This window comes from Lichenostomus cassidix, chromosome 3 (assembly GCF_008360975.1).
Source record: "Lichenostomus cassidix isolate B80296 chromosome 3, HeHo_3.0, whole genome shotgun sequence".
Lineage (NCBI taxonomy): Eukaryota > Metazoa > Chordata > Aves > Passeriformes > Meliphagidae > Lichenostomus > Lichenostomus cassidix.
Window position 1 is genome coordinate 55448542 of NC_139483.1, and position 143022 is coordinate 55591563.

Here is a 143022-nt window from a genome sequence, read left to right on the forward strand (position 1 = left end):
GGAAAAAAAAAACCAAAAGTAAAGTACATTTACATAGATTTATACATACAAATATATGCATATTTGTTTTATTTATACATATAGAACAGAAACAAGACCCTATTAAAAGAAAAACAAAACCTATTAAAACAAAACATTGCTCCAAATGCACAATCTTCCCCAAGAGAACCATGAGGCTGAGCTGTTAGTGGCAAATAGCAGATCCATCACTTCAGACTTGTGCTTGGATATTGCTATGAAGAAGTTAAATTAAAAGCCACATGGAGCACAATGAAGCACTCACTGTCCATGTGCCAGAACCACCAAACATGTAGAAGAGAACAACCTTGTAAGAATGGAGAGGCTGGCAAAACTCTGAGCTAGAGTTCCAAGCTGCCTGTAGACTTCAGGTAACAACATGCTGGGTTGACAATGACAAGGCGTTTCACCATATCCCAGACATGGAGATTTTTTGCAGCACTCAAACTGAGGAGGAAGCAGGAGGACCACAAGATTTTGTACTCCAATAGAGAGTCCACTCATTTCTCTCATTTTCCAAGCAGGGTCTCTCTGTCTTTAATCAGGCCCTGTATCTGTTCTTCTTCCAGTGAGAACCTGGTTGCTTAGTAAATGCCACATTCACATCCAACCTTCAAACCCACCTCTGCTTTAACTCACACCAACACAACTGTGCTGTGCAGGCAACTGCAAGGCTGCCCCAGCTCTTGGAATGTTTTGATTGCTTAGAGGACAGGGTGGCTTTCTGTGGAGGTAGTGTTCGGTGGCTTACGGGGGACAATATGAAGGTTTCCATGTCAAAGTTTGAGGTGGGGCTTTGCACATTTGTAGGGTATGGTTAGGTGCAGCCTAAGAGGCAGAGCTGGGGTAACCTGTGTGGTGCAAATGCGTTGGCAGAAAAAAAGCTATTTTAGAGCACAAAGACTCAAGACATGGCTAAGCTGCTTCAGTTCCTTTCCTTCAGCTTGAATGAGCTGGAGATGGTCTGGCTTAACTGAAGCCTTCTTGAGCAACTTACCACACCATGGCAAGCCTGATCCACACCCAATTCAGGAAAAGGGATGCAAAAAATTCTGGTCTCAATCTGTGTCTTTCCAGAGCAGACCAGGATAAAAGTGCTGTGTTTTCCTTCTCCAAATGAATCAGAAGATTTTTTTTTCGATAAAAGGTATGGCAAATTAAACGAAATGTCTAAATTCTTACCCATTATTTTAATGTAATCAAAGTTCAGACAGATGCACAAACTTTTCTTAGCTAGAAAAGAAATAATGCAACAGCCCTGGGACATTATTGGGGGAAGGAGGCAAAACACAGCCTTTTCATGACCTTGGTGAACATGTTAATATATTCCTTTATTTTCCACTGTACTGTATATAATAAAGGCTTTACATTCAGAAGTCTCTCTCCTCTTTTTGCATAACCAGAATAAACCAAATAAGGGGTTGGGATTTTAATAGAATTAAACCCAGATCACATTTAGCTGGGAGAAAGTTATGGGCCTGAAAGGGAGATAAGAGGCACACAAGCATGGAAATCTGGTTGGGAGAGCTGGTCCCAATGTGCAGAGGAAGGAAAAGGGCTGTAAGGGTCTGTCCTGTTTGGTGGCATGTGCTGTAGAAGACAGTGGAAGGGAGGGCAGGGGAAAAAGGAATAGAGTGGTTATGTCCTGCTTGGGAGAAGTGAGGTGTGATGTTGGCTAGTGTAGGGAAGGTGAGAAAATTTAGAAGGGCTGTGTTCTTTTTATGAGAATTAGGGCACAATGACTGTTCAATATACAGACATGGGGTTTAAGGAACGCAAATTTATTTCTAGTACAAATTAAAGCTACTTCTCAAAGTGCAGGGTGAGACTGTTTCAACAGATCAGGCTCCACTTAGAGTCCTGAAAAAGATCTGGCATATTCTAGGGAAATAACAGCAAAAACAGCACTGAGGATTTTCTTCAGGATTTAAAAGGTAGGGAAAGAATACACTTAGAGAGGAAGTCATGCCATTTTTCAAAAACTAATGCATGTAGAAGTTGTTTAAGCAGATATTTCCTTCATGCTTGTTGTCTAACAAGTGTTATATCCCTTAATTGCAAAATAGTAACACCTCCTCAGACAAATAAATAAAAAACCAACATGCTATTTCTCAAATTCTAAAGCTGAAAGGCTGTGTAGGCATGTACCCAGGATCTCTGGTTTTGGAAAGGCAACCCATATTACGTGGCTGCCTGGATGCTGAAAGGCCATTAGCTAGCTGGGGCACAGCAGGGTGACAGTTGGGCAATATATTGCGAGGATTTGGCAGCTTCGTTACATGAGAAAATTATACTGGGTATTCATGCAGGCTATTGCTAAGCTCTTTAAAGCAATACACAGATTAATAAATAATTGAAACAGTTTAAAGGAATAGGAGGATAAATTCACTGTAATCAAGGACACATGGTGCAAAATAAGGTAGGATCCCAAACTCCACTTGGAATAGGCACGTGATAAGTGCCTAAGTGGTATCTTGACCAAAGGCAATGCCAGCCTACAGATAGGTGTGTTGCACTCACTGAACAGCCTACAGATGCTTAAGCAATTTTTAAATGTGTAACACATCTGCCATTCTTTTCTGTGTCAGACCAACGGAGAGACAAAGAGAGAATATCCAGAGGCCATGGAAGACCTAGACATCACAGAGTCAGATCCCAGATTTTAAACAGTCTTTACATTGAGATGATATTCCATCTCATGACATACTGAATATGGAGTAACACCAGGGAAATGATCCTCAGACTTAAAGTCTCAACAACAGCTCCTGGGAAGTGAGTAAGCAAAGCTGAAATGCCCTATTAATACCACAGTCGACAAAACAACAGTAAAGTCTTTCCCCCTTTGCCATGCATGCTGTAAGTAAAACATTAATTGGCTAATGGAACTGTTCTTGAAAAAATATTACATTATTATTTTCCAGGGGGATGCTCACTCACAAAAATGGTATTTCCACTAGAGAGAGGAGAGTTTTGCTGCAGGAGGTTAAAATTTTTTCTATGAAGTATGGAAATTACCTGAATATATTTCACCTAGCTTTTTCTTGAAAATAGAAATTGAGTAACAATTACATAAATAATACATTATTATACTGTGGTTAAATTGCTAATTCATGTAAGCATTAAATCACATTATTCTTCTGCCCTTTTTCTTTGAAAAAACAAAGAGAGGCTAAACACATTGTTGTCTCCTCTGGATTGAAAAAGTTGCTGATAGAAATGGAAAAGCTAAGGAATTAGAGGAGAGATCTTTTTTAACAACATTAAATGAAGCACATAAGCTTTCCTGAGAGCTGTTTCAGATAGATACCAGAAAACCCTATAGCACATACCATTAGCACTTTAATCTACCTCTCAAATAAACTGTCAATCCCACACACTATCCAAACTTTCCATACCATCTGGCAGGAAGTTTACCCAGAACCTGAGAAAATTCCTCACATTCCAGTTCGGATGGACCCAACAGTGTGATTTGTGAGGTTGATCTATCTAAGCAACACATTTGAATATTTGTCCCACGCATAGCCAAATTTCTTAGCCCTTGGAGAAGACTTTCATTTTTTACAGAGAGAAAGGAGAATGAAAAAGAAAACGTATGCATTCCAGTATTTATCTAAGTGTCAGGAATCTGAACATTTGTAAACTGTATATTGGAAGAGAGCTAGTGGCTGAAGTCTGACCAAGCTGGAAGAGATCCAGCAAGATCTATTCTACAATACTTACTTAGATTAGAAGAACAAATAAATTTAGTAATTTTATCAAAATGGGCTATTGCAGTGTATGCATGCTTTGCAATCAAGCAAGACCAATGAGAACATTCTACAGTCAAGTTGCTCCATAACATCCTATAGCAAAGCCTCAGTAACTCTGCAGAATATGATATGAGTTCCAGTCAGGAATATGAGTTACCAGCAAAAGACATCTCACTCAGAGAGCTAACACTACACCAGTGATATGGGCTCAGGATTAGTCCTTTGGCTTTTCTGTAGCTGCTGGAGATGTAAAAATATGGGCAGGCTTTTAACTCCAGAAGTGCCAAGAACATACACACTACACAATAACTTGTTTGTGCAGGGAAAGCCTTTTAAAATGGCTTAATGATTCAAATAGAATACACTCTTACTGTGAATTGCACCACTTCTAATCATAGTTTCCCAATTTCACATAAAAATAACTTCTGTACAATATTAGCAATGGGAAGACCACCTGGGTGAAAAACATACTGCATAATGCATTTAACCTTCATTTATTCACAGCCCCTTACACTGGCTAATGAACTGTCTGGTTAAGTAGGAATGTAGTATCTTCATCAATCATAGAATCATAGAATCATAGAATCATAGAATCACAGAATCATCATAGAATCATAGAATCATAGAATCATCATAGAATCATAGAATCATAGAATCATAGAATGGTTTGGGTTGGAAAGGAGCTTGAAGTTCATCTGGTTCCAACCTCCCTGCCATGGGCAGGGACAACTTCCACAGACCAGGTTGCTCAAAGTCCCATTCAACATGGCCTTGAAAACTGCCAGGGATGGGTCATCAGCAACTTCTCTGGGAAACCTGTTCCAGTGCTTCACCATCCTCACAGTAAGGAATTTCTTTCTAATATCCAAGCAAAATTTCCCCTCTTTCAGTTTGAACCCATTACTCCTCATCCTGTCACTGCAGTTCCTGATGGAGAGTCCCTCTCCAGCTTCTTTGTAGGCCGCCTTCAGATACTGGAAAGCTGCTATGAGGTATCCATTCTCTTCTCCAGACTAAATAGCCCCAACTTTCTCCTTCACAGAGGAGCTGCACTAGTGCCCTTATCAACTTTGTGGCCCTCCTCTGGATTCACTCCAACTGTTCCATGTCTTTCTTATGCTGAGGGCACTAGAGCTGGATGCAGTACTACAGGTGAGGTTTCATGACAGCATAGTCAAGGGACAAAATCATCTCCCTTGATCTGCTGGCCACACTCCATTTGATGCAGCCCAGGACACATACATATTTTTAAAAATCTACATATATAGATATATACACACACACATATATATGTACAGACACACACCCACCCACATATATACACACACACCAAAAAAAAAAAAAGGTCAGTACTGCTCAAGTCCAAGTATTTTCTTTTTCTCTCTCTAAAAGAAACACAAGGTTTGGTCAAGCCATGAATCTGCTGGAAACTTTATGTCCTGACATAACTGAGCTTCAGGGGAGTTGCTTCTGAGGGTCTGAAATAAACAGTTTCTGGATTAGCCCAGATTAGAAGTGCAGAAACACTGAGAAAATGGTTGTAATTACAATATTTTGAGTCCATGTTTGAAGTAATGCAAAAAGTATCCACATGCATTTTAAAAATATTTTTCAATAGTATTACCAGCCAGTTCTGGAAATTCTAATATGCAATAGCTCACAGCTGCATTCAAACTATGGGTCCTTATTAAATAATAATGAAATCTGAAGTGCTGGGAAAATTTTGAAACTTACACTCCCTGAAACAAAGTCTATATCACATTTAGAACCTTCATCAGTTAATGTAACCAGTGATCTTCGTTGCACAATTGTCCTGGGTAATCTGCATCTGAGCCTAACCAAAATCCAGATATTCTCCCACCACAATGTGTATACTGTGACAACACTTAAATTACAGATGACTGAGATAAAATGACTGGGATTTTTCATGCTGACACCCTGTGTGTTATTTGCCTAGCCAAGTTTGTCACCTGTGAGGAAACATATGCATCCTCGGAGGCACATACTGGAGAACAGTAGGAAGAACATTGGAGGATTATTTGCATTCAAGTCATTTTGCCTCAAGCCTCAATACAAAATCTGTGATTTGCAGCCCAATTTAAAGAAAATCCCACTCTCTCATCTGTCTAAGTTAATTTAACAGCCCTCCTGCTTTGAAGTCCAGAAAGACTTTTTTAATGAGGATAGAAGTAAAATGCTTGGGATAAAACTCATATAAGTGCTCCAATTAACAGGCCAGTTATGACACATCTAAAACCTGTTTCTCCACTGCTAGCAAAGCAGAAACAACACTAAACCACACCACTGATTTCACCTGGAGAGATTTGTGTGTGTGACCTACAATGCAAGTGCTAGACTTGTACATTCAGAGTGCTTAAAAAAAAACTCCACAGATATCCAAACACAGAAATCAAAGGCAAACACAGTCAGATAAACAGCAAAAAAGGAACTGAATTGTACTGAATGAAAAGGCAGACAACAATGTTTTTAATTGCATCATTTAATTATTCAATGCAATTAGCTCAAAGTGTGTTATTAACATTAATTTTTCTATTGCAGCTCTCCATTTGTAGATATCTATTAGTATTTCCAGCTTGCAAATAAGAGATGCAGGTTTTGAATCTGGCCCAAAGACAACTAAAACCAGCAGAAGACTTTTGTCTGAGCTGGAAGAACAAGCTGTGTGATCTGCTCTGCAAGACAGAGAATATTTTCTGTACACCTTCAGACTAAGTAAAAACATTTTGCTTCCAGCTATCATAGGTTCATTTTTTTATGCTTGCAACAGAAAAAATACATTGGGTCCTACTTCTTTGACAAAATATCAGCTAGGCAAACCAATGGGGCAATGCCATAAGCTATCACTTCTATTATTAAAAATTACATGAAAACCTAAGAACAGTCTTTGACTATTTTTGAACAAAAAGGTTCAGAACTCCTTTACTTGAATTTTATCATCTTTCCACCTAATCATGGCTGCATGCACATAAGACAGTAGAAAGATAGGAAAGCAGCTACTCATGTTACTGACTGAACCAAACTGCACACTTGCCCAGTGCTAGATGATTTATTAAACCAGCCAATGCATTCTCAGCATTAAGAGACAAAGCTTTATCCAAGAGATTGGTTTAGAAAAATCACTGAGAGATCTATTAGCTGGAACAAAATGGGTTAAAATTACATGCAATGATTGCTACACTTATTACCATAATTTAACATCTCCAGGAAAAGAACAGAAAACAGAGGCGTCTGGAAGAAAATGGAAGCAGATTTGAGTTTACAAGGAGTTTTGTCTTTAGCAATGAAGGCTAAAAGGAAGCCTTAAAAAGAATGGAGTGAAGAAGGCTGATGCCTTTCAGTGTAGATCAAGCTGCCCAGTCAGCTCATTATTTTACTGTTGCCAGTAAATTAAACATTATCATCATTATATTTCTGTTTTCCTGTAGAATTATGATACAAAGGATATGCTGCCATTCCCAAAGAGTTTGGAAACTGCCAAAAAGGAAGAAGTGCTGAGAAGTTCAAAATTGCTCAAGTTAGAGGAGCATAGTAAATATAGAGTGCATAAATTAAGAATTCCATATAAAACTGCTCCCAGTGACCAACTATTTGGCTTCTTTTTGTCCATTCTATGAAAATCATGAGGGATTGCTTACAGAAAAGGGAGTGTTGGTAGTTACATCCAAAGTATTTGCTAATTTGGTGGCATCTGCAGAGCCCGCTATTATTTTGTAACCTGTTTCAAAATCTTGACATTATTGATCAACGTCAGGGCTGCCACCAGCTCCCATTGACTCACTAATCATGAGCATATTACCCAACTGATTTTTATCACCATGCTGTTCCACAGAAGAATCCATGGCTGAAATAGCAATGAGTAATTTTTTCAGCTAGGTATTTTCCTTCTGGGAAGTGATCCTTTGTAGTTTTATGCATATCAAAGCTTCACCAATTAAAAAAAAAAAAACCTCCAAAAACCCAGACATAAAGGATTTAGGCTGTCAGTTATGTATGTTCAGACAGTACATGAAATAGTTTTCCACATTTTCAATATGCAGTAGGAAATTTTTTCAATGACTGGTGGACACAGCTCATACAAATCTTTGCTTAGCTAACACCTTGGAGCACAAGTTGTTCTGCTACAGTACAAATACAAGCAGAGATAGTGTCTTCAAAGGTTATAATATGCTGACTATAAAAGAATGCATAATATTGATTCATCTTCATTCTCTCAACTGTTCCACTCTTAATGATGCTGTTTACATGGCAAATTACTTTTTGTGCTCTTAGCTTAACCTTGGCTATGGCTGTTAAATTAGATTTTTTACTGTTTGTAAATCATTGGTAACCTATTTCTACAGGACTGGCAGAAATTTTTGGTAACAATCTGTAGCTGTAACCATAACTAACCCTTTCCCAGAGAAGATCTTTGTTAATTTTGTTAAGTAACTGTCCTTCATCTCTCAGACTGCAGTTTTACAGCTTTAATGCCCCAAGAAGCAGCTGCCACTGCTGTTGAAGTGACCAGAAGGATGCTGAACGCATATTTGGTGGATTCCAGTTGAAAAGAAATGTGTTTTTCCAAGTTCCAGCTAAGATTTGTGGCAAAAGTGGTATTCTCTCAGCAACACTAGGATTTATTTGCTTAGCTTTACCCTACCTCTCTTTTTACCCTGCCTGATTTTCATTTTGTTGAAACAGTCAGTTCACCCTACTAATGATTTAGGAGCAGGCAGCAAGGAGCATAATCATTATGTCACCTCTTCTCAGAGGGAATTTCACCTTACACCAGGTAACAAACACTACTAGTAACTTCACTTTGCAGCAATGGCTCCCCTCTTCTCACCTCTAGCCATCCTTGTCCTTTACGAGGAGGGGTTTTTGTTATTTTTTAGAATATTTATCTCAGAAGCAGAGCCTCAGAGCTCTTGCCGTCAGAGCGTGTGTGCTGACACCACGTGGTGCTGGGCTAATGCTGTGCAGTCAATTATGCAGTATCCGGGCAGAGAAGCGATCGCAGCACGTATGAACGTGACGTTAAAGTAATCACCTGATGTCTCAGCCCCGTCCTTACCTCTGCTGCTACTGGGGAAGGGTCTCTAAAACACAATCGCGTGCCTTTTTTTTATTCTCTGTCTCCTTCCCAGTTTGGGAGTAAAATACTCGCTTTGTGTTAGGCACAAATGCAGTCAGGCATATAGAAAGGAGGGGGGTTGTAAATAATATTCCACTTTATCAATCAGGAGAGCTCTCATTTTTTGTAGACTGATATTTAATACAGCAGAAGAAAGACAAGCACAATTATACACACTCATACACATTCCCAAGACAGGGCTTGGCTATTTTTCTCTCCTTTAAGACGGCACGGAAAATGGTTTACCATACTTGGATTAAAACCATTCAAGCTTCCAGTCATACCTTTTTAACTTGCATCACTACTGGATGTTCACAAAATCAATATTACATGATACCCTTTCACAATTATATTTACATTTTTCATTTAGGAATTTGAAAAATTATTTCCCCTGCTGTTTTCATAACACTGGTACCATAGCATGACACAATTTCGCTTGAGAGGGATGTGAAATATTAAAAAATGACAAAACACAAAACCTGAGTTAAATACCTGAGTTAATTCCTCTGCTTCCACTCCTAACATTTACAACCCCTATCTTCTGATATTTATGTGGAACTCCTCAGCTCTCACTCTCACGGTCAGAGACCTGAATCTTCAAGCTGCAAAGAAAAGGTTATCACTTCAATTCATTCGTGGGCAAATTGCTCAAACTCAGCTGTCAATCAACAGTCCACTCCAGCATCTGAGCTGATTTGTATCTATCATGGGTGTTTACCCGACAGATTCTCACAAGCAAACTGGAGCAGAGAAAATGTGTCTAACGATAACATCATGCCGACAACACGTTTTCTGCAGATAACATTTGCATTGTGTTTACTGTTTGCAGAGCATCTGGAAGACTTCAAATGAAGAGGAGGATATATTTCTTTTTCTGAGCACATATTCCAACCAAAAAACCCAAAAAAACCCAAAAAAAACCCCAAACCAAAAAACCTAACTAGCAAACAAACAGACATACAAACAAACAAAAACAAAAAAAAAAAAAAACCAAAACCAAAACCCACCAAACCATGACTCCACAGATGAGGAAAATGACTTCAGATGAGGAAACCTAAATATAACTTTGCCTTTTCTTCCTTTCCACATATTCCATTTGTTTTCATCCTACTCCATTGCATTTCTGTTCCTTGCTTTTTTAATCCCTGTTATTCTGTTACTTTGGAAAAAAACATTAACTAAAAGAAGAGAAAAGCAGATGCACTCAGACCTTATTCCCATAATTTCAGCTATTTTATGAATTTTAAATATGAATAGAAATTTAAACTAATCAGCAGATGGTTGGAAACATGAATATTCATGAATTCTGAAATCCTGTATTACTTTGCCAGGTATTGTTTGTATGTAAAGAATATATGTGTGGTCTAATCTCCAGTTTTGGGAAGGAAGGCTAGCACTCTCTTTAGCTGTTCCATGCCTGATGAAGTGGACATTTTGGAGAATAAACTGTGGTACCAGCTTGTATCCTTTGAAAAGGAAAAAAATTCCTAAAACCTGACAGATATCTTTATGAATTTCTAAGGCCCTCTGCTTGAAAATCAGGCATCCCAAAACTTCAATTTGATGAGAGACAGGAATAAAATCTTTTCAGTGTTACTATAAACTAAATATTAATTTTGATTTGCTACACCACAATCCAAAGAAAAGCTGAGGGTCTCACAACAATGAACCAGTAAAGAAATGTGAAATTAAGCATAAGTAGTTATGAATCTTCGATTTACCCTTAGACAGACATTGATGTCTAGCAGCAATCTGTTTTATATAAGCAATAAACTGCTGCCACCTTCTGAAAAAAGCTCAGCATGACTACAAATGCCATCTTTCTCACAAGGCCAGAGTAATAACATACACATTCTGAGCCAAAAAAATTAGGCAACAAAACAAGTTCTGCTCCAGCATCAATACAAAAAATCTGCTGCATTTAGAAATTCTTGCTCAAGAAGACAACCTGACAGTAGTGTCAAAAGTTCCAAGCAAAAATGTAAGCATGTTATCCTAATCCCAGTTTAGGAAGACATTTTGATATCCTACTAACTTTCAGACTGGTAAATGTGACACTGAAGCAAGACAACAGGACCATGACCTCCCTTTACTATAGCCTTCTTTACCTTTTAAGTGCTGACCTGCTTGCAGAAGGGTCTACTTTCCTTGGAGATACCTTCCAACCACGGCTTCCTTGTTATAAAGCAACAGAAAGCGATCATTTTTCTCAGTGTTTTCTGCAAGAAGCTGCCGCTTCAGTGTCACCAGCACTGACAGCCAGAGACCACCTTTCTGGTAGAGCTGGATACAAGGATGGTGGGATGAGCAATCCCCTGTGCCCTGTATATGGGCCCCCACTAACCAACACACTGCCTGTGTGCTGATCCAGAACTGGGAACTTGTGCTCAAACAGAGTAGCACCAAATCTTTGATGACTCAGACAAGTGATGACCTGGTGTATTTTTCCCTCTGCCAACTTCAGCCTGCACAAATGTGAGCTTTATTTTGGTTTACATTCTGGAACCAAAAGTAGCATCAGAGGCTACAATAGCAGAGCAGCAGCAAAACAGTGTCACCTCTAGCAAATCAGTGCTTCACAGTCAGTACCTCTGTTATGACTAGATTGATCACCTGTCCAAAATACTCCTAAAAAAAAATTTGTGGCATTTTAGCTGATTTTCAAAGCAGATGTGGATTTTATCATCTTACTGTCTAGCTGCTCCATCTTTCTATAATCTTTGAATGTATTGATCAGTTTCAAATAAAATTGATGGGAAATTGAAAATCTCAGAAATGTAATTTCTAGAAATTTAAAAAACCCATAGAGCACATAGCCAGAGAAAATCAATCTTCAACAGCTGCACTGCTGACAGGCCAATAGGCTTCAATGAGTTACTGAACTAGAGTCCTGTGATTTGGGAGAGGAGGAGAAATCATATCCAAACTACAAGCTGCATGTCAATTTCCTGGGCAGCTCCCAGGCTCCATGATGGCAGAATATTAGAGTGGATTTGTTTTGGAGGCAATTCTAAGTTATGCTGGAAACATGGCCTAAAACAAGCCAAAAATATGAAAGAGTGCCAAGATGTCTTAAAACCATTCCTAATATGCCTTTTATTTTGCTACTTATTATAAGCATCCTGCCACAATGATATTTTTGATGCAGCTATTAAACTTTTTCCAGTAATTCAAGAAATGTATGAGTCTGGGATTAAAGGTGCTCGGAAGAATGAACCAAATGAAAACAAAACCACAGAGCTATCACTTGACCTTTATGCCATCCCTTTGTACACAACTCAAAACCCATCACCACCTTTTTAGATTTACTGGTAAACTTATGTTTCTCAGTGCTGGTAGACAGGTCTCAATGTGCCATTCCAGCTCTTTGAGGCTCCATACATCTGATGAAAAATAACAAAGCAGCTGTTTTGGAGGATTGCTGATTTTCAGGGATAATACTGTTATTAATCTGTGAGGCAGGATCAGCCTTAATTTCATGATAAAACAGAAGTTGTGACAGATGTAAAACTGATTAATTTAATTGGAGACATTTCTCTGAAACTCATTCAGCAAAGACTTCAAAATCTTGCACAGGGAGTTCTTCACCACTGTTTTGGGTGGTTAAGATCCCATCCAGGTTTTTTTTTTGCTAAAAGTCAAGAGGTCACAGCTTTGTGCATTACGTTATTGACTACTGAGCTTTTTTTTTTTTTTCAGTTTTTAATCTCTGAACAGAAATGCCATGCCTGGGATGGAGTCCTCCACAATTTCCTTTTGGTTGGTTAGTTTGTTTGTTTGCATGCTTGCTTGTTTCCACAGGTTCACAGAACTGCCAGAAGTTTCATTGAGCCCTGCCCAACCCCGATTATTTGCAGGTGTCATTTCACCATGTGGACGGATAGAATTGTAGAATCACAGAATGTTAAGGGCTTCCACAGAATGGAAGGGACCTTAAAGATCATCTAATCCCATGGGCAGGGACACCTTCGACTAGACCAGGCTGTGCAAGGCCGTATCCAATCTGGCCTTGAACATTTCCAGGGATGGGCCATCCGCAGCTTCTCTGGGCAACCTTTTTCAGTGTCTCATCACCCTCACAGTAAAGAATTTCTTTCCAATGCACAGCCTAAAATTCCCCTCTCTCCGTGTGACCCCCTTACCCGTTCTCCTATCACCGCGGCTCCCGGCGGCAGTCCCTCAGCGGGGCGGTCCCGGGGCGGGGCCCGCCGGAGCTGTTCGGGCGGCGGGTGCTGAGCGCGGCCGCTCCGCCTGGTGCAGCCGGGCGGGGCCGGCGCCTCCCCGCGCCGCGCTCGCTGGGGTGCCCCGGGGGGAGCCTCTCCCGCCGCCGCCGCCGCCCGGGGCCATGGCGGCGCTGGTGCTGCTGCTGCTGGCGGCGCTCGCCGGGCGGGCCGTGCTGCCGGGCGGGCGCTGCGCGGCGCCGCTGCCCGACCTGCGCTCGCAGATCTCGGGCGTGGAGACGCTGCTGGAGGAGTTCCGCCGGCAGCTGCAGCAGGAGGAGCCGGGACCGCCGGCGACGGCGAGCGGCGGAGGGGGCGGCGGGGAGCGGTGCGGCGGAAGCGGCGGCTTCTCCGCCAGGCCCGACTCCATCATCCGCACTAAGGACTCCATCGCGGCCGGCGCCACCTTCCTGCGGGCGCCCGCCGCCGTGTCGGGCTGGCGGCAGTGCCTGGACGCCTGCTGCGCCGAGCCGCGCTGCACGCTAGCCGTGGTGCAGGGGCCCTCCCGCCCGCGGGGCACGGCGGCCGAGCCGGGCTGCTACCTCTTCGACTGCACGCACCGCGGCCGCCCCGTGTGCCGCTTCGCCCCGCACCGCGGCTACAGCTCCTACAGCCGCCGGACCGCCGGCGTGGCCCCGCCGCCCACGGGTAAGCGGCTTGCGCGGGGGGAAGGCGGCGGGGAGATGGCGGCGGGCTGCGCTCGGCGCGGGGGCGGCAGGGCCGCGGAGTGCCGCCGGCGGGGAGCGCGCCGTCCGTGCGGCATTCCCAGCGCCGGCAGCCCGCAACCGGGCCGGGAGGCGTCGGCGAGGGCAGCACGGGGCCAGGAGAGCCGGGCTGCCCCCAGCGTTGGGCCGTTCAGCGGGGCTCTCTGGTCCGGGAGAGGCGGCCTGGCTGTGCCCGAGGGAACCTTACCGACGAGTATAAATACCTGAAGGGGAGAGGGGGTGCCAAGGGGATGTTTCCACACTCTTCCTGGTAGTGCCGAGCAATAGGACAAGAGGCAACGGGCAGAAGCTGATGCACGGGAAATTCCGCCTGAATATGAGGAAGGGCTTTTTAACTGTGCGGGTAACCATGCACTGGCACAGATTGCCTAAAGAGACTGTTGATTCTTCCTCACTGGAGATATTCAAGAACCATCTGGATGCAATCCTGGTCCATGTGCTCTGTGACAGCCTTTCTTGAGCAGGGAGGATGAACCAGATGACCCACTGAGGGCCCTTCTGACTGAGCAATTCTGTAAGGGTGTGAGGACTTTGGGGGTGTTTGGGCTTGGGGAAACCCATCCCTCAACCCGTCTGCCCCTGCAGAGCTCTCAGGGGGCATTATGCCAGCCGTCTGGTGGCTGGGAGCCAGACAGTGGGATGTGCAGGTTCACCAGCCCCACACTTCCAGAGAAGTCCTGGCTTTTCGGGGGCTGTGCTCGTTGGGGACCTTGGAAAGCATGAAGTGCTGGTCCCAGCTATGCCAGAACCTGGTGCACAACCTGAGAGCAAGCACATGCCCTTCTTACTGGGTGTACAGTCCAAATGTTATTGTGTAAGACAGCTTCTTTCTCACTTTATTCAAGATTTTTCCAGCTTAAGAATTTGAGAGCTAGACTAAACAAGACAGGGATACATCACCAGTAGTCCAGAGGCAGCATGGACATTCTCTGGAAATTAGGCCACATCAAAAGCAGCACTTTGTTCAAATCTAAAGCATATTTAAGAACAACATAAATCCAGAGCAAGCAGCTGTAGATGAAAATAAATCTGTATTTCTAAATTTGGAGTCTGTTTCCTAGCACCTGATTCAAAGAATTTACTTGCCTCCCCCAACCTCCTGTTGGTAAACAGTCTTGTCTTAGCTAATTTTGACTTAATTTCATTACCTCTGTGGACAATACTTTCCTAAATGTCATCTGCATCTTAGCCAGCGATAGATCTCATCTGAAGTAAATTAGTCACTGCATGCAACAGGAAGAAGACCTGGTGTTGGTGTGGATGAAAACTGTGCCCAGATGTGCCTGCTTTTACTGCTCCCTTGTCAGGGAAGACCTCATGCTTCATGTTCATCCAGTCCTGCATATTTCATGAGGATGTCAATGGGAATCCCCTGGAAATACGAGAGAGCAGGGGTTCAATTTGTGTAGAGGCATTATGATGCCTAAATATTTTTTGCAAAGGGCATGGGCAGGTAAATTGGAGAGCTATAGGGGGAATCTTATGGCAATAGAGATGAGGCAAGCTTAAGGTACCAGAAAAACCCAAGGTATGACTTTGACATTTTCAATAGGAGAAGTATTAGTTCCACAGCATTATTTTTGTAGCAACTTAAGGGTAACTGTGTTTCATAAGCCTGTATGCGCTTGCATGGTGGAAGGCTTAAGATGAGATTTTACACCAAAGTCACGCAGAATTAGGTTACAGATTGAACTGCCTTAATTCTGTTAAAACCTGGGACTAACATAGGGTGCAGTTATGGCACAATATAAACAATGCTGTTGTACAAATGATACTCTACCTATTAGAAATCTTGAATTTCTTGAATTCCTTGAGTTCATGAATTCTGGAGTTGTTAAATGCTTTGCCACTTTGGCAGCTTTTGTGACTATCAGCACTAGGCTTGCAAGACAATTTCAATTCCTAGCCTGCAAATTGCTCTGTGTCCTGTTGGTTTTATTTAAAAGTCTGCCTTGTGGGTGATGGTGGTACTGGAAACAAGGGATTATGATTTCTTAATGCAATTACACTGGAGCTGAAGCAAAGCTGCAAAGGAGAATGAACTTTTATTCAAACATCTGTCAGCTGTGACATAGACTAGGAGAGATAAAATTAAGGTTGAATTGTTTTGCTCTGATATTTTGTTACCACTGCATTCTTGAATTACATTGAAAAAATCATATGGACAACAGGATGATGAAGGCACTTCTCTTTTGCTTTCTATCACCCCATGAATGAGTTTAGGAAGCTTAGGAAAGAACTTTTGATTTCAAGATTTTCTTCTGTGAGGGGATCACATTTTAGCTGTTACTTTTTTTCCTTTCAGAGTACTTTGGTGTTGAGTCTTCTGCTGTTTTCTGTCTGCTAATACAATATATTTACCCATAGATGTGGTACTCATAATTCCAAAATATTTTTGATCATTAGGATACAGTGATCTTTAAGATCACTAGTGATGAGCAATGGGAGGATCCAACATCAAGGTAAACTAATACCCAACACATTCAGGAGCTGGCAGTGAAATAACCTTTTATAACAAAGCCTTCATTCAGATAACTAGCTGGAAGCTTCATTATTGGCAGGACAAGTCTGTATAAACAATGGAGGAAGCAGAATAAATAAAAAGCAGAATTTTAAAAAGCCTATTGTGTCCCCCAACAAAGAGAAAGGCAATGCACTCCTTTTCTCAGAAAGGAGCCAGCTCCAACATCTCAGAGTGTTGACCTGGTATATCAGCTCCATACTGCTTATTTACATTCAACCTAAATGCAAGTTAAAAACAGAAGCTGAGAGATGCCTTCTGAGCTTGATTTTTCTGCTGACCTGTGGCTGATAGTGCTTTACTCCGGTGAGTGGTGGGTGTAAGTGGCTCCTGACTGTGCCTCCTTGGGTGTTTTATGCTGACTTCTCATTCCCCAGATTTGGAGGTTTTTCACTTGGTAAGAACCCTGTATTCCATTGCTTAAAGCTTTGCTGTGGAAAAAGAATCATCAGCTCAATAAGCTGTCTCCTCCCATGCCATGTGTCTCCATCAGGCCAAATTTTCCTTTCTGCCATGGATTTGCCTTTCTGAAGGTGATCTGATGGCTTACAAGCAAAGGGTGGTGCCTCCACCCTTTGGGACCAGAGGTCTGTGTGGTCCCTCACTCATCATGAACAAAGGGCTGGCATGAATTTTTGTGACTGACTCAATGTGAAGTGGTCCTTCTTTTGCAACTCATGCTGCTAGAGTATAAAGTTGGTCCAGGAAGAGAGTATCCTTATTGCTTAGGGGAAGTGGGGCTTGTCTCTGCCCCAGCAGGGCATTGATCAAGGCATTAAAATCAGACAGGTGACCTGAAACCTTTCCAAGGTAGAAGACTGGGCTGTGCTGTTTGAGACCCAGGTCAGTCTCTTTTTGACAGTTATTTGTAAAATAAATAATTGTGTGAAGACTGTACATAACTCATTTATACCAAATAAAATTTGCCCTATCACCATAATGATGGTGTTCATTAACAATGAGTTTGGGAGGGGTTTTTGCACCTGGTTGTTTCTTTTTAACCAAAGTTGTGTTTGAGAAGCGAGTGTACACAAATTAGGCAAATCTTCCTGTGCCAACTGGATGAGCAAGAACTGTTTCATACTTTCTAATATTAGACCCTGTTTTCAGTTGTTTTTTATGCTATCCTAAATTTAGGCATTTCCCTTGAAATTTTCCATGCCTTACCAACTACTGACAAAAACAAGAAATAAGACTTTTACTGTTCAGTCAGAGATAAACAATTGTCCCACTGCTCCCATGAGCTTCATAACTTCGAGCAAGTTCTTGATACTGTTGAAGAGCACATGAAAAGAAGATTCCCTACACTGATGGGAAAGCACCTTTCCTTGTACAGCTCTGCCCACACCCAGTGAAGTTACAACCTTGTCTTCCTTAATTGCATTTCTGAGCATAACATTAACATCCTTTACAGAGTATGCTTTGCAGAGGTTGGAGAGCAGAGAGCACCCTGGCACTTCAGGGTGACCAGAGGAGGAGTGAAACTTGAGTGGGGAACTGCAGAAAGATACAATCTTGTGGCTAAAGTTGTCAAATACTGACTTACAGAACCAGATTTTATCCCTTTCTCTTCCCTGCACTGCATGAAGGTTATAGAACAAATGACTTCAACTACTTCTGACAGGCTGTCACTTAACAGATCATGACTTTTGTTAGTTTAACCTGAAAACTTGCAGTTTGATTGGCAAAAGTACTTAGTACTCACAATTTTAATCAATAAGGGCTGTACTTTGAATGCAGCAAAATGCTAAAAATCCTAAATATTCTGAAAATCAAGCTTTGAATATCTTAAATGAGGCATTAAAATTTGGTGGTCGTTTCTGATGATTTTCAACCTTCATGTACACCGCTTTATCAGTGTGCCAGCTTATGCCAAATAAGTCTTTCATTCCTGTAATGATGTATTATAAATAGAGACAAGAAGCCTATTCAATTATGCAGAGTACTATAAAAGGTATAAAAAAGGTGCTGTAACTGCCATCCCTATGTAAGTCATGTTTAAACCTACTTTCCTTAGTTCAGATTAAAAAAGTACACTGATGCTAACAATCCTGTTTTTTATATTGCTGAAATATCCCGGTACCTAGAGAGGTCTTCTATGCCATGTGCTTCTAGGGTAGCAGCTAATTCCTGAAGACATCAATTATAGGACAATTAACTAAAATTGAACAAAAGGTGCACTAATGAACATGTCCCTCTTTCAGGAAGTTGCGTGCTGGTGAAACAATGCCTTAACCATGTAAAAAGTGTGTTTCATATAAATAATTACTCAGCCTCTCCTGATAAATAACTGATCTTCTCTTTGTTTATTGAAGAAGAAGAGTATGATGAGCCTCCACAGTGTAAGGCAGGACAAGACATTGTGCTGCAGTCACCTGTGGACTGGGTGCTTTTGGACGGCCGAGAAAGTTCCGATGACCATGGAATTGTGCACTACGAGTGGACACTGCTGCAGGGCGACTCATCGGTTGAAATGCAGGTACATGTGCAGTCCCACACGTGGCCTTTTGGATTGTTGTGTTCAAGTTTATAGTGTACAGCTAAAAATATTACATATGTTCAAATCTGTCTACCAGGCACCAAAATTGAGATGCCTGTACAATTCAAGCATTTATTTCAGAGAAATGTAAAGCAGCCCAGGTTGGAAGGCAGCTCTAAAAATCATCTGGTCCATCCAACTGTTTGTGGAACAAGGAGCCTCAATGAGATTATCTTCTCTGTCCAATCACATCTTGAAGACCTCCAGTGAAGGAGACTTTGCCATGTCTCTGTGGAGTTTGTTCCAGTGATTATTTCTAGTGGCTTACACAGTTAATCTCTGTCCTGGGTAGCATGGCACAGCTAGCAGCAAACAAGTAGATGATAATACTCTACTGTATTTGAGCTCTGCTTTGTTTGTACTCACTGCACTTGGTTTTCAGCTTCTGTCACCCCAGTTGGAGACCCCTCAGTAATTCAGTTGCTAAAAACAATAAGATATTTCCACCAACAGTTTCCTGTCAGTGCATATGGAGAAGATAAAAAGAAAGGTGTGATGTAGACCCTATGAGATATTTTAGCCATACATTTTCTGCTGCCCTTTTGTTTCAATTCAAAATTAACCATCAAGAGAGGGATTCTTCATATTAGCCTGCTTTGTGAATGCTCTAGGATCAGCAGAAAAGCAAAGAAAAAGTTCTCAAATCCACAGACTCTGCTCATAGTCTGTTCACAGCCCACAATATCTGGGGCACACTGGGAACTCTGCCTAGAGCAGGAAGGATATGTAAAGGTGAGAGAGTGTGAACCAAAATGAAGCTCTAAGAATACTTGCTAGATACCATCTAGATAAAATGAACACTATATTATCAAAGACTTGCTAATGTGATACCTTTCAGCATGATTTTCTTTAAAGAGTAATGAAATACTTCTTAAATTAATCTGTGATTTAGTAACATAGAGTAAGACAAAAATTGAAATTTAATTTTAAAAATTAAAGTTTATATTTTTAATATTACTCAAAGTCACTCCATAAAATAGAAACTAGTCTTAGATCCATTTAAACTTGCAAAATTCACATTAACCTTGGTGGCTTCTTTGTATTTGTTAACAGAAAATGAATTTGACACACATTTATGCTTAAATAGATACTTTTCCATTGTGTTCAAATGAGCAGGGATTTCTCCTACAGATATGTACCCTTGTGATTAGCCATGATAATTTAAATTTTAGTGTTGAGTTAATAACTGTGATTTTTTTTTATGCATTCTTCAGTTGATGTCTTTAGTGCTTTGGTTACTGCCCTGAAGTTACTGGATTTCATGTCATTTATTGTTTGAGAATAATGTATGAATCCATAGCTACAAGGGAGAATGGGAGTGTGTTTTAATAAGATAAAAGGCAGCTGTTGCATTGTTCTTATGTACCAAAGAATAAATAGATGGCAGAGAAGGGGGAAGGACTGCTATACAGAGATCTTATCATATTGTGGAAAGAAGCCATTTTTTTTCTGTTGTGACTGATTATTGCTTTTTAGATAATTTGCTTCTCGTTGCTACCTCCACACTGTAGCTGCACAGCTCCTGGACACTTACAGACAATAACGGGTTGGGATTTTTTAAAATGCTGGTTATCTGGAAATTTACTGTCTATTTTGAGCCGAAGTTTCTGTGAAAGCAGATACAGGCAAGCATTCTTCAGGGCAGGATGAAGATGAAAAGGAAATCACAGAGGTCACCAGGAGAAGTGGTGGCATATTGGGAAGTCAATGAAATTTCTCTGGCTCTGCACTGGGAAGAGACTTGGACTCCATGACTCATGAGTTTTAAATACCACATTTGCTCTCCCAGCAGTCATAGTGAACAACAGCAGGTGTTTTTTAGAGCATAATAATTTCTTTAATACACTAAAGAATAAAATTCTAAGGGGTCATACACTCCATCAGGAGGTAATCAACTGTATGATTGCAGATAACTGAGTGCATTCATGTAAATAGAAAAGGAAAGAAATTTCAGCTAGGAAATTTTCTCACTGAGAGAAAAAATGTGTGTATCAATACACTCCGCTAAATTGGTAGGTCTAGGACTCTCTTATCATATTAATCAAAAATTCCTGTTCTCTTTCAGGCATGAAAAGTAATTTCTGTGGATCCATACTATATCTATATCAATAGTATATTGTCTACACTCTAACTTGATAGAGAGCAAAAGCCAGTATTTTACTGCTTATCCTCTAAAATTACATTTCTAATTACTCAAAAGTTGAGTTAAATGTGTGAGTCCATTTGTTCTCCAGTGCTGAGATCCACACCTCCAGGTAACTGAGTGTACCATGAAAAACAATACCTAAATGTTACGTGTGGATTTTTTTATAAATGGATGTAAAGAAGAGATCAAATATTACATGCTGAAATACATGCTTGACTAGACTGGCCAAACTTCAGAGAAGTATTTAATCTGCATGATAAGCTCCTTACTCCTAGAAGGTTATGGGTGGATCCTTTGTACCAATAAGGTTTTTTTTACTGTGTGTCTTTACTCAGGTACCCCAACCAGGAACACTGAAGCTGTCCCACATTCAGGAAGGAGGGTATATTTTCCAGCTGACTGTGACAGACACTGCAGGACAGCGGAGCTCTGACAACGTCACTGTAACCGTTCTGCCAATGGTTCATTCTGCAGCAGGTGAGAAAATGACTGGAGCTGTTGCCTTTGTGACACCAGGGTAAGGTATTCACAGCAGAGCAAGGGTCTTGATAGAGGCAAAAATGTTATTCTCCATTTCCAGTGTTTTATTTTGCCCATGTTCATTACATAATGACATCTCTTTCAGCTTTGAATAACTCTTTCAAAGTGAGGAAACAAGCAAGCATCACATGTATCTTAGAGCAATAATACTTTCAGGCACTGAGTATTTGTCCTTCTATTGCTAAGAAACATGCAGGGTTGGAAAAGTGAAATACTGCCATAGGTATCAGGTGCATTGTAACTGTCAGATTGGTGGGCAACATGACAGGGCTTGTGCTATAGGGAAGACCCAGTTAAAATTACCTACTAGTGTTTTTGAGGCAGACTAATAATAATACTGACCTGCATCTGTAGTCTAAAAGTTGGCATGGTTTTTTGTTTTCATGCATTTAAGTTTTTCTGTCTGATGGTTGTTATTGAAGCCTTATGCTACTGGGGAGACTGAAACTGGAATTGACCCATCATTTTTAAACTCTGAGCTTCAGAAACATGTAAAAACCATAAAAGGTAGAAAGTAATTTAGATTTCAGTGGCTGTCAGTCCTGCTTTTAAATGTAATAAATTCTACTTACATTGTAATTAACAAGGTGCCAGCACAGATCTGCTGCTCTGGAGCAAAGTAAAAATTAAATAGCATTATAACCATGTTCAACACAACCAGTGAAAATCTTGCTCTGCACCAGCACAATATCTCTATGTGAGAGGGTAGTCCCTGTGGCAATTAGCTGGTATTACAAAAAATCTGCTTAATAATGCCTGTGTTCCAGTAATGGATGATAGAGTTGTGTTCATTAATGTTTAATTCAGCTAAGCAGCCAGAGAGGTTTGCTGGTTTGTTTACTTGCTGCTGTGGGTATCTGGGGTATCTTTTGTATGGAGTACATAGGGGATTTGCTGTCTTTTGAATTTTTTTTAATTCCCCAGCTATGTTAGCAATTCAAGTGCTACTGATACAGCTAAACCAGTTCCTGATGCCTTAATACATGCAAGATCTGTGCTATTACTAGTGCTGAAGTTGAGGAGATGCATTTTCAGATTTTAGGGGCTTTTAACAGTCCATATTCCTGGCATCTTTCCATTAGTGTGGTGCAGCGTTTGGTGCACAGCAGGATCACAAACAAAGGCTGTGACTCCCTTATGCAAATCCATTTGCTCCTATGACACTAATTAAGCACTGAACTTGATGATGCTTTACAAAGTGATGAACTACACTGTTGTTGGAGAGACAAAAGCAAGGATGTACATGGTTCATAATTACAGGATCAGAAAGGGTTTCAGGAAAGCTTTGAGTGGGCAAAAGGGAGTATCTACGGATACTCTCCATTTCCAGGGGAATCTAAATATTAGGCAGCAGTCAGTTCTTTCTGGTGAAAGTCACCTGTGAGAATTTGATTTAGTCCTGTTCTGGTTTGTGCTGTACTGAAGTCACTGGATTGGTGATGTCAATAAATGATGAGCATTCTTTAAGTATTTTAATTAGGTTGCAGAAAACATGTCATAAAAGATCCCATATAGTCCATATGTGTTCGTGTAAAACAACATATTGTCAGAAATAGAGAATGAATATGTAGTAGGAATTACGTGTTGGAGGGATGCAGTAACAGCCACAGAGATTTCATTTATTTTTAGGACTGTCCTGCATCTTTTAAGCCTGGGAAGATCTTTCAGCATAGGCCAGCAGAATTTAAAGCACTGTAAGGGTGCTGCACAAGTTGTAAGGTGCATCAGCCTCCAGGTTGAGTATTCCTGTAGTAAAGAGATTACCAGGTTAATGATGAACATGCCAGGAGCAGCTATTACCTTTATTAGCTTCTGTGTTGATATGACATCACACAGCTGAGTCTGGACTTTCTTTGACCTTGTCCATGGTGCTTCTTGACGTAGCGTGGTTTTGCTTTTTCCTCAGTGCTGCAGATTTTAGTCACTGACTCAGTATTTACTGCTTGGACTTCTCTTTTGGTAATTTGGGACTTTTTTCTCAACAGCCTGTGTTGGGGTTTGCTCTCGCTACCAGTTTATCTGCGATGATGGCTGCTGCATTGACATCACGTTTGCCTGTGATGGTGTGAGACAGTGTCCTGATGGGTCAGACGAGACTTTCTGCCAGAATCGTAAGTGTGCCAGGCCACAGTGGTAGATTATGAAAGTAACTACAGCCTGAATGACCAAAGAGGGATGATGCCACTTCGATGGACTCTCTCCTTGTAAGCAAGTAGTTTGCTCCCAGCCTTTCACTTGAATTAGAACATGGGAAAGCTTAGTATCTACATACAACAGGTGCTCAGAAATTTTCTTCAAAGCATATTAAAACTGTCAAAGGTCCCTAAGTGACAGATTTTGTGTTCAGCATTTAAAAGATCAGTTTTTCACTTGCATGATGATTCTGGAACCCTGGTCTCTCTCTGAAAGGCTGTCTCAGAGGTAACCTTCACAGTGCTGTTACACACCTTGCAAGAATGTGAAACGTTGTGAGCATGCAGGAGAGCCAGTTGATTCACCATCATCCTGCTTCCTTTTGTTAGTCATCCCTCAGCATGTGCCCATGCCCAGCTAAGTGAACAAAAACCATCAGAGGGTGAATGGGCAAAATGTCTAACCACTCTTTCATTATATTTTAGTTGCTGGAGTTCACTGTAGGAGTCATGAGTGTACTCTTTTGAGCTATTGTTAGGTATCTGTGACTCACATTTCATCATATGTGTGAACCTGAGGAAGTTGGGTACTCTGCCTCAAGGCCCATATTGGAGAGTCTTCCTTAAGAATACTTCCATTCCTTTCAAAGTTGTACAAAAATTTTTGTTTCTGTTAACAGTCAGCTCAGGTCGGAAGACAGTGACACATGCAGCTCTTGGCACTACCCAGCAAAGGACTGCAGGACTGATGGAAAACACAGAGGAAAACTCTGCAGAAAACACCCTGAAAGCCACTGCCAGAAATCAACCACTTCTCTCAGTGGATGCAGACATGTCTAACCATTCGCTTTCTCAGGGACCAAAGAAACAAATTAGTGGATTTGTGCCAGGTAAGAATTGAATCAGTTCCAATAAATCATTCTCCTTAAAGAAAGAAAGTGTCTTGCACCTTAAATTTAATTTGCCTTTTGGTACCTGGCTAAGAGGAGAAAAAATTCAAATGTAAAAAAAATACAAAAGAAACCTGTAATAATGAAGCATTTAGTAGGTTTTGATTTATTATTGTCAAGTCTGGTTTTACTAGGTGCAAAAAGAAAGTTAAAATGTAGGAATGCTAGGAAAATAATACAGTCTAAGGAACAAAATGTGCAGTGAACTAAATACAAATTCTGCCACAGGTTCAGCTGTGTAGGCTGATGTATTAAGGCTCTTTAGATCTGTTGGGGAGTACTTCAGGAGAACATAATAAACTACTGTTCAACTTGGGTGAGAGTTACTGCTTTTCTCCTGGTGCTATTACTTCTTTTTTTTTTTTTTCCCTAAATCAATATCTTTACTAATATGGGCATTTTTTTCTTCCCCTGAACTCTGTCTCCAGGGCAGGAGAAGTCTTTCATCACTATAGAAAAGTCCCAGGCTTCGGTAACCTCAGGTGTCCATGTACAGGTCCCCAGTATTGTTCTGCATAGTGGCTGCAAGCCTGTAGTGAGTCATCCTGTGATGTTACAGGCAGAGTCCCCAGCCCTGGCCTTGGTAAAGCTCCAGAAGCTGCAGTGAAATTGATGTGTCTTCTAAGGTTCATGCTGATGAATTACAATGATCTGAAATGGCAATTATATGAAAGAAAAACTGTGTGCACAGAGCCTAAAATCAGTACAAACCCCCTATTTTTATTTCTTCGTGGTTTGTACTGATTCATGTGCCCCAAGACACAGCTATTTATAACCAGCTTTATTTTCCAGTCACAATACAGGAGTGCTCAGTGCCCTCTGCTGCCGACTCTGGCAAAGGGCACTGCCCTAGCTGGCACCTTGGATGTTTCTTCAGGTGCTTGTACTTCATCTGTGGATTGCTGGGGGAGTGAAAACTCTGCAAAGGGAACACTCTGTAAACACTCTGCAAAAGGAGTGAAAACAATATTCTCAAGAATTTGATGGCCTCGGTGAATATGTAGGAACTGACAGCAAAATCCTGTCTCAAATGTTTTCCCCTTTTCTGGCAGTATAGGTGACATCAGTGCTCCTCATTGGAGTGACTAAAATTCTGAAGTCTGCTTCAAACCCTTCTCACTCACATAGTCCTGAGTGACCCCTGATATGGGGCCACCCAAATTAAGCATCAAACTTCCAGAGGGCTTTGCAGGCTCCAGTGGAAAGTAAGCTGCTAAGTCAGTCTGAAAATCTACTTGGCTTGTGAATCCAGGTGTAAAACCATACCTGAGATAACCAACCTCAGCAACTGATAATTAGGGGTTATAGTTGGAAGTACAATGTAAAAGCACTTTTGCATAATCATTTTCTGTTTTTACCAGTTGCACAGTAACTTACTTGCACCAGTTTTACTCAAGAGGTAGCCTTTTGCACAGCACTAGACAAGCAGAGAAAAAGATTCTTATAAAACTAAAGAAGTGTGATGAGGCTTCAGTGGTTAGTGTACTACCAGTACCTGTTGTAGTCTTCTAATTTTCAACAGGCAAGATTTCAAGCTGTTTTAATTCTTTCAGGTTTAATATTACTCTTTTGACAACGCTCAGTCAAAATTTAATTTTAGATGCATAATAATTTCCTTGTGGAATAGAAGGATCCAGTCTTTACTGACCCAGGAGCCCAATACTTGTAACCAAAAAGAGCAGCAAACAGCTCAGTGAGGTTTAAAATTGCCTATAGATCAATTCCAATGAGGGTGCATGGGGTGGGACAGGAGGGGGTGCTAGGTACATGCTAGGTACATGGGCCCAAAGGGCAATTTCCAAAAACTGCTCTGCCAAAACCTGCTCTGAGCTGCTGTCTTCTCCTGCAGACACCTAAAATTCATAGGAGTGCCATGCTGTGCATTAATGATTCACAGAGGTCCAGAGAGGCTCAAGTCCTGTCTCACTGGCAAGCACCACAGTCTTGATGGAGTTGAGGAGACAAGCATCTAACCTATTCCTAAAAATCCACCCAGATCCATTAATTAGACTTCTCCCCATCACTGCCATCTCAAGAAGGTTACAGACCAAATCTAATAATTATGTGGTACAAAAATGAGAGACACACAAATGCTGGAGCAGCTCCACAAAGCTCATCTGGAAATGTGCCCAAGAGGGCAATAATTTCTAGATGCATTTTTGAGGGGAGGTAAGCACTGAGCAGCAATCATACCAGCAACCTCCAAAGTTCAGCAATTCCACTGGCAGAAATCCTGTTCTGGGAGGGACTGTCTCGTGCTGCTGGTGCCAAAGTGGAACCTCTGCCTCTGAGTCACTGAAAAGGTCTTTGTTGGATCAAGGCAATCGTGTTCTTGTTGGCCTGGAGTTGACATTGCAAACATTCAAGCTTCTTACATACTATTTAACATAAATTTTGAAAATAAGCTTTAGTGGTTTTAACGTCAATATGGTGAAAAGCTGTCTACTAAAGATACATATTAGGTGATATGGCTTTACAGTGGCAGCACAGGTTCCAGCTTTTTACTTGCAAGTGCTCCATTCAGGACTACATTTGTCTTAATTCTCAGCTGACAGTTTCAGATCATCATGGAAATACAATCCAGGAAGGAAAATGTGATACTCTTAAATCCAGTGACTGCAAGGCAGAGTAAGAGGTGTTACCTGCTGGAGACAGTATGTGGCATATTCTACGTGGCTGCTAGACTTGATGATTGATACAGGAGCTTTCAGTTGATTTTTAAAGGAGAGAAGCTTTTCCCAAAAAGTTTTGGACTGGGGAGTTGCTTTGTTTTCTTTTTTACATTTGGTTTTTTTCTTAGTGGTGGCTAAAGTACCAGTAAAGACACATCCCTTCTGCTGCTTATCTCTCCATAAACAGCTTTCATCTCTGAGAATTCAACAAAGATGTCTAATAAAGAGACGTCCTTGTCTAATATCGCCATATTTATCTTTCTTCCCAAGGAGTTGGGCTAAGTTGTGATGTTTCAGACTGTGAGATAGTTCCTGGTAGCAGGAATATGAGCTTTCTGCCTATAAGGGTGGTACGAGGGGAACTTTGTTCCAGAATTCATTTTCTCTTAATAGTTTCTCTGTTCCAAATTTCCTTTAACCTTCCTTACCCTTCGTGTTTAGCTCTAACTTTATACAAACTTTCTAAGGATTTACACTAAAGTATGAAAATACGCAAGTCCAAGTTAGGGATCGTTTAAAACTTCTGCCTGATCTAACAGGGGATCTCTTCACCGTAAATAGAAAAAAACCACAATCAACCAAAATAAAACCCAAAAGTCATTCATTGTTGATAATGGGTAAATCTTGTTCTGCACTCCTGCTTTTTCAGTGGAATTCCTCCACAGCAAGGCAAATCCGGGAGACCACCACGTCCAACTTAGAGATAACCCACTCAGACACTCAGGGCACTGAGTCTTCTTCAACACATTCATGGTTTACTTTTGCCCAAGCTGAAAGGCCAAACATTTTCTTTCAAAGTTGGGAGCAAATTTGCTCCCAGGAAGTGGCATTTGATGTCAATGAAGGAGTCCTTCCTCCCTCTCTGCTGACATATCTCCATGGTAAAGTATCCCAGACTGCATCTCCTGCAAATGCCAGCACAGCATTTCTGCATGGCTGCCTCCAAATAGCCCCAGTGTCCTTCTCCTGGGAAGTTCTTAAGCCCAGCTGCATATTCTGGCACTGCTGCACTTGCAGATGAATATAGAAAACACCCAGTAGCAGCACAGCACTCTGGAGTGAGCACTGGGCTGGTTTCTAAGCAGCAGTAGCCAGTAGCAAACAGGGTCATGCAGATGGGTTGAATTCATGAGAAGCCTGAAGATTTGCAATCCCCAGCACAACCAACCCGAGTGTATAAATCACCATAACAGCTCTGCATTCCCCTGGCACAGGGGCTCTGCCTCTCCCAGGCTGCCCGTGCCAGCTGTTGTGCAGTGCTGTTCAGGGCTGGGATTACAACATTTGACTGAGTGCCCAAACCTTAGTCATGTTTTTACTGCAGAGCCACCGACAGCAGTAGCCGTAACCTAGATCTGTAATTTAGGGGAATTGGAAAGGGCTGTAAATTGGAATTTCCTCGGAACAGACTAGAAAATCAAGAGAAAGTGCAAACCAAATTAAACCCATGTAATATGCTTTATGCCAGGCTCCTAAACTTCTTTGGGGAAATTGCTCTTTGTGTTGTAGAGATAACAGATAAGATGTTGAGCAGCATGGACTCTGATAGTCTCTCCAGTCATGTAAGAACAGCCACAAGTGCTAACAAAAACCTAGTGGCTTTACTGAAGGGATTCTACTCCTCTACCCTTCCAAAAATTTCCCACTAAACTTCTCTCCATATTTGCCAAATGTCTTTACAAGCAGTTGACTTAAGTATTAGCTTTACTTAAATGGCAGGGAAACATGTCTAAAGCAGGCATTTAGATGCAGGCTGGAGCAGCTCTTAAGAAGAGCTGATGTCTTTTGGGTCTTTCCAAAACAAAGATAAATATTCATTTAATTTCATTCAGGAAAAACAGAAGCAGAAAACAGCTGCTAGTTTTGGTGTCAGATACATTCAAGTGGTCTTGCACAGCTCTGGTACCATACAGGTATTTTAAGGCCAGTACATTTAGGATTTCTTCAAGCCCACTTTACATGCCAGGACAAAATCAGGAGCCCAACGAGGAGAAGGTCACAGCTTGTTTCTACAGCATTCCTTGCAGGTGAAATTGGTGAAATTGCCAAAATGGCAGGGCAATAAAGCCACAGCCTAGGAGGCTGTGTTCTGCCATAGAGTGGGGACATTAGCATGGATCTCATTACAGTACCAATGAAACAATTTAAGCTTTAATTGGCAATCATGTGCATTTGCTGCTGCCACTGCCAGGGACTCCTTCTGTAGCTCTTCAGAGCTGATGGTGGTGGGTAGGACTTAGACATAGTGCACGTTCCAAGCTAATTGACTTAAACACTTCCTTTACACCCACCACTATATGTAATTCCAGTTACAACATTTAACAGTCATATTCTACAGATCTTGTAGCATAGTGTGTTTCTGCTGGCTCTCTCACAGTTCTGAAGGCTGCCAGCAAATACATCACAGCACAGTCAAAGTGCCCTTGCTTTTGGTTGAAATGCATTGTGGTTTGGGATGCAAAACTGAATTTCTATTTTAGTTTTGGTTTCACATTATTTCAAAAATTCAAGTTGTACAGTTGAAGTCAGAAGTTCTTAAACTGTTCTTTTGTTTGTTTTTTTCCCCGTAGGTATAAGTGCTTCACATTATTTGATTCTAGTGTCTTGTGGATAAGACTTCCTAAATCACTGAACTGCAGTATTCATTTATCTTCCTTGATTTTGTGCAGATAACAGTTCCTCAGGGAAAAGAACAGATGATAAAAATGCAGATGGCATAATAGTGCCAAAGAGAGATCTGCTTGGAGGTGGTCGTCCAGTCCCAGAAACAGGTAAGACCAACCATGTGAATTCATTTTGAATTACATCAGTTTTCCAGTCAGGTGCTATAGGTACAGATGAAATGGTTAAGAATTGAGTCCTGTACTTACATACTCTGAACTGTCCCTAACATGATACTAAAGCTAAGTTTCATAGCGTGAATTGTTCCAATTACTAGCATCTAAGTGATAGTCTAGCTGTATTTTTAAAGAAGAATTTCAGGTTTTCTCTACCAGCTTCTCACTGTGTTAAATAAAATGTAATTTCTCTTAACCTCATTGTAGGTGCTGTGTTACCCTTAGCCTTAGGCTTGGCAATCACTGCTTTGCTGCTGCTTATGGTTGCTTGCAGACTGCGCTTAGTGAAACAGAAGCTTAAAAAAGCTCGACCCATTACATCTGAAGAGTCCGATTACCTCATCAATGGGATGTATCTCTAAACACTGGATTTGGGTCAGTTGTCTTCTTCCTTTCTCCTGTGTCTGTGAATCTCTGCCTCTATAAAAGGACCAAAATCCTTAGTTAATTTTCAAGCATAGAAGAAGCCTACAAGATGAAGAACATTCTCTTCCCTTTCGGTGATAATATAAAAAGTGGGTAGATGTCCTTGCTCAGAAAATAAGAAGTGTTCGGTCTCCAGAGAGTAGCTCCAGTTGATTGTTGTGCAGAAGACACTGCAAGGTGGGGAGACCCCAAACTGGATGCGGGGTGCCCTTGCCCTCCCTGCAGCAGTTGGGCTCTTGGCCAGGGCTGAGTGCACCCCAGGGCCAGGGCACTGGAGCAGCCAAGGCCCTGCAGCCTGGCTGAGGTGTGGGGGAAAGCCTATGCCACCTTGCTCTTCTCAGTGCTGCCACTGCTGTGGGGACCAAGATGGTCCAACCAACGTGTTCTTCACCGTCCAGCAGAGACCAGCTGTGTTCTTTCCACCTGATGCACTGGGAGTATTTTCATTAAAGAATGTGTCTTGCTTTGTTAATTAAAAGCAATTGCTATCTAACCATCAGCTTTTGCAAAGAAAAATGGGATTTAAGGAAAAAAAGCATCTTCTTTTCACTCAGTTTAAACCTCTGTGCTGCTAGCAGAGAGGCATGCTTGCTAAATGCTGAAAGGAAAAAATACGATTTTTCAGCTGATGAGCTTGGACTCCCCAGTGCTCAACAGCAGTTGTGTACTGCTGCCCAAAGAAGCTGTGGATGCCTCATTGCTGGCAGTGTTCAAGGCCAGGCTGGATGGAGCCATGAGCCCTGGTCTAGTGGAACATGTCCCTGCCCATAGCAGGAGGGCTGGAGCTAAATGGTCTTTAAGGTCCTTTCCAACCCAAACTCCTCTGTGATTCTGTGTACAATCCCAGAGCTGGGTCTCTCCCCAGAGCTCAGGGCTTGTTCAGCCTTTTCCACGCCCAGCCTGCCACCCTCTCACAGCGTGAGAACACAGCACACAGCAGTTTCTACCCGAGATGCTGGAGTGTAGGATTCCTGCTGGTTATCCCATAGCTCCCTGCAAAGCTTGAAAGCTTCGGTGATCTGCCCTCACCCCAGAAAAATTCTCATAGAATTAGAGCAAGTAATTGATATGTGTGAGTGAACTGCAGATGTGTTACCAGTAAAATGTGTACAGTACATGTTATATATACATATATATACACACACACTGTGCTGTCTGTCTTGTTTGGCTGTCCAAGGATGTCACATTCCTCATGGGTTCCAATAAAACCAGAGTCAAATGAGGCATGCATTGTTTTGTATGTCGTCTTTTGTATTTCAGTAATTTTGAGTCAGCAAGAATATTGCCATAGTATACAAATAGTTCTTCAAGTTGTTTGTTCTTGATTACTTTATGTAAAATAGCTCTAATAAACCTATTTTATTCTTATATTTATTGCATTGTCTTTAGTTTCAGCTGCCAGCTAAATTTTGTGCTACAAGACTGCATCATGAGAGCAGACAGAAGCACGTTTCTCCTTTCTGTGGAATAAACTTAGAAGAAGCTGTAACATGTATGGTGGGGGGAGTTGTTGAGATACTTGTTTCAGAGAGACAGAGAATGAGAGGGCATCTACCTGCATGACCTGTCTCTGGAGCAGTGCTTGCTGAGCAGGACAGCAGTCACACAGCTGGCTGTGCCAGCCACTCAGGGAGTCTGGTTGCCAGTGCTCCTTGCTCAGAGCCCTCGTGCCACAGGAGGTAAAGTCTGGTTGTTTGTACTTCTGTGTCACAGTGGGTCCAGGAGACCATCTGCTGATGCTGCCCATTTCCAGTGTGGGAATATGGCCTTTCTTCCATCCCAGCACACAACAGACATGGCAAATAGCACAAGACTCAAAAGACCACATTTTAAATACAGCCTTCTAGAAAAGACTCACTGCCCATCTGGTTAGGGTATTGTTTTCATCACTGAAATTTGCATTAGGTTTTAATTAAATACCTAAATGTCGTTCACCACCTTTCCAAAGCAGCAAGAAAAGCAGCCTTTTCTCACTGTGCCCACTGTGCTCCAATTACCAAAGCCCATTGCCCTGGCACACAGCCAGCAGCGGAACAAAAGGTTTGGTTTTGTTCTTCCGGGCAGGACAACAGCAAGATCCTGCACAAAGCACAAGCCAGCCAGTACAGCTGAGGTGCAAGAAGCTGCTCAGCTTTCCAGTCACTTTACCCAGCAGAAGGCTTTGTTTCTGTGCTGCTGTTATAAACCTTCACAGATTTCACATATGACAGCTCACAATGAATGCCTTCAAGCAGAGAGCAGCAGACAGCAAGCATGGTACAGGAGTCTGGCTAGTGCTGTATTAAAGACTTGCACAGTCTTCTTAGGGACTCTTCTTTCTGGGAGGGGAGATGGTGACAAGTTACTGCCCTGCAGCCTGAGGCGTTTTACTTCCCAGGTAATAGCAAACTCCATGGCTGGACTGAAATAAAATAGTTACCACCTTACCCAAGAGCCTGGGGGCATTGGCAGCTGGATGGAGAGCAAGACAAAGTTAGCAAAGTAACAGATTGGCTTGACAACTCCTGCAATTAACACACACATTTGTCTCAATACCATGTGTTTGCATTTAATAGTTTTCATGCTACTTGATTTTAAATAAGTCATACTGAGCTAATGAGCTAGAGCACACCTGGGACTAGCAGAAAATACTGTTGACATACTCAGGGTGCTTTTCCCTTTCTCCCCAGGCAGCTCCCAGTCATTGCCTCCTGCTGATACTACTTCTATAGCCCCTTCCCAGCCACTCCCAAGGTTGGGGCTCTCTCCCTCTGATGACAAAGAGTGCTCAGAGCAGGCAGTGCTTCTAGCCCATCTTCATGGCTGCATTGCTAAAACTGTACTCGGCCTCTCATGCAGACCCCAGAGCTGGGGAGTTTTACTCAGTCACAGATCACAAAATATTCTGAGTCGAAAGGGACCCACAAGTGCTTATCGTGCAGCAGAAGTGAGACATTGTTAAAATCATCACTATTTGAAGTCTGTCAGATCTGTTTTGCCTGTCCTAAGCACTGATGCATGTCTATCCACATAGCTGTTAATATGCTCAGTCCACCTCTTCTTACCAACATCTTAGGTAAGCAGAGAATATTGACTACTCTCATTGCATAGCTCTGTGGATGTTGCTCCTCTGTGTATTAGGAAAGGTCATTAAAATTTGTCAGTGTATTTTAATGTTGATCAAGATTCTTATTTCACTTGGACTGCTTTTTTAAACTGTTTTGCCCTTCAGACAGCTTAAGGGTACAAATTACTTCAGAGTAGCAAACAATACAATACTTACCTAGGTTTGATCCATATTTAGAAGTAAGGGGTTTTTCTTCCATAATATGGGCTGCTTGCTGCCCACCATTGCAGTGGATCCTAGCCTGAACATCCCGCTGTAATCATTCCATAGCACTGTAGAATAATAGCAGGGGCAGTTCCAAGAGCACATTTGCAAAACAAAAAGGCTGAAATAGGTCAGTGTGATGTTCCATTTACTTTTCAAATCCTAGATAAAGCATAAGAGTTTCAATCCCAAACTGCGCAGAGCCAGTCAGAGGCAGGAACCAATAGCAACGCAAACACGCCACCCCAAAACAAAGGGAGAGCCTTTCTAGTAAGCCCCAACAGAATCCACAGTCATGCATCACTGAGGTCTGGGCTGGCTGTTTTCATGAGCATCAGGAATAGGGATTTTTCAGTTTCTAATGGCAAAAGCTAAGAGTAAGAGCAAAGGGAAAAGCTAGAGACAATTCAGAGAGTGCTGATAGGCATAAAGACCAGACAGAGGCAATAAACACAGAATAATCAATATGAAAGAGCCCACAAAACAATCAGTGTAAACTGAGTAAGAAGGAAACATGCTGTAAACAGGGAATAGTTTAAGGGGGAAAAATTGTGTAAAAGTAACTCTGCTATATATTTTTCAAGTAATAGTTACTTAAAATAAGTCAGAAAGTGAGCTGCACTCTGCGCTGGAGCCCTGAAACACAAAGAGAAATCTAGAATTACTGGATCAGCACAAGAAGATGCTTCAGAAACAAGTTTTAAAAGATCTCTGGTAAAATTTTAGATTTTGCACTTGTAAGGCTCCTGGCTGACAGTTACAAACCACTCATAAATCAATGAAAAGTGTATTTTGAGCAATCTGGGGAAAACCAGACAAGGCAGAAAGGTTTGGCAGAGGACTGAGAGTCACAGCTTTCTTGGCCAACAGAAAATTATCATCCTGCCCTAAAGGGGGCAGAGCAAGAAATTTTAACATAGGTCTTAAAACTACCAGATCCTAATGCTTTAAAGATATGCATTTAAGGTATCTACTCTCAAAACAAATGACTGGACAACACAGATAAAGAAAGGAGCAGGGAACTTGAATGGGTGCAGGACTGGAAAGGACTTGAAAGCAGGCAGCCCAGTGGAAGTTTGGGCCTACAGAGAAAGTCCAAGGCTAACTCCATGCCCAAGAGATGACTTCCCTGAGGCTGCCTCTATATCCAGAGAAGAGCTTCTCTAGAGCTCTGATCTAAGCAGTAGCCTAGGCAGATGCTCTGAATCACCCACTTTCCTAACCAGAGGCCTTTGAGAGTGTTCTCCTAGTCCATAAGGCACCTGCAATAAAAGTTACTGATTAATCTCAGATGTCCCTTCTCCATTATAGCTGAAAAATGTTTTGGCAGAACATACTAAACAACAAATGTGACTTGTTCATAGTACAAGCACATAAAATGCACACATAAGCCCAAACATGGCTGAAAAAAAGAACTTCAGCTTTTCAGAAGCATTAGGGAATGTTTTCGAGAGTATCTACCAGGTCAGCTGCTCAGAAGCATATGATGAAAATGGCTGGACTACAAAGAAACCTTAGAGAATTAAGTGAGGTGTCAGAGTAACTCCATCAACAGTCTTTATGAAAAGAGTCTATTGCTGCTAAAACATTTTTGCTAAAAGGCATGGGATTGTCTCAAGTTCTAAGTTTGGTGTGATTAGACACAAAGTTATTCTCATTTCTCCTTTCTGAAGCTTTCAGGCAATTCTCAATGGGCAGCTGGATCTCCTCCATACATATTTCAGCAATAGCTATGTCCACTCAATTCATAATTTAAAGAAATACAATTTTAGTTCCTGAGCACATTCTGCTGAGCATCTCAGTAACACCCTGGTAAGACCATGAGAGAACAGTAACAGCCTTTCATAGGAAAGTTAAGAGTGCATCAGCTGCATGATGATTTTGTGCTGTGTAAAAAACTGCTACCTGCAACAGAAAGCAGCCCTGTACGCCAAGGATGAAGTGTGGGAGGTAAACAGACCAGGTAGATGAAAGTTTACATCACCTCTGCCTGCATGAGGCTAAGTTTAAGTCCACGCTTATTTCCTCAGACCTGGCTGAGGCACGGAACCCCAAAGCATGCCAGCTGGGGGCTCTGAGCACGCAAGTGTATGTTGTTTACAGTAAAGGCAAAGTGGGGTTATGATATCTTACGAGTGTCAGCTCTTCCCACAACTGATCAGCAGTTATACTTTCACCATTAAAAGCAGATGAACAAAAACTGAAATTGAGCCAACAAAGGCAAAATGTATAAATGCACAAAATCAACTTAAACCCCGTGCTGGAATCCATCTATTGTATACTGCAGTACTTAAACTCTAGTGTACTCTTCCTGATCTATGAAGTCTGAGCATTCTCAAATACAAAAGACAATTTCTGAGCTCGTCATCTCCTGCATCCCCTGTGTGCATGCCATCTTTGGGGCAACACTTTCCCTCTGAATTTTTTTGTTTGGTTCTGCACAATATGCTTGTGTGACCTCACCATATGCCTTTTTTCTGAACCAGGACCACCCCTCATTCACTTCAGCAGAATACCTCCTCCACATTGCTTTGGACAGGGATGAAGGGTTCCATAAAGGTAACTAGAATTATTCATCTTTTAAACTGCATAATATATTCAAAAATAGCTAAATAGAACCAGTTACGAATCATAAAGATGGTTTGCACTACTCATCCTTTGTATCATGTCAAAATTAAGAAGGAATTGTCTCATGTCCTCTTTCTGTGAACTGCATTTAATTCAAAAGCAGCACAATCCAGGGCCCATTAATGAGTAAAAGGAAGAAAACACTGCTACTGTAAGAATGATTAACACCCTTCTTCCTGGCAGGAAGCAGAGTACTAGTTCAGAATTCTCCTTTGAGTATTTTACTTTACCTCTTTCTGCTGATGGTTAATTCCACAGTCCTCCACACTCAAAAATCGCGGAGCTTGTCACCCTGTCACAAAAACACTGCACATGTGGAGAGAACTGCTGCCAGCTGGAAGCTCCAGAGCCTACCATGTAGAGCCCCGTTGGCTCCAGGCATTATTGCCCGTTACAAACTCGATGACTACAAAACATTTCAGGAATCATCCAGGTGGCTTCATCAGCAGTGCTGGTGCACATGCACTGTGCGCTGGCTTCCCTCCAGAAAAAATCATGTTATGGGCTCTGTGGCCTCAAGCCAGCTGACCAGTTTGAATGGAAAATGTAAATAAGCAGGTTATTCCTGCTACATAAACAGAAAGCACCCGTATGGCACATAAAACTGGAGAACCCACAACTGTTGGTGGGCTTTCAAGATGCAGGTATTGCTTTCCAAGTCTTCTACTGTCTGGATCCCAGAAACAACCAGATAAGCAACTCAGCAGTTCAGCCAATCCATTCTCCCAAGCTGGCTTAGAGGTGATAGTAATAGCCCAGTGAAACATGACTGCACCTCTCATAAAGAGATAAAAACTTTAATCCTTGCAAGTGGCAAATCACACTCTCCAAGGTAGCTGGATTGAACTGTGGACAGCAGAGAGAACTATGCACAGACCCTTTTGACCAAAACACACAGATGTGAACTAAGAGAAATTCCAAACAGCAATGAAAAACTCCACTTACATTCCAGGCAGTATGAACAGGCTTTGTAACTGCTGCAATACATTAATTATCTGAAAATGGACACATAGGTCTGCTCAGTTAGCAAACCAGTATTTTTATACATGCTTGGTTTCTTTTTGGAAGTGTGAAATCCTGTTGAAAGTTAAAAAAACAAAACCAACCACAAAATCAGACAGACACCTAGATACAGCTTCCTCTCAGTTTGTTTTATTTGGCAAAGTAGCAATTCAGACAGTTCACACAGCATTTATTCAAGCTCTTCAAGCCTTCTGTGTTTCAACTTGTCCTTGTCTCCAAGTTTTTACTTCAGAACCATTGCTCCATCATGGAGGAGTTTCCATTTTCCAACTCCTAAATGCTACTCCTGGATACTCCTTTCTGTCCGAGTACCTTGGCTATCATCAACCCCTTCAGTGGAATGGGTGCACTACTCCCACCAGCCTTGGTCCCTGAAGCCTCACACCTCCTGAAGTGGTTCTTCCCCAGGAAGTTGTCGTCGGGTCTCAGTTTTAACACCACTTCCAAGTCAGGCTAGCTTATTACACTGTGTCCAGAGACAGGAATTTGGATACAGTTGAGCTCATATCTTTCATTTAACTGAGTAAATTAGTGAGAAGATGTAAATAAAGCTGAACTCAAACTGAAAGATACAGCGACCAAAAGGTTGAACGTTAGCATGCATCAGTTAAGATATTTCACTTCAACACCAAGAACTAGAGTCACAGTTGATTGTGGGTTAGTACAAATTTGTCAGACGCAAGTGGATTTCTCTGGATTGTATTTTCTAGAATACACGCTATATTAATTTCTTTATAAGATTAATCTTGTGCATGTGCTCCCAGGCTGCAGTCAGATCAGGAGGTGGTAACTTCCAAACATCTAAATAAATTAAGTCGTATAGTATCTTTACAGAGGAATAAAATGGGGCTGGCCTTCAAAAGACAGGTTATTTAAAATGTTCCTTTTCCATATTCAGAGGCCTTTGAATTTTAACCATTATGCTTCCAGGGATTAATCCTATCACAAAATTATAGCTCTTCAACTATAAAGAGTTGTTTTGGGTTTGTTTTTTTTTGCAGTGATCACTATGAGTTGGTTTATTCTATAATCCTTCCTACCATTAAAAAAAAAGGATAAAATAATGATTGTATGCTGTTTACTTTAATTCCTGGTTGCTCAGATTTGAGCAAGATGACCAAAGACACATTTCCCCCCTTTCCCAAAGCAGTCCACCTTACCGTACTGCTTTACAATTTGCTGTTGACATTTTACAGTACCAAAACAGAAAACTTAGGGCATAAAGAAAGGCTTATAACCTTCCAACTATTCTTCTATATGAAAACTGAACAAGTGCATCTATCTGTACTTAGGAGTCCAGGATTCTTTCCGCATGCACAATGTATTCCTTTCACAGCAATTTAGAATTTACTTTCTAAAAAACTAAAATTTTTCCTGGGTGCCCACAGTTACAAAAGTAAGAATGTTAATACAGCAAAGGGCTTTGCCAAAAGCAACTTCCTTTTTAAACCAAATGGGATTTTGGTTTTTTATAAAGTACCTAGCAATCCATACCTCAGATTACATCCCCATCCTAATCTTCTACCCAAGCACACAACCCCCCTTTTGCTTTTAAATTTATTTGGCAAAGCAGCACTGCATAAACTGTTTGGTGATTGGAACACACCTTACCTCACATTTACAGAGTTAGATCAGTGTGTACCACACCAGCACTGAGCTATAAACCAAAAAAGAATTTCAAGATTCCATTAATCAATTTTAGAAGGAAAGGGAAAACCATGTCTATTATGTCCAACGTGAACAGCAATGTTTAATAAGAGTGGCAACCCACCTCTGATGTCTTGAAATTTAATATATACAAATGCCTGGTTTTAAGGTAAAAAAGCAGCTGATTGTATCTACTACATGCTAGTCTATGACACCATGTCAAAAGCTTAGAAAGGAAGTTCATCTCCTTTTAGTAGCATCTAGCAGACATTGGAACACAGAAAACCTGGTATTACCTACGTAGTGTCATAAGGTGCACAGAAGCAGTTTTACCAAGGGACACAGGAGCCGAGAGAAGTGAGTGTTCAAGTTCCCCCATCAAAATCAGAGTTCACAAGCTATAGGTCTTTATCTGCAGTTTTGCAGAAATTCACTTTGAACAGATGAAAGTGAAATAAAGGCATGTTAAATAAAACAGTGCCCACATAAAACTTTCCACCATTTCTTTATCAGATTTGCCTTGAGCATCTAAAAAAATAAAACAAACACCACGCTTTTCCATGCTGATAACAACAGTATAACGAAGTCCAAAACAAGCTGCAATGCTGTTGGTTTTCAAAAAGCTTTTAGAACTGGAGATGAGCAGTCCACTGTAACACTATGTTTGGGTCAAGATGATGTTGCTTTTACAATTCATCCCTGCAGAAAGAAAACAGATGCAGTTATGTTTCTTCTCCCCCTGGAAATCAATTTGAAAAGTTTTAATATTCAGTCAGGTTACATTTAAGTGCTCATGCACATCAGCAAAACTTCAGAAATCTCTTCAAGCATTTAAGAAAAAAAAACAAACACCAAAGGAAAGGCAACAGCAATCTCATATCATCTGCACCATCTCATACTATTATGTGTCTTATTGTGAAATATGGGTCCCTCTATTTCACATTTAATGGATCAATGGCTTTAAGGAAACCCCACACACTGCACAGTGAGTTACACAGCTACCTGCCATTCCAATTCTGCTGGCTCCACGCTGACAAGCAACTGAGCCAACTTACTAGACAGAGTATTGGCAAAAAACCATCCTCTGTAGCTGCCAAAAAGGCAAGTTTAGCTTCAACTGCAGTCTCTCAAGAAAGCTGGGAACACAATCTCACATCCCTGTCATGCAGTTTGTACCACTTAGTTTATTTATTTCTCAGAGGAGCTTGATTAGCTCCTGAAGGAGCTGTGATAAATCAGGAGTAGGTTATGGAAAGGCTGGGGGCAGGGCAGTGTGTGTGTCTCTGTGTGTGTGTGTGTGTGTGTCTGTGTGTTGAAAGGAGATCTAGTTAGGAGAAAGGATGCATCAGGAAGTCTCTCTAAATCTCTACAAGGAATCTAGAAAATGCAGGGGTTTTGTCCTGTACGACATTTAAAACACATTGAAACAAGAAACCCATAGAACCTATATTCCAACCATAAAGTTATCACACAGTAGTGATTTGTTTAGGTATTTCTAAAGCATCAATTTTAATGCAAACTGCCCATCAAATCTGAAAGCTGTGCACTGTGCCACTATGAACATTGGAAAATTCAAAGAGAAGTGTCTTGCCTTTTTTTTTTTAACAAGGAATCTATAAATTCACAACAAGTTTGCTGAAATTTTTCTTTTAGTAGGTGCATCAGCCTCATTAGCCAAAGAAAAGTGTCTAACTTAGAAAAAACCTCACTAATGTGATTGCTGGCTCAATACACAATAGTATTTCCAGCTATCATGCAAACTAACCCACAAAAATATAGTTTTACATGCACATATACAAAATCTTCAAGTTACAAAGACATTATTATCCTTCAGGAATCATACAGCATGGAATGACAGCATGCAAAACATTCTAAAAGCAACTGAAAAGACCATAGAAACTAGTGCTTAAATGACTAGTTTTCTATCTAATGCAGTTGGGATGCAAACTTTGTGATTTGTGAGTGATAAATATTTGCATTCTTTGCACTTTGCACTGCCTCCTAATAGTAAGGTACTAATCATACAGCTTTAGAGCACTGCGGTAATTACAGACAGCAGAAAAAAGCAGGAGGGGGAAGAACACATCTTGGCAGGGATAAAGAAAAATCTGTTTATAGCTAAAGGTTTGGAAGCTCTCCATATTTGCCTATCTCACAGAAAGAGTATTTGCTTACTTTAAACAGATAAAAATAAATGAACATCTGATACTCAGTTTAAAATGCAGTGCCAGTGAATTCAGGACAAGAGCTTCATTCATCTCTAACAATTCCAGGAGCTGCATCATCAGTTAATTTTTACAACTTCAGAAAGTGTATGTAAGTAATGACTACTGCTTTGTTAGCTTAGTCCCATATGCCTAATTGTGGGTGTGATTTTTATCCTGATTCCTCCCATATACTCTCACAGCTTTATAAAATCCTGGTCTTTTACTGTGACAAGCAATTCTTAATCCTTCAAACCCAAGCTAGATCCTCAAGAAACCATAAGACTAAGAAACATTCTGTATTAATTTTACCCAGCCACAGATGTTAGCAGGGTTTTTGCACAATGCTGCTAACACACTTAAAAGTATTTGAAGTATGGGTTTGTTTTTTTGGGGTTTTCTTTAAAGGCATTTCTATTTAAAATATATAATTACTATATAAATATATAATTTAAATTAAATTATATTAGCATGGCAATGTTTTAATTGTTGGTATTTTTCATTGCCTTAACATAGTCGCGACCATTACATACTGTATGTGACTTTCAAAATAAGGATTTTTGGTTTTTTAGAACATTTACTGTATTAAGGGGATCAGCTTTCCTCAAGAGATTTTTCACTTGCTCTTTGCTACTCATCAGTCTAACAACAGCATGCCAGCCCAAACCAATCCATGAAACACATGTTAAAATTATACAGCATTTATTTTCTACAGATAGAATTTAAACTTCTATGTGCATAATTAGATTGTACGTATTAGAAAGCTCCAGAAAAGTCTCACATCAGCTGATAGGTAACAGTTGTCAGCTTTCTCCCTAATGTAGAACACCTTGCAGACAAAAATACGGATTGCAAACCAGCATCAGCTGACCTGAGCTGATCCTGTATGGATCAGAAGCTGCTGAGCTATGAAATTCACCAGGTTTCAGCTGGTGAGAATAAGGATACAGACCTATCCTCCCAGTGGTACAAGAAGAACCATCCTGCTACAAAGCTTAAAAGGAGACTCAAAAGATGACTGCCTTTTTCTTATTAAAACTATCCTGCTGTCCTCCAGAGCCACAGGAAAGATACATTGATTTGTATTCTTTTTGGCTGCAGCTATTTGCTGTGATTCTTACACAACTCATGTAATTTCTCTCCACCTTCATTTATGCACTCCTTCCAATCTGCTTACCAGCTCCTGCTTAGCAAGCAATATATATATTTAGGATTTAAATCACCACAGTAGTCCTTCTTAGGCCTTTGGAGTTCTAGCAAGAGAAACACTCATCTGTCAACTGAGGCATCAAAGCAACTTTGTAAGCTCAAGTTAAAGCAAATTTCAGAAGTCATTAGTTCAAAATTACTATTATAGAAAAAAAAATTAAAGAAAGTTTGGAAAATTTTGCTTTACTAGTAGGTAAAACATATACATGAATACTCTACACTTCCCATAATGAATAGCCAACAACAAACTAAGAGGCATTCTCAGAAAAAATCAAATAGTAGCCCTTCAGGTAAATTACAGTGTTTGTCATAAAGAAAAGAATCACTTATCAACAGCAAGTTTGGGATACAAGTAAGTCATGTAGCTTTGCGATGCCTCATCACCTCTTTAGTGGAAGGCATTCACATTAAATACTTGAACAAACATTCATAAATCTATCTAAAGTCTGTATCTCAGTCATTTAGATCCACTTCAATTTTCTTGTCATTAGGTAGCATTTGACTTTCCCTTTTCAATACATCACTCATCTATGAAGCACATGCTGCCACTACTGAAATTGAATTTAGGTGTAGCCATTTATGAATTAAAAATACTGCATCTACTGAATGTTTCAGCAGCTAATTATTTATTTATTTCTCCCTTTATAACTTTAAAGACACAATATTTAGACTTCTAGTATTTTAATCTGGAAAGGTGGTGATATAAAGTATTTATTATTTGCTATGATCAATCATAATACTGAGAAAGTTGAAATCATACCCAGTTTATTTTACAGCAGATTACAGAAAAGGATTTTTTTCTGTAATCTACTGTATCAGCTATATCACATGCATTTTTGCATAACTGTATTGGGTTTTCCTGACAAGGTTTTGGTGGGGGGGGAGAGCAACAGAGATGGCTTCTGTGAGAAGCTACCAGAAGCTTCCTCCATGTCCTACAGAGCCAACACCAGCTGGCTCCTAGATGGACCCTCCACTGGCCAACACTGAGCCAAACAGGAATGAAAGTATGCGACAACAAATTAAAGGCAAAAAGTTACTGTGCAGAGAAGAGCAGGGAGAGAACATGTGAGAGGAACAGCCCTGCAGACACCCAGGTCAGAAGAGGAGGGGAGAAGGGGAGGAGGTTCTCCAGGCACTGGAGCTGAGATTCCCCTGCAGCCCATGGTGCAGACCATGGTGAAGCTTCTGTGTCCCTGCAGCCCATGGAGGATCAGAGGGATGCAGAGATCCACCTGCAGCCTGTGGAGCAGGTGAATGCCTAGAGGAGGCTGTGAACCCATGGGAGGCCTGTGCTGGAGCAGGCTCCTGGCAGGGTACTGCAGACTCATGGAGACAGGAGGCCACTCTGGAGCAGGTTTCCTGGTAGGACTTGTCACCCTGTGGGTGACCTACGCTGGAGCAGGCTCTGCCTGAAGGACTGCACCCCACCAACAGCGACCCACGCTGGAGCAGTTCATGAAGAATTGTAGCCCATAGGAAGGACCCATGTTGGGAGAAGTTTGTGGAGAACTGCGTCCTGTGGCAGAGACCCCACAGTGGAGCAGAGGAAGGACTCCTCTCCCTGAGCACCAGCAGGAGGAATATGTGATTAACTGACTGTAAACCCATTCCTTGCCTCCTTGCGCTGCTGGGGGGCAGGAAGTAGAGCTGAGAAGGGAGAAGGGGTGGAGGAAATGTTTGTTTTACCTCTCATCACCCTGCTTTGATTGTGCTTGGCAATAACTTCAATTAATATCCCCAAGTCAAGTCTGTTTTACCCGTGGTGGTAACTGGTGAGTGATCTCTCCCTGTCTTTAACTCATGAGCTGTATTCTCTGTCCTCTGTCCAGTTGTGGAGGGAGCAGTTTCAGTGAGCACCTGACATTCAGTCAGGGTCAAACCACCACTGTAATACATAATTCTTAAATTTAACCTCAAATATTTTGTGCAGAGATTCTTTTTTGCCAAAGGAAAATAAAGACTTTAATCATAATCACTATTCTGCATGGCCTGAGGAATTCCATGCAAACAACACCTGCTAATTTCAAACAAAACTGGTCAACTAGCTCATCAGGGGCACTTGAAACACTGAATATGGGTTTCTAAGCAGAAACATATTAAAATATTTCCTAATAAATAAATTTCCCAAAAGGGTGTTAAGCCTGTTTTATATACAGATAAGTGGTATACAGTAACAGCCCCAGTTTAGTCACTGAAGTTTTTGCTCAGAAAGGTCAGTCTCATTACAATTTTGTATTTTATCAGCAAATATGAATTTAGCAGGGTTTATTAATAATTTCTACTAACGCAATATGTAAGGTAAAAGTAGTTGCTAACATTTTAAAACAGCTGCTTGTCTGGAAATCAAATCCAAAACACAAAAGACTCATCGCTAAGTGTTATTTATGTTGTTATTTTCTTACACCTCTGTATCAGCAATAGTGCAGCCAGCAGGACAAGGTATCCCCTGCAGGTATTTAAAAGATGTGTAGAAGTGGCCCTTAGGGACATGGTCTAGTGGTGAAGGACTTGGCAGTGCTGGGTTAACAGTCTGACTCAATGACCTTAAAGGTGTTTTCTGTCCTAAATAATACTATGATTCTGTGACTTTTAATATTGTGTTTCCGTATCAGTAGCAAGTGAATTTACTACTTATAGAAATAAAACCAGAGAGATCCTATTTTATACAAGATCTGCCAACTGTGCAACACAAGAAGCCTTCTCTCCACCCTACTTTTCAGTGAAAAAACCCAAACCAACTGGTAAGTTTTATGTGAAAGGATATCCTTACCAGTATAACCACATAAGTGGGCATTGACTGCTGGATGTCCGGCACACTATGCATTGTTTTGTACCAAAGACAGGGGTCCTGTGTATAATCTACTTCCAAATGTCTCAGGTAGTCACATTTGAGAGGATTCTCACTAATATCTGGAGATGGCAACTGAACTAATACTAGAAAGTTATGGGCTAAAGTTCAGGAAATATAACAGTATTCCCAAGTAAGATGGTTTATTTAGCAATGTATTAAAATCCAAGGAATCTTCTTCTTCCAGCTAGTCCAGACTTCCTTTTGCTACAAGTTCCAGTTTTACTTTATGAAGAATGATACGAAATATCTGAATGTAGGTTTGACTTCAAAAACCACTTGGAGTGTTGTGATGCTTTGCAAAAACACCTTGCAGCCCTATTAAAGAACTGTGCTAACTTCTCCAACATGTAAATGGCTCAGCAAAAATTTAAACAGCTTCTTTCTTGCCCACTGGAAGGTCTGCTAGCCTAGAAAAATGCTGCTTATCTATCAATTGTATTCTGTGAAGTGATACCAATCCTTAATGTAATGATAGAGTTACCTGCATTAGGAATGAAATCACATAATGTAAACTAAAAGAAAGACAAACTAAACACACAGAATTGAGCTACTCTTAAAATGGTGATTGTTTAATGAATTTGAGATTTACAACTAGTCTCCCATATACTATAGATTTTTATTACAGAAACACCTAAAGATGCTCTTTCAGAGGACTCTCTAACTGAACTCTGCTCACAGATCTTGAACAATTTAGAAAAGATAAACTGAAATCTAGGAAGTGCAGAAAAAACACCTCTTTCATCTTTGATGCCAGCACAGATAAAAAATGCTGGCTTATAATCAGGAATTTCCTTAGCAACAGCTGGCTGACCATACACTTCATAGTCATCAATAAGGGGAAAAAAAAAAAAAAAAAAAGTGACCTCCGGACCTCCTGTAAGGTCAGCAGTGCACTGACAGTGATCCTAAAAAATGGAATAGGAATTTTCTTCAGATTAAAAGGACAATTAAAGAAATACCAAATGTTACAAGAAGTGGACTTCTGAGATTTTCTTTAACAGAGAGTTCCAAGTCTGAATCAAATTTAAGTGTACACAGCAAAACACAGCCTCTGTGCCACACTAGATCAAGGTAACCCTTCAGGCTAAGCACTTTTATTTTATAACACCAAAGTAAATTCATAAATTAAAAGTAAATAAATAAAATCAAGAAGTGTTTCAGAAAAGCACAGAAACTGGTAGGAATTTCTGGGAATAACAACCCCACTGTATTCATGAAGGAGGCCCTAACACAATCTATTAGCTCTTCCTGAACTAGCAGACAAAATGAAATACCAAGCTGCACAGAAGAGATGCAAAAAACCTCAGAATTCTAGGCCTTTACATAGTACCCCACCTTCACTAAAAGAAAAGGATAAACATTGTCATTTGAGAAACCCTTCTTACAGTTTATTGAACACACACTGCTGCTACCAAAAAACAACCATAATCAGATGAGGTGGGAAGGCAGAAAAATCTATAAAACCTCTCAGAGAAGGAAGGCTTAAGAAGACTACTTCTCTTTTTTAGAGCAAGCAAAGCATGCACTCCAAACTTAAACAAAACATTTGCCAGAGGAGGAAACCAACCACAAAGGAAAGCCTCCAAAGCCATAAAAGAGGCAGGAAACCCCTGAGTACCACACTGAGGGAATATTGGCAATATTCGAGGCCAAAGTGTTCATTTGCATAACAAATAAAAACCATTTGAATAACAAGTATGCTTCACAAGCTTTGAACTAAGCAGTAGCTCACTGAAGTTGTTTTAAGTGTAATTTGTAAGTGGTGACTATATAGCAACCCAAGAAACACTGAAATGAGGTTTCAGTAAGCAGCGGTATGCAAACTGCTTTATTTGTACTTTTTATGAGTATTTTGATAGGTTAGACTAAGTATTCACATATTCAAATCACAAGCTATACTCCACTCCAGAATATCACAGGGAAAAAAGCCAAAAATCTAAATTTAGGTTATAAAGCTCAAGAGTTGTTTTCAGAGCTCAGTGCACATCTCTGCACTTCATTATGCCCATAATACATTCACAAGCACTTTCTGCCAGGAAGCAAAACAGCACTGCTGCTTTGTTCATTCACATACTAATGCCTAGCATGGCTTAGGCTGACAGCTGCATTAAGTCCATGTTACTGGCTGTTCAATTCAGCAAACTGGACGGTTTGCTACCTCTAGAAAGGCCTTTAGAGTTTGCTATGCTGGCAAACTCAAATACTGCCCCATCAGAGACAGATGACAGACTTTTAATAACATGTCTCAGAAAATTTTCTGAACACTACTCAACTATATGTATACTTTGGGAAGAAGGAATTATCTTCTCCACTTTTTGCTACTTGGGGGCTAAAGGAAAAGTGCTTGCAAGATCATCTACATTTTCCACAAAGGATTTTACAAAGATTTTTCTTCATTTGTAGCGTTTCAGAAAAATAAAAATGAATACCCAATTACCACTAACTTACAGGACAAAACAGTATTTATTAAGTAAAATTTTACACTTCACCCTAATTATTGGGCAAAATAGTTATAAAAAGTTCATTAAAAGTGAAGTTTTACCCTAGAAAAAATACTGTGTTTAAAACACCAAATAAGAATCTTCAACACAACAAAGACTAAATGTCCAAAAGAGACAAAGTGCAACCCATGCAATATTTTTCTTCTGCTTTTAATTTAACTGAAACTTAGCATAACCTCCTTTGGGTGATGTAGTAATGCAGACTGAGTCACTTTTCATGGTATGGAGGAGCAGAAAGCAATGACAGCAGCAAAGGCAGGCCTTGTAGTCTATCTGCTTAAAATTCACACCCTTTCACCTTGCATGTGTGTGGAAGAAGTAAGTGGAACAGAAAATCACTTCCACCTGGACCACTGCTTCTCTTTATCTGTTAAAGGCACATATATCACTCCCATCAGAGGCTTCATTTTGACACTGCCATCTTCTAGTTTGTCATACTGTTCGAGCATCTGGTTTCCCCCAGCAGGGCCAACTGGTAATATCAATCTTCCGCCAGGTTTTAACTGGTCTATAAGCTAGAACACAACACAGAAATTAGAATGTAACCAGCCACTTCAGAGAAGCTGGATCCAAAGTTTTTTACAGTAAATTAATAGCTTTGCCATTTTGTATCTATCTACTTTTATGCAGTAGGTAATTACTTCCATTAGGAAAAATAAAAAGTGCGCTGAAAATGAGAGTATCACAGCAACATGGTACAAAAACTGGTATTACAGTAAAATAATATAATTAACTGAGTTGGTTTCAGTTTTATTTTCTATATATGTGGGGGAAACATGTAAATATTTTTACAGCAGATTCAATACTTTTAAACTGTTTAACTGTTCAATGGTCATTGTGCATCAGTACAGGCCCATCGTCAAAAATTTTGGGGGTAACTGATCTCCCCTTAAGCCCTCAGAATAAGATTTGAGATTGGTGACTTTTTTCAATTTCTCTTCCTGGAATAATTTTGTCTACAACACACTCACTACCCATCAGCTCCTCTTTAATTCTGTGAATGGAACAGTCTTTTATGAAACTAGTCTAAAATATATGAATATGACTAAGATAAGTGACAAGTAAATAGACTAGGTGAGAAATGCTTGGATTTTTTTTTCATAGTTAAAGGAGGCTAATCACAGTAGTCTCAAGGAAAATTTCATATTTCCCAGATATCATGGAAAAAAAATTAATCCCCATTGCTAAAAGTTATAATTAAGAACTGTTTCATTCACTAATAAGCTTTCAATTACTTCTTTAATTGTCAAGTGTCAACACTTTGTTGGGAAAACTCCCCTGCACGCCCACCCAAAAAAAAAAGCCCCCAAACAGTAAAACCCAAACAAATAAACCTCCCTCAAAAAAACCCTAAAAAACACAACCAACTTAAAAAAAAAAAAAGCAAACTGCCCCCACCTCCCTTCCTCACTGGTCCTTGTCTGGAAAGGCCCAATCTGTCTATAACACCTCAAACTCCAGTCTTTCACTATCCTTCATTAAGATTTCAAAACCTTAACTGGCACCTAGCATATCGAAACCATGCTATGTATTACCATGTGCCTGATGAATGGAAGAGAAAAAAAAAAAATCTTATCTGCAAAATAGACTACATGTATGCACACTCTAAAGCTCCAAGTTACTCTTCAGCTTCTCTAGTAAGAATTGCCCTGTATCCATTCTGAAAGCTACAAACACATGGCACTTCTTGTATTTCCAGCTGAGCATTTTACTTTCAACAGGCTCAGTGCTTTGCAACTCGGGAAACACACTTAAATTTTGTAACTCAGTGTTTGATAAAACTGAATTATCTTATTAAATAAAATGCTCCAGTTTACTGTTGTAATATAGAGTTGCACACATGTAATTTTGAAATGTGTTTATTTAGAGCAGAGTTATTATAACATACAGCTTTATCAAACCAACAGGAAGCCCAATTATAACAGAGACAAAAACCCCACACCATACAGTAATACCACACTGCCCACTGATATTCCCAGCAGTGCAAGCTACCAAGTATTTTACATAGAGATGTATGCAAAGCATTCTCTACAGCTAGGATATTACAGAAACACACACAAAAAACATAAAGGCTTACTGCTTGGGGCACAACTGGGGCTGCAGCTCCAACATGAATCGCATCGTAGGGAGCTTCTTCTGCATATCCCAATCGTCCATCTCCCACTGCAAGAAAACACTTTTTTAAAAACATTTTCAAAAGGACTGGAGAAAACAACTGATTTCCCATATCTATATGTAAAAGCTATGCTCAGATTTCAACTAAAGCTGTGCTGCGCAGTAATAACATGATGAAATCAGTTTAAAAAAAAAAAGCACATTTGTCAAACAAATGCAACAAAACACCCTCATATGTGGACACACATGTTTATAAAAGACATTAAATAGTATTGAAATACCTGAAATTAGAAAGCATGGATTTATAATGAAAGTGTTTAGAGAAAAGACACTGTAAGTATTTATGCTCCCTACCAATTCCAATGTAGACGAGGTTTCCCTCTCATATACCCTCTTAGAACATACACTTTGCTTTGCCTTGTCTTTATTCACACCATTCCTAAATAAAATGCAAATCGTAAGTCGAAAGCATTAAAGGTCAGAAGCAAATATCAGGAGACTCCAAAGGTGAGAAAAGACAAAGGAACTGTGCCCATGGACTATAAGTCTACAACGGCACTACCAGTTGGAATAGGAGCCCACACCTATAGCCAGACATTAATGCAGTACTGCAGTAACCTGTGCACACCCCACATTTGCCAGCAGATGGGCCTCACTCTTCTTCCTGCAGACAATCACTGGACTAACACAGAGAGCCACAGCTAAAGCTCCACGTGGCTGCTTGGAAGATGCTAGGAGTAATCAAGGTTTTCAGAGGTTACCAATGCTGCTTCAGTTTTGGTGGAGAACTCATGAAGAAGCACACTATCACAGATGTCTCCTACCATCCCAGTTATGCAAAAGGAAAGAGTAACAGTTTGGGCTTTTTAAGGCAATGAAATGTGATAAACTAAATTGGATCCTGAGTTAAGTTTTGAAAGAAGATTATGTGAATATGGCATCCACAGTATTTACAGGAAACCAACAGCAAATTCAGAGCAAGTTAGGCATGCTCTCTCTGGAGTTATTTAGAACAAACTTAATAAATGAGGCTGAACCATCCATAAATTCATACTCTGTGATTGCAGAAATCTCAATAATCAGTCAAGAAGGAAAAACATGGAGGTTAATGAGCATAGTCCTCTGCTCAGCACAAGTAGTTTGGGGTTTCCCATCTTCTAGCTGAGCTTTGACTTCTTTGCAATCACCAATATCACAAGTTAATTAAAACTGAAAGAGTCAAAAGCACTGCTATGCCCCAGTCAGAGGCTGAGAATTTGTCAACTTTTTGCCTTCCAACAACTCACAAGGTAGGAAAAATACATGGTCGCCACAGCAGGTTTCATTTTGAACTCCATGATAAGGAGGGCCATCTGTTTAGTAACAACACCCTGCACCCCAAGACTGTACAGGAAGACCTGGACAGCTCTTTGAAACAATGAAAACTGGGCTGTTTGTCATCTTCCTTATGAGGTCCTAAACGACGACCCTGGCAAGGACCTTTTACATCCATGCTCTCTTTAAGAGAGCACATTTCCTCTGTAGCAGAGAAATCTCCTAGAGGTCAGTGACATAAATCCTGATAACATCAATTCTGACCAGCACAAACTCCAAACAAGGACCATAAAAAAAGCTGTCAAGAAAGAACTACCAGTCCTTCAAGAGAACTCACCCCTAACGATCACCATTTCCACTTAATCAGCTGGCAAGAGAGATCACCAGTAATGAAAGTTCCAGTATTTTCCAGGGTGTAACCCCTCTGACTGCCAAAGTGGGTTCTACCAGAATGACCTCAATGTAGTCAAGTCTATAATTTATACTTTTCTATCTTAATAGCACTGTACACTGCTTCTAAAGAGGCAGCAATGATGTGTTACTGTATCAAGTGGCTCTTCCATCAGGGAAGGCAAGGGAGAAAGACTTCTTTAGCTTATTCACACAGATACTGCTACAAATTATGTTAATTACACAAGGAGGCAGACCCTCATTCCCCAGGGTGCACCAGCAGGCACTAGCAATCTCCCGTACTGCTGGCAAAAGAAGCAATTGCCACATTGAAGAAGCAGCTGTGAAGGAAACTGCTGTCACTTCTGAAGAGTAGTGCACATATTCTGAGACATAAATGTCCCTAGTGCACTGACCAGAAGTCTGAATGTGGCTTCTGCACATCTAATCACTTCACTGACAAAAGTAAATAGACCCAAAAACATCTAACCCCTTTGCTCTTAGAATCAACAGTCCAAACCATAGCTAACATCTTCAAAAACAGCACACACCCAACCAAAGGGGGAAAAAAAAATCATGCTCCTTTATATGCATCAGGTACAGCATGGCTCTTCCCTTTCAAAATACACAAAAATTCTTGTGGTTACAGAAGAAATATATCCACCCACAATGGCAGCACACTTTTAAATATCCAGAAGATTTAAAAAAAGAGTAAAGTTGCCATTCATATCTTCAGTGTCATTCAAATTATTTTATTATTCAATGTCCAAAGGGAAAAAGCAGCCCAAATTTTCAGCTTGTGCTTACATCCTGAATAATGGCACCTATTCTACTCACGTCTCCAGCCTGTTAGTGAAGCAATCACAGTGGTGAGTGGCAGGTGGTGATGAGGAAAAAAAGCAGTGTCAGGACTTTTTGATATAAAAGGGCTCTGTAGCTTGTTTCTGAACCTAGACCTGATCTGCTGACCACAATACTCAAGCCTTCAGTGCCTCTATGCAGCCCTGTTTCACAAAGAGTTGTAGCAGGAGCACAGAAACAGAAGAAAACAACTTTCCTGTGGTTAGAATCCCTCATCCCCACTGGCTGTGGCTGCATCAGCAAATAGTGCAGTACAACAGAAGCAGATTCGTACAGCAAAAGCTTTTGCTGAGAACCTGGTGTCCGTGCCACATACACATTTAAGGACAATCACTTCAGTCTAGATCTAAGTCTTATTGTCTTAATATCCACATATCAAACATATTTGGTTGCTTCTTGGAGCACATAATCTTGCCTAGTTTCACCCAAAAGGAATCAAAGTTTGTGCTTTCCAGGAGTACTCTCATGTGAGCCAAAGTGTGGTAAAGTAGAAGCACTTGAGAGATTCTCCTCAAAGGCTTTCTCCTGATATTAAGAGTAAACAAAACAAAAATCAAAACCAAAAAAAATGCCAAAACACCCACAAACTAACAAAGACATATTAATCTAAGTATACCAATTCTCAACTTCACAGTACAGTTCTATTACCAAGATACCCCAAAATAATTTTGGTGCTCCTGAAATGCAGTTATGGTATATGTGAGGTAAGACAAAGCTGTGTAGAATGTCTGAAGCATCCTGTGAAAAGCCAGCAACTGACACACCTGGTCTTAATTCATATAGTTCCCATCATCAATCAGCCTGTTCACCCAAGATTTTTGTTTGTGTGTTTGGGATGGGGGTGTTTGAGCGGGAGTTATCTGTTGCTCTTTTTGTTTTAAAGAAACAGTTGTCTGGATTCTTGCTCCATGTTAAAGAGGCCCCAGGAATCCAGCACAGTTGAAACACTCTTCTTCACCTAATTCACAGAAGTGTTACTACTTTTTTAAATGTAGCTCACAACAAAACTATTCACAAGTCTCTTAGTCATCCTGCTATGTAGTCAAAGATGATACAGATAATGATGCTTACTTAGAATTCTAGACTCACAAGAGCACCAGAGTGTTTCAAGAACAACCAGAAGCATAAGCCAAAATTGCTTTTGTACAGCAGAAATGGCAATTATTCCCTCATTCCCCTTCTACAGCCCTAGAAGTCTAACTTCTTTTCCAAGAAATTCTGAGACATAAGCATTCTCAATGAGACACATGGCATTTTATACATGCGTACATGTTGATAAACCTATTTTAAAAATATTTAGAAAAGTCCCTCATTTACAAAAAAAGATCAAGAATCAAAATGGTAATTAAGCTAAGAGCCAAACATCACATAATCATCATTTTTCCAAGTGTTCTTGCAAGAAGCCTCAAAAAAGACCCAGACCTTCAATTTCTTTTTTTAAACTTCAATGAATAGAATCATACTTTCCTCCTGCCAGCCATGCATCCTCTAAGAAAAACAAACAACAACCAAACAAAAAACTCAAACAAAAACCCCAAATATTAAAAAAAAAAACCAACCAACTTCTTTTTAGTAAAAAAACCCATTATTTAAAACAATTCACTGTCCCTGTATCATTTTGGCATTATTTCCTCTCAGTAACTCTAACTGAATTAAAGTACTTTAGTGTCAATTAATCACTTCCCTTACATACAACTACTGTCAATTTTAAAAACATGCAAAAGAAACATTAGCGGTGCATACTGCCAATCTAGTACTTTTTCCACTTGAATCTTTGCATGCAGCTTTCTCACCTACTGTATCAGAAGTGTAAAGGCCTTGTTAAAACACCCAAATTTAGATGGCAGAGTATTTATTCAGGAACAGTTGTGAATTCAACCCCAATTTTAAATAGCAAATTTAACATGACAGACCTTCACCACGTGAAGTATTTTCACAAAAAAACCCATTTTCCTGTTAACCTTTTCTAGAAGAATGATTACATATTCTTTGAGTTTACCAGAAGTCATATTCTCAAAACTGGGGAAGATATTGTTTTTCCACAGGCCTATAGACAATTTGAATTTTAAAGTTTTCATTTGGCTCTTTTTTCTTTGGTTTAACTTCTTAAATTTGAACTTTTAATAACATAAAATTCAGTAATTTTCAACCAGCTGCTAGAAAGAATATCAGTTCAATTAGTAAGTATATCAGTCTGATGCTCACCAATCAGTTTCACTCTTCCTGAAGACAGCAATGTAGGATCGTCTTTTTTGACATTATTTATTGAGTCATCTACTAGTTCTTTGATATGATCAATTCCTACAACTTGTCCTTTGGGACCAACCTGGAATAAAAATATACAGTTGAACAATTTCTGCTAGTTTTATTTACACAATGATTGTTTATACTTCCTGACCCACATTCACTAAAATAAAAAATATTTCACTAAAATAAAAACAAAAACAGCAAAGTGGAAATACATTTTCCCAATGTCATTAAAACTACTGCTTGAAATGACAAATCCTGACTGCTAGAAGCACCTGATATTTAGTGTGTCTGCACAGTTTTATAAATACTTGTTATAGTGATCTTTTTGAGATGTGATTCAGTTGTGTTATACTGTTAGCGGAGATTTCTTCCTGGAATTTTTTAGAAGTTAAATTTGATCATGTTTGTTTTCATTACCTGCAATAGACAGTAACAAGACTAGAACTAATCTCCTTTCACACTGAACAAAACTTACTAAAGATTAAGGTTTTTCTAGAGAAGAGCTTACTTCAAGGATTAATCGTGCCTTTTATTCTAAGTTACCTCAAGAGTCCTATTCTTTCAGAAGTAAACGCTGCAATTACCACCCAGGGACAAATTATCTTCCACTTACCCTTGCATTCACAAATCTACTTTCAGATTTACAGCTCTCCTCCACAGGAAGAGTGGAACTTCTGGGAGCCCATAACCCAAAAAAGGTCACAAAATCTCACGTATTCTGAGGGGGGAAAGAAGTTCTACTAACAAAAACTTCTCCATTACAGGTATTTCTTCTAGAATTTTGTCTAGTCCAGAAAATAAATATTCAAAACCAGTCCAAATCTTTAAAAATCTGACCACTTTTAACAGGATCCAGCTCAAAGAAGACAATGGCAGAGTATATCCTAGTAGCAGCCCATGCTGCCATAAACTGTCTTTGGACACATTTGAATGCATTGTTTATGTTTCTGTATCTTACATTTTATGTTATTAAGACAAAGAGAATTAAAAACCACTTATCCTGGGGAATTTTTTTGTTTGTTTTTTATTAACAAGTCCTATGTTAAAAACATTGAAAGAGCAGTTGTTAGCTTTTCTCGTTCGAGTGGCAGACTACCAGCCCAGCCTTTGAAACAGAGCCAGACACAGCAAGTTTTCACTATGACAGCCATGGGTTGCTGTTTGGAGGAATGCCTGGCAGTCAGTTGTACTGTAAGATGGCAAAATCCAGCATATTCCAAACAGAAACAGAAATTAAAATTTAGCAAAATGGGCAGAGTATGAAAGAGCCTGATAAAGTAAGAGAACCTCCTGCTGCATGTGACAGTCCATTATGCTATTTCTGACTCCTTATCAGTTACCTCTATTACCCTGGAACAGTGAAGCATCTGCAACTGAGACACAAGAAGATGGCACAATTTTTGGGATCTCCATGTTAGGAATAAAAATATTCCCCACTCTTTTAGTGAATCCAGTACTGACAGGATGAAAACTGTAATTCATTTAATTTGCCAGCAACTTTCAAAACTAAATAAACTGAATTTTGCAAGCTGTGTACACAAGTTTATCACAAAATCCAAACAAAAACCTTAAAGATGCTTTGCTAGTCTAAGTAAACACAAAGCCTTCCCAGAGGTGCCACAAATGAGATTATCATCAGAAGAGTAAAGTTGCCATCAATGTGCACCGAGGCATTTGTGCCACAAATATGAGTTACTAATTCTAGGTCTCAAGTAGACTGAGAAGCAACAGACATAGTCACAAAGTGCACATCCCCAACTGAATTTTGATGGCAAAACACTCTACCATTAATTCCCACAATATACTTCTTTCAAGTTTTCGTTACTGTTAGCAATGTTATCAAAAACAATGAAAGCATTTACTCGATTTTTCATAACACACACATCTGTAAGGCATTCCACTACAAGCCACCAAGGAGGATTCATAAGAGCTATATGACGTTCACATGGCAGTAAAAAGGTAGAGGGATTAACTCCAGCAAAACTGGAAAGAGATTTCCTTTTCATGCTAATTCTGACTTCTTCGCAGCTGTTTTCGTAGAAAAAAGTGCACAACCACAATTTAGCACAGATCCTATTGAAAATGGCTATTCCTTTATGCACTCATATCTTCAGTGAGAAATACACAAAGCCTGGACAAAAGTTTTAATGCTTGTAGGATTGGCATTCCCATGCTAGCACTTGATTACTGACTACACAGTCAGACCAAAAATATTAGGCAGAAAGTTGAGTAAGTAACATTTAAGATTTCCTTTAAACTGCACTTTGGTTAATTTATTTCAACTTATTTCTCTTTTTTTTTTTAATTTTGCAGGTAACACTTAGAAACTTAAATACTTTTGCAAGTGCATTGTCCCATCCTAAACTTTCTTAGCTAATTCTTAACACAGGGAAACAGAAGAGATTGCAGACTCAGATTTGTACTTGAAAACAGAAAACTAAGTAGCAAAGAAATCTAAATGACAATTTGTCATGTGTATCAGCACATTTCAAATTAACTTTGCAGAAAGACAAAACAAAAAATCTAGTCGCCAGTTTAATGAAGGTCTCTGCTAGTCATAAAGCAACTATAAAGCCCTGGAATAGAGAAGGAAGAATTTATTAGACTTGATGAATTAGTCTAACAATATTAAAGCTACAGCCACCAAATCCCAAATTCTTTCATCTTTTTCCCCTGATGGAAGATAGAGGAGAACACAGAAAATTCCTTAGGTACAGGTTGAATAGCACAACTGAGATTAAGTTACTGGAAAGAGTGTAAAATACAAATTAATATCTAACTTATAAAAGTTTGAATGGACACTTACAGTAATGCTTGTGCAATGCAACAAAAAAAGAAAGCAATTAAATTCAAAGACAATTTACATATATACAAGATATTTTCCTGTGTAAATAGGGTTATTTTATGTCTTACTAAGCTCTCACCATAGCAGGAATACATGACAGTTTATCACAATGAGAACATTCATAGCCACACAAGACAAAAATTGAGCTGTTCAAGACAAACATCTTCTTCCTTCCAGATATAAAGCAACAATTAAAATGCAATCGTTAAAAAAAAAAAAATCCCAAAACCCAAACTCCCGGCTAGGCATTTTCTTCACCACTGCACAATTTATTGGACCACTTAACTTGAACATCTACTATCAGCTACCATGAGAAATGGGTACCAATCACACCCAGAAGAGTAAATTACTTTCTGTATAATATACTTCAGTCCACTGCATGAAGGATACTTTTTTTATGCCCTGTAATTCAGAGTTGCACTGGTGTTCAAAACAGTTCTCATGATCAAGTGATTAAACTAAATAACCTACCATTCGCGAAAAGCATGCTGTGAGGATTCCACTGCCAGATCCTACATCAAGGGCTTTGGCTCCTTCATGTAACTGCTCAGACAGAAGTTCAAGAGCATATGCGTGCTAAGAGAAGACAGAGACAGAAAATTTCAAAGTAACTTAAGTGTATATTTTACTCAATACATGTTCATTTCTTCAAAGATTTTCGGAAATGCACTGATCATTTGTGTAAGAAATTTCAGAATCATTTCTATTATCCAATATGGGGGGGCGAAGAAGTTAACTACATGATATAATCATTGTTATTTCATTGGCTTCAACAAATTTCATGCATGTGGGTTTTTTTGTTAGCATCCATATACATAGCCTCATCTGACCATTCAAGCTTCTAGCACAGACTCTATTGATACATTGGGAAATCAATTTATTTGTCCTCAGATCTGGTGACTATGCTGGCAGAATATGGCCAATAAAGAATTTAGCTTATCATTATGCTATATACACTGGAATAAACTGGAACAAAAGCTAGCTAGGAAGAAGCCAGAGCACCAAGGAAAATGGCTTTTTAAACTATCTCCTGTATTTCTTGCACACTTGCTGAATCAAGGAACAGAAAAAAGAAGTTGTGTCTTACAAAGGCAGATAGCCAGATTCACATACAAAATGCAGTAGTCTACAGACACACCCGATGGCTTTTGCTTTCCTACACAGTGGATCAGTACACAAACTAAGCTTAGGTTGCACGCTAAAAAACCAATTTGTTCTTTAATATTTCAGAGACAGCCAGTACCACATTCTTTCAGCTTAATCCATCCCACCCAGAAAACAGAAATAATTAGAACATTCCTTGTTAACATTTGCTTAGAAGATATATTACCTTTTTGTGCTAATACTTGAAATACTACTAGTGCTAAGCACAGGACAAATCAAAAATAATGACTTAAGGGACTTGAAATTTTAAAGCATAATTAATACTTATTTTTCCCTTAGCCACAGTACTTTTTTCTGTCTTTTCTTGAATAATATCATTAACATTTCTACACAAAATTCCTGATTTTTTTACATTGATTTTTACATTGATAACTAAGTGAATTCTAAGCCAACTACACAGTTTTTAGTCAAGAAAAGCAGACTTTTACTGTGTTTTGATACTTTTCAAACATTGCAAACACAGAATATTTGCTTCTATTCACCTTTTATCTCAAATAAAGAAACATAAAAAAATTATATCTGGGTTACATGTATGTACTGAAATCCCTACTGGAACACTCACCCTGGTCACAAACCACTCGGCAAAAACCCCGCAACTCAGTACAATGTATTTTTTTTCCTGTCCAAAAATTTAAAGGCATTACAGCAATACCATACTATAGGAATCACTGTCATCCGCTCCTGAATTCTTATATTTTTTATAAATTACAGAGTAATTTACATTGGAAAAATGTCTGGAAATACTCTGGTCCAGCCCTCTTCAATACATGGACATTTTAAATTAGAGCCCTGTTCAGTCAGCTTCTTCGTATATCAGTCTAAGAATAGAATTTCCACAATCTGCAAAGCCTGTTTCAGTGCTTAACTACCCTCAAAGTTGGGGTTTTTTTACCCTAGAAACTAATCAGAATTTTCTATGTTGCATTTTTTTGTCCACTACCCATCATCCTATTACTGTACATCTGCAAGAAAAATCTTGATCAATTTTTTCTGTGCCTTCCCAGTAGGCAGTTCACAACACTGTCACTGCAATCAACTGCTTATTAAATTTACTAGGGTAAATATTTTATTTCAAAAGCATCTGCATGTTTATAAAATCACCTATACTAATCACCTAGGTTTAAAGCTTACCATATGTGGAGCACTGATCGTTGCTTGGAAACCTGTAAAACAAGAGAATGGAAGATGTTAATTGCTGCTCAGACAGCAACCTTATAATCTTTTATCACTTTGACTGTAAAATGCAATGCCTTCATTGTCACCCTCATTCAGGGTACATTCAGGGTACAACGGGGTACAACATACCCCAGCAGTTACACAGGTACTCTATGTCACAAGTGAGTTATGGTACATCAGCTGAAAGCTAGTCTGTGTCAGCTCTGGACAGGAAAAAAAAGACGTTTTATCCTTGATCTCATTTACAATCTCTATTTTGTCACTATACTGCCTTAAGCTTGATCAAGTATGTTTAAGTCAGAAGAGTAACGTCTCCCAGAATAATGTAATTCCTTTTTCACTCAGCCCCTATGTAAAAACCTGAATTTGTTGGTTTGAGTTTCATGTGGTGGCGACTACAGAACATGTGGAGAACAACCTCGTGTATTTTGCAAACAGCAAATGAGAACAAACACCTATGAGAATGGGAGGAACACTCACCCTATGTTTGTTTTTGTGAAAATACATATTCAAAAACTGATGCATCTTAAAATATTTTTGAACTTTCCTATACAACAAACGAAATCCTAATAAAATTTACTCACCATGTGCTATTAAAGGCAGGGAGAAGATCAAGAATAAATAAATTAGTATATTTCCATAACTCATTCTCTTGACTTGGAAAACAACTGTCCTATCAGTAGACCTTCCCATTTAAAGCGTATTTTCACATTTTAAAGATTTCACAAAATGGATTAAGAAACTTTGCATTGGTCCCAATTGAATAATTTTTGTAAAGACGGAACCTTTTTCTATCATAAACTGGATGCAAATGATTTTCAAGTATTTAAATATCAGCTGCACCATCACAAAAAAAATGTTTTGAAAAATAAAATTTATTTACACATATTAATATCCGCTGAAAAACACTTCTACTTGATGTATCCAAATATACCAATTGCATTCCACAAGAAATTGAAACTTAGTTAAAAGGTATCAAATAAACTGATGAAGAACTAAACAACTGTCTAAATTTTAAAAAAAAATATTTTCACATTCTTAACACATAAATAGCAAAAGAAGTCCCAGTTACACAAACGAAAACAACCTCAATTACTTTTGCAAGATGCTCTTACCTATAGACTGTGGAGAGTCCATGTAAGGGTTGTATTTTGCATAGTGGCAACGGTCTGTAGCCAGCATTACTTCAAATACCTTGTCTGTTTTGATGATTCCATTTTCTACAAACAAATAAATAAAATTGAAGGCATTGTTTCTCTTCTGCAACGCAAGGATATGTGAACTGCATTAACACATTCATAGCAGTGTGAGAAATCTCGCTGCCTTACACAGATCTCTGACACTCTTAACCTCATCATACTGCCCCATGGCAGCAGTTGGACTACATCATCTTTAATGGTCCCTTCCAGCCCAAACCCTTCTGTGATACTAAAATGAAATCTGGGATCCAGAGATCAAACAATGCTTAAGCCAGTGAATTTTGAACAAGACCTAACCAGCAGTTACAGATGCTTTTCTGAAGCCATTTGCAAAGACCTACCCCCTTGGAAAACTCGACTTCATGCACACCTTTGACATTCCTGCCAGTGTAGTCAGTAAGAAACACCAAACAAGATATACTTCATATTTCTAAGAAGATATGCAAGTAATTATTGCAAAATATACAAAAGCAAGTTAAAGGCAAGTTAGCTGAGCAGCACTCAGAAAAGGTCTAAAATAGTGATTTATTTCTTGACATGCAGATAGATGCATATATTCTAGAACTATAGGTAGCCACCTGCTCTTTCCTTTTGTGCCTTCTAGAATAAATATGCAGAGAATATGCAAAACAAGCTTCCAGCTTGTAAGTGCAACTGCAGGGTCCTATGGTAAGGCCAAGAACCTTCTCTAATTTCACAAAACTTTGTTCCAGTCAAAGTATGCACAACTATCAAATGAGATGCTTACACTCAGAGGCAAATTAAAAAAAAAAAAAAAAAAACCAAAAAAAACCCCCAAACAAACGGAAAACAGAAACTACTAATATTCTACAGATTTTGAGCATTCAGGATGTTCTTATTCAGCAAACAATTATGAGATTTGCTGACTTTTGTCCTATCTTTGATTATTGTCATCTTTTTCATCAGTGAATAGAAATTGAAAAAAGTTACCTATACTAAGCGTCCCCAGCAGAATCCGTGGGAGAAGCTGAATCTTCATTAAAAAAAAATATACCCTCTCAGCTATCCACCCATAGATTAAGTATGCTTTTCAAATTTGCTTACTGTACAATGGAGACAACATCAAATTTTGGGTGGGAATTAAGAAAAGAAGTCAAGCCCTAACCAGTAAAGTCAATATTGACTTAATTGTAATTTTTATTGTGTTGATAACAGTAAGATTATTTTTCTTAGTCTCACAGCTGAATTTAGAGAAACATAGCAACCACAAGGTACTGAACTCCAACAAAAGTCCTTTCTTTCCTGCCATAGTCAGGCCCAAGATGACCAGCTGCCAGGATCTTAATTCTGTGTGGAACGTCTCTATCAAATTCTCAGTTAAGTCCAGAAAACAGGCATATCTCCTCAGGAAGCCAAAAATAGAAGCTTATGTTGCAAAGAAGACATTCTAATTACATGCCATCTCTAACTACTAAAAAAACAAAACAATCAAAAATAAACTATTAATAAAATGCTAATGAAACACATTTTATAAATCTTAACATTAAGCTGTATATTGCAAGAAAATAATCCAAAATTAAGTCTATGTAGATAGAATATCCTTTCCAATTATAACATGCACAGAAAACTCTCCTTGAGGAGACTGTTGGGTTTCAAGACTGATAGTCAGTACTGAGAACAAATCAGATTTTGAAGTGTTTACAAGCAAAGGATAATACACAAACTCATTGACAGCTTGAAATAAAAAGTAAACTCTAATAAAACAGAGTTCTATCAGCACAACTTCCACGCTTCAAAGGGCTGAAGCCGAAAAGCAAGTATTTAACAGTGGAGCACTGCCTGCCAAGTTCAAGAGTTACTCTGCGCAGAGGCTGTGGCAATGACAACTTGACATAATTGGAGCATGTTTTGAAAACTCTCTCTGGTCTCCCTCTTTTCCACAAATAACACCATGAAAACAGGAAAAGAGCTCAGAGCAGTCCTTGGACTTGAAGGTGGGAATATACCACTGTTGAATGTAACCTGGGAAACTGGGCAGTTGGCTGTCAGAGAACAAGGAAAGAAGAGTCTGAAAAGGCACCATGGACTTGCAACAAGTAAACAACCTATCTTTTTACTTTGTCTTTTATTTAGCAACAAATGCATTACTGAATTGTTTATGTTTCAAAGAACTGCCTAAATCAGTGATGATATCCTGACTGTTGATCAAGCACGTTTCTAACCAAACCATAAAATACTAGCAGACAACATTTACACCAACCCTGGCTTCCAGATCAGAAAAGAGGATGTGTCATTGCCACATGATCCAGCACACAAGCTTACTATGCAAACTATAACACCTACTCAAACACCTCCTGTTGCTGACTTTATATATTTAAAAAATGCCCTTGCAGATCCCAAAAGCATTTACCATGCAACTTCTTCAGCATCCACATAGTATGAAATTAGTTATGGAGAAAGTATGGAGAAAGAAGAAGCTGAACTTTCTCCATAAATCTTTTAAATCTTGCAGAAGTCTTAAGGCATGATGCAAAGCACATACAGCTTTACAAAAGATTAACTCAAGTCGATTAAAATTACTGATGTGACAAATCATAGAACAGTATGGGTTAGAAGAGACCTTAAAGGTAAACTACTTCCAAATCCCCTGCCATGGTCAGTGACACCTTCCACTAGACAAGGTTGTTCAGAGCCCCATCCAACCTGGCCCTGAACACTTCCAGAGACAGGGTATTCACAGCTACTCTGGACACCCAGTTCCAGGGCCTCACCACCCCTCAGAGTAAAGAATCTCTTCTTAATATCTAATCTAAACCTATCCCTTCCAGTTTAAAGCCATTCCCCTACATTGTCCTATCACAATATGCCCTTGCAAATACAAGTTCCTCTTCAGCTCTCTTGCAGGCCCCCTTCAGGTACTGGAAGGCTGCTGTAATGTCTCCCAGTCTTTGCTTCTCCAGGCTGAACAATCCCACCTCTCTCAGCCTGCCTTCACAGGAGAGGCACTGCAGCAGCCCTCGTATCTTTGTGGCCCGCCCCTGGACTCACTCCAACAAGCCCATGCCCCTATTACGTTGGGGGTCCTGGAGCTGGATGAAGCACTCCAGATGGGGTTTCAACCGGCCAGAGCAGAGGGCCAGAATCCCCTCCCTTGACCTGCTGGCCATGCTGCTTTTGATGCAGCCCAGGACAGTTTGCTCTCAACAAACTTGCTGAGGCTGCACTCGATCCCAATGTCAATGTCACTAACAAAGGTTAAACACCACCAGTCCAAATGCCACCCCCTGAGGAACACCACTCGTCACAGTCTGTACTTGGACATTGAGCTTTTGACTACAACTCTTTTGAGTGCTACCATCCAGCCAATTCCTTAGTCATCCAATGGTCCATCCATCTAACCCATGCCTCTCCCTTTTAGAGACAAGGATAACTAAATGCAGGACAGTGTCAAATGACAGTCTCCATCTGACTCATGCAAACCAGCTAGCAACTTTCAAGAGGAGAGTTGGCTGGAACAGAATCACTTCTTGATTTGCAAGCAATGTGGAGTTTATTCCTTTTAAGCACCCAATCAACTGACATCTTTAAAGTCAGGGTCTTTTTGTTTGGGCAGAGGAAGAAATAAGATGGGAAAGAATGAGATTCCGTCTATAGAATTTTATTTAAGTAATGAGCATAGGAAGATTTCACTGTAAAGCATAAACACAAAGAAAGCACTTTGAACAAGAAGTGATACATCAGCACCCTAAGATCCAATAACAGACACTGACCCTAAAACATACAAAGCTCTTTGTGCTAAAGAAACTGAAAGATGGTGTTTGTAAACAAGTGTTTTTAAACTGCTCATAAATGCAAACTTCTTGTGCTTTGCAATTTAAGAGCTATCTGCCTCAAACACTCAGCTGCCCATCTATTGTCACTATGATTTGGATTCACAATAGTACATCATCCACATAGGATGTTGTATACAACTCACTGGATGAAATCACTTGAGAATCTATCATTGAAAGACTCAATAGAAAGGCTGAGGAAAGCAAGGGTCCAGAGCTAATCTTAGAGTTCAGAAATTAAACACAAATATCAAATACCATGAAAATCCCAAAGTGGCAGAAACTAAAAATAATAGGAGTAATAACAGTAGTAATAGCAATAGTAGTAGTAGTAGTAATAATAATAATAAATATTTAATTATCTTTTAAATGCTACTCAAAACTTGCAAGGCAAAAACAACATGGGAATCATAAGGTAGGTTCAACACAACAATCTAATATACAGCCTCAAGCTTCAGTTAAATACAAACTTATCTGTCAACATTTTGCTTTTACTTTAAGGTAGTATTCCCTCCCTATCTAATAAGAATCACCTTCAAAAACTACCCATCCATTTTGGTTTAACAGGTAAGAGTTTTTTATTCATTTTCATGGATGTGAAAGTCTGTAGGTAACTACTTTAGCCATTTTAATCACAGCTGAATTGCCCTCACATACTGTACGCCAATGTTGCTAAGTTGGTATTAACCATTTCCTTCTCCAGGGGAGGAGAAAGGCCTGCTAACACAGCCTTCCAGCACACAGATTTATACAGAAGTTGTCTGCAATGTACTCACATTTATCAAAATAGTAATGATTTTGTCTAAATCTGTATCAGCAGCTGAATGAAGAAACGTTGGAGAGTAGATGAAAGAAGAACGTAACTTTAAGGTATGTTTCAGCATGCAAAAATATAGAACCACACCTTCCAACAAACTTTAACACCCATGCGCAGATGAGGGAGACTTAACCTATGAGCACTCATCAATCCCTCAACATTAGAGAGGGCTGAACTTCACACACACATCACACGGAGTGTTAAAACTGAAGAGCTCAAAACAAACAGGCAACAACCACCAGTAGTAACTAAATAGTGTTGCAGAAGTTAAGATAAACTTAGCTGGATTGGACAGACAGACAGACAAGGAACTCTCTCCACAGTAAGGCTTGAGGCAGAACTATTTACAGCTTTAGTAGATCTGTAAAGAAAGGCAGATGGTGCACATCTCACACCTTACTGAGCAGATTCCATGCAACCACTCTGCAGATCTGTTTTCAGAAAAGCCACTGTTGTTCAGACCAACAGCTAGATCACAGTCATTTATTACAAATGTCTGTTATTATGAAGTTATTCTGTTATTATGAAGAGGTTTCATTAAAATAGGCACTAGTACTACATGAAAGCTGAGAAAGATCAGAAGATCAGCAAAACATAACCCTTACTCTTGGGACAAAATGACAAAAAGCAAGCTGTCCTACCAGCAGAAATTAGAAGAATTTCTGAAGCTATATTTGCCTGTCCACCTCTTAGATTTCAATAGTGCAAGCATTTAAAACTACTTTGTGCTCAAGCCCACTACTGAAGTATTCAGGTTCCGAAGCCTTAAAACATAAATCACAAGTCAGCCAGTCCAGGAGAACTCCAAAAGTCTACTGATCTCAAGCTTTGAAAGAGTTCATTCAGTTTTTCTCAAATGTTGGTAATTTAAATTAAAATTTAAAATATTAATAAAATTAACTTAAGAAAATTATTTACTTTAAGTGTTATGTAGCATTAAAGAACACGACTTAGAGGGATAACATTCACATACACAATCATTCAAAAGAACATGAACATTATGCATTTCTTTCTAGGTTTTCCAATAGCTCTTAGTGATCTCTTGATACTACACCAGGATTAAAGAAACAGCATTATTAAAAGAAAAGCTTAGAGTTTTATTGAAACTAAACCATGGAGACTCTCTCTTTTCAAAATGCCCACACACAACAGTAATGACCTGTTTTGGACAGATTTGGAAAATTATTTCCCTTTTGCTACGGGTTACTAGGCAGTTTCAGATAACCAGGGAAAAAAATTGTATCATGCCATTACATCCACATATGAAAATTAAAATATATACTCAATCAAGCAAAATAACTAAACATTTTAATTTAAATTATTTATTAAGAATTGTAAACATTTGTGATTTCAATAATAAGCCAAAAAATGCCCTCTTTTTTTCCTGAATGATCAAGGACTTGGACTTTGATGCACTGAATTTTGGGAGTTTCTGGGAAAGTATGGATATGTTTTTAACATTACACTGACACCCTGTCTAACAATAAAGGAAAAAAACATGCCAACAACAAAGAACCAGATAAGAACACAATCTTAATTTACACACCAATAACATGTGATAAATGTTCTTAAATTTGGTTTGGTTTTTTTCCTTTCTGATATAGTTTCCTATTATCTGGGATATTTAGTTGTCTTGATTTACTTGAAAGGCTGCCTCTTAAAAGATCAAGGTGTAGAAATTCGTCCAAAACATTTCACTGACATGGGCAAGTCACTAACAAATATTTAAATCTTACTTAAAAATAAAAAAGTTTCACAGCCACTCCTTTAGGCAATTATTCAAATTTCTTGCTAACAAAATTTTCTTAAAATCTCAATTATCAAAAAAATAACATCACAGATTTCAAGTCCGCCATCTGAGACATGAACATACATAAATGTAAGAAATTTTAGATATTCTTAAAGTAACATATCAGTGGATGTGTTAATTTTTAATTTTAAAAAATAGTTCTATTTCCAGCTGTTTCACTTATGGTCATAAGTTACAACGCTTAGCCATTTAAGCCTTAATATATTTATGATGAAGGAAAGGGTGGTCACTGAATGCACACAACAGGCAGCATAACTGCTTGTGCAGGAGAGTCATTAGATTTGGTCTAATTTTCTATTATTATTTCCCTTTTTCATGATCATCCAAGTTACATTACTCTTCCTTAAGCAAAATTAGATGCAGAAGAGATTTGGATAAAATAAATGGAAAAGACATGTCAAGGGAAAACAAACAAAACAAAACCAATGTTTACTTCTTGCTGAGCCTAGCTGAGGCTTACTATATCCAATGCCTTCCCATTCATGGCAGTTCCCAAAGAGATATGCCTGCAGCAATCAGAAACCTGCAACAAAGGTGCAGATTCATTGCAGATGAGACTTCATCATGATGAAGCATGCCAAGATGTTATTTTTAATTATTTAACATCTAAATAATAAAATATTTGGAAAAATATCTTTAGCATGTTTAGCAATAGAATTCTCAAATCCTGACAGTATTTGAATATATACTGATTTGAAGCATCATCCACACTGAAAAATTAGGAATCTGGTCTTATGTAAGGCTCAAAATTCCATGGAATTTGTGGTATCTTGTAAATTAGAGTTACTAAGTTTTGTGATGCAAGTTTATTAGGTGAGGAAGGTAAAAGAATGGAGTAAGAAACAAATCCACAGATGGCTAACAACTTTAACCACAGCGAAGTTAACTCATCTTCACTTTCACTGAGAAATGTGGATTCAAAAGCAGGTATACAAACACCATTGGCACAACATGATCAGAGAAATAAGCAAAGCAAACTTGTCATACAGCAGCATGCCATATCGACTGCTGGAGAAAGGTGCAGTAAGGAAACTTAATGAACTTTGATGGATTGTGAATTGGAAAGGAAACTAATTTTTCAGTCTTTCAGGTGGGAAAGAAAAGCTAATTTTCAAGATGTTAGCATATAAAGTAAGAGGACTTGGCAAGAGCCCAAGCATGAAAGACAGAAGGAAATCAAAATGACCAAACAGTGACCTAGCAGTGGATAGCTGAAGATACAGAGAGGGGAGGAAAAGTTACAAATTTAGAATCAAAAGACTTTCAACCAAGCAAGATAACACTAAATATTTCACCAATTAGCCAGTCTTCCTCCTTCCTCTATATGACAGATTCATAATAAAAGGAAACTCCAGTCAGCGTTAGTTGTTGAAACATGGGCATAATATTTCTGTGTTTAGCATAACCCTACAGCAACCTGCATTTTAGACATCTTCCTAGAAATGTTGTCTGCTAAAACATCTTACTTTAAATATATTTTAGGGGGAAGTTTACTCAAGTTTGAAGGCACATGTTTGACTATTTTCAGTTAGGAAGAAGCAAAGATTTAAATAACTACTCTGTAAAGGTGAAAACTATTTGTTTTAAGTAGCTTTAACGCAGAAAGAATAATTCAGATTTTAAAAAGGCATTTTTAAAAAATGAGAAGTACTTTCAAGAATCACTGAAACAAAGCAGCTGAACACCTCATAGCAACAGCACATTCAAGGACAGCACTTTTGCTGTGAAGAGTGTGTTATGAACAAGTTTATTTTGTGTATGTCAAATCATGCATCTTTGATGCCCAAAATTAACAGTGCAAAAACATGTTGACAATGCAACAAGAAGTTTAAAATCAAAACAAAACAATGTACTGCAACATTCTTCAGTCACTTGTCCCTAAGCACACACTGAAAAATATTCAGTGTTCCAGGGCCCTCTTTATTAGTTTGTCCCTTTTAAGGCATGAAAGCAAAGATAAGGCTTATAAAGAATACTTGCCTAAATCTGCATTGCAAATACCCAAAATCACCTATCACTGCCCTAACACAATGACTGCTACCATCACAAAGAAGTTAATTATATAGTTAAGGGAACAGTGAAGTGAGCAATACAACAAATGTCATGAAATGGAGAACATTATGGCCACAAAACTGAAGCACTACTAACTGTCAATAACAGCTTATAATGAAGAATTATTTTTTATAGCTGTCTTAAAGGAATAGAATATGTAGCCTACAGTAATCTTCCAGTGATGTTTTTATTTGGGAGCAAAACCAGTTTAATAAGTTCCCATTCTGCCCAGCCCATAACAAAGTTCACTGCTTCTCTAACCATGTTGTACTACCAACAGCTTAGAGACACTGAAGAGTTTAAATCTTGATGTTTCACAAGTCATGAGAAAGTGACCCAGTCTTGCAGCACTGCCTCCCTCACAAGCAATTCTACAAGAACAATCAAAAGAAGAATTGTGGCATAAGGGCAGGAGCAAGAACATCTTAACCAGGATTTGTTGCAGAAGAAAACCCAGTGTCACTACAACCTGATTTCTTTAAGTTATACAAAATATACTCTAAATTACATACTCAATAAGTTACACACAAGACAAACACTGGACAACATCAAATTAACCTCATCCAATTTGCATTCTTACTTCTAGCACAAAATGCTGTAAAATGCTCCATAGCTGCTTTCACAGAGGGGAAAATACATCGAGGGATCTACTACTTCAAAGGAATTCTCTGGAACATTTTAGTCTTTCTGTAATCCATAATTTTTAAGTTTGTTAAAACATATCTAGGAGAATTGTATCACATTAAACAGTACTTTCTTCTAAATATGTTCCCAACTTCAGCAACAAGGTATCATCTTACCTGAGGAACTCTAACTTTAAAAGTTATAGTCTTAATTCAGCAGCTGCTCTGCACTGATAAAGCTCTACACCATGACTGGAGTCCCACCAAGGCTGACAACACAATCTTGCTGTAAAATCAAAAGCCTCTGTGCTTCCACAGTATTTTATTGCCAATCCACTATCTCCCTGTTTCACACCCCTCAAAACATTTTGGGCATGCATATGCAAAACAGAGAGGGGGAAATTACAGACTGTAACTTTTCAGGTAATTACCATCACTGCATACTTTGAGATTACAATATTAAGCACTTCTATTTTACTTTCCTCTTCCTATACTGCTATTGCTGTGTACTAACTACAATGGTTTTTAGCTTTGTCATTACTGTTATTTGCAATGCCCTAAACAGTTTCCATGTGTTGAAAAACTGTCATTGTCTTCTGCAACAAAGAAACTGGTTTTGCCTTCAGGTTCTGAGCATCATAGACAATTCTGGCAATAACTGATTTGGATGTATTTTGGAGCTTAACATTGATTTTTACATCAGAAAGTTTTTCCCTGCTGTGCAAGAGAACAGTACTGCACTAAAACAGTACTTCTAGCCCTTCCAGTTGCAGAACAAAACAACAAAAAAATGCATCGCAATTCTTGTAACTAGATAAGTTATTTTCTAGTTATTAAACAGATTTTCACAATGAAACTGTACAATGAATAATAGTTTTTACAGCAAAACTGAAAGTTACTTGAGCATATATTATTCTTCTGGATATGACAGTTCTCAAAAGAAAATACTGGAAAAGACCACAGAATCAGATGCTCTAACACAAGCAGAGAGAAGGAGAAAGGAGAAAACAACCAGGGTGACTCTCCTATGACTCCAGAATAACGAGGAGGCCATACAGCTGAAGTTGTCTGTGATCTTGTAGCATCACTAAAATAGAAGACAACTGCCATAATACAGGCTCCAAATCTACGTCCTTTTACATCTAGTACACCGACTACAGAGAAGGAAGGGAAAAGGAGCAGATAAGAGAGACACTATAAGTAAATTTAAGACAGGTTAGTTCTAAGCTAATATGAAAAATGGAAGCTCTGAATACAGGAGGTGTTGTTGCTCCGTCCTAAGACCTGCAGACTTCAGGATGTACTGAAGTACATCGGCGAAGAAGCGCTCTCCCAACACCTTCCACGTTCAGCACGGGGACAGCACAACCCCTCGGTGAGCACAAGGAGCGCCCGGTGCCGGGCAGCTACCGCAAGGCTCGGCTATCACAGCACGAGTCCGCAAGCCCGACAGCTCCTCTCCGCTTGTCTCCTCTCCCCGCGCTCCCAGCACAGCCCTTCCAGCGGAGCCACTCCGGACCCTGCCGGGGAGCGGGGGAGGAGGGACTGCTGCCACACGCCCCTTTCACCCAACGCAAACAGCCGCGGCCTCTTCGGCGCGTTTCCTAAACCCGGGCGGCTCCCGCTGCGTTGTTCAGCCCGGGCCTGAAGGACCGGAGGGCGCCGCCGACGCCACCACTCCCGCCGCCCGCGGGCCGGAGCGAAGCCAGACGGACGCCGATCCCGGTGCGTGCGGGGGATCACGGGCCCTCCGGCACCGTCGCCGCGGCCCCGCCTCAGTTCGCACAAGGCAGACGGGGAGACGAGGCGGCGGGAACGGGGCCGGGAAGGGGGGGACGCGGCGAGCCGAGAACAGCCACAGCCGCCGCACGGCGCTTCCCCTCCGGGACCGCCATCGGCGCCGCCCCGCCCGCCGCATTGCCTCCCGCAACAACAGCCCGGCCCGCCCTGCGACACCGGCCGCCGCCCGGACACACACCTCCCGCCCGGGCAGCCGGGCACGCACGGACACACCCCCGGCCGGACACACGGACACGCACACACAGACACGGACGGACGGACAGACGGGCGCACGGACGCACCCGGCCGGGCGCCGGCGCCGCTCCCTCTGACAGTTGGCGGCGGGTCGGGCGGGCGCTGCGGGAGCGCGCGGTCGGTAGCGGTCACCGGGCGGCCGGTAACGGCCGCCCCGCTGCCCAGGGGCCCCGCCCGCCCGCGCCCCCGCCCCGGGACTCACTGCGGAGGTTGTGGATGAGCTCAGAGTGGCTGGCGCCGCCCGACTTCCAGGCCATCGCTAGGCACACTCTGCGGAGCAGGTACAGAGCCGCCTTCAGCGCCGCGACTGCGCACAGCAGCTTCCCCAGGAAGGACACAACCTCCAGCGCCGACACAGGCGCCGCCTCCTCGCCGCCTCCTCCCGCCGCCGCCGCCGCAGCGGCTGCCGCGCGCTCGCCGAGGGGAGGGGCCACGCGCCCACCGCCCCGCGCGCCCGACATGCCCCGGCCGCCGCCGCCGCTCCGCCGGCCCGCGCGGTGCGCCCCCCACCCCCCCGCGCATGCGCGCCCACCGTGCTCAGGGGCGCGCGTGGGGAGATCCTCGCGCGCCGGGGCGGGGATGCTCGGCGGCTGCTCCCGACCCGCGCGTTTGGCTGCCGGGGCCCCGGATCCCGCGCTGGCGGCGAAACCCCGGTCCTGCCCGCGCCCCAGAAACGGCGGCGGGGCGGGACGGGTCTGGGGGCGCGGGTTTGTGAACTTGGGAGCTCTGTTAATGAATGAGATAGCGAAGCGGCATGTCGGAGCACACACACTTTCCCCCCACTCCGGCCTTGGCCGCTCCCGTGACACAAGCCGGCACACGCCGTGTACCGGAGCAGGCGGTGTCGGGGCTGACGGCACCCATCACGGCCCCGTGCCGGCGGCACCGCCAGCTCCCGGCCCCGGCCCAGCGCGCGACCCGCCGTCCTTGCGACGGAGCCAATTACCGGCGTCCCCCGGCGCGGTGTTTTGCATGGGGCGCGCCTATTGGCCACGGCCAGCCCGCGCGGGCCAGGCCTACGTGTTGGAGGCCGCCATTGGTCAGGTGGCGCGGGAGCTGTGTGTCCCGTGTGTGGCCCCGGCAGGCGGCGGTGGGACGGGGGAGAGCGGGTGCCACCCGGGAAACAGCGCCAAAATTGGAGCGGAGTGGGACGTTATGGAGAGTTGGCATAGCCGTATATTGGCTAAACGCTGCCAAAGTACCGATGCTCCGACAGCAGCATCTAACAGTGCAATGCCGTCGACGTAGGGTAGAGCTGCAAATTAAAATTCCTTTTAAAAGGTGTCCAGGTCAAAAGCTCAGAATTTACTAAATGCCGATGGGCCTTTATTCTGTCCCAGCACAGGCCACGATGAAGTAGCAATCTTAAGGGAAAAGTAGCACCTTCGGTTCCTCCCACAGCCTGTAACATAATGAGGAAAATCAGAGAATTCACTTCCTACAGTCACGTAGTATTCTTGCCTGTTCTGAAACTTCTTAATAATTAATTTTGCCACCAATATTTATTTGCCACCTATTTCTATTGTTTAAATAGAATACCATCATTGCAATTGCCACCAATATTTATTTGCCACCTATTTCTATTGTTTAAATAGAATACCATCATTGCAATTTCAGGGAACCCACTGTCAGTGCTGTGACTTCTGCATTTGTGCTGCCTTCTGGTCCCTGCAAATAGGCTTCACATGCCTGGGAATAGTTTTACAGCACTTCTGTTCTTAACCAGTCACATTGGCACAGATATTTCATCTATTTGGTACCAGATGGCAGGATTTTCTTGGCTTTTGACGTGTGAGGATAGCTACTTGATAGGTAGGCCCTTATCAATAGTATATTGTATAAACATTGGAGAAAATAAGGTGTCATCCACCAGATACTTCAAGTAATATATTGTTTCTTAAAAGCATTTCTGATACAAGGGCACAGCCTAATATACCACCATGGGAGATACAGATTACATCTTCTGTGGGAGAGGCCATCTTGGCTGGGAATGTTGAACCTGTTCCAGCTCCACACAACACATGTATTTCATCCAATCATGTCTGGTTCAAGTGAAGGAAATTAGGTGAAGGTGGGAATCTGCTTCTCTACTTTGCAGTCAGTTGCTCAATGCATATACCAGATCCCATACATAGACTTCCCAGATATTTCCCATCTGGTTCTTTTAACCCTGGAGGTAGATCCACTCCTTCATTCTGTATTCTCCATCTAAATTCTCCTAAGCATGCTCTGGAAAAGGCAGTCTGTGCAAGGTTCCCAGCCTGCCCCAGAATATAAAAGGTCTCCCTGTAACATGCAGTGGGCTGAGAAAGAAGGAACGAAGCCATGGAGTTACAGGAATTCCCAAAGGGCAGCAAGTACAGAGAACAGACAGACATTGTAAAAGCAAAGCACAGAAATACTTAATTGTTTTAAAGGCAAAAGACATTTTCTGTTGTTAGATGCAAGCAAACTGCTTTGCTTTCACATAGAGAGGCTGTTGGCAGGAAAATAGCTGGACCATGTTTAAAAGCATTCCAGGGATACTTACCCCCTTGGGAGACCAGAAACACAAGAGAAACCATTTACATACAAACTGATGCTGCTTACCAGGACCAGCTTGAATTGGGCTTAGGCTTGTCCCAGAGCACCAAGGGTGAGCCCACATTTCTCCCTTAGGAATTTGCAGTTCTTGCTCAGTCACTTTCTGACTGAATGTAGCTATTTGCCATGTGCTTGACATGACTATTCAGAGAATTAAAACAAGTGTGGGCCTTCCTTAGCGATATCTGGGGTGTTTTGGATGGATACCAGGCATGTGTGAAGGAAACAGCACTTGGCTTGGCCAGCTTCCAAGAGTTCTAAGACAAGCCGAGTTGCCTCAAAGGGCCCTGGGAAATTAACATGCACCAATAGTGGCAGGATGCACCCATTTATGCAGTAAACAAACGTAAGAGTCCCTAAATCTTTCTGTTCTACAATCCCAGACCATGAGTCCATTTTTAAAACCTATTAGGAGCACATCCATTAACATAAAACTAAAAACAACAACATTCCTTACTGGAGTAAAATACAAGCAGAATTTTTTTTTTTTCTGGCAACCATCATTCATGTGGAACCTCTCCATTTGCTCTGATACTCAGGATTTCTGTACCCTACTCCCCCTCACTTGTCCAAACCAGTGTGAGCACCTTGGTCCCTGGATGCCCACTGTCAGTTGCAGGCACCTCCATCTTCCACATGTAGAGCCATCTCCCTAGACTCTCCAAGGAGCTGCTGCATGGACAGTCCTCTTAGGGAAGAGGCACAGGAATGCCAGCAGCCAGAGTGGGCCATCATTTGATTGTTCTGACACGAAGATCCCACTAACTGTAAGCATGTCGGCTCTTTCTCCTTTGCTGCACATTCACCCACATCCCAATCCTCTAGCTGTACTTACATACATTTATATATAAACCTCTCCAAGCTACTATTTCTGTTTCATCCCTTCCCTCCCACCTCATAAACCCATTAGATTTTTTTTAAAAATTCTTTGAATTTAGAGGGAATTTAAAAAATTGCTCATTACTGTCTGCTCCCATCTGCTTCTGCATGTACATACCACAAGCAGAAATTTCCTTGTGAAATGTTCCTGCTGTACATTTCCGCAGTTATGTCCCAAACCCTACGCTAATTGGCTCTTCCACCTACACTCACTCCTCTCCCTGACTCCATTCTGGTTTTTTAACTTAATCACACTCCTTCATCTAATTTCTTTTCCTATAAGCTCAAGCCAATTTGGCGTGTACCTTCCTTTTGTATTACCATTTCCAAAGTTTACATTATTTTGACCTCTGCATCCATGTTTTCACAGCTCTGTACTCAAAGATGAGGTGAGAAGGACTCAGTCACATCAGTGACTTTCCCCATTAGGGAGCAGCAGAACTGGGACCCCTTCATGCCAGAAGGTGAGCCTTCCAGATGACACCCCCACACAGCAGAACACCATCCCACAGATGGTGTGTCCAAGCAGAGCAGACCTGGGGACAGATATGATTTTGCCATCATGCAAAGTGACAAGTCAGGCCCCAAGTCAAGCCAGCCACCAAGTTTGGGCAACACAGCTGAGCACAGGCCCTCCTCCAGCACAGCTCGGGCGCAGAGCAGGGTGCCCCAGCCCAGACAGGAGCCCCAGCCAAGGGCAAGGCTCATGAGTGCACTCAGGGCCTGGCCCTCTGCTGTTACATCTGCTCTGCAGGACCCTGTGCCGTGACTGTAGTTGTTCAAGAGACTCAACTGGGCACAACTCCAGCTGTAAACATGTTTTGGCATCTCCAAATAACTTCCTTTAAATATTGTTCAATGATGATTGGAGAAAAGCAGACTATAAGCAAATTGAGTTCAGAATTAGCTTTATCCTACCCTAGTACAATCACTGATCTAGTTAAGTGCCTTTGTTCTCAGGCCCCCTGCCCTCTGTCAGAGAGACAGGCCTGCTTTCAGTTTTCTTCTCTTATACTCCTAGCTTTAACCATATTTAAGGGTAATCCATAGATGCTCCTTGTTGTCTCAGCTGATATGTTTGGACCCATCTCTTAGAGTCAGCTTCATCTGGACTTAACATCCCTTTTTGAAAGCCTCACAAACATTAGATGAGGTGTATTTTCTCCTGGTGCTTATTTCCTCCTTTTGTATGTTTATTTAAATCTGCTGTTATACTGAAATGATGTACTGATGTGCTTAGACCTGAGCAGCAGGCCTAAGCCAGAGTTGACTTACAGGATGGATCCTGGACACTGTGTGACTAACACCATCACTATTATTTAGCTAAAAATAGTTGACAAAGATGCTTATGCTAGCTGTTTATCACCTTGTGTAGTTATCTGCAAGAAATGCATAATTTTAAGAAACCTTCCCAACTGACATGAATAGAGGCTTGTTTATAGGATATTTTAGGGGAAACCCTCCCAGCCGAGGCCTGGGCTCTGGCCAAGCCCTGGCCCTGGCAGGTCGGGAAGTGTCACTTCAACTTGCTGATTTGGGCTATAAAAGCTGGACCCACTTTTGGGGCGAATTTGAAGACCTCACCTATGGGTGGACGCACCACATAGGATTTTCCCAATTCCCGGAAAGGGTTCTCCAGATCCTCGCTGCGAAATGAAGCTCCCCAGCAATTGCAGACTCTGGAGGATGGCAAAGTATTTAGGCAATTTGTGATATGTCTTTCTCAATCACTATCCTGTCTCTCATACAGTAATGATTAGGTGCATTACCTTGCTTACTTTTGCTTGTTGCTAAAGCCTAGAGTTTAGTTGTATTGGATGTATCATTTTACTTTTGTGTTACCTTAATAATCATAGTAAAATAAGACCATTCTTTCCATTGGTGTCTGTGTCCTTTAAATCGCCCCTATCACTTGGCAGAACATGTACTAACACAGTACACATCTTTCATAGTGATTAAGCAGAGAATATATTTAAAGGTTTACAGAGCAGCTCTAAATCTATCACAGCTCTCACTTCCGTCATATAACATGCTGCCAATATTTTCTTTGATAAATGTAGGACAGGGAAGAAAAACTGTGACTCTTCCTCTAAGTGAAAATAAGCCTGTATGTCCAACTTACTTCCCTTAATACTTCCTAAATGCTTTTGAACAAGCAATGCTGAGCAAAGAAAGAAATCATCCAAAAGCACAAGGTAAAAAATAGACACAGAAATCACAAACTAACCAACAAAAATATTTGCCTAATAAAACTTTTCAATAAAACCAAAGTGTTTTCTCTTCAACCTTTAGCTGTCTGGTCTTTAGATGTATTCTGAGGCTGCCTATTGGCATTTTCTTGTAAGTGTTAGAAGAATTATCTGAAAATACTCTTGGAGTCAACAGTGACTTGCAGAATTGCTGTTAGCAGTTTAATAAAGGGTGCCAGAACCACTTGCTACTGCAGAATAACAATGTTGCTGCCAGGTGCAACAAAGCTGTTTTAAGGAATGTTTGCAGTATGGTAGACTACTATAGCATACAGGTTTTGGAATATGTTCAGTGTTGGATTCTGTTGAACATAATTTTGGAAAAAAAAGCTAAATGAAGTTCAAATGACGCATGAAGCACATAAAATATTACTGATTTGGTATCCCACCTGAGGAACTACAAAACAGCATAGCAGACTTGATGAGGAACTCAAAAATGCTGTATAGAAGAAATCTGGCAGATGCCTTTAGCAGGAAAACTGAAATAACACAGGTGACAGTTTGTTCAAGCCACTGTTAAGTCCATCTGACAGAACCTCTGAGACCTGGCAGCATCAGCTTTGGGAAAAAATGCAGCAGAAAATAGAGTTGTAAAAATCTTTGTAAGAAAGTCCCTTGCTGGACTGTCATTCCCCTCCGAAATGACAACTGACAACATAATTATGTCAGCCTTTAGTTTATTTTACAACTAACCTCTGAACTATTTATTGCATAGTTGTTTAGGTCTCAAGCAAAATACTAGAAAGGAAGTATATGTGTGCTCCTGTTTTATTTAAAATGCTATTTTGGACAAAAATTTATTCTGTTTATTTCTATACAGGTAGGAATCTGTCAGAACAAGGACACTACCACTCAGAAGTACATTGTCATGGTTCAACCCCAGACAGATATTTGGATACATAAGCCCCACAAAACCCCTCATCCCACCCCGGGAAAATGGGGAGAACTGGAATAAAAAAAGGTAAAAAACATGGGTTGAGAAAATAACTTATCTTTTAATAATTTTAATAATTGACATTAAAGACGATAAATAACCTATCCCTGGGCAGCAATTGGTCCCTCATGGCCAACTCCCCCCAGTTCATATACTGTATGTGGTATTCTATGGTATGGAATATCCTTTGGCCAGCTTGGGTGTCCTGGCCACGCTCCCTCTTGGCTTCTCGTGCACCTGCTCACCGGCAGAGCAAGGACTGAAAAGACCTCTCGACTTAGGGCAAGCACTGCTGAGCAACAAGTAAAGCATCGGTGTGTTATCAACATTATTCTCATACCAAATCCGAAACACAGCGCTGTGGCAGCTACTGGGAAGAAAATAAACTCTGTCCCAGCTGGAAGCAGGGCATACTTAAAAGCCGGTCTAGACCAGAGATGCTCAGTCGCTGTGTAAGTCACTCATTTTGAGAAAACAGAAGTTAGTGCATGTCATGCAAAGGCGGCACATAGGCACAACGTTTCGGGGGGCGCGGCCCGGCCGAGCAGACAGGTAACACAGCGGCACGTTCACTTCTCCTGTACTCCCTCCTCTCAGGACCCGACGTGCGACTGACGCCGAGCCGATACACGCCGGTGCGGCGGCTAGCAGGACCCGGGCACAGCACACCCCCTGCCCCGTCCTGTCCCGGTAACCGCGGGCAGCCGACGCCGCGCGGCTCCTACACACGTCGGGACCGCGGACACCGCCCCGCCCCAGCGCGCCCCCGAGCCCCGGCGCGCCCCCGGCCTGTCCCTCCGCGCTCGCCGTCGCGCCGCAGCCAATCAGCGTGCGGCGCGGGGCGGGCGGGAGCGGGCGCGGGGCGGGCGCGGCCATGGAGGACGTGAGCGCCAAGTTCGTGTCGCAGAAGATCAGCCGGACGCGCTGGCGGCCCCTGCCCGCCGCCGCGCTCCAGCCCCCCGACCTCTTCGCTACTGGCTCTTGGGACAACGAGGTACCGGCCGGGCGGGCCCCGAGGCGCGGCGCTACCTTCCCGCCGGGGCGCGGGGCGGGCGGCGGCGGCACCCCACGCCGGCTCGGTCCCCTGCGCCTCCGCCGCTCGGTGCGGGAGAGCGGGGCCGGAGCCCGCCGTAAGCACTTCCCGGCCCGGCAGTGCCGCCCTTCGCTTGACCTGCCGTGCTCGCGTCCCTAAGGAAGCAGTGGGACCGCCCCGCCGCCCGGCAGCGTTATCCCCCCGGGCAAGCGTTCCCTCCGGCCGGCGGCGGCTTCCTCAGGAGCGCTGCGCTGCCCGCAACCTTGCCTTGGCTTGCCTTTGCTGAGGCGTATTGCTAGGTACTTTCAAAAGCGTTTTCGAGTAACTGTGGTGGTGTTGTTTCCGTTCAGGATAATAGGATCTCCATTTGGTCTGCCGGCGACCTTGGAAATGCGGGCCTCAATGGTGAATATCATGGAGAACCTCATCTGCTGTGTGACATCCACCACAACGGTGATGTTATGGATATGCAGGTAAAATAGCTGTGTTGAATACATCCGTATTTTTTAAGGACTTGTCACTTAGGAGAAGATAAGTGAGAGTGAGCTGTCAAAATGCTTAGATTGGCCAAATATTCTTATGAAGAAAAGTGACAGAACGAATCGATATTGCTCTGTGGGTTTGGTTTTTGTGGGTTTCTTTTTCTTCCCCTCTGCCTACCAGTAATTTAGGTTACTCTAAAATCAAAATTATTGCCTTGGTACTAACATTGACTAATAGCATTCTTATTATCTCTCTCTAGTTTTTGGATCAAGAGAGAATTGTGGTTGCCTCATCAACAGGAACTGTAACTATATTCCGTCATCATCAAAATAACCAGGTATGTAACATGCACTGGCTTTAAGATGCTATTCTGTGTAATACAGGCCACTTTGATCATAGCATAAGAAACATCTGCCTACCAAAAGTTATTTCTTTCTAAAGGCTGTTAGAAAAAGCTTTGACTTTATACATACGAGGAAAGAAAAAGCATTTTGTATACATGCTACATAAACTAGATTCCAGAGCAAGACAGACTGGGGTATCTCCTTGTGTGTATCTGTAACCAAGCAGCCCATTCAGTGAAAATATACTTTAAGAGATTAGAGTGTTTTGGGGGAGTGGGCATTAATGGACTTGTACCTGCCTTATTAGAGTTTTTGCATTCTTGAATTAAATGACTCATGTTCAATTCTAACAAATTCATGAATGAATTCTCATGAGTGTCACGTGAAGGAAAATATATAAACTCTGTAGTCTTTTGCTTTGATTATAATTCACTGAAAATAAATGCATAATTACTTTTTTATATATGTTCACAGTGACACAGTAAAGGTGAATGTCTGTTGACAGTTCGGTGTGGTATTTAAAATAAACTAAGTTCCTTGCAATCAGGATCTGGATCTGACCTTTTATTTTCTAAGGGCCTCAGTTATTTTCCCCTGTTCTGGGGAAAGATTGAAGACATCAACCTCCTGAAAACCATTTTAAAGTCTATAGTGTTCTTTCAAATTGCTAGGTCATGTGAAAACAGTTGTTCGGGGACGAAGTAGTGTTTCATGGAAGGGTTATGTGCGTAAGAGTTGCTGAAAATTCATGTTTGTATAGGAGGCTTGTATAGGAGTCTCTCATTCCCATGAGATAGGGTGGCTTTCCTGGAGCTTGTTTCTGGTTGCATGAGTATTCTGGAAGGTTTGTTTTATCAGGTTCATTACTTAAGACCATAATTTCATGTTTGGTTACTACTTAGACATTATCTGCCAACCACCGGTGGGAGAAAGCCCATTATCATGTGGATCAAGACACATCTTGTGGTGGAGCAGCCTGTACCGGAGTTGTCTGCAGCAATCCAGAAATTGTCACGGTTGGAGAAGATGGTAGAATAAATCTCTTCAGAGCTGACCAAAAAGATGCAGTAAGAACTATAGGTATGCCAAATAACTGTTAAGGTTAGCCACACAGTGCAACCCCTCTCTGGTTTGGAGGGGGTTGTTCGGTTTTAATTCATTCAGGTATTTGTAAGTTCATGGTTTTACAGTAAAAGTTGGAGAGGGAAGAGAGAGAACATCTTGGAAGATGCTCTCAGGTTCTTCAGGATGGAGTTCTATGGTGTAAGCAATCTGCTTTACTGATTCCAAATTCAATGACTCCTTGACAGTTCCCAGGCACTGAGCTGAACCCTCAACATGTCTTAACATGAAGATAGAACTCTAATATCTAATTCAATAGTTCATTCAAAGGAATGCCTTGGTATTTTTGTTATTGTTTAGTGGATTTAAGAGTACAATACCAAGTTGATAGATTTGTAGTCAGTTAAGGTAGGAAAAAATCTCCAAAATGAGATATTATGTGAAAATCTTTTGGAGCCATGAAGATGTATAATTGCTAAATCAGTTAGTATTAGTCTGTCATAAATTATTGAATCCTCTAGAACCTCAGTGTTCAGTAATCTAACATTTCTTTTTAATGGTGTTTTGGTGAGTTTTTTCTTCCCTGTGCTTTAATTTAAACAATTGGCAGAAAAGTAATTCAAATATGTGTAACCAGGCATCAGTGTAACTTTTTTTGTCTCAGTACCAGAAAATGTTTCCATCTTACGCAGAAAGATAATAATTTACCTGTATTTTCAGTGTGGGCTTACTCAAAAAATTTTCAAATATTTGAGGTGAAAGTAGACTTAATGAAGTTATCCCATCATAATCAAGATGAAAAGTTTATATATAGTAACAGAAATAAAATATAAGAAAATAGTGTCTGTTTTTTCAGAAGGCCTCTGAAGTTTTATCTCAAAGCTGTGAATTGTTTGATATTGTAAATTACTCTGACCAAAAGAAGCACTGGAGAAAATGACCTGAAAAAAGAGTCTTGCTATTTAGTTATTAACAAGCACAGCATAATTCAGGTTTAACTTGATGTCACACTGGCCATTCAGAAAAGGTCTAAAAGTTGGTGAATTAAGTGTTTCTGTATAAAAGTGCTTAATGTTTTCAGCCAGAGTTATTGTTTCTTGTGTTCAGAACTCCATTATGAAAAGCTGCATAGGTGCTTCCTGTCAGTAGGTGCTGGGGATATAAAGAAAACTTCAGAAAACCATAAACTTGGCTGAACTGATTCCTCTTCTGGGAACTACAAAAAGAAATCTTACAAATCAACAAGTAGTCTGTTAGCACCAGAGCTGATTTAATACAGCTTCTTACAGACTTGCCTCAGTAGTGTTTGCTATAGTAAGCAAGGGCTCCTTTTTCACAGGGTATTTGGAGATACCGGTCTGTCTCTGATGCTCAAACTGCAGAGCTTATGAACGTGTTTAAGCAGCTGTGTTCTATTCTCTTCTTAAGAGTTACTTTTTAGCAATTAAATTGAGACTAGCATTCCATTGGTTTACCTGAATGCATTCCTCATCTCTTGCAGACAATGCAGACAGCAGTACACTCCATGCAGTGACTTTCCTTCGCACAACTGAGATCTTGACAGTAAATTCAATTGGACAGTTAAAAATATGGGACCTCAGACAGCAAAGAAATGAGCCATCTCAAATATTTTCCTTGTAAGACCTCCACTTTTTTACTTATTTACTGAAAAGCATGTGCTGTTTTATATAATCTGATTCAAATCTTTCCTGATAGCTTCCTTACAACAGGATGGTAAACTACTGATTTTTTTAAGCGGATTTTAACTTCCTTGGTATTTAAATAATCAAAAGCAGACCACTTAATGGCTGAACCACTGTTGTGACTAAGCAATGAGTTTAGCTGGTCTGTTTTATGATTTAACTTTTGAAGGACTTGTACACTTGTACATTTGCTCTTTTTTGAGAAAAAAAACCTTCAATCCTCAACCCAAAACTCTTTACCTGTTTATATTTGCTTTTCTCCACAGGCCTAATGTAAGGTTTCTGGCATTTGGAATGTATTTGAATGGTAACTTTGTGCCTTACAAGTTACTGTGAGAAAACAAAATGAGCTAGATTTCAATCCTGTTGTTGTCTGTAATAATTCCCGTTGCTATTGTTAATAGGCTGTGGTCTAGGTACCTGATTTTGTTAGTGCCCAGTCTCCCTTTGTAATTCTTAGTATATATTTAAACTGTAATTATGTCATACACTTCAGAGTAATCTTATTATTACTGTAGATATACACAGACTATTATTTGTATGCAAGGCTCTCTCACTCCTGTAAAGCTGTCAGATGCTGTGTAGATGTCAGATGTGTACCATAGGGCACAAAACGTGATCCTCGTCCGATTGTAGCTTCATGTTACTGCCATACCTCTGGTTTCCACTAGGTGTCATGTGCCTTCAGCCTGGGGTGATCAGATGCTACAGGAATTGAAGGTGCTGTTGATACTGGTACCTTGCTTGTCAACACTCCTAGAAAGGGAAAATAGAAGCTAAATAAAAAATTCATGTTTAGGTTATTTAGTTGGTTTGTTTTTTTCTCTTTGCAGGGCAGGGGACAGAGTTCCGTTGCACTGTGTGGATAGGCATCCCAATCAGCAGCATATTGTGGCCACAGGGGGCCAGGATGGGATGCTGAGTATATGGGACATCAGGCAGGGTACTATGCCAGTGTCCCTGCTAAATGCTCATGAAGCAGAAAGTAAGTATGTGAAATAGAGGGGGAGAAGAAGGTGGCATTTTAGAGAAGTTCCTGATTTTTGTAAAAATAAGGTGTTGTAACTGTGGTAGAAAATAATCACATACTTGCTACTTCATTGAATCATAGAATGGTTTGGGTTAGAAGGGACCTTAAAGCTCATTTACTTCCAACCTACCCTGCCAAGGGTAGGGACACCTTCCACTAGACCAGGTTGCTCAGAGGCCCATCCAACTTGGCCTTGAACATATCCAGGGATGGGGCATTCACAGCTTCTCTGGACAACCTGTTTCTGTACCTCACCACCACAGTAAAGAATTTCTTCCTAATATCTAATCTAAACCTACTCTGTCAGTTTAAGGCCATTCCCCTTTATCCTATCACTACATGCCCTTGTAGGAAGTCCCTATCCAGCTTTCCTGTAGGCCTCCTTCAGGTGCTGGAAGACTGCTGTAAGGTCTCCCTAGAGCCTTCTCTTCTCTAGGTTGAACAGTCCCACCTCTCCGAGCCATTCCTCATATGAGAGATCTTCCAGCCTCCTGATCGTCTTTCTGTCCCTCTGGATTCATTTCCAACAGATCAATGTCCTTATATTGGGGACTCCACAGCCAGATGCACTGCAGGTGTGATCTCACAGGGGCAGAGCAGAGGTGCAAGAATCCTCTCCTTCACCCCTCAGGCCACATGACCTTTGAATCAGCCCAGGATGCAACTGGCTCTCCAGGATACAAGTGCGCTTTTCTTGGTCATGTCCAGCCTCTTATTCATCAGCACCCCCAATTTCTTCCCAGCAGGGCTGCTGTGGATCTGTTCACTCCTCAGGCTGTGTTGATACTGGGGGTTGCCTGGACCTCAGTGCAGCACCTTGCACTGGTCTTGGTAAACTGTATGAGGTTCTTATGGGCCCACTTCTCAAGCTTGTCCGCGTCCCTCTGAATGGCATCCTGTCCTTCAGGTGTATCAGCCACACCAGTCAGCTTGGTGTTGTCTGGAAAATCGCTGAGGACTCTAGGATGCATCTCAGAGATCTATGTGCATTCAGGTTCCTTAGGTGATCATGAAGCTGAGCTTCTTTTACAGTGGGAAGGACTTTGCTTCCCCAGACCCTGTCTTGCAGCCCACTCGCTTGAGAGGTATGGGAAGAGAGGTTGCCGTTGAAGACTGAGGCAAGAAAATTGTTGAGTAGCTCACCCTTGTCCTTGTCCAGTGTTACCAGTTTTCCAGCATTGATTACTGGGGGGCGTACGCCTTATTTGAACTCCCTTTTCTGGCTGATAAACCTGTAGATGTCCTTCCTGCTATTCTTTTCATCCCATGCACTTCCAGCTTCTTGGCTTTCCTCACTCTATATCCTACACCTCTATACTCTATAACCTTCATCTCTATACTCTTCCCAAGATACCTTCTACTGGTCCACGTGTTTTCATACGTTTGGTTTCCTTCTCTTTATATGAGACTGTTCTTATCTAAAAGTAAACTCTATCTAAACTAAAAGTAGACTTAGTAAGCAATTCTTTAATGAGCTGTTAGATGCATTTTATCAGAATGGCTGTGTTTCTAGCAGGGTAGGTATATAAATAGTCATGGAAGGTGGTGCTGTGTTAGGCAGATAGGGTAAAGCAGAATGCAGATGCTAACAAACTTGAAAACTGAGGAAGAAGGGGAGACTCAAGATAGTACACATAATTTGGTGCCTCCACAGTGCTGAAACAGCTCACGTTCCTGGTAACTACATGAACAAGACAGCAATTAATTTTATGCTGAAAATTTCTTGATTTGATGCTACAATTGTATTAAAGGAGTAAAAATATTTCTTGATATAAAATTTTACTGACTTGAATGTCTTCTGCTGTTCTGGTATTTAGACAAAAAATAATGTGTGTCCTGGGAAGGAATGCCTGCTGTGTGCAGATTTAAACTTAATAGCAGGGAAGATGGCATGAGATAGTATGCAGGATGCCTGAATTCAGATAAGACTTCAACAACTTTCACAATACTGAAAATGCAACAAAATAGGGTTGTTTTCTTTTTTTTCCTTTCCCCCTGCCAGCAGAGAGAAAACTACAGTATGTAACTAATGATGGGGCTTTGGGTTTCCTACCCACGCACAATTAAGAATGGAAGATTTTGATGGAGGCATTGGTTCTTGTAAATGTGTGTCTGCATCATACTGTCCAAATGCATTGATAGAAGTACTTGAGACTTGTTCTGAAGTGGCTTTGTTTGATACTTCCAGTGTGGGAAGTTCACTTCCATCCCTCCGACCCTGATCATTTATTCACGTGTTCTGAAGATGGATCTCTTTGGCACTGGGATACTTCCACAAACGTATCTGAAAAACCATCTTTTCTTCATCAAGGTAAGAATGTTTGAAGTCTGTCTGCACTGAATTGTCAGTTGGTAACATCATTACAGTCAGTGTTCTCACATGACCTAATTAATAACACAAGCGTAATACAGAAAATAAAAAGCCGGTTTCTTTTCTTGGAAAGGAAGCCCTGATAAGCACTTGAGGAAAACTACTTATAACAGTTGTGCAGGGGTTTTAGTGGTCTGGTTTTGTTTTTTATAATTTGCTACCCTCTGACCAATGTGTGAAAGGACACAGCTGTGATTTCAAAGACGGTGTTCACTTAAAAATCATCTGTATGTAGAAAAGACACAGAGGCAGCCTGACTGACATTATTGAGAGTCTGAGGGAGAGACACTAAGTGAGAATACCAAAATAATTGATAGGTTAATGAGGTAGTGAAGTTATGAATTTACAGTTGAGGGTCATAATTGGAATGTTTTAATTTGATTGGAATGATTTAATTTAATTTAATTGGAATGTTTCATTCATTTAATTGAATGAAACTGGATCCTTTTGCATGGTGGCAGGATTTTAAAGTTACGATACTGATTTAATAGAAGCATTTATTTTCACAGACTGCTACATGCTTGCCACTTTAGTCTGTAAACAGTGAGGAAACTTTCCGATGTCACCTGTTGCCTTTGGTTTCAAAGTTGTCCTTCAAAGTAAAGTTTCATGTATGGAAATGATAGGATTGCTGATTCAAGTGCAATCTGCATGTTTTCAAGTATATGAAGTATAAATCCTTTAGAATCACTTCAGACACCTGCTAATCTTACGCTGAGTGACAGTTCTCATAGTGTGAGACTTCAATTTGAGTGTGAAATGTTATGTGGAAAAAAAAAGTCAAATATAGGTATATCACTTGGTGCGGAGTAAGTAGGGAGAAGGAGCAGTAGGAAATTAGTGTTATTGAAGCAAAACTGAAAACCCCAAATAGAGCAAGACACTTTATAAAAAGACTTGTGTTCTTCTGTCCTTGTTTAGTATGTGGCTAGAAAAACTGCCAGGTACTTACACTGTTCAGTGAGATGAGTTCATAGCTGTTGTGATGTATTTATCTTAACTGAGGGCAGAGCTGGTAGAAAGTTTCTGTAATCACTTCAAGTACTTGATTTTTTAAAGCTATTTTTTCCTTAATTTACCAAATAAATGACATCTCAACTAATCTGAAAGCTGACTTAAATGTAAAATTATATCTCCATTATGTCTGACCCATATCTACTGTGTTTCTCCAAATGCTGAGAATATATAAACTAAATTGAAACTTCTTTCCTTGTCTTTCCTCTCTCCTTCTTTCAGGAGGAAGAAGCACTGCCTATCTTTCCCACAGTACTATTAACCAGTCTGTAGTAAGTGCCTGGCTAAGCAATGATCCTACCAAAGACCGCATGGAAATCACCAACCTAATTCCAAATCAGACTTTGTCTGTGAATAGTTTAGATGTTCTAGGACCATGCCTAGTATACGGTACTGACGCAGAGGCTATTTATGTGAACAGACAACTTTTCGCATGAAATGACTGTGGTATCCCTTTGAATTCTTGATCAGCTTGAACTCTGTTGGGAAATGTCAGGTTCATTCTTAATGCTACTCGTTAGTCTGTTATTGGCGTGTGCAGGAGAGGCCTCGGCTTGGTCCTGGTACTGCAGAAGAAGTGTGAGGTACCTCAGATTCTGACAGCTTGTTGATGCTCCAGGATGGGTAACTGAGCAAGCTTACATGCCATTTCTTCCTTGCTGCCTGCTTGGTTTTGACAAGCAGGAAAGTAGTCACTAAGGGCAGGATCTTTGCTGTAAAGTGATGTCCATAATACACATGCACATAAAAACCCAAGGAAAGGTAAACCCTGGATTTTTATTTTTCCCTGTAAAGATATTTTTCAAGTATTATTTCTAAAGCAAAACTGTGGGCTTCTTGAAAATTCTTTTTATGTCACCAGAGAGAGGTAGGGTTTTTTTTAAGCTGAGTTTTTTTATACATATATCTAGGGGAACATAACTTTTAATGTTAGTTCATGAGAGTTGGAAGGAAAACTTAAAGCTATGAAATGTGAAAGATTCTATAGGAATCTAAGCATTCTAGCAACATTATTTTGAATTATTTACAGCTTTATCATGGATGCTGCATGTTAAAACTTGATAATGCACCGGTAAATCTCCCAACAGAAAAATGGGTTTTATAATTAAGAGGTCATAATTGACGGATGTGTTGGCTGTGTTTTCAGGTGTAAGAATAAGACTTCCTAAACTTGAGACATAGTCTTTCTCAAAAATTCGTATCTGGTTTATTGAAATCTTTGAAAAGTTAGATTTTATTATTAGCATTGTACCTACCTTTTGTTATAAGGAACCCTTTCTCTTTTTAATAAAAAGTTTTGCACAAGAGTAGTGGTCTGATTTACTAAAATAATTCGAATAGATGTGCTTGCAGGCACTTACTTGATTGATCCTGGGTATACAATCTGAAGGATGGAGAAACCTCTGCATTTGGGCAGGAGTAGGTTAGTAATTGAGGTGTTACATGGCATTTTCACCATAACCACTCCAGAGTGTACTTCAGTTCACATGGGTGCGAGTAGCCTTGGTCTGCTGTGGCAGGATCCCCTTACCTGATCCGAGTCCGTGTGGAGCTGCAGGAGCTGCATGGTGCCGGTGCGCTTGATAAAGAAGCCTAAATTTTGCTTCCCGATTTATTTGAAATGCAAAAGATGGGGATGAAATGCATCACTCCGAGTGCTAACCAGTGGGTTTTCCTTCCTGTTGGTCTGTAAAGAGTCCATCGTTCGGGCATCAGCTGGATCACGAGGCTCGGCGGAGCTTTCCCTCCCTCCCCATTAAAAGAAAATCGGAAAATTAGCACATCGGAAATTGTCCGCGGTGCTCGGCACTGGCCCGGGAGGCGCAAGCTCTGCCTGCCGCCCGCAGCGCAGGGCCGTGCGGTGTGCGCGGTGCCCCGCCGGGCTCGCAGGGGTTACAGGCGGCGCCGCTCCCCGCCGGGGCGGGCGGGAGCCGCCGCAGCTCCATCCGGGAGCGGCAGGAGCCGCGCGGGGCAGGCCGGGATCTGCCCATATCCGGGCGGCTCCGCGGCGGGGACACCGACAAAATGGCGGCGCCGAACTGAGCGGCCCGAGGCGGCGGCGGGCGCTGGCGGAGGGACCGAGCGGGCGCTGCCGGCATCGCCGAGGGGCGGAGGGAGGGAGGAAGGAAGGAAGGGAAGGGCCGCGGCCGGTCGGCGCCGCGCGGGCGGGGCCGAGCTCCGAGCGCCTGGGGCGCTGCCGCCGCCTTCTCGCCGCAGGTAGAGTCCGCCGTGCGCGGTGCCGAGGGGGGTCGGGGCGGTAACGGGCCCGCTGCGGCTCGGCCCGGCGCTCCTGGGCCCTCTGCGGGACACGGCCGGGCCAGGAGCGAGCTCGGGTCACGGCCTGGGGCTGGCGGGGCGGCAGAAGCGCAGGTGTCCCGGTGGGGCACGTTCGGGATACTCTTCCCGGCGGTGAAGCTCTCCCGGCCTGCGTGGTGCCCGGGAGGCTGTGTCCTGCGGACCTGCAGCCACCGGGGTCGGCCCCAGCCAGCGCGGTGGGGCTTAGGTGCTCAGAGGCTGCGCTGCTGCTGTTAGCCGGGAAGATCGCTCCGAGGTGTGCCTCAGATAGCTCCTGCTGCTCCCGGGAATACTTGCGTACGTAGAAGAGCTGCGTCCTGCTAGAGGAGATAGCAGAGCGTAAGAATGGAAACAAGCCGAGCGAATGCACAATGTTCCTAGTGTTCAGCTGGCCTCTGGTTGTTTCCAGCTCAGGCTTCTCTGACCGTATGTAGTTGTGCTTATGTGCTAATTTTAGCGTCCGGTTTTCTGCTCATCCTTGGGAAACTTTTGGCGTTGGAAATGCATCCTTTGGGAAATTGCTGTTACAGCTCAATGACTTGTTACCTAAAGATCAGCTTCCTTTTGTTGGTCTGAACCAAGCCCTTACAAACTTAATTTTATGACTTCCAAAGTCTTTATTACCTTCTTTTTCCCTAGCAGTAAAGCGTTGTGATTATGCATAAAATAAGCTATTAGAATAGGTACATCAGAGAATATACCAAAATACATTAGTATGTGATGTTCAAACTCAGTATTGAAAGGATTGCATATAAGGAATGTTAGAGTTATATTATAAAGCTGTGTATTTTTTTCCTTAGAAAACCATGGGAGTCATTGACAGTTGCATGTGGCCATTCACAGAATCACAAACAGCTTTGGGTTGGAAGGGACCTTAGAGATGACCCGGTTCCAGCCTCCTCCCATGGGCAGGAGTACCTCCCACTAGACCAGGTTGCTCCAAGCCTCGTCCAGCCTGACCTTGAACACTTCTGAGTTTTCATTCAAGCACTTATTTATATAAGTTCAATCTTTCATGATTATAATGTAAAAAAACCCCAACAAAACAAGGTGGGTTTTTTTTTCTCTTACAGTTTGACCTGTAGAAGAAAATACCGTATTCCCGTGTTTTGAAAAGATTTTTTTTTTTTTTTCCAACTCCTTAGGGAAGATAATTTAATCAGAAGAAGCAGCTGCATTAACAGATCAGTTAAGGACACAAAATTGCAAGGGGGAATAGACATCAGTTCCCTTGGATACAGTTGTTGTTTACTAGTTAGAAGTAAAAAAATTGAGATACATTTCTTACTCAGCAGCCAACACTTTCTTCCTTTAAAATGTGTGCAAATATCTGTAAGTAGAGGTGACTTGTGAATTTCGAGGTTCATATATAAAGCAAGGTGAACAGTAGTAATTCCTGCTTTCTGGAGAACTAATTTGATTTGTTTTCTGAGAATTAAGACTTAGTTTCACATGCACGTTCTGGTGCCCATCGGTGCTGCCAAAAGAAGCAGCCCACCAAAAACAGTTATTGCTTATTTGGGTAAGTTCCTTAGTAGTGTTAGATTTGTCCATATCAGCTACCTGAGATGTAACCATAAAGTGAGTATTGAAATACCAGATGAAATTTGTAAAATACGCAGGTGCAAAAAAACTGTTTTATCCTGAATTCCATGCCTTTGGAATTTCTGAAAAACTTATGTATGGATATTTTGTCATGTTTTCATCTTCTTTGGAAAAAATTTCCCACAAAGTATTTTCACTGTGGTCTTAAATATGGCATGTTTGGAAAATTATTTTGAAAGTGGCCAAAATTTAATTACATTTTAATTGCTCTCATGCTGTACTTTCTGCTGATTTCTGGATTTCTTAATACTTGGAACAAAATTTCACTGTTAATTGTTAAAATTCACTCTTATGACTGATTCAGTGAGCCCTGAAGAATTATGTGCTATCAGACTGTATAAAAATATATATATAACTACCCAACTACACTCATTTAAGGTTTCAAACCTATCACAGTGCAAAGAAAGCTTGTGAGTGAAGTTAATAACCGTTAAGATGTAGATAGTTCATAAGAGAAATTCTGTTATTTCTAAAATGGAGAGGAGAATGGGATTAAGTGTGTCCCCTGTGGTTTTTTTCACAGTCCATATTTATGTATTACTTCTCAGCTTTCAGATTGTATTCATATATGGGTAGCATGAGTATTTAATTAATATAATTTGTGTGTGTTTTAGAGAGTTCTTCTTATTAACTTGTCTTATTCTTCCTCAACAGTTGAATCACTAATTAGTTTATGATAGTGCAAGTGTTATAGAAATGAAACATGAATGAAGAGCGACTTTTTTGTAGACTGTGTAAAATTTAGATACTTGTTTAATTTATGTCTAATATGAGAAGCACTTAGCAACACAGTAGTAAAGGAAAAATTAGTTGAGCTTCACCTTTTTGTAGCCTGTGAAGAAAAGACATCACTGAAGCATTTAGTTTATCTTGCACTGTCTTAGTAACTGATCTTCTCCTATGAAGCAGTAGAGACTGAAAAAGTTTTGTTTTATGATTCTCTAAAGAGGCAAATGCTCTGCAATTTCTCCAGTGTTTCACTGTGGTTGCTCTATCCTTTGCCATGGCAGTTGCAGTACTAACTAGTGCCCAGCCTGGACACAGATTTGATTTCTCTGCAGGAATGGGGCTCTTTCCCTGATGAGTCAGCGCCTTCAAAATGCAAACGTTTTTTATTTGGCTTTTGGCAGAAAATTCTGTTTTCCTTACCAAATGTCATAGCTATGCTCTCAGCGAATTTGATGCTTGAGTTGTTAAACAATTTTACATTAAAAAAAAAATCTGATTAAAGTTTGTTTGTTTCTCTTCCTGCTCTCATCTTCCCTTATGTAAAATAAATTTAAAAATTACTTAACTGTTGACAAAGACTGTTCAAGGAGACTTGAGCTAAGAGACCTTGACAGCCTCAGAATTTGAACCCTTGAACAGATTCAAATGGCAGATGGTAAAAGAAATCATAAAGTTGCATGTGATGAGCTAGGCAAGTGTGTACTTTTTACGTATGTGACTGCTAGAGAATGGATAAAATCACTGTAATTATGTGCTCTTACTGGTGTGTTTCTCAATTCCATCTTTTTGTGGAGCTTGATGTCAGAGTCATTGAACAGCAAGGTTATTTGGCCCATATCCTGGCTAACTGGTAGTAGAGTTGGCTCTTGTGGCTGTAAAGGTGTTGATGGAGAGAACACAGGTGACAAATGGACACAGGAGAGGGGAGGCAAAGAAGCAGTGTGGGGGTAGCACACGCCAGTGGTTCACATCTGCTCTTGAAAGCTTTGTCCACCTCCCAGAGAAGTCACTCTTTACTCTGTCCACATGCTTTGCAATTCAGGACTGTTTAGACTTGGGGCACCTAAAACAGTTGTTGTTAACAGTTAAAAAAACCAACACGGTTTGTAAATTAGGTTGAATAAAAACTGCCTGAAGAATTTGCTTAGCATGCTGTTAATATCTGTGAAGGCAGTGCTGCATGTGAACATTTCACTGCCATCAGTGCTACATTGTGATTTTTTTTTTTTTTTTTGCTGCTCTGTTTAATGTGATTTTTTTGGTTTTGTTAACAGAATAGCAGTTTTGGGTTGTGACAAGCTCCAGCACTACAGGAACCAAGGTTTCACAGTGAAGAGCTGCTGCTTTCACAAGTTCTGACATCAGCCAGTCTTCCTTGAATTCTGGTGTGTGCGAGTCCTTGGTGGAGGTTGCATATATACATGTTTTCATGAAGAGAAGTGAGAAACCAGAAGGTTATAGACAAATGAGGCCTAAAACTTTTCCTGCCAGTAACTATACTGGCAGCAGCCAGCAGATGCTACAGGAAATACGAGAGAGCCTCAGGAATTTGCCTAAACCCTCAGATGCTGCTAAAGCTGATCACAGCATGGGCAAAATGTTATCTGAAGATCCTAGACAAGGCCGAAATCCCCCCAAATTTGTAACATATCATAAGGTTTTGCAGGAGATAAGAAACTCACTTCTGCCTTTTGCAAATGAAGCGACCTCAGCTGTCAAAGGAACATCAGAAGTTAATCGACAAATGCTGCAAGACCTACAAGCTGCTGGCTTTGATGAGGTGAAGTGTTTTATTTTGAAGATTTGGTGTTCTGCTAGCTATAAACTATTAGTGAATGTTGGAGGGGGTGTTGGTCAGGGAATGTTTGAACAGCATGATAAGCAAAAAGCTTCTTCAAAATCAGGTAGGCTTCTCATTAGGTCATGAAACATTTAATAATGGGGGATGTGGAGGAGAACTAGAAGGATTTAGAGAGGCTCGGCTTTGGTGTTGAGATTGTTCTTATGTGGTAGGTTGATTTAATTTATATAATTTTAGGCAGAGAGGACTGGACTCTATAGAACATGGATTTTGCCTCTGATACTCGAAGTAATTTTGGATTGTGGTCAATTAAAATAGGCTGATAAAATACAGCCGTTCAGAATTGAAAGGCAATTCCAAATATTTTGGAAAGTAATCTGAAATGTGGATTTCAGGAAGGAGAAATGGATACACTTGTAACTCCCATGTTTTTACTGAGACCTGCACATAAAAGTAAATAACACTTGTTTTCATGCCTTCTTTATAAACCTGAATACAAAAGCAGGTTTAAAAAAGAGCTAGCAAACCACTCATCTTTCCAAAGGAAAAAGGCACAGGGATTAACTTTACAGGAGTGCACTGCTTGCAGTAGTGACCAGCTCATGAGTTTTGCTGTCTGTGATGCTTTCATGTTTACAGAAAGATCTACCTCTAACAAGAGTGAGCTTCTCCAAACCTATCAACTAGCTTTTCCTAAGCAGTGTCCCAGTGTGAAGTGCTGATAGTGGCTTTTCATGTTCCTTTCACTTGATCAAATACACAGTCCAGAATATGTGTCAGGAAGAATGGAAGGATTTTATAACGATAAATGATTTTTGTAATAATTCGCTCCTGCTCTGTGGTTTGTTGCTGAGGTTGAGGAGGTTTTTTGATTTTTGTTGTGTGAGATTTTGGGGCAAGGAGTGGTGTGTGTTTGTGTTTTCAAAGTAGATCGGTTCTCAGATCCACTTTTACAGATTGAAGCTGCAGCTGGTTTTGCACGCTGAAATTTGTGGTATGTGGCTGGATAACAAACTAGAAAGGTATCTTAAGTTGGTATTTTTGTTGGATCCTTTGTATCTTGAAGTCTTTTGCTCCTACCCTTTGTTCTTGGATACAACTGCAAATTCCCATGACACTTGTGATTATATGGGGCTTTTTTCAGGCACAGTGCCAGCGTAAGCCCCTTCTGCCATGTGTTAACCTACAGTTGTTTTGCCACAATAGCCCATATGGCACTGATCCACGTATGCTACTAGGAACAGATACAGCTGAAGGAGGAAAATATTTTTCTTGCTTGGGAAGTTTCAAAATGTATTGAATTTCTTTTTTACCTTTTTTTTTGAAAAATATTAAATGTCACAAATGTTATGGTTATTTCCTACCACCCGTCAGGTAGTAGGTAGTATTAAGAGTTAAAGTGGAACAGATAGGTATCAAGCAGTATCAGATATGTGTATATAGATAATTTTTTATATATGTGTATAGTAATCAGGGTAGAATGCCATTCATTGATTTTTTAAAAAATTTTTTTTTAAATCCTAAATAGCTTACAGAAAATCTCTTTTGTTTACTATTATTCAAGTTCAATCCTCATTTGTTCTGTGTAAAGTGATACTCTTTAAGACATCAAATATTTCATGTCACGTAGGTGACCAAATTTTTGTGCTGAAAATGTTGTGTCTGCTTTTTCTAATGTCAGCTGGCTTGTAAAGATTGCGACAACTTTATTGTATAGGTTTTTTTTATTTTAAAATCCATTTTACGGTTCTGTTCGCTTAATATAATTATTGTTTCTCAAGGTTGTATGTAATTTTGCATGTTTGAGTGTTAAAAATGATGACAGTAGAAATGTGGCTTTGAAGTTGGTACTGACAGCCTCCTTCTGAGCCCTCTTTGGTGTCCCATTGGTTTGAGTAGGAGGCGAATGCCGTCGTATGTTTGTATAACAGTTAAAACATCACGTGAACTGAAATGATGGCTTTGATATGGCAAAATGTGGCCATAATAAATCATTACAGAGAGCCGTCTCTGGAATTCTGCCTCTTGCTTGACCTTATCTCATTAAGTCAGTGGAAATGCCACTGGTCCATAGCACATTTTCCATTGACTGAGATGGAATTGTCCATCAGATCAAAACTTGTGTTTGAGTCTCTAAGAACACAGAGCCTAAGTCTACCACAAAAATAATAAACAGAGTTTCCGCCAGTAATATAATATTAATCAGGAAGAATTTTTGAGCTAAAAAGTTCCAAATTTCATGTCAGGCTATTTATTTATATTTTTTATAGAATAACTTTGGTTGGAAGGGTCATCATGTAACTACTGGTCATCATGTAACTACTTGTTACCTGTTACTGTAGGAAAAAGTGCTGTACAAGCAAGCTGTTGAATGAATAGCAAGATGATATGATTTACATCAAACTACAGTGCTTCAATAAGTTACCTATTTTTCTGAACATGGAGACTGCAGTACTATTTTGGGGGATCTGTTCTGGAGAAAACATTTTAAAATTAGTTTGTAAAATGACTTTCATAAAACTACTGGAGGATATTAGGCTAAATAACCATGATTTTTGGTATTTTTTGTGATTTTCTTATAAATTTTTTGGTATATAATTTTCTCTTTAGGATATGGTTGTACAAGCTCTTAGACAAACAAACAATCGTAGTATAGAAGCTGCCATTGAATTTATAAGTAAAATGAGCTACCAGGATCCTCGTCGGGAACAGATGGTTGCAGCAGCAGCAAGACCTGTAAACGCAGGTATGAAACCACCAGGTAGGTGTATCCATGGTGACTCAGTAACTCACTGAGTGTATTCTTATCAGTGAAAAATAGAACATAATAAATCTAGCCTTCATGTGCTCACAGTGTAACTGAGATGCTGAGATACAGGTTTTTTGCTTTTAAAAACAGCATTTTAAGCATCTAGTGTAATCCTTCTGAAAGATAGGTCCATTTGACATGAATTTCTTAAGCACTGTTTTATAATGCATGGGTTTATTACTGTGTACAAACATCTTATACAAGGAATGGCATTTGGATCTCATTTTTATCCCTTGTTGATGTGGCGCCTGTATTTTGTTCTCTGTCAGGTGCCATTTAGAAATAAGTGCTGAGCATTGAATTCTTATTTTAGTTTTTTGTCTCTCTTCACACACACTCCCACACAACAGCACTCTGTATGTGTAATTTTGTGTATGTGTGTGTGTGTGTATATTTATATATCATACAACTACAACATTTATATTTTAGGATGTTATGTTTCAGCGTCCCTCTGCTCAGTTGCATGCTTGCTTACAGGTTTTGTTTGTGTTGTTTTTAAGGCAGGCTTCATGTTCTTATAGATGTTAGAGGACAGACAGTGTCTTTACTAGCAAAGTCAGAATTTTGCCACTTGCTATTACTGCTTTCATAGCAGATACTAGCACATTTTTAATATAACTTGATGTGTTCTTTTTAGTAGCATGCACCTAAACAATGGGTAACTTTCAAATGCAGCAGAAATACTGAACTTCTGTTTGACTAAGGTTGGGTGCTGAGCTGCTAGCACTGGAGTTAGATTTTAAATTAACAATATAGGTAGGAATAAAAATTAGTCAGGAGTAGCAAAGAACGGCTTTATTTTCCTTTAGTCTATTAAGCAGGATTAGTTGCTGCTTGTGTGAAGTTTTTAGGTAAATTCCACCATTTACACATAATTTTTATTGTTACTTGCAAAAATACAGTAATTAACACATTCTTTTAGTGAGGATAGAGGGATTTTCAGCAGTTAGAGTACTGTATGTGTTTACACATATCTTAGTGTTAACACTGTGAAAACCACAGTAAGACTGCCTGCCCTAGCAGTTCCTTGTATATTTTGTTTATATGATGCAAAATAACATTTGCAAAGTAACTATATGGCAGGGTTTTGTGCTGCAAGTTTAGCATTCGTACAGTTTTAATTCTTGCCTCACTATCTACAACACTTTTACTAAAAAGGATACAATTTTTAAATTAAACTACTTACTCAAATTCTGCATGCAGGGAATATAACAAGTCTGGATGATCTGTATGCATACAAGGGTGCAAGCAGGCTACTTGACTTTACAGCATTCGGTTAAATTTTAGTTTAAAAATACTAAATGTTTTGCAAGTGTTAACTGTAAGGGCTAGCAACGTAACATATTTCTCCATGTTACTACTTTTTTTGCATTTGTACTGAACATTCTGAGAGTTTCTTGTACATGTGATTAAAAATATATTGTGAGCCTAATAATTTTGCACATTACCATTTTTTCAATTGACTTTTGCATTATTACTGAAGCAAAATGTATTTTCAGGAAAGTGATTTCTAAAAAATCACTTTCTGGTATTACAGTTTCAGTGCTTTTTTTTTTTTATTCACTTATATGTGCACTGAGCATATTACCATGCTGTGCTGTGTATTACTAGAGAAAGTTTTCATGTGACGTACAGTGGATTATATATTGGTAGAGAATTCAAGTCCTGTTTCTGTAGTAATTAATGCAGAAGAACAAAATGCTCAAAGCAGCAAATAGGAATAATTTCTAATAATGTAAATGCTGTGTTTTCTTCTCGTGGAAGCAGGGGCTGTGCAGCAGTCAGTTAACCGCAAGCAGAGCTGGAAGGGTTCTAAGGAGTCCTTGGTTCCTCAGCGGCATGGCCCTTCCCTGGGAGAGGGTGTCGTTTATCGCTCAGAGAGTCCCAGCTCCCAGCCTGATGTAGGAAGGCCATTATCTGGATCTGGCATTGCGGCATTTGCTCAGGCTCATCCTGGCAATGGACAAAGAGTGAATCCCCCACCTCTGCCACAGATAAGGAGTGTCACTCCTCCTCCTCCACCTCCCCGGGGCCAGACACCTCCTCCAAGGGGAACTACTCCTCCACCTCCTTCCTGGGAGTCAAATTCGCAAACAAAGCGGTACTCTGGAAACATGGAATATGTGATCTCCCGTATTTCTCCAGTGCCACCAGCAGCATGGCAGGATGGTTATCCACCTCCACCTATGAATCCTCCTCCTATGAATTCATCCACACAGGGTCAGAGAGGCATGAGTGCTGTCCCCATTGGCAGGCAACCAATAATCATGCAGAGTTCTGCCAACAGCAAATTTAGTTTGCTTCCCTCAGGAAGAGCTGGAATGCAAAATGGCAATTGTCAGGCAGAATTCATAGTTCACCAGAATGTGGTGTCTGGGAATTCGGTGAGTCGCCAGCCACCTCCGTACCCAATGAATCCAACTAACAGGCAGAGTCCCACAGCACTACAGATGCAGGCAGGAGGATCTGCTCCTCCTTCAGCATACACCAATGGGAATCTTCCTCAGGCAATAATGGTGCCAAACAGAAATAGTCACAACCTGGAACTTTACAACACAAATGTAGCTGGAATACCTGCATCCTGGTCACAGCCTTCCCCTGTGCAGCCGCAGTCATCGCCGGGCAATGGGCATGACATTCCGACATGGCAGCCTAGTGTTCCCGTGAGGTCCAACTCCTTCAACAACCATCACGGCAGCAGGCAGAGTCACTCTGGCAGCTCCCAGCCTTCGGCCACTACAGTGACAGCCATAACACCAGCTCCCATTCAGCAACCAGTGAAAAGCATGCGAGTGTTGAAACCAGAGTTACAGACTGCCTTGGCACCCACTCACCCTTCCTGGATGCCACAGCCCGTGCAAACTGTTCAGACCATTCCCTTCTCCGACGGTCCCTCTACAAATATGGCAGTTATGCCTCCTGTTGCAGAGGCTCCAAATTACCAGGGTCCCCCACCGCCTTACCCAAAACACTTGTTACATCAGAGTCCTTCTGTCAATCTGTATGAGGCAGGACCCAAGCTCAACAAGGAGGAGCCACCGCCTTTATCCAGGGAAGATGAGAATGAAAAGAATTATGAATGTGTTGATTCAACAGATAAAGAAAAGAAACAAATTACAACCTCACCTGTTCCTGTAAGAAAAAACAAGAAAGATGAAGAAAGAAGAGAGTCTCGCATTCAAAGTTATTCCCCTCAAGCCTTTAAATTCTTCATGGAGCAGCATGTGGAGAATATACTCAAGTCACACCAGCAGCGTTTGCATCGGAAAAAACAACTAGAGAATGAAATGATGCGGGTAAACTCTTCCTTCTTTCTAAATCTCTGACTAAACTGTGCCTGTATTAATTTTATGAGATAAGTCTTAATTGTAGAATTAAATAGTACAGATAAGTAAAACTTTGTGGTACATTGTAGTATTGAAGTTTATTTTTAATCTTTGAGAAGTGACAAATTCTTCCTTGCTTTGTTTACGTATTTATAGAAGTTGATTTTTAAGTTTTTTGCATATGTAAATGTAATTCATATGGCCTACATACAGTAAGGCAGCAGAAGCAAAATAATCGTTGCATGAACTGAGATGTAACTACATGGCTCATAGCTTTTTGTTATGAGTTCTTTTTAGTCCTGATTTTTGACTTACATGCAATATTTTAGCGATTTAAAAAAATATTTCCATTTTTTTAAAATAAGTACTGCAGGTACAAGCAAAGTGGGGGCAAGTGGCAGGACAGTGATATTTTTTACATTTTGCAGTTAGTTACCAGTAGGGATAGTTTTTATAAGTTCAAATTAAAAAAAAACATTTAAAGGTTAGTTGGGTTTTTTTTAGAATGGAAGAGCCATGGTATCTTTTGTCTAATTATTTTGTAATCCACACTGCAAATATGTTGGTTTAAACAAGAGTAATTGAAGGGGATAATTATAAAACAAAGACCTGTGAAATCAACTTTTTTGTGCCTGCATGGAGTCAGTGGTCTATTTCTGGTATTTCAGTGTTTTGTTAAACCATATCGAAAGGGTAAAAACTGGATCTGACATAAACATATGTCATTTCAAAAGAGAAAATAGTGAGAAGTAGTGAAACTAAGATTTGCAGAAAGGTAAAATTGAGATGTGTCACTTATATATATTTCTTAGCAATTGTAGTTGAAAGTTTGACATAAGTATGATGTAACTTTAATTTATTCTATGACAGTATGTATTTGGCTTATGCCGCTTTCTTGACATGCTGTTTTTTTAAATCTGTGTTTTCTTACTCTTTGAAAATTCTTACTGTAAGCTGTAGTCTTTTGTAAGTGCTTGCTTAATCACAAATATGTAAATGTTAGCAAGATTTCATCTTGGAACTCTTACTAGATCTTTATTCTTAGTCTTCTCTCTTTCCTTTTTCACTTCACTAACAGCTGATTTAAACTGTTAAGGTGTGGGAAGCTTTCCTGAACTCTCTAGCCTCCATCCCTGTGTAGACAAGTAAGATTCTGAAGCAACAGTGTTTCTTAAGAATAGCATGATCCCTTTTTAGAGGGCTTTGCATGCAATCCTGCATCAAAATTAAGCATGAATTTATTTTGGCTATTTTTGAGTACTTAAATGTAAGACTGTAATTAATATTGTTTTGCAAACTTCACTTTCCCTTCTTACTGTGTTGTGTTCTGTAGTATCTCAGAATAAGTATTACTTACATGAGAGCACTGATAAAACTTTTCTTGGTATTATTCATTTAAAGAACCTTAGGGGTATTTTCTTCCATGAAATGTAATTTATAATATTTATGCTAGATTTAAAGCTGGGATGTTAGATTACAGGCTGAAGGGTGGAACTTGGGGTGTCATGCTGCAGCAGACCTCTCTGTTTTCATAAGTATACAGGAGAGGATTCCCTCAACAATAAAGTATATTTTGGGTCTTCATGAGAAGGAGAAAGGGAAACATGCTCAGGATTTACATTCAGAAAGTTTTGACAAGATGAAGCAAGTATTGAATCCCTTCTTTTCTTCCCTTTGAATTTTGAAGGAAAAAACCCCAGAATGCATCCCTATGAAAACAATTTCTTTCAAAGGATGCTGTATTTCTAACATAGGTAACATATTTCTATGCTATCAAGTTTCCTAAGAATGAAGTGGTCTCAAAAATGTTTAATTTAGATGTGTGAGTTTGGCCAAGAGTTACAATAGGTGTCTTTCCTGCAAAGAGAAACTTAAGCCACCTTTAAGGCACAGCAAGGTGAGAAGGGAGCTAAATGACAAGAAATTGCGTGATGATAGAGAGCAAGTCAGGAAACTGGTGTCTGGCATTTTCTAGAAATAATTGGAAATAAATGTGCAGAAGAGTTTATGCAGCTGAGAGAGTTTAGTAATTTTTGGTAAATGCTGAAGCTGAGGAGAGTTCTAGGGGAAATATAACCATTCAGAGATAAAGTTTGTAATTAGCATTTGGTCTAATGGATGACATAGGGAGACGTGAAGGTGGATTGAGGGAAGAGGTGACAAATTGCAGTACTTGGGCTAGTCTTTTACAATAAAACTGTTAGGATGCAAGAGCTAGAGAGCAGTAGAAGAAAGCAAAGCCACAAGGGTTTTGGAGACTCTAATTTGTATGTCTTACAGTGATTAATTGCTGTATTGAATCTCACTCCTAGGGGTTGGTGCCATCTAGGTTTAATTCTTTTCTAGTTTTGTAAATGATCACTGGGGTTCAGTTTGTGTCAAGTGTGTTCAGTTTGGGTCTGTACAGAGGCAGACTTTAGGGTTCAGTAAAGCCTTGAGAAGGTGATCCCACCATTGTCTGAACTTAAGAGGCTCAGGTCTTCAGTTGTCTTCTTGACATCTGTCTTAAATAAATCCTTCCTTCTATGTTGAAGGGTGCCTTAAGCCTGTTCATTCATAGAAAACTTAAGATGTTTCTGTCCTGGAAGACAAATATTCCCACAGTAAGACAATTTTTTGATTCAGAAGAAGTAGTTGAACCTATTTTCCACACCAGTCTTGAAACTACTGCTGCCCAGTTCCAACGACTGCCTGTCTGATGTCTACAAAAAATATTGTCTCAAATTTGAGACAGCCTTCCCCACTTAAATCTTACTTAATTTGCATTCCTTGTGAAGTTTGGGTAGACAAGCATTTTGTATGTATTTTCCTAATTGCATCTTCTTTGGATCCATTTTTGCTTGGATAAGAAATTTTCTGTGTTCTAACAGTATTTTCTTTAATAGCGAACATATAGTAATTTGTGAAAGCAATTTTAAGATACTGAATGATTTCTAATTGATATTTTCTCTCGCCTTTTTTCTCAGTGACATCTATTGTATTTTGTTTCAAGCTATGTTGTAAGTCAGTCAAAGTTGAAGTTATCTATTAAAATGCAGTTTATACAGGCCTATACTAGTTACTTAGTCCTAATGATGGTCCTGAGTACAGCTATGCAGACAGTATCTCATATATTTGAAGCATTAAGGAAATGAATGCAAGATTTGGCATCAAGAATCTCTAAGATGTGACATCAAGAAATGGAAAGCTTTTAGAATAGTGCTTGAGTACAGTTATGATGTTTGCAGGGAGTCAGTGTGGCCATGTTTGAGTTTGTGATCAACATATCCATGAAAAAATAAGGAAATATGCTATAGGTTAAACTTGGAAATCGTTGCTGTTTATCCTGGCTTGTTATTTCAAGCCAGGTAGGCAGATAAAATAATTGAGATGCTATGAGAAAGGGAGCATATACTAATTTGGAAATTCTGTCAGAAAATAAGGAATGAACATCAAGCTACATGGGGATAGTGTCACAGAGAAAAGAATATAAAAAATTGAAGACAGATTCTGTTCATATTAAAACAAAAAAGAAGGATTATTCTGATTCCAGACCCTGAAATTTGCCAAGAAAAATTGAATGGGACTCTTAAGGGAATTGAAACCAGCAGAAATACACCAGGAGTCACCCAGGTTGGAGTACAATGAGAATGATCAATGTGGTTCTTGTAGATAAGGGTTTCCATGCTGTAGGTGATGAGTTGCGTGTGGCCTGTGAGTGTTTTAGCTGTCAGAATCTTGGTGCCATGGGCTGGAACACCAGGGATGTTCCGTCAAGATAGGGATATATACACAGATGGGAGCCAAGAAAAGATACTGTGGGGAGGAGTGAACCACTTCAAAAGGAAGTTCTCTGCTCAGCTGGTTAGTGTGTAGAGTGGAGAGCTGTAGTGAGAGTGTGAGTGAAGTCCTGTTAGAAAGGGGTGGGTTGTGTGATAAGAGGGAATATCAGGTCCAGGCTTGTGGCAGAGGCATGGGCTTGGCGTGAGCAGACAGTAGGAAGCAGTGCCAATGGAATCTGGTTTGTGTAGCTACATATGGAAGTTTGAGAGTGAGAGAGTTGCTCTGAAATTCTACTGCATGGTCAGGAAGTTCAGTGATTTCTGCTCCAGGTAGTCTGGAGAGGGGCAGCATTTCCAGTGGCAGCTCCTTTGCCCCCATCAATTTACAGCTCCTAGGCACATCTTGGCTTTCTTTAACCCTGTAAAGAGAATCAGGGATGTAGCTGATGACACTGTTACTCAGATAATATTATTTGCAGTGGTTTTTGTCAGTAGTTTGTAAATTACCCTTTCTCGAGAATGTAGTCCCTCTCAAGAACCTCCTGGTGCATGGCACCTCATGCATTTTGCTGTTGAAAATGATCACATTTCGGTTTTATCACTCCTATGTGTTTTCATAGAATCCTTATGTGTAAATCAAAACAAAACCAAACCCTTTTAAGTATTTTTTCCTGTGCTGTATATAAGTATTTGGTTTGCTTTGCCTAAGCCTTGTAATTAATTATGAGAAGTTTACCAAGAATTAAGAGTACTGTTCACTCTTCAGGTGTAACTCTGTTTGCTGCACAGGTTGGATTATCACCAGAAGCCCGGGATCAAATGAGGAAAATGTTGTGCCAGAAGGAGTCAAATTACATTCGGCTAAGAAGAGCTAAAATGGACAAGTCAATGTTTGTAAAAATTAAAACCCTAGGAGTTGGTGCATTTGGAGAAGTTTGCCTAGCGAGAAAAGTGGATACTAATGCTCTATATGCAACAAAGACTCTGAGGAAAAAGGATGTCTTGCTTAGAAATCAAGTTGCTCATGTTAAAGCTGAGCGGGATATCCTTGCTGAAGCTGATAATGAATGGGTGGTTCGCCTGTACTATTCATTCCAAGATAAGGACAATTTGTACTTTGTAATGGACTACATTCCAGGAGGTGATATGATGAGTCTCCTAATTAGAATGGGTGTCTTTCCAGAAAATCTGGCACGGTTCTACACGGCAGAACTGACGTGCGCAGTTGAGAGTGTTCATAAAATGGGCTTCATCCACAGAGATATTAAACCTGACAATATCTTGATAGACCGTGATGGTCATATCAAACTAACTGACTTCGGGCTCTGCACAGGTTTTCGATGGACCCATGATTCCAAATACTACCAGAGTGGTAAGAGAAATACAAGTATTCTTTACAAGGAACTAAATTATAAATGAGTAGAAAGATGACTGTGCTGTTTCCTTTTTGAGAAAGTTTTATGTAGGCTTTTAAAAATCCTACTGATTACTTAAAGAAAAAGTTGGAGCAAAAGAGCAGTCATGGTTTTGAGAGTGGTAAAACACAGATTCTGTGATAAGCTGTTTTAAATTTTCAAAAATATAAACATATCTTCAAAAGCAAGTTTTAAATTACTTTTGATTAGTTTCTATCAAAATATCATGTATCTTAGGCCAGACTGTTACTCAGTCTTTGGTGAGAAGATAAAGATTTAAAATCTGATTTTATTTTTTGATGATTTCCATGTTAGAGGTTTTATGATTACATAAGTGTAAAAACAATATATCCCCTGTACCTCCAATGTGGTTAAGAAAAAACTAAAAAGCATCAAGATTGGTATTTTCTCATAGTTATGTCAAAAATTAGCTTAAAAAAATTGTGTCCTCAGAGGTTGATATTTTATATCACAAACAAAAATCAACATCGTGATGTTGATTTCTGTTTTAACTCTCAGGCTGAGTGTTGAAACTGAGACATTCTGTCTTGTAACACGAAATGCTAACAGATAAAGAAAATTTCATGTTAAATAAGAACTAAAGTAATTGTCTTCAATTTTGGCATCCTTCTCACTCCATGGTAGGTGATCATGCCCGTCAGGACAGTATGGATTTCAGCAGTGAGTGGGGTGACCCAGCCAACTGCAGGTGTGGGGATCGGCTGAAGCCGCTGGAGCGCAGGGCTGCACGGCAGCACCAGCGCTGCCTGGCCCATTCCCTCGTGGGCACACCCAACTACATCGCACCTGAAGTGTTGTTGCGAACAGGTAATCAGGGCGGTTTTGTACTGCAGTCTCACTGCAGAGTAACTGGTATTCAGGTGTCCTGCTTCACCTTCCCTACACTGCGGCTTTTCCCAGAGATGACAATATTTTAACAAAGTAATGATTAGTCGTTAATACAGAAATCTTAAGTATTGAATAGAATTCTCTTGTGAACTTTTTTAGTCTTAGAAATTCAAGGTTAAAATTATACAAAGGCTTGACTACCTTCATTGAACTTTATTTCAGGTTACACACAATTGTGTGACTGGTGGAGTGTTGGAGTAATTCTCTTTGAGATGCTAGTGGGGCAGCCTCCATTCCTGGCACAAACACCACTGGAAACACAAATGAAGGTAACTTTAAAAGCCTGGTATTAACTGTCTGAAAAAGGCTTTAAATTTACATAGTCTTTCTAATTTGTAATGGAAACAAAGGTGATGTTTGAGACCACTGCCTATCCAAGCATGTTTTAAACTATGGAGATTTTAAACTTTACGTTACTGTGGAGGTGTGCTCAATTTATAAAAGGACTTCTAGGATTACATTGATAACTTTTATCTGGTCATACAGTAAACATGCCAACTAACAGTTACATCACATCTCAGCTTTTCACTTTTTGTATCTGTTCCAGTTATTATTCCCGCTTTTCTTCTCCCCTTCCAGTATCTGGGTGTTCTTTTCCCACCTCTTGGCTTTCATGCCTGCTTGCCTGCAGAGGATTTCCTTTGGTGATGTACCTGCAGGTGCTTAGCATGGGAAGGTGGAGGAGCAGCAGATGACTCCCTTCTCAGGGCTGACAGCTCAGAGCCATTGGTCCTTTCCTTCCTGAGCCCCTGCTGTTATAGAGAAAACACCGGGGCACTCTTCTGCAGGTTTTCATTTTTGCAAAATTGCATTCAGCTGGCTCAAATGTAGTGCAGCATTGATTTGGTTTGGTTTTTTAAAAACCTGAAATCTGTTAATCTTTACAGTACATCATGTAAATTAAAATTCATCTGTCTCACCTTTTTAAGGTTGTTAGCCTTATGCCTAATCTCAGGTTCCAGATGCTGGATTTTATGGTATCTTCATTGGTTTCTACCAGGGGTATTCCATGCCAGAATCTAGTTTAGATTTGGAATATGAATAAACTTTACCTGTATTTTGCCAGATTTCCAGGTATAATATTCCTCATGTTTCTGGAAGAGCAGCTTCATGTTTTACCCCCTACTGTGAAAAACCTTAGAGATACTGAATTATTTCTTTGTGGTCATTTGCTTTGTTTTGTTGTTTTAATGTGTTTTTTTCTTTTTATGAAACTGTAAATAAATAACACATCTTTTTGCTTTTAAGGTTATCAACTGGCAAACTGCACTTCATATTCCACCTCAGGCTAAATTGACTCCAGAGGCATCCGATCTTATTATTAAACTCTGCCGAGGGCCGGAAGATCGTTTAGGCAAAAACGGTGCAGATGAAATAAAAGCTCATCCATTTTTCAAAACAATTGATTTTTCAAGCGATCTACGGCGACAGTCTGCTTTCTACATACCCAAAATTGCTCATCCTACAGACACATCAAACTTTGATCCAGTTGATCCAGATAAATTGTGGAGTGATGATGATAAGGAGGGGAATAGAAACGATACCCTTAATGGGTGGTACAAAAATGGAAAACATCCTGAACATGCTTTTTATGAGTTCACATTCCGAAGGTTTTTTGATGACAATGGCTACCCGTACAACAATCCAAAGCCCATTGAGTATGAGTATGGTAGTTCCCAAAACTCAGAGCAGCAGTCAGATGATGATGATGATGATGAACAGCTAGGTAGAGGAGTTCAGAGTCATGATCTGGTTTATGTTTAGTAGAGGAATAAAGCTCAAAAACAAAATAAGCAATTTTGCAGCTATAGCTTTTGAAAAGTCTCTTCCTTTAAGAGAATTGAAAGAAGATTGGTAGCGTAAATAAGTGCATGCTTTTTTTTAAATGCTAAAAAAATCATGGCTTCACTTTCTGTACATTTTGTTTCCCCAGAATACAGGGAAGTCCTTCTCAAAAATTAATTTATTCCAGTGATGTTAATTGTTTAATGTAGAAGAGATTTGATGTTAGGTAAAAAAAATCACTTGAATATTGTTATTGGTCCTCTGTACTCTAAGTACTCAAAACAGGAAATAGTGATTTTTTTTTTTTCCCCCTAAGATGATGCCTGGTATCTATTTGTACATATGTTGAATAATATTAGAGAACAAATCTCTGCTTCAGAATTTTAAATCAGAGTTTTTCCATGCATTGACCAAATATAAAACCTGCTTTACACTAATAAAGTTCTCTGATACATTTCTGAAGAGAAAAAAAAAAAAAAGGCTGCTGTACCCCCACTTCTCACTGTATTTAGCCTTATTATTCACAGTTGTTGGAAAAACAGCCACCTATCTGGTGAAACATTTCCAGCTGCTGTGGCAGTGGCCCAGTTCTCAGCTTTGAAACAAGAAAGTGTCAGTCTTGGCTATAGTATGACCATAAGAGGATAAAGCATTAGAACTAGTATTTTATTAAATAGTAATTGGACTTTATATTAGTAACACTGTAGCATGTGACTGGTTCTCTCAAAGCAGGACTGCTCACTCAGAAACAACTTGATTGTCTCCTGTCATCAGTTCTCCTGTAGATGTAAGAGGAAAAGAAGCTTTAGATAAAAACACTTTCTAAAATCTAGTTTCATTTTCTGACTGCAACCAAACTGTAAAGTGTGTACAGTGCTGCTTTAGTTGCAATTTTTAGTTTGAAAAACAAATTTTAGAATAGTGTCTTTATTATAAATTTGAGATAGTAATGGGAAAAGATTATAAATGACAACTTTTGAGACTTGTGGAGATCCATTTCCCTTTGATGGGGCAGTTTTCTTCCTGGTTACACAGGCAGTGAGGAGAAGGGCTGTGCACAGTTCTGTCTGAGCTGGCAGTACAGTTTCAATGCTCTGTCTTTCACAGCCTGGTTCAGAACAGAATTAGGAACTTACAGCTGTGCCCGCCACATTCTGCATTACTGTTTCCATAATTCCCAGCAGCAGATGATCAGGTATCTCCTAGGGTATTGTGGTGGGAGGGTACTGAGCCTGCTGAGGTTACTGGGAGCAGGGAGAGGAGCCTCACTCTAAGCAGCTTCACTGAGACAAGACCAGGAGTTAGAGTTGAGAGGCAGAAAGAACTATGTTTTTGTCTCTATCCTTCTTTTTCCTAAAGTTAACACAGTGGTAAAGAAAATGCACTATTTTTAGTAAACTTCATGTATTTTGGAACATTTCTTCTTCCTTGGAATTGAATTCCAATGGATTGAAGCATGCATGTAATAACATGCATGTAAGCATTACTGCTCTCTTAAATTATTATTTGTGCCATTGCACTGGCATTGCAATTGTCTAAACATCACAAAACTGGTGTTCATAGCTGTTGTTGCAGCAAACATTAGTTACCAGTTTACTTTTCTCACCAAGCTGGTTTGTTTGCTTATGGCCATTTGTTCTCTTTCTGTGCTCCAGTCCATTGTCTCTCTTTGTGCCAGTGCAACTGTCTGTAGTACTGCTTTGAATACTGGATCAGTGAAGAAAATGCTTCTTGTTTAGCATTTGGAGTTTCCTTTCTTCTAAGTGTGGTCATTCGAGTGATCCAGTTTCCAATGTGGTCCAAAAATTATTTATATTGGCATAACTGAGGAACTGTAGCAGGTTGGCAGTGGGGAAACTTCTTAAACATACTTTGTCATAAAAGGAAATGTTTGTGGAAGTTCCCCTTTCTGCTGTGAAGTGCTGAAGTGCTTATAATGGTTAGAAGATGGTTATGAGAAGTTGTTTTCTCAAACAAATAGTTAGTTGCTTTCTATAATGAAAATGAGTTTGCAGCTTAATAAAACAGTTCCTGTTCTGTCTGCCTTTTCCACAGCTGTTGAAGTAGAATAGCTTCTAAGAAAAATTTCATTTAGCTTAAATGTTATAAAATGGCTGCAGTGCATAACTACTCCATTTTATATATTATGTAAAAAAGATTGCTTTTCATGTAAATAAACTTTAAAGATTATCCTCCTTCATAGTAAGTATCCCAGTAAAACTGGTCTACATGTTTTGGAGTAAAGTATAATATATTACTGGTTAAAGGTAATTTAATCAAGCCTGCCTCACCATTTGTGAAGTGTGCAGAGAAAATAATGTCAATTCATTAAATTGACTCTTCAAATTGCCTTTTCATCTGAGTATATCTCTCTTCTGCCTGCACTGTACTATGGTGTATTCCTGTTTAATACTATTACTGATCTTAGGCAATTTAAGAATAAATTTTAAAAAGGATAAAAAAGTGTCCTGTAAAGACACCATTGTTCTAAAAAGCAAAACTGATTGCTTTTATTAAAGGAAATTATTGATTCTTTTAAGGACATGTGCAAGTACTGAAAGACTAAATATTATTCTGCCTTTTTAAACAAATACAGAAAGTGCTCACATCTTTATAACTTGGTAGATGCTTCTGGCATTTTCTAATATGTGTTGGAAGTTGTAATGTACTTTGAATTTTGCCACCTATATGCTGCAGTATTATGTATTTTCTTGCAAAAAGTGCAGTTTGTTACAGTCCAGGTTCTCTTCTGAGAAAGTTAGTTACACAAAAATGTTGTCACAACTCCCCAGCACTCTCTGCCTTACCCATGTTTTGAAACTTGATGTTTCATACATAGATTCAGAGTCTGTTGAGATTCTTCATAGTTGCTGCTTAAAACATGGGTGTTTCACTGTTGACCTACAATGGGGATTGGTTTGTACAGGCAGTGGAGAAGAGAGGCTCCTAGCCAGCAGCTGTGGAATTCTGCAGTAAGTTTTAGTTCAGGTTACTTTCACTTTCTAAAGCGTGAAAACAAGTTTCTCTTTTACATGCCCTTGTATACATATTAATTGTATTTATAAAATGTTCTATAATCCTATACTGTACTGTAAATACTATTTGATATTCAGTGGCATTCTATCCTCGGGCAGGCCCTCTTGCTGTTTCTTTTCTATCCTCGATTTGTAATAGAATCTATAGAATATATGGCTAGAAAGTCTCTTTGAGACTGATGTATCTTCTGCTGTTGCAAAGCTGTGAGTGGGAATGATTTATTTAGACTCCTTTTAATAGTTTTCAGCTGATAGGCAGTGCAGTGGGTGGGTTCTTAGATGATGCTGCTGTCACTGAAGATACTATTAGGCTTTTGTTTCAGATGATGTGGGTATTTCTGATCAGACCTTAAATCTGTTTGCTTTATTTCAGCACAGCAAAAAGATAATGAATTGGGTCAATGTTGTAGTAAAATGTTTGAATGCCTTAAGATGCTCATGATAAAGGCACTATTCAAGTTTACTGATTTATATATATATCTATATGGATATATATAGACATATTCCATGTGTGTATATGTATATATAATGTCTTTTTTGTATTATAAGACTGTCAGTTCTTTTGGATTCTCCAATTAAATACATAGACCATCCCACAATTCTGCTTAAGTGGATCATTCATTTATTCTGTCCCTAGCTAGTAAATTTAACAATCTTGCATTATCTCATGGCCATAGTAAGTTGTTCCCTGGTGTTTTGAGTATTTGTAACTTGTGTTGATCATGACCTGGGCATCTCCTTTTGCCAGATCTCTGCATCCCTGCAGTCCAGCTACATGTGTGGTGTGTGACCTCTGAATGCTCTCTGGTACACTTGGGTCTTAGAAGTTTAAGGGGTGGTGGCTTGGACCATAATCTCGAAGTCCCCTGATGTTCATATGAAAAGAATGTGCATCTTTGCTGACTTTTCCAGTGGGTACACTGGAGCATCCATCCTCTTTGTCCAGGAGTGCCAGGTTTCCATTTTGTCAGTGCCTAGCAGTTGAGGAGTGGAGGTTTCCTTGCCCTTGCTGACTGAACACACAGCATGTGTTTGACCTGGGGGATGGCATTTGAGTGCGTGGTTGGTCTGACACCTTCTTAAAAGTTACTTCAGAATAAGACAAAGAATTCCAGCTCTTGTAAGCAGCCTTGACTGAATTATCAGCTACTGGTAGTCAGTGGCATTCCTGAGTTACAGAAACTGTTTCTGTTTTCTCAGAATTGGTGTCTGTAGTGTAACACTTGAAGGAGTAATAAACCCCACACTGAATCTTCATAAGAAGTGAAAATCACATTCCTATTCTGGCTAATCAAACATGAAATATAAACACTAGTAGCCCAAATGCATTTATTTTTCTGTCCTCCTTCATATCCCTCTTGTACAAGTCCCCTTTATGCTGCAACAGTTATGTTTAACAGTAAGATGGCACAAGTGTAACAGCAGAAATGCTATTGTACTTGGCTGTCATCTCATGTTTGTAACCTGTTCTCAAAAGTATACATTTTGATGTTCAAGAGTTCAGTTTGTTGATGTTCTTTCCATGTCCTCTGCTGCTACTTTCATCAAAATAAGTAAATATTATTTTCTATTATTATTTATTATGCATAAATTATGTGTCATGAAGCTGTTCTTTAAGAGGACAATGTATCACAGCTTTCATTTTTACTCGTCTTTGTGAAAATCCCCTTCTTTAAGTGCACATCTCAAAGTGCTAATGCAGAAACTAGTGTGTTATTGGAGAGACTGAATTATATCCTAATTCTTTTACATTTTGGGAGGGGGTTGTGGAAGTACAGCACTGTTTTTTATTCATTAGCCCACCTACAAAGGGAAGAAGGGAAATTCCTCCAGCTCTCATCAACCAACTGATGTGATACACTTAAAATTTTAGAAACTCAGCAGCAGCTTTCTGTGTCTTTACAGCTGAAGTAATATAAGAATCGTTATTTTAAATGTAGACACTCGTTAAAGGGATACATGAAAATTGCCAGTTTAGGAATGGGCAGAAATACGAGAACAAGACGAGTAAGGGTGCATGTGATTAAAGGGTACACGTAATTAAAGGATGACATATTGCTGTGGGTGTTTTGAGTTCACCCTGAAGGACTATCATAAACCTCCTGCATTGTGCCCAATCTTTAGATCCTATTTGTTGCTAAGCAGCTGAGTCTATTTAGACAGGTGACGAAGTATTGCTGCCTCAGAGACACTCAAGGGCAATTTCCTGCTCTGGCTCTGCTCGGCAGCAGGCTCTACTCAGCATCCTCAGATGCGTTTCCCTCTCCAGAACAACACTATCTATGAGAGTTGGAAGAGGTGCAGACGAGTCACAAGCAAAGAACATGTAGATAAAAGTGGGTGCGTGCTATTCAGTCGGCAAAACTCACATTTGTGAGTTACGGAGAAGAAACAGCGGAAGGAAGCTCCCCGACCAGCACGGCGGGATCTCAGGTGGGCGCAGTGCGGCAGGCGAATCCGCCCTTGTCACCTCGACTGACGAAGGCAGAGAGCAGTCACAACGCAAGCATTGGTGGTTCAGTGGTAGAATTCTCGCCTGCCACGCGGGAGGCCCGGGTTCGATTCCCGGCCAATGCAGTCGCTCTTTTCTTGCTTAGTTTCTCCCTGTCTTGTTTAAGTTTTTATTCTTTTTTCGCTGCTCCTTAAAGTTTAAGACCAAACCAGCTCTTCCCGTGTACTAATAATGTGTGTCAAACAGACACCGACTTCTCGTCAGCCAGGCAGGGAGCACCTTCTCCCCCGTCCCACCAGGCTGGAAGTGACGCAGCCGGATTTGCCTTCAAAAATTGCCGGCGGCGGCGGCGGGAGGAGGCGGCAGGGCCGGGGCGGGGCCAGCGCGGCTGGGGGAGGAAGGGGGCGGAAGGAGCGAAGGGGTCGTGGCCGGTGCCGCCGGGAGCTGCTGCTGCCGCCGCCGCGGGTGCGAGCTCCGGAGAGGAGTAAGTGAGCGAGAGGGGCCGCGGTGTCCGCTGTGGGCCCGCCTGTCCTGCCGCCCGGGGCGGGGGGCGATGGCCGTGCCTCGCCTGGCGGGGCCCCCGAGGGCTCCGGGCACGGGCGGGCTGCGGCTGCTCTGCCCCTTGGCCGGGGGCGAGGGGCCGCGGCGGCTGCGGTCGCGACAGCCCGGAGCGCGGAGCTCGGCGGTCCCACGCAGCGCTGTGCTCACACGTGCTCGGCGCCGCACGGGGCAGCGCGGCCGGGGCTGCCCTGCCCGCAGGTGTGCGCTCCGGACCGCCGTCCGCCCGGCTGGGCTGCTGCCGCTGCGGCATGGCCCGGGCGCGGAGCTCCTGCCCACGCTCCTCCCTTCGCCCTCCACCTGCTTTGTTGGTTTGGGGTTTTTTGTTAACGTGCAGTAATCTGCGAAGATGCGAGTTTTCTTTCCAGAGAGAAGCTGCAGGCAGTAATTCCTGATAGCCATTCAGCCGCCGATCTCTCTAAACTTCCAGAGAAATTTGCTAATTTAACATCGACCCCCAAAAAGAATGCCAGCCCCCATGAGGTGGGGAGTAGGTAGCGTGTTTAATAAAGTCTTTTGAAAGGCTTAGCCCGGAAAACATAAAATCGTCAGCCACCAGTGTATCTCTGTCTATGATTGATTTATTTATATTTTTTGCACAAACAGCCAGGCATGCTTATGTTTGTGGCTGCTTGTGGTTCTTTGTTTGCTACCGTTATTGTTAAATACAGCAAGTGGATGAGAACCAGTTTGTTTAGTATCCAATAAATCTGGCAACTCTTCTTCCCAAGCAATTAACGTAATCACTTGTCGATACCAAATGGTGCTGGCTGCGGATGTTATGAGGAAGACTATTAAAGCTGAAGGGGAGCTCGGAGGTGATACAGGCCATCATGTCATCAGTAAAAACTGTTCCTGAAAGCTGTTACTTTGGGGTGGATTTTGCTCATCTGGCTTGCTGAGAGAACTTTGCAAATGTTACATGGTTGCTTTGATGTCAGAGCCTGTATAGCAGGCTGAAATAATGGAAACATGTGCACTCTGCCAAAATACAGGCTCTGCATTAGTCCAGACATTAAGGTTGGACTGAAGAACTCCTTGGAAGTATTTTCCATGTATGGCTCGTGCTGTTCTTCGAGTCAGCAGGTCCACCCCAGAAGTTGATAATTCTGGCGTTAATCTTCACTTTCAACATCTGCATATCAGTCTCTTCTTTTATTTTTTAAAGTTTGGGGGACTTTGTAAGACAGGATTGATGCAGTGTTCAGTTACAGTTTCCCAGATTCTAATGTTTGACTGTGAGCAGAAATAACTTAAAGTCATTCCTTATGAGGATTTCTTGAAGTTGTGGAAAACGTGAAGTACCTCCAGTGTTTTCTTGATAATGGTCAGGTTGTTATCTTTTAAATTAAATAGAAAAATAAGTTCCAAAACCTCATTCTCACAAGCTGTAGGGATCTTCAGGTTTTGTTAGGCTCAGCCCTCTCTGGACTTGGCTATTCTGTACTCTAGAAATGTTTTAGGTCCTTGGAACAAATGATAAAATGTATTTTGTTACTAGAGGTCGGTTAATTTCAGGGAACCTTATACACTCACAGCTAGGGTGAAGAGTGATTATTTTTGTTGTGAAGTGTGTGTGTTTGTACACAGTGAAGAATTACACTGACAAGGCAAAGTGCCTAGGTTATTTTCCTTATATCCTGTTCACTGTAAACTTTATGAGCTCTTTACTGTTTTGGTGGCTGTTGGAACATAGATAACTTCACTGGTCATGATTCATGGCTAGCTCGTGGCTGATAAGTGCAGCCCTGCTGCTTTGACATCCTGTTACGTGATAGCACCAAGTATTTGTAAACACATGTGATATTGCTAAGTATTTGTAAATACTTTAATAAATTGTTGAGTAGTGCAGGATTAGTTTTGTGAGAGTTTTAATCCTTTCAGTTCTGGTTTAACTCTGGATTTGTGTATACTCACGCCTCTCCCACGTCTTACATCCTGCTGAGCTGTCCCAGTATATTGTAACCATCTGCTACAGCCTTCAGTCTACTGTCAGATGAGTACTCTAACTCTTCTTTTTCCCCCTTAGCATCTTCAGTTACAGGTGCAGCAGACCCATGGGCTCTCAGTGTATCAGCTCTGACACTGCCTGAAGTCAAGTGGCAGCAGCAGTGGCATGTCCAGACATAAGCAGAGACAGCAGCTTTTTCTGCCTCACTTGTACTCAAGAGCCTTGTGTTTGGAAGCCACTTCAAGCTCTTCTGCTCTTATGAGTCAAGATGAAGCAGCAAATTAAATTGGTTTTCTGGTTTAAAACATCTCGCATTTTCAATACCACTGATGAAACAGGTAGATTCCAACAGCATTATGAAATTGAGTGAGCACCTTCTTTTTTTGCCCACATGAGTTGCTAGCTCATTCTGCTTACATGTCTGTTTCTACTTGCTGTCCTTACTTTCTCTGCATTTTCTAACTTGAAAATCTCATTTACTCTTTTATTACACACAGTGCAATCCTTTTGGTCCGAAGCTTTCATATCTTTCTGATTTGGCCTCTTTAGTTTTGGTGTTCTTTTTAAAAAAATTCTACTTATTTTCACATTTCCAGATGAAAGCTGTTCTTACAAACTTTTTTCCCTCTTTTTCTGGATACATAAACAGAGTTGCTGTGCTGCTTGAATCGCTCCACACATTCAGTGAAAAAAAGAGTTACATATGACTTGTCTCTGTATTTAAAGTCTAGTTTGGTCTTAGTAACTTGCTATTACTTGATTTTTAAAATGTCTATTAGCATCTTGCTCAACTTGTGATTTCAGTAGTGTTAGTCATCGGTTTGAATTCTCAGGACAGGCAAACAGGTGTATCTGGTAGGATGAGCAGGAGTGGAAAAGCTTGCTCCTAAATATAACAGGGAAAACTTTGGTAACATCTGTGTGATGATCCATCCGGCAGCTGACAAACATCTTCAGGCTCTTTTTCCTGAGGTTCAAACCAACAAAACTCCCAAGCCAAACCATGTCTCCAAAGCCTAATTAGCCTGGGATGTGTTAGTCTTTGTGGTTGGTGGTCACATTAACCGTATCAGCTTGTAGACATCATGGTGTGCTCAGCGAGTCTCTGGCTGGAGTGAGATTAGGCGGGGCAGGGTCTGTGATAGCAGGTTTCCAAGCTCAGCCCCACGGGTCCCCTCTGCAGGGATGGGTGTAGGCTCTCAGAGGCCTGTCTTCAGCTGCCCTGCTGCCAGAATTTCTCTGTTTTGGACTGAACATTTTGACTGCAGCTGTCTGCTCCAAGGGAAGCTGGAGAAGGAAGAGGAAGGAGGTAAAAAAGAAGAGGATGTTGCCTCAGGAATGCCTGAGCTGTGTGTCTGTGCATAAAACTGCTTGTGAAGGGGACAGGAAAAGGAGTGAGAGCCCTAAAATGTGTGATTTGTACTTAGCAGCCCCCTCTTTACAATGGAGAGCTCACATGTTAGCAATACATTGGCAGGTGTGTGCAAAGTGTGGCTTCTGAAACCTCTGATAATGTGTCTTGAACTCGACCCTGACCTGGTCTTGAAATATATTCAGTCTTAAGTCTGTTTGTTGCGCATGTGAATTTAGTGCCTCTTACATTCTTTAAATAGTTGATCTGTATCAAGTGTGCTTCATCCCAGAGCTTAGCTGGAATTGCTTGTCTGCAGTTGCTTCTTCCTGGCACTGGGTACAGGTACCAAAATGAGAGCAGGATGACCCTCTTGCAGGCATGTTTATTTGCTGATTTTAATGTTTTCTGTGCCTGGTTAGGAAATCAGGAGGAGAAGGGGGAAATTCTTGGTGCATAAGAGACAAGAAAAGTGGAGACAGTGCGAGTATCTGAGAGAAGAACGGGATGGGGTTTATAAGACACAGTAACATGGGACTATGTACAGTGGCACTGTAAAGAATGAGTCTACTGCTTCTACTGTATTTATATAAATAATATTTCAATACTATTCTAATCTAAAAGCAGAGATTCTGTTAGTGCTACAAAGTGGAAGTAGTCACAGTCTATGGTGTTTGCTCCAAAAAACCACAACCACCACTGGCAGGGAAAAATAGCCTGGTATAACAATATGTTAAATAAAATAAGTAGTTACACACTAAATGTTAAATTGTGGCTTTTCCTTACCTCTCAATGATACCTTAAACAGCCCCAGTGTTTTTCATGGGTTTCTTTTTAAGTGTAGGAATGAAGGTGATAGGAAGGTGCAAGCTGGGCATGGAAGGTGGATATTTGTTTCAAAGAAACGTTAAATAAAATTGAAGAATTGTAAAATCAAACTAATGGAAGAATAATTTTCCACAAGGCAAAATCAGACTGTTAAAACTCACATGCATGGAATGGCAAAAGGCAAAAACAAAATTAACAAAACATAATGCATTAGGAAGAAGGGCTTTGATTTATTGTTTGTTTAGTGGTTTTTGTGTTTTTTTAAACCGCACAGCACAGGCCAGCACAGTAAAATACTAATTTATCTTACAGTAGAATAAAGAGGCGAAGAATGTATGCGATTGTGACTTGCGATAGTGCATTTAAATCTGCACATCTTACATGGGCTTTTTGACAGAATCTCCATGATAAGAAACAAAGCTGTGATGTGAAAAGTTTAATTTCTAGTAACAGAACATCAATTATCTTTTTGTGTGTGTCACATTAATTTTAGGCCTTTTTTTTGTAACCAGTATTTTTTCAGCTTCTATATTTTGATATGCCAAATGAGGTAATGAGCATATGAAAATACTTGCAAAAAGTTGTTCCAGTACTGAGGTTTTTTTTGGTTTTTTTTACTTCCTAACATTTTCTATTTTTTTTTCAGCTTCATGTTGAACATGAGCCTTGTTATGATCATTGAGAATGTGAAGTTGGCCCGTGAATATGCCTTACTGGGAAATTATGACTCTGCAATGGTCTACTACCAGGGAGTTCTTGACCAAATGAATAAGTATCTGTACTCAGTGAGAGATACCTATCTGCAACAGAAATGGCAGCAGGTAAATAGCCCTTTTCTGGGACATCTTGAGGGAAAAGCATTGAAGTAACAAGAATTGCCTATCTTATTGTAAATAAAATTAGAAAAATATTTACCCCATTCTCTCATGAAACTGGTGCTGTTACATATAGGCTTCTTTTTTGTTGGAGAGACTTAAGTCACCTTTACGACTTTTTTGTCAGTGGCAGAACAGTCAATGGCACAAGCTCCTGGGGAGCCTGTGCACTGTCTGCCTTGTCAGCTGCTTGCTGATGAGTGCCTGTTATGCTGAAGTTTTTTACTCTGGTATCATTTGGGTCTTACTTCCCTCAATGTTTTAGTGGGACTAAAGTCCTCAGTAGCAAGTTCGTTGTTAATTTGTCCTTAACACAAACCATGATTCTTTTTCATTGTTATTATGTCTATTAGGTTGATACTATTGATTGATATTTAGTCTATTAAATTCTGTCATACCTGTTTAATCTGCAAAATCTGTCAAAAGTCTCTTTGATGTTAAATCCAAAATCTTTTTGTTTGTTCTTTAAATGTGCTGAGGAAGGCGGAAAAACCTCCTTAGTATCTAATGTGCGTAATTCTTGTTTATTGAAGTAGAATTAGGTAGCTCATTAAACCCTGTGGAATCCATCCAGGCATTGCATGGGCTTGAACAGAGGACTGTTACAAACTTATTTCCAATGTGCTTAATCTACCTTTTTTATTTTTTTTAATCAGGTTTGGCAGGAGATAAGTGTGGAAGCTAAGCATGTGAAAGATATAATGAAAACACTGGAGAGTTTTAAACTAGACAATACTCCATTGAAAGCCTCACAACAAGAATTACCAGCTCATGATGCAGAAGTTTGGTCTTTGCCAGTACCTGCTGAACGTAGGTAGGAGGAAACCTGAAGACCTAAATTAATATTTATCAGGACAAAGTGTGCTTTGACTTCAGCCTGTTGTGGTGTAGTTTTTGTTCTTGAACTTAGGTGTGTAAAACTTGCACCAGCAGCTTGACACAATTTGTGGTGAAGGAGATGTCATTTTTAGGCAGCCTAGTCCAGAATGTTTTGGGGATTTTATCTTACATAGGTCTGACTAATGTCAAGCTTCTTCCCCCCCCACACCCACACACAGTTGCCTGAGTTGTTTGGTTTTTGTTTGGTTGGGTTTTTTTCTGCTTTAGTCTTTGTTGGCATTAATTAGCTGTTTCAGGATGCAAGACATTGTTCTGTATGTCTAGTGGGTTTTTGTTTGGCTTTTGTTTTATTTTTGTGAGTAGCTGTCTGAACTGGTTAACTGGAGGATCTAACACATGCCTGTGGTAGCATGAAGGAGGGAACAGGAGTACATGAAAAGCAGACACAGATCTGTGCATTTTGGGAAAAAGTGACTATTTGATTACTTTAGCTGTACTGTCAGATTATTGTTTGAGGCTTTGAATTTACAAGTGTTTTCTCACAGATGGATACCTTCAGTCTTTAAGGGTATATTTTAATGTTTATTTTTAAAGTTGATTTATTTTAAGCCTGCATTCTGAGAGAAATGGGTCTTGTGTGATCACACTATGTCTATATATCTCATTTAATAACTTTGGAATACTCCTAGCCAAATTCATTCAAATGTTATGGAAGGATAGAGTCTGAGAGGTAGAACTTTCCTAATGCTTTGGAGGTTTCTAGAGAAAATATACACAAACTCATGTTTCTAAAAAGGGTATGTCTTGAGAGAACTGTTCCTGTTCCATTTACCTTGCCAGCTGCTGAAGTAGTGAATTGTGGCAATATGAAAAAGCACACTGAAAACTCGGGCCATGTTGCATGAGTTTCCATCCTAAGATGGCAGAACTCAGTGGAAATTAGATGTGGCATCACGCTGTGAATTTATTTTGAGCTTTGGGGTGGAATTCATAGGTGTTCATAAATATAAGTATAGGTTGGTAGAAACTCCATTTGGAGAATGAAAATACTCCTAACACTTATGGTCTTACCATCAGCATGTTCACGTAGTATAATATGCATTTCATCCTGAAGAGATCTGTAGTGTTCTGACAAACTTGCTGCTGTGAATCAACTAAAGGCCATTTCTGTGAAGGTATTGTGTGAAGGATCCTGACCCATCTTAAATGATGCAAAACACACCATTTGCTTTCAGTAAATGCTCTCCAAATCAGAGATTTTCTGTTCTCTGGAAATATCCTTGAACTTAAACTTGACTGGTAGCTTATTGGTGCTGGAGTTTTAGGGAGGCCCATGGGAAAAGTGTATATGTGAGAATAATGGACTTATATGGGGAAAGAAACTTGAATTTTACAAAACAAATCCATACCAGTCACAATACTGGTTTAGTCATAGGTACTTCTGAAAGTAGCTTCATTTCCAACAACTGGAGGTCTCACATACATGTTTTCTTTCAAAGGAAGTGGGAGCAAAAGGAAATGAAAGTAAAATTGCCATTCCCAAAAAACCTTTACATTTCTTTGTGTAGAGAAGTGAGGACCATGGTGATAAGGAGAATTTTTTTCTTTGTTAATTTTTTCTAGGCTCCCTGTTACTTTTACTCATGAAATGCACAAAGCAAGGAGCTTGTTTTAAGCAAGTGGATCCTGAGCTTGTGGCAAAGGGAAGATGGATTTTTAGTGACTACCTAAATGTCAGCCTTGTTTCTGACATACAGATTTTATCTTGGGCAAAATGGCTTTTTAGTTTGTGACCAGTTGATTTGGTTATGTAGTGCTCACCAGTGGCTTTACACTGAGGCTTTTTGCATATGTTACAACTAACTAGACCTTCGCCAGGACCCCGGAAGCGCCAGTCTGCTCCGTGCAGCGACTGCAGAGGTCACAATAATCGTGTCAGTGCCGCTGTCAGAGGCTCTCACCGTCCATCCTCTCGGAATCCCAATGATAAAGGGAAGGCAGTCCGCAGCCGGGAAAAAAAGGATCAGCAAAATAAAGGAAAAGAGGAAAAGGTAAACCTGCAAATGACTTGGTGGAGTTGCAAAACTCAGTTGTGCTTTCTTACTACTGAGTGAATTATAAAATTCAATGTCTATGAAATGTTTCTTCTGTTCATGTCAGCGTGCTGATTAGAATCTCACCTTGTAAGGTGTCTTACAACAATAGCTTGTTGTAAGACACCTTACAAGGTGAGATTCACAAACAATAGCTCTGGAAGTTGGGATCTGGTAAATGTATCTGAAGGTGGATGGCAAAAGGACGTTTCCAGGCTCTTCTTGGTAGTGCCAATCAGTAGGACAGGAGACAATGGCAGAAACTGATGCACAGGAAGTTCCACCTGAGCATGAGGAAGAACTTCTTTACTGTGCACTGGGATAGATTGTCCAGAGGGGCTGTGGAGTCTCCCTCACTGGAGATATCCAAGAACCACCTGGACACAATCCTGTGCCATGTGCTCTAGGATGACCCTGCTTGAGCAGGGAGGTTGGACCAGATGACACATTGTGGTCCCTTCCAACCTGAACCATTCTGTGATTCTGTGACAGGTTTACTGCAACTTGAAGGCAGTTGTTAAAAATGATACCACTGAATTTCTGAAATCGTACCTGGTGGAGCCCATTCAGATGGGATGTCCTTGTGGCTTAATTGCTTTGAGTATAATTTAAACCAAGACTGACTCATCTCTTCCAAAGCATTTCAGTATTTACTTAGTCTTTAAGTAAATCCTTAAACTCTTTTTTTCCCCCTGAGATCTGTTGTTAGCTCCATACTCTGTTCAGTTTTAAACGAACAAAACCCCAGCATACTTACTGAGAGACACCGACCTATGATCTGTTCTTGGCAATCAGAGTGCTTTAATTTTTGCTTTGTGCTCTGCTCTCCATAAATTTAGCTGATGACCAAGGTAGGACACCATACAGAAAACAGTAGATTCATAGTTTTCCAGGGTCTAAATAAATCAAATATGCAATAGTTTGTTAACTTCAGCAGCCTTAAGTTGTGGCAAGGTGTCATGGCTTGTGGAGATAGGATAATCTACAATGGTGAATTGTTTAGCTGTGTAAGCTACTACTTTTATTAGGAGTGAAATTAGAGTGTCTTTGAGTGATAATCCTCTCTCCATCAGACTATACCTACAGAGAGACAGGATAGGTCTCTTCTTCTCTTTTACAGTTGTTCTGTCATCACCAGTGCTTGCTGTTAAATGTATAAACCAGGGTATGTCTAGTGCATTTTACTTCCCTTCAGTTGCATGGTCTCTGCTGTTTGAGCCCTTTCAACTGTGTAGCTTCTTTGCTTCAACTGCTGCAGAGCTGCTTTTCTGCTGTTCATGTCCATGCTTCTGTATCAGTTAATTAGCTCTGGTTTTACCCCCTGGTCTCCCTGCAGATCACCTTTGCTCATTCTACATATGGAAATCATGCTTAGTTTTTTTGTGTCCCACTTACATGGCATATTTATGACACTTAGAGAATTTGAGATACTCTCAGTGTGACACTTTGTGGTCCAGTCTTACACATAATTTCCCCCTACCCAGCTACTGTCTCAGATAGTTTTTGATTTCTGTGGGAGAAAGGCAAAACCTGTTACACTGGGATAGGTATATGCAGTTTGGATTAGGTACCAAAGCAAAGAAAATGCATCAGTGCAATGTGCTGGCTTTGGGAGAAGGAAATGGAACCAAGTCAGTACAGAAATCCGGGTGAAACACATAGATCCATCATGCAGTGCAGCTGTAATGTGGATGCTTCATTATTTTCATGCTGGTTTATGTTGCCACCTTCTAAAAATATGATGCTGTTGTTGACTTGTGATAAAAATTCATTAGTAGCATAACCATTGTAACGTATTTACATTGTTATATCCTTTTTATGTAGAGCAAATCCACATCTGAGATTTCAGAGTCTGAACCAAAGAAATTCGATAGTACTGGATATGACAAAGATTTAGTAGAAGCTTTGGAAAGAGATATAATTTCTCAGAATCCCAACATTCGATGGTAAGTTTGAGTACTGCTGCTAGTCTCGAGTTGTTGTTTCTATTTCCTCTTACATGATATGATAAGAATTAAGTATTTTAACAGATTAACATGTAAAAAGTACACATAGATTTTCCTTATTTCCTTTAAATAGGCAACTAAACTTCTTATGTAGTTGAATACTTCTAGCGCACAAATTTTTTTTTTCCACATATAGATTCATAGAATAGTTTGGGCTGGACAGGACCTTTAAAGATCAGCTAAAGCAGTCCCCTGTCATGGGTAGGGAGACATTTCTCTAGATCAGGTTGCCTAGAGTCCTGTCCTATGTGCCTATACAAATCTTCTCAAAATTTTCTGAGTGTCCTAAAATCAGTTTCTGAGATACTCTTTTGCAGTGGAAATGTTTCTAATGTCTGTCAGTGTCTCTTCATTTGAAAAACTATTTTGCTACTCTGAGGCATATCAAGACAGAAGACAGATTAACAAAGAAGTTATGTCAATATAGGAACCCTTTGACGTGTTGCTGGACGTGATCTGGCCACTAGTATAAAATATAATCCTCTGCCAGTACCTTCACATAAATGTGTTAAATATTAAACCTTATACAAAGGTTGTTTTGTGTTTCAAATGTTTCCAAGGTAGGTGGTTTTGTGAGGATTAAATGGGCAAAAATCTTCTGGCAAATAAAGTAGGCCTAAAAAAACCTGAATAGAGCCACAAAACACTTTGTGTGCAGCTGTCATGTATTTCAGTTTAATATTTAAATATGTTTTGGTTTTTATATTGAATCTTAAATTACAACTTCAGATTTGAAACTAATTCTTCATATAGATGTGTTTTGAAACCAAAATGTTTCTTGGGTACATGCTGATAAGAGGAATGCCCTGAGAGTTACCCTCAAGGAAGTAAGACCAGCCTATAAGGTATCTAAGAATTAATACATTCGTAACTCAGAAAAAGAAATCTAAAAATTCTGTTTAATTCCACTCCATTTACTAATCTTCAGCAAGTTGTTCTTGTAACAATGAAAGATGGTATTTAAGTTTCAGGGACATCCAACTTCCCATCAAAAGAAGAAAGCATAATCAGTAGTTAGCCTAAATTTAACCAACCTGCTTTTTTCTGCTTGTCTTTCTGTGAATAACAACAGTGGTGCTCTACTGAAGTAGTTTTTTTGCTTTTGCATCCAGCTGGAGTCTACCAGCTGGATGTCCGTTGTAGCTGTTACAGGCTTTTGCCATTAGAACATAAATAGTTCAGGAAAATGAATTGGTTTATGGGAGATCCAGTGTGTAACAACAAGTTTAATTGTGCATTTTTTTGAGCTGTGGTGCTTTTGAGCTTTAGGGTGCTGTCTGAATCTATCAAACAACTTTCTCTTTCTTGTCAGGGATGACATTGCTGATTTAGTAGAAGCCAAAAAGCTGCTTAAGGAAGCTGTAGTTTTACCAATGTGGATGCCAGAGTTTTTTAAGGGGATTAGAAGACCGTGGAAGGTATGAAAAAATCTGCTTCTGTGATCATAAGTAGAATTTTGAGATTGGATCTTGGCAGAACAAGAAATTTCAAATGTTTTACAGTTTAAATAAATTCTTTTAACTTTTTAGTAATAAAATTTATGGTAAATAATAAAATAAAAATGTCAGCCAGATACATGCACTGTCTTCAGCTATATGTTTGCAAGTAAGCTGTAGTATTCATTACTTGTAAGCAATAGTAATTAATTACTTACCTTTGAACAACTTTTCAAGGGAAAGTTTGCATCCAGTATTTTACCATTATGCTATTAAACAAATAGTAAAATTCTCTGTTTTGATTTTTGTTCTAAAAGTGGTTCTTTTTCATTTTAATAGGGTGTACTGATGGTTGGTCCTCCTGGTACTGGAAAGACCCTCCTAGCAAAAGCTGTAGCCACTGAATGCAAGACTACTTTTTTCAATGTTTCTTCTTCCACACTTACCTCAAAATACAGAGGAGAATCTGAGAAACTTGTTCGTCTGCTGTTTGAAATGGTGATTTAAGTTTCTGAACATGAACTGTGAGATAATGAAGTAAAATCACCTCTGGAACAGTGAAACCTTGCCAAGGTTTCAGACTCATGGCACACATAAACAGCTCTGATCCAAGCTTCAAATGCTTTGGGCCTTTCTGATTTGGCCATTTGCATTTCAAGATTATTCCTAGATGGATTTATAAAAGCTGAAAAATTAGGTTGTCCTTTATTTTCAGGGTTAGCTTGCTGCATTAGAGGTAGCTCCCTATAAGCTGGTGAGTGCTGCAGAACATACTTGAATGTAAATCTAGGGATGGAATTAATTGCTTTCTGGGTGAGAACCCTATTTAGGCTCTATGTGTGTTTTGTTGTTTTTGTGGGTGGTTTCTTGTTTGTGCTTAAAAGAAGTCGCCTTCAAAACTGTAGTTGGCTTTAGAGCACATAGCATTTGAAATGGGCTCAGAAAGTAGTTGTGTTTTTTTTCCATGTGTTACCAGGTTTGCATGCAGTGTTTGCTAGGGTGCCCAGTACTGAAGGGGACAGCAGAGTTGAAGTTACAGTAGCCAGAAAAGTCAGGAAATAAAAGATCTTTTACATTATAATTTGCTAGGCATGATACCAACTCATTTAATGTGGGTGGTCAAAAATGCAGATGCACAGTGGAGCAGCATCTCAACTGCTCTGAGACAATAGCTTTTATTATCCTGTATCCTTGTCTTTAAATGTTCTTGTTTTCAAAAAGGTCAGTTATTTTGCAGTTGACCTATTTCTTGGACAGGTTCCATGTTATGGTGTCCCAGCTGAACATTCATCCTAGCTTTAACTGAAATCTTACTCAAGCATTCTGTGATGTCTTTCCCAGTTAAAACTGTTACTCCTAATGTGGAAAATTTAACTTAACTAAATGTTTGTTTATAGCCCTGACAACTACAGGACTTTGCCAAAAGCTATTCTATTCAAATGCTCTTGATTGCACAGCTGCTCTCTACTGGAGTGCAGGGGTCCAAGAGAGGGAGGGTAGGGATTGTTTGATACCTATGAGCTGATGGAATAAGGGTGTAAATATGTCATTACTCAGCTCTGAATATGCTGCTGCTTCTTAAATGGGAGTAGACTGCTATTTCAGCTTCTGCTTTATCTTTTGCTTTCTTCAGGCTCGATTTTATGCCCCGACAACCATATTTATTGATGAGATAGACTCCATCTGTAGCCGCAGGGGAACTTCAGAGGAGCATGAAGCCAGCCGACGTGTGAAGGCAGAGCTGCTAGTTCAAATGGATGGTAAATAACCTGATCACTGTGAACTGCTGGACTGGAGGAAACTTGAGGGACAAAAAAAAAAATAAATTCAAAACTTCATTCTTCAGAAGCAGTTTTTTGAAAGCCTTACATGAAATTTGGGTTAAAAGCTACAAGTCACATTATTTAACAGTCTTTTGGCCTCTGAGCTATGACCTTGTATTAGTCACCCAGAATAAGACAGATTCAGGGGAAAATGCAACATTTCAAAAGAACAGCAGAAAAAAACCCCCCTGTTTCTCTGTCTTTGCCTGGCATATCACTCACTTCTTCAAAATTAAGTAAAAAGTGGTTCTGTTACCTGTTCCAATTTAAACTTCAGAGACAGCATTACGCTTGACTTCTTTGGGATGTCTTTTTCTCCTAAAAATATAAATAACAAGTGAAGATCTTCTGTTTTAAAGAAGTGGTTGGGAGAGTTTTTATTTTAAAACACTGCATTCACTACAGATATGGGGCTAATATTTCACAAATCAACAAAATTTGAAAGTAGGTAACAGTGCAGAGTTGCTAAAGAGGCATCGTTTTTGTATTCTGGTGAGCAGAGAGAAGGAAAGGAACTACTGAAAGGTGCTAATCTATGGACTGATTTGTAATAGAATCCCATGAGTCAGAAGATTTGCATATTTATTTCTCCTTCTCTGATGTTAGTACCTTTTTATTTTTGTCTTTAAAGAGTAGCAGAGCTGTAATACTGTTCTCATATAAAGTATGTACATAATCTGATTTTATTAGTAACAACTACTTGAATCCTTTTACTTAGGCATTCATAAATGGTGTTTTATATGCAAATTCTCAGGCAGACTAGGTACAATGGCTATGCCACAGGAAGTGATGCTGCTTTTCTGTGGATGTTGGTGAACACTGGGAGGTTGTCTGTTTTTTGGTGTGGTGATAGTGTTGAGGGGTTGTTTTGTTTTTCCTCACATGCTGTTACAAGATGTTGATGTGAAAAGTGAACCACTATTGTGGCAGAAGTACAAACACCCCTGCTGTAAAATCATTCTAGCCATGATAGAGAGGAACTTCCTGGTCTGAGCAGTGCCTATGTCCCTGCTGTTGTTTAAACCAAGCTTCCATTTATGCTTGCAGGCTGTCATAGAGATGAAAAAGTGAACTCTGTTGCACTTGGTGATTCTATTATGCTTGGGCTCATTAAAGTGCAATAAAGTAACTGTTAATACAATTTAATACAGAACTGTTATCTCTCTATATGAAATTTCAGAAAACATATGTATATTTTACCTCCTCTTTTCTCCATTGCAGGTGTTGGGGGGGCTGCTGAAAATGATGATCCTTCTAAGATGGTCATGGTACTTGCTGCTACTAATTTTCCTTGGGATATTGATGAAGCCCTAAGACGGAGACTAGAAAAGAGAATTTACATTCCTTTACCATCAGGTATGAAGAGCTGGGGAGAGGAGTGGTTAAAAATTCTAAAATCTAAACTTTATAAATATTCCTTTAGTTTTTATCACTTGGTTTAAAGATCTAATTGATACATGTATGCAAATTCACTTACAGATTCAGGACCAGGTTAAATCTAAACATGAGCATTTACCTTTGTAGCAAGTACAGTGTTCTTTTTCTCATTCTTCCCTCTTATCCTCCTTCAATTTATTATTTATCTTCAGAAAGCAAATTGTACAGACTCAATTTTCTTTTCTCTGATCAGCCAAAGGTAGAGAGGAACTCCTAAAAATAAATCTGCGAGAGCTGGAACTGGCTGATGATGTTGACCTTGCAAACATAGCTGAGAAAATGGAGGGCTATTCAGGTGCAGACATTACCAATGTATGCAGGTAAGTTGACATGGCATCATTTGTGTTATTACTGCTGCAAACTCTGGGAAAACTATTTGTAAGGTAACCAGTTTACATTATTAAAGTTATTGGATAAAAATGGATTGTAGCTTCTTTTATGTACGGCTAAAAGGTGAAATACTGCATTAGTATTTACCTAAATTTCCATTTGAAGAGCGGTTGCAACATAGTAGTCTAAATAAGCTGTGATGGAGGTAAAATCCCACCTTTCGTGTAGACTAAATTCGATGCATGAGGAATATCCAGAGGATGATAAACTTTAACTTGAGTTGCAGTCATTGTGTTTGGGTTACACAACTTCTTCGGAAATCCCTGTGTAAGAGGTGACAGTGATCTAGGCTGGAGTAACTAAGGTAAAAACACGGAGAGTTCCTCCTTCATGGCTTGGCAAAGGTAGAGTCTTGTGTGATGGTAACTAGAGCTGTATACTCAGCACATTGGTTTTTGTGATGAGGCTGACTAAAGTTTTCTGCCACCTCCTCCATTTCCCTGTCTCCTCTGTACTGTTGGCATACAATTGTTTGTGAGCCTATTCTTCTCTAGCCTGGGTTCTTGAAATAATTGACTAAAAATACCTTCTAATCCTTCCCTTATATTTTCTTAAAAAAATTGGAAAGGGAAGTACTGATCTATTAAGAGCCAAGTGTTAGTTGTCCCATTTACATCTAAAGACTTGCACTGGCACAGTTGCAGCAGTGGCAAACTATGGGATCTGCAGGAAGGGGCAGAGAACTGAAGCTCTTAAGGTGCTGTTGTCCTCTGATAAGCACCTCTGTAGTGCTGCTTCCAGGCTTTGGAGGTAGCACTGAAGTGTGGCAGGGCAAGGTTTGAGCTCGTGGTTGTTCAGCCCCACTTTTGTGGGACTGTGCTTTGAACAGGATGACAGAACTGTTCTGGATTAAAAACATCTCCTGGTTATTTCCTCAAACATGGATCCATTTCTTGCCTAGATTCCTAACATGGCTCTGCAGACGTATGTCAGCACAGCTGAGAGGGCAATGTGCTGTGCCACAGGGATGAATGCAAGTACCCTGGACACAAAGCTGCCACCAAAGGCTTTGTCAGCAGGGTGGCTGCAGGCTATGCTGAAAGCTTGGAGCTTCAGTATAGTTTCCTGAACAAATCTTGCACAGTGTCTGGGGAAAGAATGGTATGTTAGTGGCTCTGAATCTGTGTTGTGCAGATTGTTCCATTTGTAGGTTTGTGAGATGATATGCTATTGTGATATCACTGGGATTACACTTCCATCTTTTTTACTGCTAGACAAATAAGCATTTTCTTGTTATTACAAGCTATAGAACAATGAATTAGCAGGAACTTTAGCCTTCCAGTGTTACCTAATTATCACCTTACAGCTCATCACCTACTGCCACCAGATTTACTTCTGGAAATCTAAATGTGGTCAAACCTAACTTGAAAGCAAATGACACACTTGTTAAAAGACTCAATGCTCATTGAGGGTAGAAGTTTGAGGAGCTACTGACAGAACAGATTTTGTCATTTAACATATGGTTCTGAGTGTACAGGTTGGAGTTAGACATTGTTGACTCCTTTGTCTATGAAGTAGGATTCCTGTTTGAACCAGGAAACATCCAAAACACTCCAGCTACTTCTTCTGTATCTAGGAGTGAAATTGTTATTGCCTTGTTCCTGTTTTAAAATACTGTAAACAGCAGCTTCATCACAGGCAGGCAGTGACATAAACTAAACCAGTTTGTCTTCACCTTTTTTGCCCAGCCTGTGAATAGTAGCTATCCTCACATTCAGTGAGGATAGTGCCATGCTTGAAAAATAGGGATAGCATGGTATTGTAGCTTGTGCAAGCATTTGGAGATCTTCCCATAAAAGTTCACAATTCTTTATTGTATCTTTTGGAATGCAGCAGCTTAACTGCAATGCTGTGTTGAGCCTTTCAAACAACTGAACTCACCATCCTGCATTGAGTAATGATTTTATTTTCTTACTCTCCTGACTAGAGATGCATCGTTGATGGCTATGAGAAGGCGTATTGAAGGCTTGACACCAGAGGAAATAAGAAATCTTCCCCGAGATGAAATGCACATGCCAACAACTATGGAAGACTTTGAAATAGCTTTGAAGAAAGTTTCTAAATCTGTATCTGCTGCGGACATTGAGAAATATGAGAAATGGATAGTTGAGTTTGGATCATGTTGAGTTGTCTTCTCTCAAAGAAACCACCTTATGTCTTAAAACAGCTTTAGAAGTAATCAGTGATGTGTCAGTGCACTGCGTGCTCTTTTTAACTTTTGTAATTTAAGAGCAACAGATGTCTAAATAAATTTTTTTCTAAAATGCAAATTCTGCCTAGCTCTCTTTTCACTGGCTCAAAAGTCACCCTTTTGGTGATGTTATCTGCTTTGATTTTCAAGATTGTAAAGTTATTTTAATACTAGAACTCCTTTCATCAGAATATTTACTCTTGAAAAATTGCTGTTGCGTCAATAAAACCCCCCAAACTAGCCCTGCTAAATGAGTCAGGGATGTTGAGAACTTGAAAGTGGGATGAACAAGATGCAGTTACCCAGATGGTTTTTCAGCTAATCTTGGAGAATTTTAGCCTTAAACTGTTGTTAAAGGACATGTGCAAAGGCTGAGATGTGGAACAGCAGCCCTCGCAATGGAACAGTCAATGGAATTGATGAAATTTGACCAAGAGGTAACATCATCATGGGTCCACATATGTTAAATAATACTAAAGTACATCCAGCTGTTACACTAATTCCATGCAGCCAGCAGGGATGCTGTCACATGTGTAGTTTCCTTGTTAGTCTGAGCAATCAAAAGCTTACTGGCATTAATTCTGAAATGTTTTTCTTCCTTGACTGTATGGTACTGCAAGCAGCAAAACTTTAGAATGGTGGCTTGGATCCTGTTTGCACAGTTATTCTGGTAAGGCTGTTCTGATAAGGCAATGTGTGTTGTATTTGTGCTCAGTTGATAACCCTGACCTTACAGTTGACATAAAATCTAAATTCTCTTTTTTCATTACTTAATACATGGCATGTAGAAGCACTTATCTGTGAATGGTTCTGCAGTAACCATCCAGGTAATAATTTTAGATTTTGCTGAACAGTGGTAATTGTAACTAAAATACCTGTAGTTTATCCATCTTCTGCTCTTTTGGAACCACTTTTTCCTGCTAGCTCCTCGCAGTGCAACCAGCTGTAATTCTGCTTATGGGTAAACTTCATGATTTTTCACAAATCAAGTAGGTCTGGAGTTGTTTCAGCTGGTAGATACATGGTGTGTAAAACTGCCTGTGGAAATCCTGCTCCTGTGTCTCTTCAGATGCTGCAAGTTAGGTGGGAAGGACAAATGGTAATGCAAAGTTGTAGCCTGAGTAGGAGGCAAGTGCATCTCAACAACACAGCTGTGTAAATGCCGTTATTGTCAACATGTTCATGTGCCTAAAATTAATCACTGTGTTGTGAATGACAGCTGGACATGCTGAAAAGGGACTTCCAGCAGTGTCAGTGATGAGAGGCTCTAGTAGGACACTGAGATCTTGTGAGAGTGCTGAATCCCTGAGTAGACCTGGCATGATGAACCCGGAGATGAAAGGAAAAAGTTGAAGTGAGTACACGGGTGTGTGAATGCATACCTTCCATTTCCAGAATGGAAAACAAATTTACTACTGTCTGATAGCTGTATGTGTCAGAGTTAATAAAAATACACAATATTTTGAAGATGTGGGTTCTCTTAATATTTAATTTTCTGTTTATTAGAGTGAGAGTGTAGCTGTCAGCTGTGTTGCAGGAGGAGATTGCTTCTCCTAATTCACTGGAAATAACCCAAAATCCTCAATCTGTCTCTTGCATAAGAAGGAACAGTTGGTAAGCTTTGGTCCTTGGAAGCAGTAAGGGACCACTTTGACTACATGTGATATATTTTGAGAACTCCTGAAGTAAACCTCAACTTAAAAGCAGTAATTTAGTTTCCAACTAGCCCTGTTCACTCTGAATGAACAAAATTAACATTTCTGTAATATGTGGTAGAGGGGAGAAGAGATGGTGGAGGCTGAATTTGCAGCTCAGGTTTATTTTGGTTTGGAACATACAACATGGTGATAGATGATTCTGAGGGGAAGGGCTGCAGTGAGAGCCATAGTTTTTAAGGAGATAGATGTTGCTGTTCCTAAAAATCTACTGCCATCCTACCAGAGGGTTTTTTGGGTAGCTAGGGTTTGTTGGTTTTCTTCCGTTCCCAGTCCCCCCACATTCTTTCCCCTAGAGGGCACATATATCCTTACCAGTTCATGTCCTGGAAAAAATGAGACCTACCATGACTGGCATGCAGGACAGTTGCCCTTACTGTGTTAGCTGGGTGGTTAGCCCTTTTTAAATTGGTTTACAAAATAGTTCAGAGTGGTCCCAGCTTAAGAGTAGCAGTCCTCTGAAAGGCATGAGAGTCATGATTTGGGAAAACCATGTGCATGCTAAAGCAGGAACACAAATGCTTTAACTCTTTTAAGACTTGTTAACTCCAGCTCCATAAAGCAGCAGTGTTGTCTGGCAGTTACTGTGTTCAAGATTTGCGATATTTTTAGATTTTCTTTAACCTGATGGTGAGCAATGTTTCTTTCCTGGTGCTCTGTAACTTTGTAGAAATCAGGCAAGTTGTGAAGCAGTACCAACACATTTTCAGGTTTAACCATGCATTTGTTGCAGCTGTTTAGAACAGCTAGATCTTGTGGCTGTGCAGGTGCTTGGTTTCCAGTTTCATAAGGAAGGATGCAAAGAGCACATGCAAACAGCTGCCAAGTTTCCATCTGCAGTGTAATTCCTACTGTGCTTGTGCACTAAGGAGGAACTATTGTGTTTCTTGTCCATCCTGGTTTTTTTCCCAGAAGCAGCTCACTTCAGCCTTGTACATCACTTCTACTTGGACTATGCTAATGAAGGGGCAAGGAATATCCACATATTGAGAAGTTTGTCTACAACTGTTTGAAGACTTGCTCTTGTCTGTGCAGTCACCATTCCTGTGCTAGTCCTAGCAGCTTCCTGTTCAGCCATGGGTGACAACCCTTCTGCCACCCACAAGGTACTAGAGCAAAAAATATAATTATAAAACAAGGGGAAGTTAGAGCAGTGTCCCCATTACCTTGGGCTGATGTGTGTACCACACTGCACTGCTGGGTGTTGAAGTTTGGTTCAGTTTTTTTACGAGGCAAAGTCAATGTTAGAAGTGTTCCTTTTATCACTGCAGTGCTGTCAGTTTAGTGAGACAGTAAGACTTGCTCCTGTCACAGAGCAGCTGTAAGGACCAGCATCTGAGTAATCTGGATTTCATTAAACTTACAACCATTTCTTCCGGGCACGAGGAGAAGGGAATCCCAGCTTTTCTCCCTCACTGTAACAACTTCTGCTGAACATGGGTAATTCTGATCACTCAGATTATAACTCTGCTCAGTCTAGTGTCAGGTAGTTACAGTTCTGAGGTTTTTTTCTTATTCATTTTTCTGACAAACTATTTTTTGTAAGTAAGAACAAGGAAAAGGTAAGAAACAAAGAGTGCCCTGCATCTGAAATTTTTGGCAAACTACTGTTTTACCTAACTATAAATGCACACACGAACACAGTCTAATAAACAATTTAAATGTTTATTTGAAAAATGTTAACAGTACAAACTGCCATGAGCAGACTGGGCCTACTCAGCAATAGTAAGCCAGTATGTCTGTAGAATTTAATGGAATTTTCATTTTTCTTTTGGGACTTCATAGAGTACTGCTGTCACAGATACAAAAAGCAAGCTGGTTACAACTGCTAACAATTTTTATGACTGGAAGGGACCATAAAAATTTAAAGTGCTTGAAATATAAATCTGCCTTTTAAATTTTGTTTTGCATAAATAAAATGTCAAATTTTCTGAGTAACACAGGTATTTGGTAGTGGTATCTTCCTTGCAAGACACACTCGACCCTATGAGACCTGGAACCAGGTGGGGCAGCTTTGCTTAGGTTTGCAGGCACAGCTGATGTTTGCAATATTCCCTCATGTTTTTCTGAAGAATGCTATCTGTGGACTTAAGGACACCTTGATTTTCATCATCTTGCTAGTCAGGACGGCTGACTTGGTTTGTCTCTGCACATGAAGGCCGCCAAGCATCCTGTTTGAGGTGTGGAAAAGTTACTTCACAGAAGTTAAAACCAATGGTAGCCCTCAGGGTGGAAAGCTGCTCAATTTTGAAGCTTCTGAAAAGGCAGCTGTTCTATTTTGAAGCTTCTGAAAAGGCTGCTTGTTTATGGAGAGGCACAAGGAAGTCAGCTTTGGGCCTTGGCCTGAGTGGCCCTTTATCAATTAATCAACTGACTTAGTTTTCTTAGTAGGAAACAAACAGGGTATTAAGATCAGGTGCCAAATATCAGATAAACTAAAAGTGTGGTTTTAAAAACCAGTAACTCCAAAGTAAATACAGTATTAAGTACATGCTTTCTCATCTAAATTATTTTTCTTGTCTGAAAGTTCTGAAGGCAGGCTGATGGTAGTCACAGGTACAAAGCTGACTTGATCCAGGAAAAGGATGCCTCTGAAAAGTAAGGTTACCTGGCATTAGAAAACAATACACAAAACAATTCTGTGTTCTAAAACTCCCTAAACTTAGTTTAAATCAATGCATCAAATATTACCCTCATAATACCTCTTACAAGAAGCTGCAATGAAAACTGCTTCCAAAATGTACTGGCTGTGGTTTCTGAGGCTCTCTTGGCCCAGTTTCTACATCTGAAATGTCAGCAGTGTAGGTTCTATATGCTCAGTTTAATAGTAGCCTTAGAACTGTCTGCTGTCAGACCTGCAGCTGATTCTTCAAGACTTAGCTACAGCCTCTAGTTTTATCAGTGTAATGTAGAATGGCATTAAAAATTTGGGATAAGGTCCTGACTCACATCTGCAACTGTGTCATTCATCAGATGAGATGTTCTGCTCATTCTTACTGGTTTACTATCATGAATTAAACCTTTACCATTTTTAATAGGACCATTTTACACAGGTAGCAAGAAAATCTGTTTTAGGGGTTGGGGTTTTTTGGGTTGGTTGTTTTTTCAAAGTGGAGGGGGCAGTTCAGTTTCTTTATAGACCCTAAGAAGGCATGAACAAGCCCCATTTTTTCCAGTTGGAAGAGAAGTTACTGCAGGCTGGTTCCTTGGCTCTGTACTGACCTCTGCTATGGATAGGCCATCAGCCACTTTGAACAGTTTGTTGGGATTAGTATTTTCTTCCTAGTTCTACTTAGTTCAGTTTCACATGTGGCAGTGTTAAACTACTTGCTGCCAGGGGTAAGCTACTTAATGCTGGGGGAAGCACAAAGTGTTTCTCCACTGAGTCTGCTCTCACCAGTGACGCCCTCCCACCTGACAGCATGCTGTGGGAGATGTCAGGGGAAGCATTACCTCTGTCACTGCAGTTTCCAACCTTCCTGATCTTTCAACCCTTCCTTTTTTTAGTTTGTCAGGAGGACCAAGGCCACTCATACCCCTGAGTGGATACATAAATCAACTGCATGCAGGGCCATTCAGAGGCACAGCCGGGCAGCTGCATTTGAAGACATCAGCTGTGCTTGGAGCAGATGAAGCAAGCTGTGCTGTCAGTTGCTTTCCAAAGAACATGTGGCTCCAAGGGGCAAATCTTCCTGAGCTGACTTAGGTTGCTTTAAAGTGCCCATGCTTCCCCATTCCAGCACTAAATCTACACTGATTTATTACCTGCAGTTACTAATTCATCTTGCTGCCCCTTGTTCTGAGACCTTGCTTGAACAATCTTAGTGTTGCTGGTAACACACCAAGTGGATACAGCCATTGCAGGCAATCAGCTTTATTTGTGGCCTCTTGACACCAATGCCAGCAGCAGGCCCTATAGCCTGGAAGCTGCCTCCAGAGGTAGGTCCCCCTTGGAGAATTCCCAAATTTGCAAAGCCAAATTTGAGGCCTTTCAGAACTACTGTAAAACTCCAACATGGTAGGAGTATGAAAATATTTGGAGATGTTGGAATTGCTTAGGTCTAGTTTCTATCCTCCTCTCTTGGAACTATGTTAATACTGTCTCACAATGTAGTCCTTAGAAGAATTGATAAAAATTTGGCAGTATGTCAGCTCAGCTAAAGACATTTCCAATTAAATACTTTCCCATGTTTCTCTGAAATGCCTATGTGTCAAAAGTGCACTTGGAATGGAAAGTTACCAGTAGCTTTTTCACTGAATTGTTGGTACAGCTTTCTTACAGAGTGGGGCTGCTTCTTGAAAGACTTTTTAAAATCAATGTTTTGCCTTCAACACAGCAAAAAAAACAGTTACAAAAATTACTTACTTATTTTCACAGGAAGGGAGAATCACTTTTAAGACTTTGATAATAAGAGCTGCTCCAATAACTCCAACAACAACAACTTCCATGAAACTAAACAAGATAGGTAAAGATTGAAACCAGAATCTGCACAACCCTCTTCTCAAGTCTTCCACCCACTGGCATATCACCTACAAAACAAGTAAAAATACAAAGATTGCAAAACAAAGCAACTGCTGGTTTTTTGGGGTTTTTTTAGCTACTGGTAAATCACATTACATGGTGATAATTTTACTTAAACTCATATATGCTTAAACATACATAAAAGCATGATGGAATTGACTAGTGGCTCAGTTATCTTTATTCTTCAGAGTTTGAAATAGGTGAAGGTTTAATTCTCCGCCCATTAAAGGCCCCTTTGGAAAATCAAGGACACTTGAACAGAGCAGGCAGTAGGTTATAACTGAGTGTTTTGGCCACAGAAGAGGCCATGAAGCCCATCCTTGCCTAAGCTGGAACTGGAACTTCTTCAGCTGTTACTGTGTTTCCTATAGCAAGTGAGATCAATGGTCCATTTCTCAGAGGCATAAGCACTTGAGCAGAGTCAGAAGAAAATCGTGTAACTTAAAGCTAAGCAGTATCTTAAAATTTTATGAAATTGTCATAAATGCTTGGCTCAGTATAATGTAAATATCACAATTGACTATCATTAAGTATTTGTGTGGTCAGAACATTGCAGGTTTAGAAGCCCAGTTGGATTCCTACTGGACCTGTCACTGCTGAAGTGTAATTTAGGAGGGAGCATTTTTTGCTTTATTTGGGGTTTGTATATCTGCAAAAGTCCACTGGTCTTAGTGCTTGTCTGTCTTTAAATAATTATACTAATATTTATATACTGACAATTATACTATAAAACAAGCAAACAAACGACAAAAGCACCTTGTAAGAAGATGGAGGTTCTATCCTAAGAGGGGTCTCTGGTAACTTGCCAGGTAATGTCTCTTCATCTACTGTAGTTTCTACTCGCTGGATGAGGTACTGACTGGTAGTTTGCAGTGGATCTTGAATATCTGAAGAAGAAAAGCTAGATTTAGTGGAGAGCTTGCTTTTTATTTGATTCACTGTTCAACAAAATAGAGATGCCGTGTTTCTCTACTTAGAATTCTCACACATTTACAGCAGGAACACAGAAGGCTTCTTTTTTTTTGACTTGAGCAGTGAATTTAATAAGCAGAAGCAGTGTTACAGTGCAGCCTTTAGGTATGCCCTTAGCTGTAAATTTCAGCTGTTGTCAGATTAAAAGGTGATGGACTAGATCAAAATATTCTACTCCAATTAAATCCTTGAGAGTTTTTGATTAAACAAAACTGAAATAAAATTAGGGCATCAAACAACTTCTCTTGCTTTAAAGTTACTCAAGTTTAATAACAGAAAACTGTTCTGTGGTTTGGAATTGACCCAGACAGGTACTTCTCTACAGTTTTCTCTTTCATTCTCAGGAAAAAGGGGGAGCTTTAGAAAACTTCCATCATAGATCTGAGAAATTTATTCCTGTCAGATGTCTGGATTGCAGACTGCCAAGTATCAAGTACTTCAAAGGAGAACAGATTTGAAAACAAACAGATAAAACACATAATATGAAGAATTGTTGGATTTAGGTGTTTAAACAAAATAAAAACCAAGCCATATAAAATAAAACACTTCCATGTTCATGAAGAAACTGTTTCACTATGTAAAACGAGGGAATAATGATGATCTTTTACCCTGTAAAGCAATACATCAAACATGGATGAAAATACTACTTAACAGCTGAGAGATACCTTTTCCTGAGAGGTTGGGCAGTGTGAATAACACGTCGTTGTCCCTTGGCATGGAATACAGCATGCTCTCTTTCAAAGGGACGGTGTAGTTGGAATGTCTAAGTACTCTCAGGTCCTTTACTAAAATATCTACTTCTGTTACTTCTTCCTGCTGAACCTACAAGAGATGCAAACATGTTGATGTTACTGAGTTTAAAGTAAGACTGAAGCAGGCTGGCAGAAGACACCAGTACATCCCAGAAAACTCCAGGCCACTAAGACGTAGACACAGGGCTGTTATTACATGAATTAGTATTCTTTGGTTTTATATACTACACTTCTGTAGACCATACCACATTGGGAAATATGCTCAACAGACTGGGCTTCTCTCCCTGAAAAAGCACGTGGTTATTACTCCATGGCCTTTTAACCAAGTCTTACCTCGTACATTGCTATCCTCTTGCAGGGAGACCTTTTAGGGCATGGAAAACTCAAGTGTGTAGTGAAAGCATTTGCAAACATTCAAAGTGCTGCTGAGGCAAGACTGACACTTCTGCAGGAACATTGCTTTTTTCAACAACCGAAAGCAGCGTCACAGCATTTGATGATGTTCTGCTTGACATCCTTGTTTCTAAACAAGAAACACATGCACTTGCCTGATGGACCAGGTGGTGGATAAGGCATTGGCTGGATGGCTGTACTCTAAAGAATTGCAGTTAATGGCCCAATACCCAAATGCAGATCAATGACAAGTGGTGTCCTCAGGGATGGGTATTTGCACTGGTGCTGTTCGACAACTTTGCTGGAAACATGGACAGTGGGATTGAGTGCACCCTCAGCAAGTTTGTCGACTGTATGGTCAACATGCTGAAGGGAAGAGATCCCATCCAGAAGGAGGTGAACAGGCTTGAGAGGTGGACCCCTCATGAAGTTCAACAAGGCCAAGTGCAAGGTGCTGTACCTGGGTTGGGGCAATTCCAAGCACAAGTGCAGGCTGGGCAGAAAATGAATAAAGAGCAGCCTGGAGAGAAGGACTTGGGAGTGTTGGTGGATGAAAAGCTCAGTATGACCTGGCAATGTGCACTCACATTCCAGAAAGCAAACTGTTCTGGGCTGTAGCAAAAGCAGCGTGGCCAGCAGGGTGCAGGAGGTGATTCTGCTCCTCTACTGTGCTCATGGGAGACTGCTTTTGACTTAAAGGAACAATCAAGGAAACAGCATTTGCTTTCTGGTTGTTTTTACCAGGTCCCTGTGAAAATCTGAAAGGCACTGTGATGTCTAGTTTGAGACCTGAAATACTATGCCACTGCTGTGTAACAACTGAATCAAACCAGGATACCTCAGGCTCTTACCAGTGGGATAAAGACCTCACTGGAAAAGCTACAGACCTCTCTGTGGGGCTTTTCACTGACAGAGTAAGAGTTTGACATGATACAGATCCCTGCAAAAATACATGCTGGCCATGCAATTAATCAAGGATCAATGGTATTATCATCATCCTTTAAAAAAAGAAAAAGGCAACAGAACCTAGGCCAGCTTTGAAAAAGTCTGGCCACATGTAAGATGCAGACATGTGCAGAAACAGAAATATGACACAGAAATAAGCCAGTTCCTGGCTTCAGCAGCTGGATATTCTCTACAGGACCTCTTTGATTAGTAAATCAACTACACCATACAGGTGATTTTAAGAACTCAGTTCTGCACATTTCAATCTCAGCTAGAATTGTAACCCCTCATATTCACTGGTATTTGTGCAAATACAAAATACACAGTTAGAATTGGAGGGGCGGAGGTGTTTGTTCATCTCAAGATACAAATTATCTTACATGCAAAATATTCTAAGGCTAAGCTCTCAGGTACAGAGGGCTTTCACAATAAGCCCACCTCACGTAAGAGCTTCCTGCTGCAAGCTGTTCCCCATGTTACATACTTGAAACCTTTTGTTAGCTTGGAATGAACATTGGGGAAAACCTCAGGACTCAGAATGAGCCCATGCCCCTTTTGTTTGTTTTGTATATTATTTTATAAATCTACTCTAGCTTGTGAGTTTCCCTTTGCTTGCACAAGTTCACTCATTCAAAGTGCATGTGATACAGTTAATGATAATTATTGAAATATGAATGGAAGAATTAAAACTTAAAGTTTCCTCATGAAACACCCCCACTATTATACTGCCAACTCTGCTGTTACCTCCCTCAGTACTGTGTTAGCTAACATTAATTATATACTTTGTGCTCTAATCACAAGCCAGATAAATGAAAACCTTTTAGTCCTTGGGAACCACTTGCCTCTCCTCAATTAAAACAAGCAGAATGTTGTGGCAGGGCTTCTTTTGTTACCTGTTTCCCATCAATTTCTGTCACTTCTTCCTGAACGACAATGAGCCTCAAATCCGAAGTGGATGCCAAAGGCCACTCGTGAACCATGATGCGAACGCTGACAGTTCCCAGGCACTGCTGATCCAGTGAGTTATCCTCGCTTCCGTTCTCCACTGTTAACACACAACGTCATGATTTTCAAACAGAAACCACCTCAACCAGAAAGCAGTACCCAGCCATGGGGAACACAGGTGCAAGTATGACACAGATCCCTTTGCACATGTCCTTCAATGGAGATCTCCTTCAATGGAGAAGTCAGAGGACCACTAGCATCAAAGATGCCAGAACAGCAGTACAGAAGTCTGTACTATGCTTATGTCCTTAAGTAACTGCTTTTACAACCAGCAGTAATCTGGGCAACAAGTAAAACAGATGTCATGCTTTTTTTTTTTACCAGTATATCACCAAATAAAACTCAGAGCAGGTCTCATAACACAGCAGAGCTGTTCAATCCCCTGACTCAAGGAGCGTGCAAATGATGTCGCATCTCTGCCTTTGAGATTTGCATTTAAGCACTCTAAGCAGAGCTCTTCGGCTTGGTTATTGCTGCATTCTTATTTTAGTTGTTCAAAGGGGTTCATAAGAGTAATGCCACAGCCTAGCCAGCCACCTGTGTAAACATCTTGGTTTGCACAACATTCCCCTTTGAATACAGAAACAAATATGCTCTTTTCCAGGCACACTGCATCTACTGCTCAAGATGAGTGCCAGTTCCCTCCTACATATTTTTCTATCCCCCTCTGTTTTCATATGTGACTGATGACACCTCAACCTCTCTTCCTACCCAAAAGCTTTCAGCTATTTCAACAACTTAATATTCCACAAGTACACACAGAACTGCCTTTCTAGCTGCTTTTGTATAGTCTTAGTATCCTTGTCCCAACTACCACACCTCTGCTTCAGGTGAGGGCATGCTAGAACTGAAGTGCTGGAGAAGCATAAGAGTGGAAGTGAATGATTTGTTCAGCATGCAGGCAAC

General features: G+C 40.4%; 6 protein-coding genes and 1 non-coding gene across 20 annotated transcripts in view; 5 read left to right on the forward strand and 2 right to left on the reverse strand.

The window, feature by feature from the left end:
• The first annotated feature begins 13131 nt into the window (after positions 1-13131).
• Positions 13132-31977, forward strand: LRP11 (LDL receptor related protein 11). Of its 2 annotated transcripts, none has more exons than XM_085055854.1 (7): positions 13132-13769; positions 18683-18846; positions 21388-21529; positions 23578-23703; positions 24405-24614; positions 30016-30117; positions 30391-31977. In XM_085055854.1, the coding sequence occupies exons 1-7, from the start codon at positions 13247-13249 to the stop codon at positions 30543-30545; spliced, it is 1422 nt and encodes a 473-aa protein (XP_084911980.1). In that variant the 5' UTR covers positions 13132-13246; the 3' UTR covers positions 30546-31977. The 2 variants fall into 2 exon arrangements, with proteins under 2 accessions (XP_084911980.1, XP_084911979.1); XM_085055853.1 differs by having other exon boundaries at positions 13210-13769; positions 18686-18846.
• Positions 31978-37677: 5700 nt separating this feature from the next.
• Positions 37678-72902, reverse strand: PCMT1 (protein-L-isoaspartate (D-aspartate) O-methyltransferase). Of its 4 annotated transcripts, none has more exons than XM_085055855.1 (8): positions 72629-72902; positions 61216-61320; positions 60056-60087; positions 58232-58336; positions 54871-54991; positions 50063-50148; positions 48331-48500; positions 37678-39916 (listed from the first exon to the last, which is right to left on the reverse strand). In XM_085055855.1, exons 1-8 carry the CDS (start codon positions 72885-72887, stop codon positions 39904-39906), a joined length of 891 nt encoding a protein of 296 aa, XP_084911981.1. In that variant the 5' UTR covers positions 72888-72902; the 3' UTR covers positions 37678-39903. The 4 variants fall into 4 exon arrangements, with proteins under 4 accessions (XP_084911981.1, XP_084911983.1, XP_084911984.1 ...); XM_085055857.1 differs by having other exon boundaries at positions 48284-48500; XM_085055858.1 differs by lacking the exon at positions 48331-48500.
• Positions 72903-79903: 7001 nt separating this feature from the next.
• Positions 79904-89418, forward strand: NUP43 (nucleoporin 43). The gene is made up of 8 exons (XM_085055866.1): positions 79904-80065; positions 80455-80577; positions 80847-80924; positions 81834-82011; positions 83495-83630; positions 84530-84681; positions 86915-87037; positions 88334-89418. The coding sequence occupies exons 1-8, from the start codon at positions 79946-79948 to the stop codon at positions 88546-88548; spliced, it is 1125 nt and encodes a 374-aa protein (XP_084911992.1). The 5' UTR covers positions 79904-79945; the 3' UTR covers positions 88549-89418.
• Positions 89419-90191: 773 nt separating this feature from the next.
• On the forward strand, positions 90192-112180 carry LATS1 (large tumor suppressor kinase 1). 7 transcript variants are annotated; one of them, XM_085055859.1, is made up of 8 exons: positions 90192-90328; positions 94015-94520; positions 97152-97302; positions 99115-100646; positions 105227-105809; positions 106498-106680; positions 106924-107030; positions 108010-112180. In XM_085055859.1, exons 2-8 carry the CDS (start codon positions 94170-94172, stop codon positions 108523-108525), a joined length of 3423 nt encoding a protein of 1140 aa, XP_084911985.1. In that variant the 5' UTR covers positions 90192-90328; positions 94015-94169; the 3' UTR covers positions 108526-112180. The 7 variants fall into 7 exon arrangements, with proteins under 7 accessions (XP_084911985.1, XP_084911989.1, XP_084911990.1 ...); XM_085055863.1 differs by having other exon boundaries at positions 99118-100646; XM_085055864.1 differs by having other exon boundaries at positions 97152-97287.
• Positions 112181-113795: 1615 nt separating this feature from the next.
• Positions 113796-131891, forward strand: KATNA1 (katanin catalytic subunit A1). Of its 4 annotated transcripts, XM_085055868.1 has the most exons (12): positions 114422-114517; positions 116621-116880; positions 119368-119542; positions 120253-120410; positions 122304-122487; positions 124354-124475; positions 125848-125953; positions 126311-126469; positions 127605-127731; positions 129016-129150; positions 129425-129551; positions 131549-131891. In XM_085055868.1, the coding sequence occupies exons 3-12, from the start codon at positions 119372-119374 to the stop codon at positions 131745-131747; spliced, it is 1488 nt and encodes a 495-aa protein (XP_084911994.1). In that variant the 5' UTR covers positions 114422-114517; positions 116621-116880; positions 119368-119371; the 3' UTR covers positions 131748-131891. The 4 variants fall into 4 exon arrangements, with proteins under 4 accessions (XP_084911995.1, XP_084911993.1, XP_084911994.1 ...); XM_085055869.1 differs by lacking the exons at positions 114422-114517; positions 116621-116880 and adding an exon at positions 113796-114014; XM_085055867.1 differs by lacking the exon at positions 116621-116880 and having other exon boundaries at positions 114407-114517.
• On the forward strand, positions 114088-114158 carry TRNAG-GCC (transfer RNA glycine (anticodon GCC)). Its single transcript has one exon. It is a non-coding gene; the product is annotated as a tRNA-Gly (tRNA).
• A 3282-nt stretch (positions 131892-135173) lies between the features above and the next one.
• The window catches only part of GINM1 (glycosylated integral membrane protein 1), an 18143-nt gene continuing 10294 nt past the window's right edge, over positions 135174-143022 (reverse strand). The window contains exons 4-8 of the mRNA XM_085055871.1: positions 142005-142156; positions 139687-139843; positions 138806-138936; positions 137894-138057; positions 135174-136118 (exon numbers count right to left, since the gene is read on the reverse strand). Coding sequence (XP_084911997.1) covers positions 136010-136118; positions 137894-138057; positions 138806-138936; positions 139687-139843; positions 142005-142156 — 713 coding nt within the window. The 3' untranslated portion in view covers positions 135174-136009. The remainder of the gene's footprint in view (positions 136119-137893; positions 138058-138805; positions 138937-139686; positions 139844-142004; positions 142157-143022) is intronic.

Excerpts from the sequence above, each read along its gene's own strand:
- LRP11 (XM_085055854.1), top strand. The coding sequence starts at position 13,247 with ATGGCGGCGCTGGTGCTGCTGCTGCTGGCGGCGCTCGCCGGGCGGGCC. Across the intron at positions 24,615-30,015 it reads AATTAGTGGATTTGTGCCAG|ATAACAGTTCCTCAGGGAAA; the intron begins GTAAGAATTGAA and ends GATTTTGTGCAG. Across the intron at positions 30,118-30,390 it reads TCGTCCAGTCCCAGAAACAG|GTGCTGTGTTACCCTTAGCC; the intron begins GTAAGACCAACC and ends ACCTCATTGTAG.
- PCMT1 (XM_085055855.1), bottom strand. The coding sequence starts at position 72,887 with ATGTCGGGCGCGCGGGGCGGTGGGCGCGTGGCCCCTCCCCTCGGCGAG. Across the intron at positions 54,992-58,231 it reads CAGCATGCTTTTCGCGAATG|GTTGGTCCCAAAGGACAAGT; the intron begins GTAGGTTATTTA and ends TTTTTATTCCAG. Across the intron at positions 48,501-50,062 it reads CCCCAGTTGTGCCCCAAGCA|CTTATAGACCAGTTAAAACC; the intron begins GTAAGCCTTTAT and ends GTTGTGTTCTAG.
- NUP43 (XM_085055866.1), top strand. The coding sequence starts at position 79,946 with ATGGAGGACGTGAGCGCCAAGTTCGTGTCGCAGAAGATCAGCCGGACG. Across the intron at positions 80,066-80,454 it reads CTGGCTCTTGGGACAACGAG|GATAATAGGATCTCCATTTG; the intron begins GTACCGGCCGGG and ends GTTTCCGTTCAG. Across the intron at positions 84,682-86,914 it reads AAATGCTCATGAAGCAGAAA|TGTGGGAAGTTCACTTCCAT; the intron begins GTAAGTATGTGA and ends TGATACTTCCAG.
- LATS1 (XM_085055859.1), top strand. The coding sequence starts at position 94,170 with ATGAAGAGAAGTGAGAAACCAGAAGGTTATAGACAAATGAGGCCTAAA. Across the intron at positions 94,521-97,151 it reads AAGCTGCTGGCTTTGATGAG|GATATGGTTGTACAAGCTCT; the intron begins GTGAAGTGTTTT and ends TTTTCTCTTTAG. Across the intron at positions 97,303-99,114 it reads CGCAGGTATGAAACCACCAG|CAGGGGCTGTGCAGCAGTCA; the intron begins GTAGGTGTATCC and ends TTCTCGTGGAAG.
- KATNA1 (XM_085055869.1), top strand. The coding sequence starts at position 119,372 with ATGTTGAACATGAGCCTTGTTATGATCATTGAGAATGTGAAGTTGGCC. Across the intron at positions 122,488-124,353 it reads ATAAAGGAAAAGAGGAAAAG|AGCAAATCCACATCTGAGAT; the intron begins GTAAACCTGCAA and ends CTTTTTATGTAG. Across the intron at positions 129,151-129,424 it reads TTACATTCCTTTACCATCAG|CCAAAGGTAGAGAGGAACTC; the intron begins GTATGAAGAGCT and ends TTCTCTGATCAG.